This window comes from Rutidosis leptorrhynchoides, chromosome 2 (assembly GCF_046630445.1).
Source record: "Rutidosis leptorrhynchoides isolate AG116_Rl617_1_P2 chromosome 2, CSIRO_AGI_Rlap_v1, whole genome shotgun sequence".
Lineage (NCBI taxonomy): Eukaryota > Viridiplantae > Streptophyta > Magnoliopsida > Asterales > Asteraceae > Rutidosis > Rutidosis leptorrhynchoides.
Window position 1 is genome coordinate 463,132,983 of NC_092334.1, and position 144,179 is coordinate 463,277,161.

The 144,179-nt window shown below is 33.7% G+C and overlaps 4 protein-coding genes, 1 non-coding gene and 1 pseudogene across 7 annotated transcripts; all 6 read right to left on the reverse strand.

Annotated features, from left to right (window-relative positions):
• Positions 1-16,869: 16,869 nt before the first annotated feature.
• LOC139892552 (uncharacterized) lies at positions 16,870-20,090 on the reverse strand. Of its 3 annotated transcripts, none has more exons than XM_071875661.1 (5): positions 19,789-20,090; positions 19,254-19,424; positions 18,132-18,251; positions 17,989-18,052; positions 16,870-17,126 (listed from the first exon to the last, which is right to left on the reverse strand). In XM_071875661.1, exons 1-4 carry the CDS (start codon positions 19,966-19,968, stop codon positions 18,035-18,037), a joined length of 489 nt encoding a protein of 162 aa, XP_071731762.1. In that variant the 5' UTR covers positions 19,969-20,090; the 3' UTR covers positions 16,870-17,126; positions 17,989-18,034. The 3 variants fall into 3 exon arrangements, with proteins under 3 accessions (XP_071731762.1, XP_071731763.1, XP_071731765.1); XM_071875662.1 differs by having other exon boundaries at positions 16,870-17,161; XM_071875664.1 differs by lacking the exon at positions 17,989-18,052.
• A 1,125-nt stretch (positions 20,091-21,215) lies between these two features.
• LOC139892554 (nucleotide pyrophosphatase/phosphodiesterase-like) lies at positions 21,216-32,333 on the reverse strand. The gene is made up of 12 exons (XM_071875666.1): positions 32,094-32,333; positions 31,640-31,731; positions 31,144-31,213; positions 30,942-31,064; positions 30,759-30,851; positions 24,043-24,172; positions 23,852-23,933; positions 23,613-23,745; positions 23,064-23,269; positions 22,857-22,982; positions 22,426-22,735; positions 21,216-21,626 (listed from the first exon to the last, which is right to left on the reverse strand). Exons 1-12 carry the CDS (start codon positions 32,331-32,333, stop codon positions 21,321-21,323), a joined length of 1,911 nt encoding a protein of 636 aa, XP_071731767.1. The 3' UTR covers positions 21,216-21,320.
• Positions 32,334-32,667: 334 nt separating this feature from the next.
• LOC139892553 (pentatricopeptide repeat-containing protein At5g50390, chloroplastic) lies at positions 32,668-35,109 on the reverse strand. The gene has a single exon (XM_071875665.1). It carries the CDS (start codon positions 34,981-34,983, stop codon positions 32,887-32,889), a length of 2,097 nt encoding a protein of 698 aa, XP_071731766.1. The 5' UTR covers positions 34,984-35,109; the 3' UTR covers positions 32,668-32,886.
• Positions 35,110-37,237: 2,128 nt separating this feature from the next.
• Positions 37,238-41,585, reverse strand: LOC139892555 (probable inactive purple acid phosphatase 27). The gene is made up of 12 exons (XM_071875667.1): positions 41,321-41,585; positions 41,113-41,204; positions 40,940-41,009; positions 40,733-40,855; positions 40,552-40,644; positions 39,895-40,045; positions 39,683-39,764; positions 39,475-39,610; positions 39,190-39,395; positions 38,977-39,102; positions 38,224-38,533; positions 37,238-37,693 (listed from the first exon to the last, which is right to left on the reverse strand). The coding sequence occupies exons 1-12, from the start codon at positions 41,504-41,506 to the stop codon at positions 37,388-37,390; spliced, it is 1,881 nt and encodes a 626-aa protein (XP_071731768.1). The 5' UTR covers positions 41,507-41,585; the 3' UTR covers positions 37,238-37,387.
• A 1,506-nt stretch (positions 41,586-43,091) lies between these two features.
• On the reverse strand, positions 43,092-84,253 carry LOC139889335 (nucleotide pyrophosphatase/phosphodiesterase-like; annotated as a pseudogene).
• Positions 84,254-126,488: 42,235 nt separating this feature from the next.
• Positions 126,489-126,595, reverse strand: LOC139895112 (small nucleolar RNA R71). The gene has a single exon (XR_011775578.1). It is a non-coding gene; the product is annotated as a small nucleolar RNA R71 (small nucleolar RNA).
• Between the last annotated feature and the right edge of the window lie 17,584 nt (positions 126,596-144,179).

Genomic DNA, 144,179 nt, shown 5'->3' on the forward strand with positions numbered 1-144,179 from the left:
ATTGTTATTGTATTTAATTGCACTTTTAATTATCGTACTTTTTAATTATCGCAAGTTTATTTTATCGCACTTTTATTATTCGTAATTTCATTATCGTTATTTACTTTACGCTTTAAATTAAGTCTTTTATTTAATATTTTACATTTGGTTTTAACTGCGACTAAAGTTTTAAAATCGACAAACCGGTCATTAAACGGTAAAAACCCCCCTTTATAATAATAATATTACTTATATATATATTTGTATTTTTATAAATTTAAACTAATATAGCGTTAAGCTTTGTGAAAAAGATTCCCTGTGGAACGAACCGGACTTACTAAAAACTACACTACTCTACGATTAGGTACACTGCTTATAAGTGTTGTAGCAAGGTTTAAGTATATCCATTCTCTAAATAAATAAATATCTTGTGTAAAATTGTATCGTATTTAATAGTATTTCCCTGCTAAAATTTAAGCTATTTTATATACACCTCGCATAACATCATTAAACAATGTCATTCGGCTCAAACATGTTTCGCCAACTGCCACAATGAGAAATAACCTCTTACCTCAAAAATTGAAAATCTTCATATGGAGACTAAAACGAGGTAGATTGCCGGTCGATTGGAATTGGGCCAAAGGGGTATTGACCTCGACTCGGTATTATGTCCCATATGCAAACACGAACCGGAATCGATTGAACATACGATCCTAAATTGCTCCAAGGTAAGGGATCTATGGTCTCGGATTTTTAGATGGTGTAATTTGGGCAACCCTATGTATTTAAACTTGAACGACATGTTCAACGGAAATGGGTCGAATTCGAATCGCATCACCTCTAAAATTTGGCAAGCAATCGAATGGGTGACGGGATACACAATTTGAAAAAAGAGGAACTCGAGGATTTTTGAAAACAAGGATTGGAACGTCCCGCTTGTGGCAAACGAGGTTCAAATTTTAAGTTTCTTATGGATATCCTCGAGATGCAAAAGTCTAAATCTGGATTGGAACCAATGGATTGTCAATCCACTAGTTTTAGATGATCATGGCTAATCTTCGTTGGTTGTATTATTACTTAGATTAAAGCTTTCGTAATAGTTTTTTGTTTCCGATTTTGCTGTTAGCTGTGTTTGACTTGTATAGCCTTTATACAAGGTAGGCTCCTGTATTCCTCTTTATTAATGAAATCTTTTTTTGCCTTTCAAAAAAAAAAAATTTATTATTGTTCTTGTTATTATTAATAATTTAGTTATTATTTTGTCTTTCATTTTTCCTGTAAACTTTGAGTTTTTTACACATTTCAATTTATGTCATTTGCTACTAACTTACTTTTTATTTTATTTTATCATTTTTATCATTTTAATTTAGCTAACGTTCTTTCGATAAAACGGGGCGACCTCATACTCGTTTATGTCATAAGACAAGTTGCAAGTTATTAGTTACTCAGTATATTACTAGTAACAAATGTTAATCTATCAAATGGTTATTTAACCTATAATATCATCAAATCTACTCAACCCACAAACTATAAAGTATCTTTTAAGTCATAAATGTTACCATTTGCGGGTTCGAAGATAAACATTGGGATAGCACACAAGTTAAGAATGGTTTTACGTTGTTGTATTCAGGGAAGGTCACTTCTCAACAGTGTGAAAAGGCAACTTTTGACTTTTATAAAATGACAAATATTTCTTTTACTTTATTAAAAATTCATTTTCCCACTTCAAAAAGTCATAGCAACCACTTCCGTGAGCACCTCTAGGCGTTGAATGGACTAGCCCTCGATTCTTGACACAAACAACATAGGTCATATATACGATATCCTCCTTAATATACTTAAATATATGACATCAGTACACCATTTTTAGCCGGTGTTCACCCTAAAATATTTGTAGGAGTTCGGTGGGACGGATAGTAACTTGTTTTCGCCATCAACAGCTCTTTGGCGATCAAATTTCTGGTGAACCTTTTAGTTAAAGAGGTAGTGATGCATAAGTTTTCATGTTTGGATGTTATTGGTTTGTTTTTTTTTAACGGGCAAAAATTTGTATATTAAACAACGTTCCTCAGCATGGCGTTAAAGGAGAAAATTACAATTGAAAAGACAATCATGTGTTCTAATTAGAAACCACATGACCTCTATGTTTAAGTCAATGAAAAGAAAAAGATCTAATTACATAAAAAAAAAACTATTTTTACAATTGTTCGTTGAACATGATGAAGTTCCGAAATTTCCAAATGACCAAAAGACAAGTAGTGGTTGTTGGTTTATTTTGGCTAGTAGAAGATATGTTTATCCCACATTGGTGGGAGGAAGATGTGAAGGGTGAGTGACTTGGTTATATAAGAGGGGCTAAGTCTTCATTCCAAATCGCACCAATCAATACACTTTAAGTATTTGATTATTTCTATCTTTCTTACTCTTGTTTGAGAGTTATATTAGTTAAATATTTTGGAGAGTGTAGTTGGCTTAAGAGAGTCGTCTATATCATTGTAACAATTTGTGATATAGTGTATTTCTCTCTTTGGGGGCCGGTGGTTTTTCTCCTGTTTTGGAGTTTCCACGTTAAATCTTGTGTTGTGTATTGTTCTTATTTCTTTACTATTATTGTTGGGCTGGGTGGTGGGAATTAGTGAGACCGTAATTTCCCAACAACTGGTATCAGAGCGTCAGGTTTGACGGGGGTCTCGGTTATAGGAGTCGGAGTATGCTCTGTGGTTGCCACGGGAGTGGATCGTCCACATCAGAAACGAGTTCTATTGATCGTATAGGGTATCTGGTTAGACAATATTTTTTCTGATTCGTAGTAATAGTTGGATTTGTTAGTGGCCTAGTTGTGGATTTTCGATTTAAAGTGTAACAACCCGTCCTAATCCTCCTGGACGAAGTCATCAACATTTAGTTCCATTGCAATGACCGATTCCAAGATATGTCCTTAACATGAGCAAATGCACAGCGGAAGACTTAATTCGTACCTGAGAATAACATGCTTTAAAAAGTCAACATAAAGTTGGTGAGATATATAGGTTTGATGCTAGCAGCGTTATAACAATGGACCACAAGATTTCATATATAAACATTTAATAAAGATATTCTAAGTGGTTGAGCACTTGGTAACCATACTTAACATTTAATCACATCGCATATTCCCTTTATTATGAAATCTTACTACACCGTACCAAGTGTAGTCACGAAACGAAGTACTGTGCAACCGTTGAATACTGGTCGTCCAGTCCGGTTGGGGTTGTCAGGCCCGATAGATCTATCAACAGGATTCGCGTTTACAATACCGCTGTAAATATTAGTTACCAAGCTACAGGGAAGTATGCCAGTGGTACAACTCAACGTAGAATATATTTTTCAGTTACTTGTGTCCATAGCGTAAAACATAAAATACATGTATTCTCATCCCGAAATATTTAGAGTTTAAAAGTGGGACTATATACTCACCTAATGTATTTTGTAGTAAAAATACATATAACATCTTTGATCAATTATAATGTTGGCCTCGGATTCACGAACCTATATCATTTATATATATATATTAACACATATAAATAACATGTATTAATAATCAAACTAATTTATATATTACTTATCTAGTTTAGTAATATATATATATATATATTTTTTTTTCAAAGGTTATATATTTATTTCGTATGTTAATACTTATACATATGGTTATAGTAATACATATATATATATATCTATATACTTTTATTGTTAAATTAAGATTTTATATAATTATTTATGTGAAAATTGTTATTTTGTTTGTAGTAATAATAATAATATCAATGTTAATAAAAATAGTGTAAATAAGATTATATATGAAATCATGTTAATGAAAATAAAAATAATGATAGTAATAGTTTTAATAAAAAAGGAAATTTTAATGTTAATGATAATGATAATATTAATAATAATAATATTAATAACAATAATATTAATAATAATGATAATACTAATTAAAAGGATAATAACTTTAATAATAATACTAATACTATCATTTAATAATGTTAATATTGAAATTTATGATTTTAATAACCTTAATAATAATAGTAATAATAATAATAATAATAATAATGATATTAATAATAATAATAATAAAAATAGATTAAAGAAGTATACCCTTGAATAGATTTCTAAAAAGAATGCCCTAGACGGGGCTTGAACCTCCGACCTCTCGTTACCCGACCCAACACCCATACCAACTGATCCGTCCAGCTTTTCAGTAACTAAACTAGATTCGAATTTTATATCTCGATATATTCTGTTTCGTTTCCTATTCTTCTTCTCCACTTAACACAGTCAATCGATCGATTAACAATCTTTCCAGGTTTTAATCTAACCATTAGAATTTGAAATTGTATAGCAATACACGTATTGATTTGTATTAACAGAAGTCAAATTAAATCGAGATAATATTTATAACAGGTATATATATATATCCTTTTGAAACCCAAACATCAAAATCAAAATCTAAGATGTTTTAGATTAAAATTCCTGAATGAATTATGTTCGAAATCTATCCTTGAAACTTTCTCAGTGCTCGATTTTAACAGAAACACAATTTAGAACTCGAATTTGACGAAGAACAACCCGTTTGATTTTTAAAACCAAATCTTTAACTTCAAAATTCGAATCTAATATTAAAAGTTAAGGTTTGAAATTTCGCAGTAAGTTTAAACGAATTGTATTCAGCATAACTGCATTTTTAGATTTTTAAAAATCGATTTGGAACTGAATTTTGCAAAAATGCTTCGTGTACAGAGGAAACCACGGTTTTCCTTTTTTTTTTTTAATTCGCTGGTTAAATATATTTATATCTGATATTTGAGAGTTTGATGAACTGATTAAACACACCCTAGCCTGATCTCGTGTATATATAAAAAAAAACTCAGACATACTTTCACAGGTGCATAGTAAATAAAAGAAAAATTAGTATGTTGATAGTGATAGGAAGTTTACCCAAAAAAAAAAATCTACATTTATATAAACGTGTTTCTGCAATATCCTATTTATATATAACATTATTTGTATTTTATATATTAATCTAAATTAATTAATAATTATGTTAATTAATAATATTAATAATTTTAATATTATAAATTCTGATAAATAATATAATAATTTTATTATTATTATATTTTTTTTTTCTTTTTAACGATAGGGATAATAATGATTTTAATTGAAAATGATAATTTTTAGTAAAAATAAATAAATAATCATAATAATAATTAAAATGATGGTTTTAGGCATTCTTATATTTATATTTACATCTTTATTTTGATAATTATAATCTTTTAATTATAAATATAACAAATACAATAATAATAATAATATTAATATTAATATTTGATATTTATAGTAATAATAAAAGTAATAATAATATTCTATAACAACTATTTTTTTTTCAAATCTTAATTACATTTAATATATTAATTTTACAATTTATTATATAATATATATTAATTATAACATATATAACAAATTATATTTAATATTTTTATATATTATAATGTACATTCAGTCAGCAGTCATATTTATTTACATATTTATTGTAACAGTAATTTAATTATATGTAATTTAAATATAATAACAATATATCTAATACACATAATTGTTCATGAATCGTCAGGCATAGTCAAAGGTAACTAATTATTCGGATATAGATTTCAACTTTCTAGACTCAACATTAGGGTTTTTGCTTATCGTGTCGGAAACATATAGAGATTAGGGTTTAAATTTGGTCGGAAATTTCCGGGTCGTTACAGTACCCACCCGTTAAAGAAATTTCGTCCCCGAAATTTGGTAGAGGTTGTCATAAATAACAATAGGAATGTTTTCATGACGAATATGAGGTAATAATAGAGTTTTATCATTATTGGAAGATATGGATAAAACGATTCGATCATGTGAAGCGCACGAGTGAAGCTATCACAAAAGAATGAAATGAGTGAATATGGAATTGTTTTAACCGATGATGTGATTAGGATTTATTTCCAGAATTTAAGGGATTTAAAGAAAATCTTATGTAATAAGATTTGGTTCTTCGACGATTTAGGAAACAGGATCTCTTTTGATTTAATGCGGTAACCTGTTTCGATTTCTTTGTCGGATATTTTATTATAAATCTACCCCCAGAAGAATCTATTTACTTCTTCTATACTCTTGTGTTTATAGCGTTTCTAGTTCTCCTGTGTCTTTATATCGCTATCTGCATCGATATACACGGTTTGTAATTTCGAGGTTGTTATTGGGTTTTATATCTTCCTTTATTTTTCGAAGCCTCATGCTTTTGTTTTCTCTTCCCAACTTCGAGTCAGGCGAGTAATGGTCCGGAATTCGTAGATATGAAATTTTGGAATGAACATAACTAATGTTCTTAAAAAAAAATGATAATGGCACGACTTTGATTGGTCAAATTACCAGAATATTTCGGAAAATTAGAACTATCAGGGTGATACATTCTAATATGTTTAGAGATTGGATAGAATGTAAGAGCCGTGTAACATGGCACATGATGATGGTACTGTGAATCATCACATTCCATTAGAAACTTAACATAACTTACTATAATATAATGAAGTTGATCAAGTTTCATTATATTATACTAATTCATGCATCAGTTTCCAACACTACTTCAGAACATTCCTATTTTAAACTCGAAGGTTTCAGAATTTAGAAACTAACACAGATTCTTTTATATTGTAACACAGATATTACGGAGAGATACATGATCTCAGATAAGAATAGTTATGAAAATATCTCCAGAAATATGAAGGATATGTTAACGGAAGATATGAAGATATCTTATAGTATCTAAGATTTGATGATGATGAAGAATATCATCTGGAAAGGTTTAGAATAACGAGTAGGGTTCTTACTAACGGTTTCAGGAGGCACTGAATCGTTTGGATTATTTGAAGACAGGTTCAGTCCTTGTATTTGTTCTTTGTTTCCTTCACGGTTAGCTCAAATCGTTTTTCAGTACCAAATTTTCTATCGAGCGTTCCTAACACTCCCTTCTTTATCATCAAACTTTTGGCTATTTAGGCTATCTATGAGTTTACTGTTTCCTCTGCATTTAATGCAGCCATAACTGAATCGTCGGTTATCAATCCGAGGTGTTTTCGAGCGAATTGTGTTTTTAGATGATTAAACGCTTATGGTAGTATGGTGGAATATAAAAGGTTTTCCGATAGCGACTGCGCAAGAATAACGTATATATCGAGACTATCCTTTCTGAGAAGTCGAGGTTAACTTGTTGAAGTTTTGATAAAATTGGCTAATTTGGAAAGGGATTACAAAGTTATTTTGGGTAATAATAACACCAAAGGAATTATCACTGCTACATGTTAAATGTTGTCTCAGTTTTCGAGAGTTTCCAGGTGTTTAACTATATGCATAAATCTTTCTTCCGTAAACGAGGTGCGGCTGGTTCAACTTCTCGATCGAAGTGTTTTCAAGAATCATGAAAAATCTGAACGCGAATTGTAATTGTCAATGTACAAATGAGGTTTTAGGATAGATTCAAGTGGCAAACTTGAAGAATTGTTTAATTTCATATGTTATAATCAATATTTTAATTCATTTTAATTGTCCAAAGTTAGCAGTCTAATTGTCCAATGGTTCAATGATCCAATATATTCATATATAATTTAATATATAATATTCGAATTAAATAATACGTATCATGACCCGTGTACCGGTCTCAGTGTCGATCACAACTCAAAGTATATATATATTTTGGAATCAACTCCGACCCTGTATAGCCAACTCCCACCTTCACATATAGAGTGTCTACGGTTGTTCCGAAATATATATATAGATGGGTCAATATGATAAGTCGAAACCTTGTATACGTGTCCCGTTATTTAAAGTGCGTAAAAATAAATAACAGGAATTAAATGACGATAAATTAAATGCGTAAAGTAAATAACAGAAATTAAATGACGATAAATAAAATTGCGATAATTAAATTGCGATAAATAAAATGTAATCAGTTAGCTAGGAACAGTTAGCTGGAACAGTTAGCGTGGATTCTTAACAAAATTTCAATTAGTTAATTCGTTTGTTTCTAACAAATTTTATTTTGTCCAATGTTTTCTTCATTATGCCACTTGTTGGATTCTGATAGGTCAAAATCCAAATATGAAATTGAACGAAAATGGATTCTGTGGTGAACGGATACGTATATCTATGGATACAAGTAGGATAGTGACTGACTGTTGAATCAGAGTCGAAGAATGTACCGTGTAGCTGATTAATGTGAAATCTAAATATTCCTCGGGTATTACCTACCCGTTAAAATATTTTCACCATTAACAGTTTGTACAAAAGAATTTTAATTACAATCTTTATGAAAATATATATTTGCATATATATTTTCTTCAGATGTAATCATGGATTTTAATGAGTCAATAAGATATTAAACTCATGTGATTTACCATTAATACTAGATTACATAATCTCTAAAACTTTAGAAATTACATAATCGCCATGTCGAGCGAAGATAATCGATGTAGAACGATTCGTAGAACGATGATTATACTCGAGGTGCAGAATGAGATGGTGAGGCATGGATTGTTGAAACTTGGGTTATTGGTGGTACTGGTACCGTTGGTGCTGAAGCTGGTGATGTTACTGGTGTTGGTGATACTGCTGGTGCTTGCAAATTGTGTACCGTGCTCTCTAAAGTTAACACTCGAGCTCGGAGTTCTTTAACTTCTTCTACTAACCCTGGTTGGTTATCAGTGTGAGGTAAAGGTCGGATATCTTCTCTAGTTCCGTTAATGGTAGCCTCAAGATGAAAAATTCTTGCAAAAAGGGTATAAACGGTGTTGCGAACAGGTTCGCCGGTGAGCGGGTCGAGCACTCCGACGTTAGGTGGTAAGTTCGGCTCGTGATATGGAGTACCTTCTTCATTTCTCCATAGGGTAAGTATTTCGCGAACCCATCCCCACTTTCTAAAGAAATCACGATAGTTGATCGGTTGGTGCGCTCCCGTCACGCTATCTTCGGAGTCAGAAGAACTTGGTCGATTCGTAGAGGCCATCGTACGTGATCACAGAAAAGATTTTTGGTATGAAAAGCTTAGTGACAGCAAATAATAGTTGGATGGTATTCTCAATGCATAATATGCATAGATATATATAGTACCAGGATCCCTTAAATTACGGAGAAATTTATGGAAGATATTAAGCAAAGTCTTTCGTAATAGATATGCTAAGATATAAATTTGTCTATACACTATCTATGCAATAAAGGCAGTAAGGCATGTCTAGACTTAAGAATGGTAAGCAGGCAATTCCCTAAGGATGATAAGTAGATGATTTCCGACTAGAAATGATAAGCAAAACTTTTGACATGTAGACACGGTCAAAGTCCAGACTCATTAATGTATCCTAACAACTACTAGTCAGACACACTAATGCAAGACCTGGTTCACTAAGACCAAAGCTCTGATACCAACTGTAACAACCCGTCCTAATCCTCCTGGACGAAGTCATCAACATTTAGTTCCATTGCAATGACCGATTCCAAGATATGTCCTTAACATGAGCAAATGCACAGCGGAAGACTTAATTCGTACCTGAGAATAACATGCTTTAAAAAGTCAACATAAAGTTGGTGAGATATATAGGTTTGATGCTAGCAGCGTTATAACAATGGACCACAAGATTTCATATATAAACATTTAATAAAGATATTCTAAGTGGTTGAGCACTTGGTAACCATACTTAACATTTAATCACATCGCATATTCCCTTTATTATGAAATCTTACTACACCGTACCAAGTGTAGTCACGAAACGAAGTACTGTGCAACCGTTGAATACTGGTCGTCCAGTCCGGTTGGGGTTGTCAGGCCCGATAGATCTATCAACAGGATTCGCGTTTACAATACCGCTGTAAATATTAGTTACCAAGCTACAGGGAAGTATGCCAGTGGTACAACTCAACGTAGAATATATTTTTCAGTTACTTGTGTCCATAGCGTAAAACATAAAATACATGTATTCTCATCCCGAAATATTTAGAGTTTAAAAGTGGGACTATATACTCACCTAATGTATTTTGTAGTAAAAATACATATAACATCTTTGATCAATTATAATGTTGGCCTCGGATTCACGAACCTATATCATTTATATATATATATTAACACATATAAATAACATGTATTAATAATCAAACTAATTTATATATTACTTATCTAGTTTAGTAATATATATATATATATATATTTTTTTTTTTCAAAGGTTATATATTTATTTCGTATGTTAATACTTATACATATGGTTATAGTAATACATATATATATATATCTATATACTTTTATTGTTAAATTAAGATTTTATATAATTATTTATGTGAAAATTGTTATTTTGTTTGTAGTAATAATAATAATATCAATGTTAATAAAAATAGTGTAAATAAGATTATATATGAAATCATGTTAATGAAAATAAAAATAATGATAGTAATAGTTTTAATAAAAAAGGAAATTTTAATGTTAATGATAATGATAATATTAATAATAATAATATTAATAACAATAATATTAATAATAATGATAATACTAATTAAAAGGATAATAACTTTAATAATAATACTAATACTATCATTTAATAATGTTAATATTGAAATTTATGATTTTAATAACCTTAATAATAATAGTAATAATAATAATAATAATAATAATGATATTAATAATAATAATAATAAAAATAGATTAAAGAAGTATACCCTTGAATAGATTTCTAAAAAGAATGCCCTAGACGGGGCTTGAACCTCCGACCTCTCGTTACCCGACCCAACACCCATACCAACTGATCCGTCCAGCTTTTCAGTAACTAAACTAGATTCGAATTTTATATCTCGATATATTCTGTTTCGTTTCCTATTCTTCTTCTCCACTTAACACAGTCAATCGATCGATTAACAATCTTTCCAGGTTTTAATCTAACCATTAGAATTTGAAATTGTATAGCAATACACGTATTGATTTGTATTAACAGAAGTCAAATTAAATCGAGATAATATTTATAACAGGTATATATATATATCCTTTTGAAACCCAAACATCAAAATCAAAATCTAAGATGTTTTAGATTAAAATTCCTGAATGAATTATGTTCGAAATCTATCCTTGAAACTTTCTCAGTGCTCGATTTTAACAGAAACACAATTTAGAACTCGAATTTGACGAAGAACAACCCGTTTGATTTTTAAAACCAAATCTTTAACTTCAAAATTCGAATCTAATATTAAAAGTTAAGGTTTGAAATTTCGCAGTAAGTTTAAACGAATTGTATTCAGCATAACTGCATTTTTAGATTTTTAAAAATCGATTTGGAACTGAATTTTGCAAAAATGCTTCGTGTACAGAGGAAACCACGGTTTTCCTTTTTTTTTTTTAATTCGCTGGTTAAATATATTTATATCTGATATTTGAGAGTTTGATGAACTGATTAAACACACCCTAGCCTGATCTCGTGTATATATAAAAAAAAACTCAGACATACTTTCACAGGTGCATAGTAAATAAAAGAAAAATTAGTATGTTGATAGTGATAGGAAGTTTACCCAAAAAAAAAAATCTACATTTATATAAACGTGTTTCTGCAATATCCTATTTATATATAACATTATTTGTATTTTATATATTAATCTAAATTAATTAATAATTATGTTAATTAATAATATTAATAATTTTAATATTATAAATTCTGATAAATAATATAATAATTTTATTATTATTATATTTTTTTTTTCTTTTTAACGATAGGGATAATAATGATTTTAATTGAAAATGATAATTTTTAGTAAAAATAAATAAATAATCATAATAATAATTAAAATGATGGTTTTAGGCATTCTTATATTTATATTTACATCTTTATTTTGATAATTATAATCTTTTAATTATAAATATAACAAATACAATAATAATAATAATATTAATATTAATATTTGATATTTATAGTAATAATAAAAGTAATAATAATATTCTATAACAACTATTTTTTTTTCAAATCTTAATTACATTTAATATATTAATTTTACAATTTATTATATAATATATATTAATTATAACATATATAACAAATTATATTTAATATTTTTATATATTATAATGTACATTCAGTCAGCAGTCATATTTATTTACATATTTATTGTAACAGTAATTTAATTATATGTAATTTAAATATAATAACAATATATCTAATACACATAATTGTTCATGAATCGTCAGGCATAGTCAAAGGTAACTAATTATTCGGATATAGATTTCAACTTTCTAGACTCAACATTAGGGTTTTTGCTTATCGTGTCGGAAACATATAGAGATTAGGGTTTAAATTTGGTCGGAAATTTCCGGGTCGTTACATAAAGGGTCCTGGCTACCTGCTATATCTTTTGGCTATTCGAAACGTGAGCAAAATCAGAGAAAATGTTGTTTATAGGATACGGATACGATGTCGAAGTTCAGTCCAATGAGGTTTGATGTTGAGAAATTTGATGAGAGGATCAATTTTGGCTTATGGCAGGTTCAAGTCAAGGATGTGTTGATTCAGTCTGGTTTACACAAGGCTTTGAAGGGTAAACCCACCCTTGTTCCCGGCAGTGATTCTAGCAAGAAGTTCGATGAAGAAGAATGAGATGATATGGATTTGAGGGCGGCAAGTGCGATTCGTTTGTGTCTTGCAAAGAACGTGCTTGCAAATGTGCACGGGTTATCAACGGCAAATGAGCTTTGGGTTAAACTAGAGCAGTTGTACCAGGACAAGGGCATCTCAAATCGGTTGTGTCTTAAAGAACAATTTCATACTCTGCGTATGGATGGGGGTTCAAAGATTTCAGATCATCTAAGTATTCTTAATGGTATTGTTTCAGAACTTGAAGCTATTGGAGTTAAAGTGGATGATGAAGATAAAGCTTTGAGGTTGATATTATCTTTGTCATCGTCTTATGAACACATGAAACCTATTTTGATGTATGGGAAAGAAACTCTGAAGTTTGAAGACGTTACTAGCAAGCTCCTATCCGAGGAGAAAAGACTGGAAGGTAACGAGGTCTCGTCATCAGGAGATACGATAGTGTTGTGTTCGGATAGGCGAAAGAGAAACTCTGGGAAGAATCTGGTATGCTGGAGGTGCGGGAAGACTGGGCATGTAAGGGTTAATTGTCCAGGTGGAGCTAATCCGGCAAATGGCTCCAAAGACGCTAACATTGTCTCCGTTGTTACGGAGAGTGACGAATTCCTCTGAAGTCACGTCATCCTCATGGTGTGTCCGCGCCACCATGGAAAGGGATGTTTGTTAGCGGTTCCACAATTACACATGGGCATTGGTTTGGCATTTATGCAGGTTGTGTGGTGGAAACTGATGTTGTAGCTGATGGGACTTTCGGGAAAGCCAAACAGGGAAGTTGCACCATAAAGTTTCAGCTGGTTGTTCAACAACATGTGCCGAGGTGAAATGCTTGGAATGTGATATTCTAAGTGCTATACTCTTAATGGTGGAGTATGATAATTCTGTTAAGAGTTATGATTATTTGTGATGACAATGATTGTCGGGTATTGACAATGTTTGATGAAGATGCAAATTTTATTTCTTGGGTTAGAGATAATGTCAACGGCATGAAGATGAGGATCTTGAAGTTGTCGTCGAGGAAGCATCTACGTCGGTTATCTTCGCAATGTGGAAGTATGGTTATCTTCTTCTATCCAAAAGGTGGAGATTTGTTGGTTTATTTTGGCTAGTAGAAGATATGTTTATCCCACATTGGTGGGAGGAAGATGTGAAGGGTGAGTGACTTGGTTATATAAGAGGGGCTAAGTCTTCATTCCAAATCGCACCAATCAATACACTTTAAGTATTTGATTATTTCTATCTTTCTTACTCTTGTTTGAGAGTTATATTAGTTAAATATTTTGGAGAGTGTAGTTGGCTTAAGAGAGTCGTCTATATCATTGTAACAATTTGTGATATAGTGTATTTCTCTCTTTGGGGGCCGGTGGTTTTTCTCCTGTTTTGAAGTTTCCACGTTAAATCTTGTGTTGTGTATTGTTCTTATTTCTTTACTATTATTGTTGGGCTGGGTGGTGGGAATTAGTGAGACCGTAATTTCCCAACAGTGGTGACCGCAACTATCTTGTTAACATGACTTGAAGAGGTGTGCAAGCCCTCGATCCAACTTTGAAGATCATCCCATGTAAAAAAACAATCATGTTGCAATCTAACCAAATACTCACTTTATGCCATAACTCTGAAGCTAATGGGCACACGAAAAAGATAGATGAGACCCGCACTCGATTCCGTTGTTGCAAGTAGGTTAAACAATCGAGTTAGTCACGATACCTTTCGCGGATAGGTTCCAACGAAGAGGTAGCGCATTTAGTCTACGACGCCACAGAAAAATATTAACTTTGCGCTGGAGAAACTTATACCATATAGTCACGACATTTGAGACAGGAAGTATGACAGAATCGATAGCCTCTCTCGCGTGTTTCACTGAATATAACCCGTCAGAGCTAAGATCAAAACGCCACGAATCTTCTCGGTCCGAAAAATTGCAATTCCAAATTTCATTTGTGAGCTGTTCAAGCAAGGAAGTATTTCGGCTGCCCAAATCATTTCGCAACCACATCCATTGCCAAGACCCATTCACCCACTTGTCGGCTATAACATCATTTTTATTCGTATTCAAGTGATAGAGTCGGTTGAACCGTGAAGATAAACAAGAATTCTCGATCCATAAATCATGCCAATTTGTTTGGCAAAATTTCATGTTAATTTGCGATCAAAAATTTGTATTCACCCACTTCTAGTTCAATTAAATTATTTGGCAAAATTTCATAAGAAGAAATGTAATTGAATCGGTGGTTAGAATCTCTTTTATATTCTTTGTAATTCTTAATTTTTTATATCATCTAGCTAGCCTATTAATAAAATTGTTCAGCTGTTAAAAAAAACTTCATTTAAAACATTTGAATCTATTATATTATATTTTTTTCGCAAAAAATTATTCCGTATATGTAATGCATGGCAACATTGTTTTGGTCACGTTGTGCGTTACTTTGCTTTTGCTTCGAATATCGGTTGTGTACCAATGTATTTTCAAGTATTCAACTTAAGATAAGCCCGGTAATTGAATATTTGAGAATTTGGAGACTCAAGTTTAATTCCCTTTGAGACCTTACATTTCAATAAAAGATACTACGGAGTAATATAAATATAAATAATTTGGATTGAAAATAAGTTATTTAACACTTAAAAACTTGTTGCTAAACATCAAGGTGCTACTAATCAATTGACATATCAATTAAAATATGCTCATTTAGCACACAATTTAAAGATCTTTATCAGTTACAATTTTCACTATCAAATTTCATTAGATTTGATTTTTTTTTTATTTTTTTATTTTAGTTTGCTCAGTTGTATATTTGTATGGTTGCCCGTTAAAAGAATGGTTCATTTTTGATGAGCCTCTTTTTATTACTCCCATATAAAAGTTATCTGTGTCCAAAAAAAATAAATATTAATAAAAAAAATATATAGTATATCTACTTGATACTTAATAAATTCGTTTTAATTCGTTGTAAGATGAAAGTTGACACTATGAGTAATCAATTCAAAATAATAATATGAATGTTTGTATACTGGAACAAGGGAAATTGTTTACTATTCTATTGACCATAAATAATGCCTTTAAATCACTTTTTCTCGATAGTGGTACACATTAAAAGATTCGTCATGAGCATAAAGCTTTTAATCGCATATTTTTGAAAGTGGTACACATTAAAAGCTAAGAGCATATGCCTCAGCATTCAACCTCCACCTATAGGCGTTGGTCCATGGTTGCATACTGCCCCGAAGTGGTGGTTGTCAGCGTACAATAGACGTTGCCATGCCAATCGTTGTTGTAGGATAGTAAGATAGAGCTGATGAAGATCGATTTGATTGATCACTCGATGTAATGCGTAGGGGCGGAGCTAGTGTATTACCTTTGGTGGCACGGCACACCACTGAAATACGCGATGTAGTGGTAAAATTTTGGGTTTTGAACTAGTGACACCAGTGGATAGTGTAAAAATTTTTGAGTGACATCATTAAAATAAGACATCTAGTAGAATTTTTTTTTTGAATTTTAACCGGCAACACCAACGACTCCTAATCCTGGATCAGTCCCTGAATTTATGCGTGGCAACATTGTTTGGTCGTGTTGGGGGTTACCTTAGCTTATGCTTTGAATATTGGTTGCGTACCGATGTATTTTCAAGTATTCTATAACTTAAGGGGTTAGCATTGTGATTGAGTACTTGAGAATCTAAAGACTCAAGTTCAATTTCCTTTCAGACCTTACGTTTCAAGAAAAGATAATATAAATGTAAATAGTTTAGTTTGAAAATAAGTTATTTAACACTTAAAAACTTGTTATTAAACATCAAGTTCGTAGTAATCAATTGAGATATGGACTTGAATCCAAGCGATGAAATAACCTTCTATTTTGACGTTTTCAGAGTAGCGCATTCAAATCCATTGAATCTGTGTATGATCGATCCTACAACGAATTCAAATGAACTTTAACCATAAAGACAATACCAACCATCTCCATTTAGATGACTTGTTACCGCCCTTCTAGGTGTTCGTGAGGGTCGAGTTTGAGTCTCACCTGGTGATTTCGTAATGCAATTTACTTTGTAGTTGGTTATGGAGTCCTCTAGAGGCATCGTTGTTCAAAACAAATAAAGACAGTACCAGAATTTAGGCTAACCCACATCTCATGTTCTCCCATTTGGGTCATATTTACCATGATGGTCCAGTTATCTACCAAACAAAGAGATCTTGGCCAAAAATGGGAACTTCGGGTACTGAACATGTCATGATAGCGAGATCACAGAGGGAGAGTATACAAAAAGTACATGTTTCTACATAATTTACAGTCCAACAATTTCATGATCAAACGGGAAATATGCGAATGAACACGAACTGAAATGTAACTACTAGTAACATGTTCAGAAGCATCCAAACTTAACAATATTAACAGAATAAAGGATGACCTCATGACCTTGTGCCTGAAAACCGTCCTTTTCACGCTATTTTTTTCACCCTTTCTAGTCTGACTCAAATATCCTGAAATGAGTAATTTGCTTGTTTTCAGAATGTGCCTTAAAAACAGAATATACAAAGAACATGAATATGTGATTGATTAAACTTTAACTTAATATCAGATCATGTACAAAGAAACCAATCTATCCTAATGAATTACTTTTTAATGGAAGCCATATAATTGCTCGATAACAACTTGTGTAACATTTTTTGCTTGAACGATGGCCAATCACACATGCGATATCAAGTGATAGAAGAAGTATATAATCTAATTCTTTTGCTCAGACCAACCATAAGTAAACGCGATGATGCAGAGGAAGTGCATATAATATTTCAAGCCATCTCTAATTCATCTATTAGAACATAGAATCATTACTACATACAACACAAAACCATCATCATCAGCAGCATCATAATGTTCATTAAGCATTCTAGAATGTACAGTTAATTTTAAATTGTCTTTTGAATCTGTCAGTCGTTGGGTCGTTTTAGGGTGATCTTGAGAATTTCAGCACAATCTGAAACCGAAAATTACTGTAATGACCCGTCAAAATCGCTATTGACGCGGTACATTAACTATCAGTCCCACAACGAGGTTATGCCCTCTATATGATACATTTTAAATAAACATTCCAAAAATGGACAGTTGCTAAATATAGTCGGGTACTAAGAATAGTAAGTTTCTAAAAATAGTAAGTTTCTAAGACAAAACTTCCTCAAACAGCAAGTTGACTAAAAAGTCAAAGTCATCCAGACTTTGACAATGTAATTCTAAATCATCCAATTACTTTGCATCACAAACTATAATGAAAAAGAGAATATTTTGGTTGGCAATACATGCTACAGTGAAACAAATTGTTGAAATAACAACAATGAAATCGTTTACCTTACAGTTTGGGAGATGATACATTATATTTTCAAGTAATGCATAATCATACTGATCCCTCTCCCTATTACATCACACCATAAATATAGATTTAAGTACAGTACTATACATGAATGTAGAGCAAACGTCAAAATATAACTTACAGAGTTCGATAGTGGATCTCTTATAGATTGCATAGACTTTAGCATCGTCTCTAGTTTATCTTTAGACAGATGAATGTTCACAGCTGTTTCTCCTAAATTTGGCCTTGTATTGCTTTGAGGCTGAAATTAAACAATACCGTTAGGCTATCAAGCATCCATTCGACGTGTTTCCTTTATAGCTATATTCAAGGTTGAAAAAGACGCGAAACAGGGTCGAGACGGTTGGAACCTTAAAACGTCGAGACGATGTCGAGACGGACGTTGACTTTTATATATATATATATATATATATATATATACACACACACACACACACACACACACACACATATTTTAAAGCCAAAAAACCTTCATTGACCAGTTTGTACCTATAATCGCTATTATCGTTAATATATACAAAAAGTAACACTAAACTATGTAAATTTTGATCGATTGAAACCGATTTTTGTTAATTTTGACCGGCGTTGACCCGACCCTTCCCGCATTTGACCCGACTTTTGACTTTTGACCGTTGACCGACTTATTAGACAACGGGACAGGGTCGAGGCGGGCTAGTCACCAAAACGTCGCAACGGGCGTTGCAACGGACGCAGCCGACGTCGTTTACAATACGGGCTATATTACTCCCTTTATGGGTATGTTTGGCAAAACTAGCTAGTAGCTTGTAGCTGGTAGCTTTTAGCTTTTAGCTTTTAGATGGTAGCTTTTAGCTGTTAGCTTTTTAAATATATTTTAGTGTTTGGCAGAGGAGCTAAACCTGCTAAATAAAGAGTAAAATGACAAAAAGCTGAAGCTAGAAGCTAAAAGCTAAACGCTACTTCTAGTAGCTTTTAGCTTTTAGCTTTTCCATCTGTCTAAAAGCTTTAAGCTCGTTTAACCAAACGGAGCTTTTTATTAAATAGGAGCTGTTTCATAAGAGCTAAAAGCTCCAAAAACTCCTAAAAGCTCCGCGCCAACATAGCCAAAAGCTAAAAACTCCAAAAAACTCTATTAAGCTCGTCGCCAAACATAGCTTATACACCTTTAACCGGTTAGACACAAAAGATTACCACAATTCGACCCGTTCATTAGCACACGGGTCAAAAACATCACCTCAATCATCTCAATACAAGTATGAAGTACCTGATCTTTTGATATATCTTCTCTCCATTCCCTATGGAACTTTTGAAGAAGAAGTGTCAATAATCGTTGTATTTCAGGCGAAACTTCAGCTGGAAATAGTTTCTGTATATCATCCTTATTGCTATTCTCATATACACATTTACGAATCAACATACGAAGACATACCAAAAGCTGCATAATTAAATTTTAAACTTCATCATCAGTTCATCACCATTTACTAGCAATCACAAATCATTAATCATACCAAACTGTATCGGTTTCAGGACAACATTATTATATAAAAGAATCATCACAATTGAATAATTGATTACTACGTACTAAAATTAAACAATGTATTTATATGATTATTAGAATTTAAAAGACAATAAGCTCGTTTACAACATAAATAAATCTTAATTGCTTAAACTTATGAGTTCATATGCAGTTAAAAATGAGCTTTATGTGTTGTTCAAAATTAATTTTACACAACGTGAAATTAAGATTCGAAAAAGAGGATTAATAATAATGAATATCTGATGAATATTTGATTGATTACAGGATCAAGGTCAGAATCATTGTGGAGCTGAAGCAAGTCACGGATGACGTCACGATCAGTTGAATTAAGACCGACTTTGCGAGTTCGCCATAGGGTTTGAAGTATGTTTTCCACTGATTCCTTTGAATTCGCTCTGACTAACATGGGCAAATTCACCCATAATGAATGCTCCGTTGTCATAATTCACAGATTAGTAAGATAGTGATTGTTGTTAATCAAGCTTAATTCATAGATGATGCCCTACAAACGGCGTTATCTTTTACTGTAACAAGGTCATATCTGAGTTTTGACTTTTGCGTATTCCTTGTGGTGTAAATGGAAATTTAAACATTTATTTTAGGTTTAAGGCGTTGTATTATTGCAGTTTTCAGAATAAAGCCCATGAACTTATTTTTTGCCGTTTAAAGCCCCTGCATTCCTTGAATATATATCTATTTTTTTAATTAAATTGTAAAGATGAAACATGAAGCAAGAGTCCTGCATAAATACACATTTTATGAATATAAACGACTCCTGCTGTAAATATTGCAGTTAATACTATTGAAATGTATGATAACTTTCATAATAATGTCAACCTCGAGTACAGTGGCGGTACCAGGATTTTTTTTTTACTGGGGGCAAAAAAAAAATTTAAAACCGTAGCAATTTTTTTGGACAAAATATGGAGGTTTTGGGGCAAAAAATTGAGGTTTTTAGGCAAATTATAGAGGTTTTGGGGCAAAATTTGAAGGTTTGTGGGCAAAATTTGAAGGTTTGGAGGTAAAATTTGGAAATTTTTGGGCAAAATCTGAAGGTTTTGGGGCAAAATATGAAGGTTTTAGGGCGAAAAAAAATCCACCGGGGGCAAAGTCGAAAAATCCAAAATTTTTACACTGAAAATTGCAAATCCACTGGGGACGGCTGCCCCCGCTTGCCCCTAAATAAAACCGCCCCTGCTCGAGTAGTCGAGTGTATCTATTATCTATAATAGTTTCCAGTAGCCCTTGATATTGCAAATTATTGTGACCCGAACACCGTTCATCTTTTTATTATCAAGGTATGAAATTTATCAAAGAAATGTTATCGTGACATAGTATGACATAGGCAACATGCCTAATCGAAATTGGAAAAAAAAAACCATAAAAGTTCTAAGATTTTCCCCGTTCGGGTTACCCGGGAGGACGAGTAATCGAACCTAGTTCCATTCGTATATCTTTTTTACTCCCTTGTCGTTTCCAACTACAGTATTCCCTTGCACTACAACATTCAAACCTAGGACCTCTTAGGATGTCAAGTCCCTAATCACCGGGCTAGCTTGTGATGGTTTGAAAGTTCTAAGGTTTCCCAAGAAAAAAGATAAGTACGAAAATATTATTATTATTTTCAACAGAACAAGAAAAGCGAAAGTCTGATGCATTTGATTAACTCTTATGATACAAGTGATGCATTTGATTAACTCTTATGATACAAGTATTTGGGCTGTCAAAGTTTTATTAAGCATACAAGCTTAATGCTTAAAGCTTCATCCAAGTGAAATGTACAATAGTTGTTGATCAGGGTCCCAAAGTGGAAGCTTCACAACCATCATGTACACATGCCAACACATCTTTGTAGTCCCTCGAGATTGTGAAACTATCGTAAACACGACCATCTTTACTCTTCTTATACTCAAATAGAAGTGTAGAATGGTTAAATGCTGTTAGTTTAACAAATCCGAAGTCATGATCTTTATAAAGACTCCACTCGGGATTGATATTACTAAAACTTGATAACACACTTCCTCCGCCACCAACAACAACATGAATTGTCCCCTTAACGGTACCATAATAGTTAAATCTTTCTGTGTTGACACATTGATTCTGCACCACCACCATAACGAAGAGCAAGTTAGAAAGATAGCAATAAGTAACCAACAAGTCTGTATATTCAAGAGACAATTCATTGGTGTTTGAATGTGTGGTAAAACTGGTTATTAGATTATTGCGTTCTAAAGTCATACTAACAAGATTTTAGTGTTAGAATAACGCAAACCTAATTATGATCATCTAATTATTTAGTATCTAATACAATTAATCACTAGTATATGGTAAAATTAAAAAAATTATACTTTGTTACCCTATTTATTCATATTTCATTATTAATAAATATTAATATTATTACAATTTGTTTTTATATTTTAAGAGAGATAATTGAGTTTGTTATGTTAAAATTCAAATCAATAGTTGAATCTCAAATCAATGGTTAATTTGAAGAGGGACAATTATGACATCATCATCCAAATCAATGATTAAAAATCTTAGTTGTTAACTCATCTAAAGGTCAATATTCAATCTTTCGACAAAAGATGACATAATTATGGTTTTCCTCTTATATATTAAAAAAAGATTAGTAAAACTATAAGTTAAACTTTCTATTAATTCATACAAGGTGACAACACATTATATTAAATTAACATTTGAATATACTTATATACCTTTAATAAGTGAAAATTATCAGGTTAGATTGTTTTTTAGAACGGCAACTCACGCTCCCAACACCCATTAATCGACCAATATGCCCACGACGGGGCTTGAACCCCCAAGTTAGATCGTGACGCTATATTGATATTTAAATGTTTGTGCGTTGATATTCTTTAATTAAAACGAAGGATAATAGTACCTCGTATATAGGACAAGTCCTTTCATAATCATGAACATGTCCATAAAACGCAATGTCCACTTTGTATTTTTGCCATAGTTTTTGCAAATCTTCCCTTCCCATGGGCTCTTCGAAGGAACCCTCCATAGCATACTGACTACTAGAACTATAGCCGAGAACACGATTAGCCGCAAATATCAACCACGGCTGTTGTTGTCGGTCAACCGCTGCAAAACATTTCTCGATCCAAGCATACTGTTCTGAACCCTCCCTCCAATCATGCTCAGAATCCGCTATGCAGAAGTGAAACATTCCATGATCGGTCGAGTACCTATAAGCACAGGTACAGGTCAAATATGCCTTTGATTATAAATCTCAAAGGTAGCAAAATGGGTCAGAAAGATGGTATTGGGTCAAAATGGGTATGGGTTGGCTTGACTCAACAAATTTACCAAGACTTAGCTCTGTTCTTTGCAGGAATGAAAAACATGTTCTCAGCAGGGACACCACATTCCCCACCTGAATCAGAAGTCAAATAGAAGGATCCGGAATTAGGAAAATCTCGTTCATTGTTGCCACTACAGGATCAAAAAGTATAATGTCATTATTTTTATTTATAAATTTTACGTAAATGTTAGTAATACTTAGTAAATCTAAACCTCGCAACCATATAAGGCTTTGTTGATGCAATAGGTTGGATCTGGGCCGTGAACTGGTCCCACTGCGAGATATATCCCTTTGCATATGCTAAATTACCAATATGAAATACTATATCAAATTTATCAAGCTCGTGGATTAGTTGGTCTACGGTAGTCAATGATCCCGGCTGATAATTATCATACTCGTTTGAACCGTCACGTTCTGCCTGAAAACACCATAGCAGATAATATTACAAGTTTTCTATTCGAACTGGTTTATGTTATCATTATAAAGGTTAGACATAATTACCCATTGGTCCCTGTGGTTTGTATCATATTGCAAGGTTACCCCTAAACTTTTCTTTTGACTTCACCATGGTTTGCACGAGTTACACAGTTGGTCCCCTTCACTAACCGCGTAACTCGTGCAAACCACGTTGACCAACCAAGTCAATAAAAAGTTCAGGGGACCTCTACAATATGGTACAAACACAGCGACCAAACACGTAATTTTGTCTACATTTTATACTTGTTAAGGCACTTTTGGATTAAATGTATGTCACAAATAACCTTCCCCATGTCTCCAAATATAACAACACGTTGTAACGAGTCTTGCCCGGGATATGGCGATGATTTGAATGAATGCGTTTTACTCCAAACAATTGATCCATTCACCAACCTATGGCCCATCCTGTAATCGTAACTGTATAACAAATTTCATAACCAGAACCCATTTAGAAAATAACATGTAAAATGAGAAACACAAAAATAAAGGCTTTCTCAAAACTATTATACTACACATAACATACATTGTGTTAGGCCATAAATCTTTTAAGAAACTAGTGTGTATATAACCAGGATCACGCCATCCGACGGTACTTGCAGGTGCACCTGAACAGGAATTATGATAACTTATTGGTGCGGATGCAATGTATTCATAAGAACTTATGTTTTTTTATTAGAACTTTTTATATTATGTGATGAAATTGTTACATCGTACCACACATGCTACTACGAGAAAAGGTCAACGTTCCTGCTGGAGAAAGATTATGACTTTGACCCTTCCAACCGTACTCAACGAATGGAGTGGCTTCATTAATGTTGTAACCACTTGTCCATGTCACAGCCATCTGATAATGTATCCATTCAGAACACAACAAAAACGTATTAGAAGATTCGATTATTAACTCATCACTGCTTTAAAGTGACATTCACGAGAACTGGGGAATATTATGTTGCATTTAGTTATCGAAAAATGACTTTTTTATAAATACTTTGAAAAACATAAAACATGTTCAATTATGATTTTCCATAAAAATTTCAGCAAAAATAGAAAACTGTTATAATTCAGTAGGCTTATAACTACCTTTAGTGGTTTGATTCTTGATGTTATAATTCAGTAGGCTTATAACTACCTTTAGTGGTTTGATTCTTGATGTTATAATTCAGTAGGCTTATAACTACCTTTAGTGGTTTGATTCTTGATGTTATAATTCAGTAGGCTTATAACTACCTTTAGTGATTTGATTCTTGATTAAGAATACTAATAATGAAGTGTAAGAACAAAGATGATAATGGAGAAAGAAAGAAACACTTTGTAAGTGTGTGAAATGGTGCAAGTTTAATGCTTGCATTCATGAGTATTTATAGCCTAAAATCTCAATATAAAAATACATACTTTGTGTACTAAAATTGACTATATGTATACACCAAAATTGACTATCCATATCTATATTATTATTATTATTATAACACTCCCCCTTGGATAGCAATTTTATTTTGTTGAAGATCAACTATAAATTACTGCCTCGTTAAAAACCTTGCTAAAGAAAACCCAGTGGGAAAAAACTTTAGCTAAGGGAAAAAGAGTGCAGCATGGAGTTGACTCCCCCTCAAGTAGACATCGCTTCAGCTGTTACATCTTTTGAACATGTCTCATGCCAATGTTATGAACGTGTGTTCTGAAAATAGCAGTTGGAAGTGCTTTCGTGAAAAGATCAGCAGAGTTTTTGCTGGATTGAACATATCTCATTTCAATCTCGTTGTCCTTAATGAGATTTTGAGTGTATGAGAAGAATCTAGGAGGTATGTGTTTGGTTCGGTCACTTTTGATATACCCTTCTTTCATCTGTGCTATGCAAGCTGCATTATCTTCATAGAGAATTGTTGGACTTTTATCGCGTTCTAGTCCACAAGAATCAGTAATGAGTTGTGTCATTGATCTCAACCAAAAACATTCTCGAGTAGCTTCATGTAATGCAATCACTTCGGCATGATTTGACGATGTAGCAACAAGTGTTTGTTTTTGAGAACGCCATGATATTGCAGTACCTCCATTTAGGAATACATATCCAGTTTGAGATTTAGCTTTATGTGGATCAGATAAATAACCTGCATCTGCATAACCAACCAAATCTTGTTTTGATTCGTTAGAATAAAATAATCCTAAATCAGTAGTTCCTCGAAGGTATCGAAATATGTGTTTGATCCCATTCCAGTGTCTTTTGGTAGGAGCAGAGCTGAACCTTGCCAACAAATTAACTGCAAAAGAAATGTCAGGTCTTGTACAATTTGTAAGATACATAAGAGCTCCAATTGCACTAAGATATGGTACTTCTGGTCCAAGAATGTCTTCTTGATCTTCACATGGACGAAATGGATCAGCTTCAACATTGAGTGATCTAACAACCATAGGAGTACTTAATGGTTTTGCCTTGTCCATATTGAAACGTTTCAAAATCTTTTCAGTATATGTTGTTTGATGTACAAGTAAACCATTAGGCATATGCTCAATTTGTAAACCAAGGCAATACTTGGTTTTTCCGAGATCTTTCATTTCAAATTCTTTCTTTAGAAGTTGAATGGCTTCATGGATCTCTTTATTTGTACCTATGATGTTAAGATCATCAACATAAACAGCTATGATCACATATCCGGATGTTGTTTTCTTAATGAAAACACAAGGGCAAGTAAGATTATTTGTATACCCTTTGCTTATCAAGTAATCACTTAATCGGTTATACCACATACGTCCCGATTGTTTTAACCCATATAAAGATCTTTGTAATTTAATCGAATACATTTCTTTGGGTTTTGCATTTGATGCTTCTGGTACCTTAAATCCTTCAGGTAACTTCATATATATATCACTATCAAGTGATCCATATAGATAAGCAGTCACAACATCCATGAGATGCATTTCTAAATTTTTAGAAACTGCCAGACTGATTAAGTACCTAAAAGTAATTGCATCCATAACAGGAGAATAAGTTTCTTCATAATCAATTCCCGGTCTTTGAGAAAAACCTTGAGCTACAAGTCTAGCTTTATACCTTGTAACTTCATTTTTCTCATTTCTTTTTCGGACAAAAATCCATCTGTATCCTACAGGTTTCACATCTTTAGGAGTGAGAATGATGGATCCGAAAACTTTTCTTTTATTGAGTGATTCTAATTCAGCTCGTATTGCTTCTTTCCATTGAGCCCAATCATGTCTATTTTGACATTCAACCATAGATGTTGGTTCTGGATCATCATCATTATTCATGATGTCATATGCAACATTAAATGAAAATTTCTCATCAAGATTTTTCATTTCATTTCGGTTCCATAATATTTTTGAATATGCATAATTGATTGCAATTTCTGTATTGACATCATCAATCTCCTCTGCAGTAGGAGTACTGATTTGTGGTTCTTCTTGAACACTTTCTTTTACTTCATTATCAGCTGATTTTCTTTTTCGAGGATTTTTATCCTTTGAACCGATTGGTCTTCCACGTTTCTGACGTGGCAAAGATTCATGAGTGACGTTATTGCCAGCTTTTGGAATTTCAATTCGAGCTGGAGTATTTACTGCTGGTATATATGATTTTGTCACCGTTTTTGTATCTGTAAATGCATCAGGCAATTGATTTGCAAGTTCTTGTATATGCATTATCTTTTGAACTTCTGTCTCGCATTCTTTTGTGCGAGGATCAAGATACTTTAATTGAGGTTCACACCATGAAACATCATTTTCTTTATTTTTCATTTCTCCCCCTAATCTAGGGAACAATGTTTCATTAAAATGACAATCAGCAAAACGTGCTGTAAAAACGTCACCTGTCATAGGTTCAATATACCTTAATATTGAAGATGTTTCATATCCAACATATATTCCCAACCTCCTTTGAGGACCCATTTTTGTACGTTGTGGTGTCGCAATTGGAACATACACTGCACAACCAAATGTTCTAAGATGGGAAATATTTGGCTCTTGACCAAAAGCAAGTTGTAGGGGGGAATATTTATGACTTGCACTTGGTCTGATGCGAATCAATGCAGCAGCATGTAAAATTGCATGACCCCATATAGATACAGGGAGTTTTGTTCTCATTATCAATGGTCTAGCGATTAACTGTAAACGTTTAATCAATGACTCGGCTAAACCATTTTGTGTATGCACATGAGCAACAGAATGTTCAACAACAATTCCTATAGACATGCAATAGTCATTAAATGCTTGAGATGTAAATTCACCAGCATTATCAAGTCTCACCCTTTTAATGGTGTAATCAGGAAAATGAGCTCTCAATTTAATAATTTGGGCAAGAAATTTTGCAAATGCCACATTACGGCTTGATAACAGACAAACATGAGACCATCTGCTAGATGCGTCTATTAGAACCATGAAATATCTAAATGGTCCACATGGTGGATGAATTGGTCCACATATATCACCTTGAATTCTTTCAAGAAACATTGGTGATTCTTTCTCAACCTTAAGTGGTGAGGGTCTAGTTATCAATTTTCCAAGAGAGCAAGATGTACATGGAACCATTGTATCATGATGGATTTTTCTATCCTTTAGTGGATGTCCATGAGTACATTCAATAATCCTTTTCATCATTGTTGATCCTGGATGGCCTAATCTGTTATGCCATAAACTGAATACACCAGGATCAATATATTTTTCGTTAACTACCATATGTATTTCTGGTACATTTATATGTGTATAATGTAATCCAGAACTAAGTCTTGGCAGTTTTTCAACCACATGACTCTTGTCAGTGATACTTAAATATTTCTCATTTTCTGTTGTCACTGACTGATAATCATACCCGTTAAGGTATATGTCGGAGAAACTCAATAAATTTCTGCTTGACTTGGGAGAAAATAAGGCATCATTTATTAAAAATTTTGTACCATTTGGTAGTATGAAATTTGCCTTTCCTATCCCTTTTATCAAGTTAGCAGGTCCTGATATTGTATGTATAGTTCCTTCCGTTGGTTTTAGATCAATAAAATATTTCTCGGATTTAAGTATAGTGTGTGTAGTTCCACTGTCTGCTATACAGAGATCTCCACCACTTGATTGATGTTGTATTCCAGCAAAATTCATATTGAACTTCATATATAAGAAATAAATAGTGAGTACATTAATATTACACAATATTTTAAACGCAAATAGATAGTACTGAAACATTTAGCAAACATAATGACAAAGACAGACGATATTAAATCGTTTATTTTTCAAAAGACACACAACTTAAACATTCAAGAAATCTTCATATAAATCAGATGGTTTCTCAGTGACTGTTGGATCAATATTATCCACAAAATTTACTTCCTTTTCTTTACCTTTCAGCGAATCCTGATACATCTTAACAAGATGTTTAGATGTTCGGCAAGTATTAGTCCAGTGGCCCATTCTACCACATCTGTAGCAAGATTCTTCAGAATTTTTAGAAGAATTTTCTTCAACATCTTGTTTAATGGGCTTGTTTTGTGGTTGATATTTATATTTTCGTGGATTACTATTTCTTTGACCACCACGGCCACGACCACGACCACGTCCACGCCCATTACCATTACCATAAGGATGGTTTCTACCATAGTTATGGCTTTTGGCATGATGATGGTGATGGTTATTATAACCACGACCTTGCCCGCGTCCTTGTCCCTGTTTATAATTATTTGCAGTATTTGCTTCAGGGATTGTAAGTGTACCAGTAGGACGGGATTGCTGATTTTTCATTAATAGCTCATCATTTTGCTCTGCAACTAAGAGATATGAATTAAGTTCAGGATATGTTTTGAACTTTAGCATTCTCAAATTTCTTTGCACTGTGATGTTTGCAGCATTCATTGTGGAGAAAGTTTTCTCCATCATGTCTGCATCACTAATTTCATGTCCACAGAATTTAAGTTGTGAACATGTATTATACAGAGCTGAGCTGTATTCATTTACTTTCTTAAAGTCTTGGAACCTTAATGTTCTCCATTGTTCCATTGCAGCTGGAAGTAAAATTTCTCTTTGATTATTGAATCTGCTTTTGAGACCTTCCCATAAAACATGGGGATCTTCTACAGTCACATAATTATTTTGTAAGCATTCATCAATATGTTGATGAATAAAGCAACATGCCGTAGCTTGTTCTTTTTCAGAACAAGTGTTGTTTTCATTTATGGTTTCAAGAATGCCCATTGATTTAAGATGCATTTTTACTTTTATAACCCATGGCATGTAGTTGTTTCCAGTTGATTCTAAAGGAGTAAATTTAAGCTTTTCCAGATTCGACATTTTCTATTATCAAAAATTAAAACAAACATCATGATAAATTAGAGTCAATTTATATTCATAAGTATATAAACATTAAACATAAATTTAATATAACATAAATGATAAGTAGGTGACAGTGTCGACCATGTGTAAGCAATCATAAATAAATGTTATATAACAAAAATATAAATATTAGTAAACATAAATGAAAATTTGGCGACAGTGTCGACCATATATTTTTTCAGGTGGTATAACCGACCTATATCATTCTGGTGGTATAACCGACCATATATCATTTTGGTGTTATAACCGACCATATATCATTTTGGTGGTATAACCGACCATATATCATTTTGGTGGCAGAGCCAACCATATTTAGTATTAAGATTATCGTGCTGATAACGTGTTATAATTCAGTAGGCTTATAACTACCTTTAGTGGTTTGATTCTTGATGTTATAATTCAGTAGGCTTATAACTACCTTTAGTGGTTTGATTCTTGATGTTATAATTCAGTAGGCTTATAACTACCTTTAGTGGTTTGATTCTTGATGTTATAATTCAGTAGGCTTATAACTACCTTTAGTGATTTGATTCTTGATTAAGAATACTAATAATGAAGTGTAAGAACAAAGATGATAATGGAGAAAGAAAGAAACACTTTGTAAGTGTGTGAAATGGTGCAAGTTTAATGCTTGCATTCATGAGTATTTATAGCCTAAAATCTCAATATAAAAATACATACTTTGTGTACTAAAATTGACTATATGTATACACCAAAATTGACTATCCATATCTATATTATTATTATTATTATAACAAAAACCCATTTCGAATCTACAGCTATGTTTTTTAAACTCTACTTTATATTTTTCAGTTATATTTTTTTTCTTCCTAGAGATAGAAACTCGTTATGTTTTCTAAACTGGAAGGTGAAAACATTCAAATGTGTATTCAAGTTTTAGTTAGGTGCTAAAACACTTCGTATCCTTGATAAAAATGGAGATGAAAAAATTTCTACAACTAGACGCACACTAAAAGTTTCTCTTCTTTCGGAAGCATTGCTTGACGTCAGCGAGGGATGAATCACGGTGACATCATGATGACGGGATGAACAGTAAAAAACAATGAATATTCACCGCTATTAGTGTATATGTATAATCGAACATTTACCTCATCCCAAGACTTCCCATGAGCAAGGCGCGGATAAAGTGGAGCTTTAGGGTTTGCAAATGAAATAGGACCTGAAGAAGCTATCAACTTTGGCTGCGATCCCAAAATAAAAAATAAAACAAAAAATAGCTAGTGGGACTTTATTAGCATTACAAAATAATTTAATGTATTAAGAAAACATACATTCTCCAATCCGCCAGTAAAAAGTGCAAACGTGAAATCTGAACGCTGATTGATAATCTGGAAGTTTAATGAAGATCTTCCTGTTGTTGTGTAGAGGAGATTGGTTTGGTTGGCAAACATGTACTGTTTATATTATAGATAATATTATAAGTTATGCAATATTGTTCAGACTATACTAATTAAAGTTTTTTGTAACATTTACCTTTATCGGGGCTGTGCATATGTCTGGACCATCTTGGACCTCACCGGATTCAGAGTAACAAACGGATGCACTGCAACATTCATTCAGTTGTACTTATGAATGAGCCCATTTTGGTAAGGTTTTAACTCGTTGACAGGTCAAAAAGGTAAAATTAAAGAATTTATTAGGTTAAAAATAGAATGGTTAGATATTCCCCAAACATTTTTATTGCATATAATCTCCTAATCATAAATCCAAATAACAGATTATTATTGGTAAAAACAAACTTGTCAGCACATTCTATGTACTAACTATTCTGAAAAACAAATTGAACACAGAAGGTGTTTTTTGGTTAACCCTACCCATACAAAAGATTTACTCATTTTGACCTAAATATGTAACCAACCCACTCGTTTGGACACGTCTAAAGGCAATGAATATCTGCATGCTAGAAACTGTTAAAAGAAAAAATGAAGATAAAATAGAGTTAGTTTTGGTCTTAATAAATAAACAATACCTGAAATTTGCTGGTGAAAAAACTCCAACCCAGTCACCCTCATTTGGTTCTGTCGTATGGATCTGAACATTGACTAGTTCAGTATCATCACCCTGTCATAATATGAACAGTCATAAACCAATTGGTGTTAAGTTGAAATAACCAATCAAGAAACTTGATCCAGGCATATAGACAAATACATTGCAATACAAAACCAAAATTTTTTTTTATCAAAATGTATATGAACAAGTCCTAGTGACGGGTTAATATTTCCCTTAAGTTAAAATAAAAAAGAACCTCATCGCAACGGAGGTTCCCCATACACGACTCCGAGCAGCTTGCAGGTTGTAGCTTGCAGGTTGTCGCCTGGTGAATAGTCGGCTCGCCAAGCGAGTCGGAAACTCGAGCCCGAACGGGAACCAAAAAGTTAAAATAATAAAAAGGAGGTGACCGTTAAACAAGAAATACTTCTTACCATATTCTCTAGAAGATGGATAACGGTGACACAAGCTGATTCCTGACGCGCAATAACAGCTTTTTGAATAGCTATTTTAGCAAGTGGCTGTTCAATGGTTAAAGTACGTCGACGGTGGTCATTATCAGTTTCTTTGATATGCGTGTTCGAAGAAGCACAATAAACCGTTAAAACAGAAGAAAGTGTAACCAACAACAAGAAGAAGAAGATTAGTGTGAACAGATTATTCATTGTTGTCATTACATCAAACGAATCGTACACATCTGCTTGATAAGAAAATATATTTGAGATCTAACTAAGAAATAGTTAAACAAAAATGGAACAGATTTTACACATGAAAGTTACAAATGGACACTTCTGGGATGCATGGAGTATTTATCATGTCATATAAACTGCCCAACATCGTATCTGCTGTTAACAAGGACACAAAAAGTATGTGCAGCAAATTTTTGGTGGCATTCATTCATTTTCCAGGAAAAGGGAACAAATTCAGGAACATGATATAACAACAATTTCTAAACGAAAAATATATGCACAAAAAGTTGAGGCTATGTCATATAGACACATCTGTGAATGAACGTAAAGGTGCATAGTAATTTATTAAGTTCATTCTGGGTAGCAATAACATATTACACTGTAATCGTTCATAGAATCCTATTTCATGGTTAGTATGAACTACAAGAAAAATAAATGCATATAATTCATGTATACAACACGATATAAATATTGCTATCAAAACCAAAAATTAGTTGGGTAAAAATTAAAACACAAACTTGTAAATTTACTTCCACCTTCACCAATAATCGCCACAAGAACATTTCCCATCTTCAAAACGATGAAATCTGCTAGCATCTCTCACAACAATAACTCGTTTAGTCGCCTTAGCAATCAATTTTAAAGCCAGATGGCAATCGTCACAAATTCGATGACTCTGCACAAGATGTAAAGGCGTTGAATTTGATGTGTTAATTAGCCCATAAGAAACCGCAAGCTTCTCACTATGATACAATGACATTTGTTCTTCACGTTCGTCCACATCAGGAAGCAAAGAACTTTTCTTTGGAACATAGCCAAACTTTGTGATCTCCAACATTAATTTCTTTAAATTTCGAACAATCTGTACATTAGATTTGGATTTATCCCCTGAAAGAAACATATGTTGTTGTTTCTTAACATCTATCCACGTACACGCAGGCAACATTCTTAAACCTTTCTTTTTAAGGGTATGGAAAACAGAAGCAGCTTCTTCACGTTTTCCTAAAGTGTTGTATATGTTTAAAAGAACAACATAATTACTGAGCTTTTCGGGCTCCATACCGTATATTTTCTCAGCTGCAAATTTCCCAAGCTCTAAATTCTTGTTTACCCGACAAGCTGTTAACAAAGCGGCCCACATATTAACGGTTGGCTTAAACGGTGCATCTCGAATCAAGGCGTAAGCTTCATCTAAAAGCCCTTCACGCCCTAACAACTCAATCATACATGCATAATGCATAGCTCGAGGCTTTACTTTAAAGTCTATGTTCATCGATTCAAAGATCTGCCACCCCTGATCCGATAGTCCCGAATAGCTACAAGCCGATAAAACAGCAAGGAAAGTAACATGATTTGGAGTCATATTCTCGTTAATCATTTGTTTAAACAGCTCTAAAGCTTCGATTCCACGACCATGATTACCGTATCCAGCAATTAACGCGTTCCACGATATAACATTTTTATGAGGCATTTTATCGAATAGATTGCGGGCATCATCGATTCGTCCCCATTTGCTATAAAAATCAACTAGTGCAGTGTTGGCGACTATGTCTAGTCCAAAACCATGACGCACAAGCCCCGCGTGTGCTTGTTTAGCATGTTCTAACGAAGCTAATCGTGTGCACACTCTCACTATCATCGAAAACGTGAAATGATCCATTTTGACACCCGATTCTTGCATCTCGTAATACATATCCAAAGCCTCTTCACTATACCCATGTAAAGCGTAACCTGCAATAATCGAATTCCAACCTACAGTTGTTTTTTCAGGCATTATATCGAACACACATTGTGCATCTTCAATACTTCCACATTTACTATACATGTCAATTAACGCACACGATACAAATATATCTTGACTAACATTCATTTTTATAGCACAAGCATGCAATTGCTGACCCGGAAATATCATTTCCATTCCCGCACACGCACGCATCATCGTAGCAAAAGTACGTGAACTAGCCTCGGATTCTCCTTCCCACAAACCTAAAAACATCCTAAATGCATCCAAATAATCCCCACAATTCACAAGCCCAGTAATTATCGTGTTCCATGAAACCAAATTTCTCTCGGGCATTTCATCGAACAGTATGCGTGCATCAATCATCATCCCACACAGCACATGCATTAACAACACCCTATTCCTTAAATACAAATCAGGCTCAAATCCGCTATTAACCATATAACTAAACACACGTTTAACCCCTCGAATTGATTTCAAACTAATACAAGCATCAACTAACGCATCATAAGTACTTTTACCAACATGAACATCATACTCACATTCAATTTCCAATATTTCAAACATTTCAAGTGCATCTTTATATCTTTTACAAAGTACTAACTTTTCAATCTGCCCACATAGCCCTGAAGTCGAACCTTTTGTATTTCTCGAATCGTCAATATCGTTATGTTTCTTAATAACATCATAATTATTATTATTTCTCGATGGTTTTGGTTTGGGTTTTGGGTGTAATCCTTGCTCGACAAATGAACAAGTGACCCCAAATGCACGAGGTTTTGATTTTTTTAAATTTAATAAATAACAATTGGACAAAAAGTGTCGTTCTTTCAATATTTGAGAGCTATTTTCGATAACTGGTGTGTTTTGATAACGAGATGAAGTAATGTTCATGGCGAATTATGCGATTTAGTGACTTACCTTTATCGTGGGGATTCAAATTGATGATATTGATGCTGTAATTTTTGCAAGAAGGCGATTATGGTGAGGTGTAATCTAAAATTTGTATGACAAAGTGTGTATACATTATGACTTGTTCAATTGCATAGAAAAATCCGTCATTGTTTGGTGGAAGTTAGTTTGCCAACCAGAAAATACTAAACCGAAATACCCGAATTGTAAAACGGGTTAAACATTGACCTCACCAACAGGTACATACATTGCAACTTCGGCATTTATCCATTCATAGTATTAGGTTCAATTATTATCCGGGTTCTATTTTTTCTCTTATTAGTTTTGCCCATATGAAATTGTGCTTTTAACGGGATTTTTTTAACTATTAAAGATTAAAACTTGTGAATGTCACCTACTCATGATCAAGCCAACATCTCAGCCCTTAGAGCATTGGCAAATTTAGGTTTCGGAGTCATTGGTGTCACTAGTTAAAAGTTAAAAAAAAAAAAAATTTACACTGTCCAGCGGTGTCACACACAAAAAATTACACTATCAAGTGGTATCATTAGTTAAAAATTCCGAAAATTTTCCACTGCATCACGTATTTCAGTGGTAGCCCGTGCTACCACCGAATCCCATATAGATCTACCCTTGCTTAGAGTTGTCATTAGTATGCGGAAATGATTATACACCGAAGTTAAACATTGACTTCATATTGATGGTTGTTAAAATGTACAACAGTCTGAAGCGCCTTAACGACAGCCCTTAAAGCTGTCGTTACCAAAATCCAACTATTAAATACTATGTAAAGAGGTATATTTCGGTTTATAAATGAAAAGGCGGTATTGGAGATGCAAGATAACGGACAACTGGTTACATCTGATGATCCCCATGTTACAATTGGATGCTTGAATGCAACTTTCATACAGGATGCAAGTATTATTACATTTTAATAGTTAAATGACTGTGAAATCACGGGTTTATTTAAATGAAACAATTTGATGATATGTTTTACTAAGTGAATGTAAATGTTAAAGTCTTTTGGTTTAATGACATGTTGAACTACAGATTTCGACTAAGAAAAATGTCGTTGTTTTTACAAACATATTGATGTAGTTAACTTGGTCATAAAAAATAAACTACATTTTTTCCCCACCACTCTCTTCCAATTTTCATCACAATTACTGTTTTTTTTGTCATAAAAGCCTTTGAGACATGTATTTCGTATACATATGTAACGTAATTAATTCCGTAAAGATAATCCAAATTCAAATAATAATAATATAATAATAATTATAATAATAATAATAAAGTTGGCTTAAAATTGAGTATTTTTATTTAATTTAAATAATAATTATTAGTAATACCAAATGCCTCTTGAAATTAAAAAAAAAAAATTAAAATACAATTATTATATGAAGGTTATACAATATGCTTTAAAGTTTATACATGTGTTCATGAATGTTTTGTAAAAGATTGTATAATTTGTTTTAAAGTTTGTACATATGGTCATGAGGGTGTTTTATCATAAGGTTATACATAATGCTTTAAATATTGTACATATGGTCATGAGAGTGTTTTATTATAAGGTTATACGTAATGCTTCAAATATTGTACATATGGTCATGAAGTGTTTTATCATGTTAATATTTTATTAAATACAATAAATTATTTTAATGACATCACCATTGAGCTTAGAATTTTCTTCTTTATTTTTGAATTTTTCTAAGCTTAAATAATTCTTATTTGATATCATAATTATAGAGATTTATTAGATAGTTTTCATGTGATGATAGATATTAGTAAGACAGTCTTATATGTTAATTGTGTATTCAACTTGGGTTGGTTGATTTTCAAACAGAATTACATTCAGGAAACCTCGTAAGGTTTGCTGTCACTGAGGGCGGGTTAACTTTTGTTGATAGAAAGTTGGAGAAGGATGATTTACCGTACATAGGAGAAAGGTCCTTCATAAACGTGCTTTCGCCGATAGTTACTCCAAAGTGTAAATTGAGACAAAATAAGAACACTACAGTATATATGACCTGTATTCAGTTATAACTTAACACTGTAGTTTTTGAGTAAATGAATGCTTATCTAGGCCTGTAATGTCCAATAATATATCTTAGAATATAAAATAAATAAATAATACAACAACAACAACAACAATACCCAATCCAACGAAAGTGGGGTATGGAGAATATTTTTTTTTATAAAATAAATAAATAATATTTTATAAAAAAAATATGTCACAGAATAAAATAACACTCGAGCCTAGAGAAGTATAATAATTTTTTTTTCCAATATTCAGGAATTGTTTTTTTGGTGGACAATAATAAGTCATAGAATTTAAATTAAATAAGGTTGCTTTATATGAAAAACACATAAACATGTCACCAAATTTTTAAGATGCCAAAGAAGTAGGCTCACACCCATCATGTACACAAGCTAACACATCTCTATAATCTCTTGAGATGGTAAACGAATCATACACTTTCCCATCCTTACTCTTTTTATACTCGAATAGTAGCGATGAGTGGTTAAACGCAGTCATTTTCACAAACCCGAAATCATAATCTTTATAAAGACTCCAAGTTGTATTAATTTGTGCAAATTCCGACAAATGGGCACCCCCTCCACCCACCACAACGTGGATTGTCCCGTTCACCGTGCCAGAATAGTGAGACGTCTCTAAGTTCACACAATGATTCTACACCATCACCAAATGCACAATATTAGAAACCACACTAAAAAAAACCGACCTTATCATATGATATTGACACTTGTAAAAGTTGCCCAAGTCGGTCGACGCATCTGTTTGGAGACTAGCCCGTCCCAACTCCCACAAAGACGCCTTATATGTCGGTCAACGCTAAAAAGTCGGGTCAAAGCCGGGCCGAGTCGGCCTAATCGGGTCTGAGTTGGTCAAAGTCAAGGTTAGATAAAAAAAAAAAAAAGTATACTCCGTATTCTTTAAAATTAGATTATGTGCCATATATCTGTGTTTGAAATATTTATGTATTATGTTTGATATATTTATATTTGTGTGTAATTTATAGTATATGTTTAATTTATTTATTCATAAAAGTCAACGTTGGTCAACACCTAACTCGTCCACGACTCGACCGACTTGCGACTTTTACAACCTTGAATATTGATAACCATAACTAGATAAATATAAAGAATTAGATGTTTGATCAATTGATTGTTTGGCAAGTTCTTGAAAATTGAAAAATTTACCTCATAAACGGGGCAAGATCTTTCGTAATTATGCACATGGCCATAAAATCCAATGTCCACTTTGTATTTCTGCCAAAGTTTCTGCAAACTCTCTCGTCCCATTGGCTCAGCAAACGAGCCTTCGGCTGCATAATATTTGTCTGATGAGTAACCAAGAACACGGTGAGCAGCAAAAATGAGCCATGGTTGTTTTTTCCTGTCTACAGATGCAAGACATTTCTCGATGAACTTGTACTGTTCGGTGCCTTCCCGCCAGTCATGCTCGGTGTCTGCTATGCAGAAATGAAACATACCATAATCTGTTGAATACCTACAATATCAACAAATTGTCACTTTAATTGAATAAATGTGAACAAACAACTAATAGAGATAGATATTCAACCCAATTACCATCTCCAGTTCAATTTTTAAGGGTTTTTTTTTTTTTTTTTTTTGGTATTTTTAATGGGTTAAACATGTAGATTTTATATGTCACCAAAAGTAAACATATAGAAAATTCCAAGTGTTAATGGTTAAACTTAAACTAACAAATCTGCCACATAAATATGTATTCAAAAAACTTGATATTGTGGAGAAAAGGTAAAAATTTGAAACTTTATAGCTTGACCCATTTGACCCATATGCAAGACCCGTTGGACCCGTCTCTATTTGTTGGACTTGATAGATTTTGACCCAAGACAAACCCATTTGACCCATACTATAAACTAACTATATAATTTGGCCCAACTATTGATTAGTATTATATATTATTACCAGTATTTAGCTCTGTTTTCTGCAGGGACATAAAACATAGTCTCAGCTGGTACACCACATTCGCCACCCGAATCACTACCGTCATAAAAAGATCCGCTACCTGGAAAGTCACGTTCGTGATTTCCACTACACCGATATTTTACATAGAATATCAACATATGAGAAAAAAAAACAAGAATATATATTTAAAATAAACTTTTTCACTAAACAAACCTTGCAAGCATATATGGCACAACAGACGCAACGGGTTCCACTTGTGAAGTAAATTGGTCCCATTGTGAAATGTAACCGTTTGAATATACAATGTCTCCTATATGGAACACAATGTCTATGTTGTCAATATCAGATATGAGCTGATCAGTTGTATTAAGAGAACCAGGTTGATAATTATTGTACTCGTTTGAACCATCACGTTCTGCCTGAAATTAGCAAATGAATATGATATTACTTAATTCCTCGTACTCATATTATAATTGTATTTATTATTATAAAGTTTACCTTCCCCAAGTCACCAAATATGATAACGCGTTGTAACGATTCCTGTCCTGGGTAAGGGGCCGATTTAAAAGAATACGTCTTTTTGCTCCAAATATATGTACCATTAGTCAACATATGTCCCATCTTGTAAAAATACCTAATTGAAAATATGGTTTAGTTGATTGAACTATAAATAAACCTAAAGTTTCAACAAATTTTAAAACTTTACTTTGTATTTGGCCACAAATTTTGTAAGAAACTTGTATGTATGAAACCAGGATCCCTCCAACCAACAGTCCTTGCCGGTGGACCTGCAAGAAATCTCATAAATGAACATAAATCGTAATGAATCATATCTAAACTAATTTCATATTAGCATCCAAATCTGAAGACGGATAGATAACTTAATTTAATTCCAACTATAAATATTAAAGAACGTACCACACAAGCTATTTTGATGAAATGTTAGTGTGCCTGCAGGAGCTAGCATACGGCGTTTGTTAGATTTCATAGGGTGTTGATCCTTCACACCCCACGCAATAAAAGGGGTTGCTTCGTTTATGTTGTAGCCGCTTGTCCAAGTCACAGTCATCTACACGATAGAAAAAAACCGTATAACATAAACATAAACATAATAAACATAAACATAACATTTAACATTTTTTTTGAACGGCGGTTAGAGTCACCGACGAGGGTCTGAACGTGATGTCAGAACCAACCCATCCGATCATTTCCTGCGACGAACCATTTACAGTCATACCGCCCCTCTGGAGGAAATCCCACGGCGAATCCATGCGGGTATCGCATGTGGTAAAAACCCCTTCGGGTGAGGTTGAACGAATGTCCAATACCTCCGAGGCCCATGAAATGGGCAGATAACCTCGAGGGAATTATTTTGCAGCACATAGGGGTCGAACACCTGACTTCCCGGAAGTCAGGTCACCACCAATGCACCAACACCAAACATAACATTTAACATTAACATAATAAAAGAAAAAAGATTCAAATGTCAATCTGAATCTTCAAGTACACACCAAATTTTCGAAGTAAAAAAAAATAATAGCAGATGTATACAAAAAATACATTTGCAAAACTTACTTCATTCCAAGATTTTCCTAAAGCGAGACGTGGATAAAGAGGTGCTTTTGGATTTGCAAATGATACGAAGTTTGAATATGCTACTAACTTTGGCTGCAAAAAGAACATTACAACTTTTTTTAGAAGTAGCAATATAAAAACTTTTTTTTTTTTATTTAAAAAGGCTTTTGTGGATACATACACTCGATAATCCGCCTGAAAACAAGGCAAACGAGAAATCTGCTCGTTGATTGATAATCTGTAGCTTTATGGTATTTTTCCCTGTTTTTGCGTATCCTGAATTCGAGTAATTTGCAAATGTATACTGTGAGAGAACAACAGTCAGATAAAGTCAATATATCTTTCAAAATCATATAATTCCTTACGATAGATATCACTCGCTACTCACCTTTATTGGTGCAGAACATATGTACGGAGCCTGTTGTTTAGAATCGTTCACATCATAACAAGTTGATGCACTGCATTATTTTAACATTATACTATTCAGTAGCAAATTAAACTTTATAATCATAATCATATTATATATCATACTAATAATAATAATATTACACAACAACTCACTTAAAATTAGCAGGGGAAAATACTCCAATCCAATCATCATTAGACGCGTTAGGATGATTAACCTCCACAGTGACCCATTCAACATCCTCACCCTTCATTAAGTCAAAAATTAATCAACATTATACAAAGATTTAAAAACATACACATGTTGATTAACTTCATATCAACATATGACAATTACATTAGAAAAACTACACACAGTTTATACCTTTAAGCCAAGAACTGTAGGGTTAGCTTTAACATAAGCCCCATCATGAAGAGCAAAAACAGCTTTGTGAATATCAATCTTGGATAAGGGTTGTTCAGTGATCTTAAGATCAGCTGTTACTAAATGGGCTAATGCTATAACACATAATGATAATGAAAAGATTGAAACTTTGAACATGATCTTCATTGAGGCAATTTCACAAACACCATATAGACATGAAAATGTCAACTATTGTAGTTTTAGTTTTCTTGATGGGTTCTGAATTGTGAATTTGTAATGGTTTGTGGAAGATGCCAAGAGATATTCTGTTTTGAGTTTGTTTTCAACTTTGAAAAGTCAGAAGATGTGATAGTTTTAGCGATAATCTAGAGGTTTCTAACTAAGGTTTACGTCAACTATTTTGTTTGTTATCATTTTTAGAGATAAAAGAAAGAATCTTTGAGGCCAATGTTTAAGGAAAAATATAATATTGTTAGTAGATCTTATTATGCGGACATAGATGCTACATTTGGAGCAATATAAAGTTAGTACATGTTATGTTATTAACTTCTCAAAAAATATACATAGCTAATCCTTAGTTTATATGGTCATACTTAGGAATGGCATCGGGCCGGATTTGGTCGGATTTAGGCAATCCTAGACCCGAACATGATTAAATTAATATGTCCCAAACCCGGAACCGGACTCACCGAGTATCCATTTAGTTACTAACTAGTGGATAAACGGGTTTTTCTGCGGGTATTTGGGTCCTCATTTACTTACAATCGGGTAAACATGTTTTTCCACTGGTATTTCAGTCTTTTTTTGGGTATATAGGCCGGGTAATCGGGTATACGGGCCGGGTAATCTGTTATACGGGCCGGGTAATCGAGTTTATGTCTAAAACCATCCTCGGACCCGGACCTGCAAAAAAATAGAAACCATCCCGAACCCGGCCCACAACACATTTACCCGGCTCGAACCCGACCCAAAAATATCGGATTTCGGGTTTCCCCATCGAGTAAGGGTTTTTTTCCCAATACATATAACAATCCGTATAATTTGTTACATCCCATCAATTCATACAATGTGCTGAATGTGTGATTTCAGTACATTCAAATCCACTATACTATGTGACTATGTGTACATTTAAAAAGTGTATATTCTATTATTCTTAAAGTTTTAGTAATGGAAAAGAATAAAAATTATAAAAAGTCATTCTTGAGTTTGCTTAAAAGGAAAGAAAGGAGAGGGATAGATTAACGTTTTTGGGAAAAGCTAATGAGTGCTCTAAAGGCACATGATAAACACCATTGGTGAAGTATAAGTTTCCAGAATTAGTATAATGGGTAATTAGTATTTTTGTGTAAGTGGAAATGAATGAGTTTAATAAATAAGTTTTAAGTTATAATTAGAAATTTTAAGTGTTTTTAATCATCCTTATCATCCTTATCTTCTGCCCTTATTCTGCCTTTAGAGTCCTTTTAACTCGGAAATAAATATAAGCTATCTTAAATTATATTTATTTACGATAAAAATAGTAATGAAAACGAAACGAATAATGGTTAAAAACAGTTTTCACTAAAAATAAATGACAACTGTAATGTAGAGTAATAAGATAAGATAGGAGAATCAAGTGACAACACCTACACACTTCAATCTTTATTAATACAAGTGCAAACCTTCTACCTATAACAACACGTTGCTAGAGAAGAGATAGGTAGCAGTTATTTATCAAGATTCAACAACAATATTCAATAAAAACAGTTGAAGTAATTAAACCACATGTTTACTAAGTTGCCAAAGTGGTAGCTTCACAACCATCATGTACACATGCCAATACATCTCTATAGTCCCTTGAGATTGTAAAGTTATCATAAACCTCTCCATCAACACTCTTTTTATACTCGAATAAAAGTGAAGAGTGATTAAACGCCGTTAGTTTGACAAATCCCCAATCTTGATCTTTATATAGACTCCAAAATGTGTTAATTTCAGTAAAGTCTGATAAATGACTCCCTCCTCCACCAACGACTACATGAATTGTCCCGTTCACGGTTCCAGAATAATGAGTTATTTCCGTGTTGACACATTGGTTCTATACAAGCACCAAAAAAATTTAAAAAATTATAAGTGATAAGCACATGTATATAATGTTTGTATCAATGGGGACGAGTCATGCTGTTGTACATACAGTATAAGTTTATATGACAAACAATTTAAAATAAGCGGCCGGTTGATTCCTAGATTCTCAAGTTTAGGTGGTTTTAAAAGGATAGTTAATTAAAAAAAAAAAAAAAAGCTTAGCCCAATTAGATTAGTACCTGATATATGGGACATGTTCGCTCATAATTATGAACATGACCGTAGAATGCAATGTCCACTTTGTATTTCTGCCATAGCTTCTGCAAGTGTGCTCGTCCCATGGGCTCTTCAAAGGCACCCTCATTAGCCAACCGATCGTTAGATGAATAGCCAAGAACACGATGAGCAGCAAAAATCAGCCATGGCTGCTTATTTCTATCGACCGACGCCAAACATTTCTCGATCCACGCATATTGTTCCGAACCCTCCCTCCAATCATGCTCTGAATCTGCTATACAAAAGTGAAACATTCCATAATCCGTCGAGTACCTGAATCATGTATACAAATGTTAGTGATTCTATGTTAGTGATTCAAGTACTTTTCTTTTTCTTTTTTCTTTTTTCTTTTTTCTTTTTGAACTGCTAGTGATACAAGTATTAGTATACAAACGAGTTAGGAAGCCCGCGCGTTGTGGCAGGGGATAATTTTCTAAGGAAAAAAATTGATAAAAGGTTACTGTTCACTTCAGACCTTGAGTGTGTGAGCCAATAGGATTGCACCAACACATTTTTTGTTATACAAATAATATGTTAAAAAATAAATATTATTACCAGAATTAGGAAACGTAGTACATGGTTTCAGCCGGCACACCACACTCGCCCCCTGAATCAGGAGTGTTATAAAAAGATCCGGAATTAGGAAAATCGCGTTCATGGTTGCCACTGCATGATATTTATTACTATAAGTTGTCAATAAAAAATAGATTTATATTTAATTAATAAGGATACAATATGGAGTAATACTTGCATATACGAACCTCGCAATCATATATGGCTTAACTGAAGAAATGGGTTCAACTTGTGATGTGAACTGATCCCATTGTGAGATAAAACCATTTGCGTACGGCAAATCTCCTATGTGGAACACGATATCGTAGTTGTCTAGGTCACTAATTAATTGGTCTGTCGTAATAAGCGATCCAGGCTGATAATTAGCATACTCATTTGACCCGTCACGTTCTGCCTATACACATGATCATACCAGAATACTTAAAACCAGTATACATACTAATGTTCCCAAAAGTTTAATTTTGGATTATTTTTTTTATCAAATATTCAAATATGGGCTAATATATAGTACTACCTTTCCCATATCTCCGAATATGATAACACGCTGCAACGAGTCCTGTCCTGGATATGGTGATGATTTAAATGAATAGGTTTTACTCCAAATAGTTGACCCGTTTGACAAACGATGACCCAATTTATACTCATATCTGGAAAAGTTTTACAAACAGATCTCAGTAAAAATTGATAATATATAAAAGTATATAGTAAGTCACACACATACATGGTGTTGGGCCACAGTTCTTTCAAGAAACTAGTGTGGATAAAACCAGGATCACGCCATCCAACTGTACGCGCAGGTGCACCTGTATGCCCATTAAAACGTACATATGGTTATAATCGCATACACTTTACTTTATCACTATTTAAGCGCAGGTGCACCATACCACACATGCTGCCGCGCGTAAACGTCAATGTTCCAGCTGGCGAAAGCTTTTTGGTTTCATCCTTCCAACCAGTGGCGATTCTAGGATGAAAATACAATGGGGTCATAATTTTTTTTTTTTCAAAGCTAATTAGTTTTTAAGGTTACTTTAGTGGATGTTTACCTATAAAAAACTATTAATTTTAAAAATATATGGAGTCCTATAATTAAATTTAGTGGTGTCCTATATATTTTGAAGAGTATATAGTATAATTTTTTTTTAAAGTAGTGGAGTCCTAGGACCCCACACCTTAACCTTTAGAACCGCCACTGCTTCCAACCCCACTCAACAAGCGGAATGGCTTCATCAATGTTGTAGCCACTAGTCCAAGTGACAGTCATCTGCACAAGAACACAACGTAACATATTATAAAAAGAACATAAATGTAACACGAAAAACAGATTTTTTTTATGATCAAAATGTACCTCATCCCAAGCCTTTCCATGAGCGAGACGAGGGTCCAGAGGGGCCTTCGGGTTTGCAAATGATATCGGATCCGAAACATGTTAGGAGGAGAGGATCGCCTGGACGTTGGGAGATATAAATTTGAGAGAAAAACAAGTCAAGAATAGATTTACAGAGTATTACAAAACTCTTACAAAAAAAACTCTCAAACTCACACACACTCTCTAGGTTGTGATTACACTTCTCTGAGTGATTTGGATGATTTACAATTGAAGTTTCAACCTCTATTTATACTAAAACTTTGGTGGCGGTGGAATGGTGTGAACGAGGAAGGTGTCGTGTGAACGAGGAAGGTGGGCGGCCGTCATCGTGTTCATCTTTGCTTCTTCTACATGGTGTTCAAAGAAGGCTACTTTGAACATCTAGAAGGTGAGCTTCTAGATTGTAGGCTGGAAACTTTCAATTCTCCCCCTTCGGCCGAATCCACGAACATTCCAGTTATGTCTCTGCATAACTCCAACTTCTCTTGAGTCACCACCTTTCTTAACATATCCGCAAGATTCTCCTTTGTATGGATCTTCACTAGTCTCAACAGTTGTCGATCAATTACCTCGCGTATCCAATGATAGCGAATATCAATATGTTTTGTACGGGAATGGTACATGGAGTTCTTGCTCAAATCTAGAGCACTCTGACTATCACAATATTCCTTGTACTCCTTTTGCTTGATTCCAAATTCTTGAAGATAACGTTTTAACCACAACATTTCTTTTCCAGCTTCTGCGGCAGCAATATACTCTGCTTCAGTTGTGGATAATGCAACACACTTCTGTAGTCTTGACTGCCATGAAACAGCTCCTCCTGTAAAAGTGTAAATGAATCCTGAAGTAGATTTCCTACTATCAGGATCTCCGGTCATATCCGCATCTGTATAGCCTTCCAAGATTGGATCAGCTCCCCCGTAACAAAGACATAGATTCTTTGTACCTTTAAGATATCTGAGAATCCATTTTACCGCATTCCAATGCTCTTTCCCGGGGTTGGAGAGAAAACGACTCACCGTTCCCACTGCATGAGCAATATCGGGCCTTGTACACACCATCGCATACATCAAACTTCCAACTGCTGAAGAATATGGTACTGAAGACATCTCCCCGATCTCTTCCTTGGATGAGGGACAAGAACTCTTGCTTAACTTGAAATGGTTGGCTAATGGAATGCTAACAGGTTTGGCATTGTTCATATTGAAACGTGAAAGCACTCGTTCAATATACTTCTCCTGAGATAGCCATAACCTTCTATTCTTCCTATCTCGGGTAATCTGCATTCCCAAAATTTGTTGAGCCTGTCCTAAGTATTTCATGTCAAAAGACTTAGAGAGTTCCTTCTTCAGCTGGTTGATCTTCGTTGCATCTTTCCCTACGATCAAAATATCGTCTACATATAGTATAAGAGCAACGAAATTTCCTTCAGAAAATTTCTGAATGTAGACACACTCATCTGCTGCAGTTTTCTTGTACCCTTGACTCACCATGCACGAGTCAAACTTCTTGTACCACTGCCTAGGTGCCTACTTTAAACCGTACAAACTTTTCTTCAGCTTGCATACGAGATTATCTCCTGAAATCTCAAAACCTTCTGGCTGCTCCATGTAAATTTCTTCATGTAAATCTCCATGAAGAAAAGCCATCTTTACATCCATCTGTTCAAGCTCCAAGTTCATACTTGCGACCAAACCAAGTATGACTCTAATTGAAGTCATTTTGACTACTGGTGAAAATATCTCGTCAAAATCAATCCCTTTCTTCTGTTGGAATCCTTTGACTATAAGTCGTGCTTTGTATTTCACCACTTTTCCACTGCCATCCTTTTTCAGCTTGAACACCCATTTATTTTTCAGTGCTTTCTTCCCTTGTGGAAGTTCTACGATCTCATAAGTCTGATTTTTCTGCAGAGAATCCATCTCATCCTGCATTGCGAGCAACCATTTTTCTTTGTCCTTATGAGATACTGCTTCATGAAAACTCTCTGGTTCTCCATCTTCAGTAAGTAGAAGGTATTCGGATTCTGGATATCTACTCGATGGAATCTGACCTCGTTCAGATTTACGAATTTCTGGAATATTCTGATGAGATCCACCATCATCTTGACCTTGTGATGGTGCTGGAACGTCTGGCAGATGAGGTTGTGGCTCCCCCTGTTCAGCACCGTCATTTTCCTCATTATCTTCTACTTCTGGCATTTCTTCTTGCAATGAAAATTCATTTCTCATGAATGATTCCGTTGTTGCCTCTGGCACCTGAGCAGCAACATTTGTCTTCTGAGATATTGTGGGCTTTTCAATATCTTCTATTGTCTGGCTTTCATGGAACACCACGTCCCTACTTCTGATCACATTTTTCTCCTTTGGATCCCATAATCTGTATCCAAATTCTTCATCTCCATAGCCTATGAATATGCGTTGAGTAGTCTTTGCATCCAGCTTCTGCCTGAGCTCCTTGGATACATGTGCGTACGCCAAACATCCAAATACTCTTAAGTGAGAGTATGATGGATCCTTTCCAGACCAAAGTTTCTCTGGAACTTCAAAATTTAATGGTACTGATGGAGATCGGTTGATCAAATAACAAGCGGCTCTGACTGCTTCTCCCCAGAATGGCTTTGGTAACTTAGCCATACTGAGCATGCTCCGAACACGTTCCATGATTGTTCGGTTCATTCTTTCTGCTATACCATTGTGTTGAGGGGTACGCAGAACTGTCTTCTCATGTCAGATGCCATATGATCTGCAATAGGCATCGAACTGCCTGGAAGAGTATTCACCGCCGTTGTCGGATCGAAGACACTTTAACTTCTTTCCTGTCTCACGTTCTACCATGACATGGAACTGTTTGAAGTAATCGAACACCTGGTCCTTCGTCCGCAAGAAATATACCCACACCTTTCGAGAAGTATCATCGATAAACGTCAGAAAGTATCGATTGCCGTCAATTGATTCAACCTCTAAGGGACCGCAAACATCAGAGTGTACCAGACTGAGTAACTCTAATTTTCTCGTTGAAGATGAATTAAACAAGACTCTATGCTGCTTACCAAACAGACAATGATTGCAAGGATCTAGTGTAGCGTCCTTGTCTACATTGATAAGCTTCTTCTTTATTAGGGTAGACAACTCTTTCTCACTCATGTGACCGAGTCTCTGGTGCCATAAATTTTGTGAAGCCTCTTTTTCTGCAACATTAAGGCTGTCTGTGCAGATCTTCACATGAGTCTTGTACAGTGTACCGCAAATGTGTCCTCGAGCGACTATCATAGCGCCTCTTAACAATTTCCATGTGCCTTTACTGAAATGACTATCATAGCCCTGTTTGTCGAGAGCTACCCCAGAAAGTAAATTCAGCCGAAGATCTGCCACATGGCGGACATCCTTCAAAGTGATTGTGCTCCCGGAACTTGTCTTTATCTTGACATCACCAATTCCGACAATCTCAGCGAAACTGGAATTTCCCATCTTCACAGCTCCAAAGTCACCAGCTTTGTATGTTGTAAAATATTCCTTATATGGAGTCATGTGGTAGGAAGCTGCAGTATCTACCACCCATTTTGTTTCTTCTCATGAGACGTGAAGGCATGTCTCATCATGGATTGAACAATAAGCTACATCACCAGTGATAGTAACTAATGTTTCTCCACCCTTATTCTTCGGCTGTGAACTGCTTTGACCTTGTTCCTCTTTCAATCTATAGCAGTTCTTTTTTATATGTCCCCCTAATCCACAATGATGGCATTTATATGTTGGTTTTCTGCCATCAGCTGACCTGCCCCTGCTCTTGCTTCTGCCTCTCCATTTGTTTTTGCTACTCATTCACTGTCTCCCCCGATTCTCTGTGACAAAGGCATGGGTCTGATCTGTGCCCATGTCTTTTCTCCTTGCCTCTTCACTGAATAGGGCATCCTTGACCATTGACATGGTAAGTTTGCCATTCGGGGCTGAGTTGCTGAGTGTTACTACCAGCGTTTCCCAACTATCGGGAAGGGAGCTAAGTAGCAGTAGCGCCTGAACTTCATCGCCAAGCGGCATCTCTACAGACGATAACTGGTTGACCAAGTTCTGGAACTCACTGGTATGCTCGGCAACTGAAGTTCCACTTTTGAGCTTCATGTTGACTAAACGCCTCATCAGCAGGGCTTTATTCCGAGCAGTCTTGGCCTGGTACATGTCCTCTAACTTTTTCCAGAGGACATATGCGTATGTCTCTTGTGCAACATGGTGGAAGACACTATGATCAATCCATTGACAGATCTGACCAATAGTTTTTCGGTTTGATTTTTTCCACTCTTTCTTTTTGGCAGAATCAGGATTTATACCCTTCAATTCAATAGGATCGAACAAATCCTTACAGCTGAGGAGATCTTCCATCCGAGGTGTAACGACCCTGGATTTTCCAACGTTTATTTATTAATAATTGTTATTATTAATACGTGTGATAAAACGAATGTATGTTATTATATTTACATGTTGCCATGATTGCCCGAACTTGACTTTAATTGCCCGAAACGTCTTTGTGACACCCGGAACTTTCACGAATAATATTTTTAGATATTATTTACATTCATGATTAGTTTTATTAATCATTTTAATTAACTATGGTGATTAGTTAGTTACATGGGCGTTATTTGGATTCATTTGTTAATTACACACAACTTGGGCTTTTAATTGAACATGGGCTTATAAAGCCCACCCTACACTCCTTAGTTGAACTAGTTAGCCCATCTAGATATGTAAGTAATACTTGTAAGTATCATTTTAAGTGTAACTTGTTAGTTTGAAAGAATTGGAATCTAGTTGCACTTAATCCCCATGTAAACCATCCTTTTAACCAACTTTTGAAGCTTTAACACACTAGTGACCAAAGAACCTTTCCCTCCTCCTAGTTGGGCTGCCAAAACCGTGGCCTAAGGCTCCCATATGGAGTGGTTTTTGTTTCATTTTTCATTTACTTCATTTGCTACATTCCTCTCTCATTTTCACACACACAAACTTGCTTCATTCTCTCTCAATTTTCTCTAGTTCTTGTAAGTAAACTTGAAGCTTTTTTTCTTTTCTTTCTTCCTTGTAAAACCGTAGCATATGCTACAAATATCATCATCATACTTTGTTTGTTTTAATCTTTGTTTACTTGTGTTGATTTCTAGTAGTTGTTAGTTACTTACTTACTTGGTTTCAAGAATCAAACTTGCTAGTTTCTTTCTTCTTTTATCTTGTAATTTCAAGAACACTCAAGAACATAACTTACTAGTTATGATTCTACATATACTTTCTTAAAAGATTGCAAGTTCATGTGTTGATTAAACTCATACTTGAAGTTCATGAAGTAAACTTTAAAGTTTACTTTCTAAAGATCAAACTTTGGTTTGAATCTTTAAAGTATGAACAACCATGAACAAATTACATGTTTACTTAGTTTACTTCTTCATTCTTGCACTTTAATTTCATGTAATTAGTTTAAATGGTCAAGAACTACAAGTTAGCCTTGATCTCATTAATCTTGAACTAAAAGTCAACCTTGAAAGTTCAAGAACACACAAATAAGTTTTCTTTAAATATAACTTTGTATACTTATGCTTGATCTAGACTTTTGAGTCTTGGATCTTCAAGATCTAACTAAGAACCATGTTCTACACCTTAAGATCTTGATTAGTTAGCTTACTTTCAAGTTTATAGTTCAATATTACCTTTAAAGTTCATGTATGTGTTAGATCTAAGACTTTGATGTAACTTTGGTTCAACAAAACACTTGCAACACTTAAGTGAGTTGTGCTTCATGTCTTAGACTTGCACTTGGGTTATGATGGTCAAAACTTGGTAAATATGATGTAAACACATAAATGAGTTGTACACTTGAAGCTATACGCATCAAGGATGAGAACCGTGATAAGCATCAAGCACCAAGACCACCGGAACTCACTTTTAACTTCCTGTTTTCTGTTTACAGCCCTCTGTCCTACTGATTCTGTAACAGACCAGTAGACCTGGGCAACTGAGACCTTGATTTTAAAATATATCTTTTCAAGTAGATAACTTTTCATATAGGACTCGACTTAATCCGAGTTACGGTTTAGGATTTATGGCCCTCCGATCGTCACTATGTCCTTTTAACGTTGTGCAGAAATTTCTGACCTACTCGCACTTAGACCGTCGCCACGGTCAAACGAAGACGAGTTTGCTTCTGTAAATTTTACCACAACTAAAGGACTCATATACGGAGCCATGGCCACTGGTCTCACCTTAATTCAGTAAGGGTAGAGGCCGTGGTGACTGACTGAAGTCAGCCTTTGTTGTAAACTACTTCCATAAACGAAACTTACTTTACGTCTTTTGTTTGATGATGAATGATGATGAACTTTAAGACCTTATTTACATACTTTTAAAACTATTAAGACGATTTACTGACTTAGTACTTTTTGCCTTAGGTTGAGGACCTTCGGACCGATTACTTGCACACCTTTTCCGAACCGACTTTACGACTACATTATCATTGTGAGTTATAGCATTCCCTTTTTACTTTAACTTATTTTGGGAACTGAGAATACATGCGGATTTTATGTTTTACATACTAGGCACGAGTACTTAAACTTATATATGTGTGGGTTATACAACGGCATAAACATTCCCTTTAGCTCGGTAACGTTTAATCATTGGTTTTTGAACCGTGAACGCGAATCTTAGATATGGATCCATAGGGTTTGACATCCCCACTCGGGCTAGTAGCGCTAGCATTTAACGAGTGTTTAATACTTCGTAGACATATGCATTTTCCAAGTGTACTTTCAGGGGGTATAAACGTTAAGTTAGTTACCAAGTGCCCACGGTTAACATATACTTTATCATACTATTTTGAAATGCTCTTTGTAGCACTGAAATCTCGTGGCCTACCTTACATACTGTTATACTTAAACTATAGCTCACCAACCTTTGTGTTGACATTTTAAAGCATGTTTTTCTCAGGTGCTTGAGGTTAGATTCCGCTGTGTACTAGTCGTGCTGTAGACACCCGCTGCTTAGAGTTGTTATCGCATGAACTACTTTATTTTGCATTCAAACATTAGTACTTTTGAACTATGACTTGTAACGACCGTTGTGGTCACATACACTTATTATTTGCTTCTACTTAGTGAAGCATGCTTTTGGATTGTAAAACATTCGATGTTGGTTTAGACATCACTTTATTTATGAATGCAAACTCTTTTTGAAATCGCATATAGTACTTAACCTTGTAATGATCCTGTTGTTGATGATTCGTACACGATAGTTTTGTACGGGGCATCACATTTGGTATCAGAGCATTGGTTGTAGGGAATTAGGTTGCATTAGTGAGTCTAAGACCGACCCGAGTAGGATTCACTAATAGGACTAATTTACAACTTGCTAGTTTACGTGTTTCCGCTGAACTTACTGCATGCTGCTGCTTACTTTTACTACTATATGCCGTATGCTATTACATGATTTCACTACTGCATGATATTACTTGTTTTCGATTGCATGCTACCTTCGTATGATTTACGGTTATTGCCATGCTACTTATTGTTATACATGATTTAAACTGTTGGCCTAATACGTGCTTGCTTATGACTTACTGACATGAAAAATTTATTTTTCCTTGTTCAGATGTCGGATGTACCACCTGCTAGCGTTTTGGGCAGTTTAGACTCTTCAGCTACTCCACCTACCACTGTTGCCGATCCACCGATCCCGATACGCACGAGTGACCCCGGCGCTTCATCTTCCGGGACTAGCAACCAGCCGCCTGCACCAGTGGCTACTTCTGATGGACACGTGAGCCCTACGGAGATTCCAGCTCCGTCTGCTCCCAGACCCTCGGATTCACAGCCCTGCATCGGTGGAGTTGTGATCCCCGCGGAGTTCGGGGAAGGGCCATTTCGTAACTATATGCGCACGTCTTGCCGACGCACTCCCGACGGACGTTTAGTGCCGATTCCGCCAGGCAGACACAGACGGATGTTGGCCGCCTTTGGACTACCAGTTCAGCCACCCGTGTCACCACCACATGATTCGTATGACTCATCATCCGCCGATTCTTCATCAGATGATTCTTCATCAGACTCCAGTGACGACGAGGACCCTGCTGATATACCTATACAGGCACCCTCCACCCCGCCGAAGAAGCGATACCGTCCTGATGGCACCGTTATTCCAGGGGTGAATGGAGGTCGTGCTTTCACTGACGCTTTTGGTCGGCGTCGGAGGGTTACTGGGTAAGCGGCTTGTGCCGTACCCTGCCGACCCACTCATACGTAAGGCACCTCGTTACGTGCTGACTATTTCTGGAGCCGGGACATCTGCACCCCGTTTCGTGCGGTCTGCACCACCCGCTCCACCAGCACCACCCGCTCCACCAGCACCGTCCGCTCCACCGGCCCCACCTGCACCACCAGTGTAGTGACCCGAACTTTTCCATGTTTATATATATTAATTGAGATTGATATTTACATGATTAAATGTTTCCAACATGTTAAGCAATCAAACTTGTTAAGACTTGATTAATTGAAATATGTTTCATATAGACAATTGACCACCCAAGTTGATCGGTGATTCACGAACGTTAAAACTTGTAAAAACTATATGATGACATATATATGGATATATATATATAGTTAACATGATACTATGATAAGAAAACATATCATAAAGTATATTAACAATGAACTACATATGTAAAAACAAGACTACTAACTTAATGATTTTTAAACGAGACATATATGTAACGATTATCGTTGTAAAGACATTTAATGTATATATATATCATATTAAGAGATATTCATACATGATAATATCATGATAATATCATGATAATATAATAATTTAAAATCTCATTTGATATTATAAACATTGGGTTAACAACATTTAACAAGATCGTTAACCTAAAGGTTTCAAAACAACACTTACATGTAACGACTAACGATGACTTAACGACTCAGTTAAAATGTATATACATGTAGTGTTTTAATATGTATTTATACACTTTTGAAAGACTTCAATACACTTATCAAAATACTTCTACTTAACAAAAATGCTTACAATTACATCCTCGTTCAGTTTCATCAACAATTCTACTCGTATGCACCCGTATTCGTACTCGTACAATACACAGCTTTTAGATGTATGTACTATTGGTATATACACTCCAATGATCAGCTCTTAGCAGCCCATGTGAGTCACCTAACACATGTGGGAACCATCATTTGGCAACTAGCATGAAATATCTCATAAAATTACAAAAATATGAGTAATCATTCATAACTTATTTACATGAAAACAAAATTACATATCCTTTATATCTAATCCATACACCAACGACCAAAAACACCTACAAACACTTTCATTCTTAAATTTTCTTCATCTAATTGATCTCTCTCAAGTTCTATCTTCAAGTTCTAAGTGTTCTTCATAAATTCCAAAAGTTCTAGTTTCATAAAATCAAGAATACTTTCAAGTTTGCTAGCTCACTTCCAATCTTGTAAGGTGATCATCCAACCTCAAGAAATCTTTGTTTCTTACAGTAGGTTATCATTCTAATACAAGGTAATAATCATATTCAAACTTTGGTTCAATTTCTATAACTATAACAATCTTATTTCAAGTGATGATCTTACTTGAACTTGTTTTCGTGTCATGATTCTGCTTCAAGAACTTCGAGCCATCCAAGGATCCATTGAAGCTAGATCCATTTTTCTCTTTTCCAGTAGGTTTATCCAAGGAAATTAAGGTAGTAATGATGTTCATAACATCATTCGATTCATACATATAAAGCTATCTTATTCGAAGGTTTAAACTTGTAATCACTAGAACATAGTTTAGTTAATTCTAAACTTGTTCGCAAACAAAAGTTAATCCTTCTAACATGACTTTTAAAATCAACTAAACACATGTTATATATCTATATGATATGCTAACTTAATGATTTAAAACCTGGAAACACGAAAAACACCGTAAAACCGGATTTACGCCGTCGTAGTAACACCGCGGGCTGTTTTGGGTTAGTTAATTAAAAACTATGATAAACTTTGATTTAAAAGTTGTTATTCTGAGAAAATGATTTTTATTATGAACATGAAACTATATCCAAAAATTATGGTTAAACTCAAAGTGGAAGTATGTTTTCTAAAATGGTCATCTAGACGTCGTTCTTTCGACTGAAATGACTACCTTTACAAAAACGACTTGTAACTTATTTTTCCGACTATAAACCTATACTTTTTCTGTTTAGATTCATAAAATAGAGTTCAATATGAAATCATGGCAATTTGATTCACTCAAAACGGATTTAAAATGAAGAAGTTATGGGTAAAACAAGATTGGATAATTTTTCTCATTTTAGCTACGTGAAAATTGGTAACAAATCTATTCCAACCATAACTTAATCAACTTGTATTGTATATTATGTAATCTTGAGATACCATAGACACGTATACAATGTTTCGACCTATCATGTCGACACATCTATATATATTTCGGAACAACCATAGACACTCTATATGTGAATGTTGGAGTTAGCTATACAGGGTTGAGGTTAATTCCAAAATATATATAGTTTGAGTTGTGATCAATACTGAGATACGTATACACTGGGTCGTGGATTGATTCAAGATAATATTTATCGATTTATTTCTGTACATCTAACTGTGGACAACTAGTTATAGGTTACTAACGAGGACAGCTGACTTAATAAACTTAAAACATCAAAATATATTAAAAGTGTTGTAAATATATTTTGAACATACTTTAATATATATGTATATATTGTTATAGGTTCGTGAATCAACAGTGGCCAAGTCTTACTTCCCGACGAAGTAAAAATCTGTGAAAGTGAGTTATAGTCCCACTTTTAAAATCTAATATTTTTGGGATGAGAATACATGCAGGTTTTATAAATGATTTACAAAATAGACACAAGTACGTGAAACTACATTCTATGGTTGAATTATCGTAATCGAATATGCCCCTTTTTATTAAGTCTGGTAATCTAAGAATTAGGGAACAGACACCCTAATTGACGCGAATCCTAAAGATAGATCTATTGGGCCTAACAAACCCCATCCAAAGTACCGGATGCTTTAGTACTTCGAAATTTATATCATATCCGAAGGGTGTCCCGGAATGATGGGGATATTCTTATATATGCATCTTGTTATTGTCGGTTACCAGGTGTTCATCATATGAATGATTTTTATCTCTATGTATGGGATGTGTATTGAAATATGAAATCTTGTGGTCTATTGTTACGATTTGATATATATAGGTTAAACCTATAACTCACCAACATTTTTGTTGACGTTTAAAGCATGTTTATTCTCAGGTGAATATTAAGAGCTTCCGCTGTTGCATACTAAAATAAGGACAAGATTTGGAGTACATGTTTGTATGATATTGTGTAAAAACTGCATTCAAGAAACTGATTTCGATGTAACATATTTGTATTGTAAACCATTATGTAATGGTCGTGTGTAAACAGGATATTTTAGATTATCATTATTTGATAATCTACGTAAAGCTTTTTAAACCTTTATTTATGAAATAAAGGTTATGGTGTGTTTTAAAAATGAATGCAGTCTTTGAAAAACGTCTCATATAGAGGTCAAAACCTCGCAACGAAATCAATTAATATGGAACGTTTTTAATCAATAAGAACGGGACATTTCAGTTGGTATCCGAGCGTTGGTCTTAGAGAACCAGAAAATTTGCATTAGTGTGTCTTATCGAGTTTGTTAGGATGCATTAGTGAGTCTGGACTTCGACCGTGTTTTCTTTAAAAATGATTGCTTAACATTTTTGTTGGAAACTATATATTTTTAACATATGAATATTATGTGATATATTAATCTCTTAACGTGTTTGATATTATGTGATAGATGTCTACCTCTAGAACAAGTCCCATTGACTCACCTAATAATAATGAAGAGTCAAATGTAAATTGGAATGATTTGTGGACTGATTCACAAGTTCCCGAAGAGGAACCGGAAGAAGAGTCGGAACCGGAAGAAGAATCGGAACCGGAAGAAGAATCGGAACCGGATGAAGAAATAGAACCGGTGGGGGAAATAATAAAACGGTTAAGTAAAAGAAAATCCTTAACCAACCGACCAAAGTTAATTATGGTCAATGGTGTTTCCGCCAAGGAAGCAAAATATTGGGAGGATTACCAATTCTCCGATGAATCGGATTCCGACGAGAATTCCGATGATGTTATAGAAATTACCCTAACTGAATTTAAAAAGGCAAAAGAAAATAATAAGGGAAAGGGCATAAAAATAGAGAAATCTAATTCCAACCCCGATGAACTTTATATGTATCGTCAACCCCCCGAAGTCCTTAAGTTGTAACAATGACCCGGGAACCTCTAAACCACCAGGTTTTTCTAAACCAATGTGGACAACGACGGCTCGTATTAGGGGAACATCATATATCCCTAGAAACTTGGCAAAACGAACCAAAACCGAAGAAGAAGAAACGAGCGAGTCGGAATAAGATAGTTGTATTCGTGTGGTGTAATATATGTAATATAGTGTTCTTATGCTTTATGATATATGTAAAAATTGCTTGTATTAATAAGTATTTTTTTTATGAAACTAACTCTTGTCTATTTTACAGTTTAAAAACACAAAATGGATAGACAACCCAATATTTTAAGAGACCTACCCGGAGACATGATTGATGAAATCTTGTCTAGAGTCGGCCAGAATTCTTCGGCACAACTATTTAAGGCGAGATCAGTTTGTAAGACATTCGAAGAACGTTCCAAGAATGTCTTGGTTTATAAGTGACTTTCGTTTGAAAGATGGGGGATATCACATTGGGAAACTCATAAGTTACGATGTGTTTACTTTGACGCATATATTGCGGGGAACCCAAATGCTATTTTACTCAACGGGTTAAGAAATTATTTTGACTCAATATATCCGAATATTGGACTTCGTGATTTAGAAAAAGCGGCTAACATGCAACATAAAGAAGCATGTTATGCTTACGGATTAGTAATGTTCGCTTCTCACCAAAGTGAGAACAAGAACATCGGGCTACAACTATTAAACAAAACGTTTCCACAAGTGACGGAGTCGGTAATTGGGGTAAGAAATGAGGTTTTTAGATTATTACGGGACTGTTGGACATTACGTAACCCTCATCCCTTTGATGACGTTACAACACGCTGTCTTATCAACGGCCATAACGGTTATGTTGCACAAGACCAAGGATGGGAAGTAGTCCTAGTAAAACCAGAATGCATGACTTGTTTCTGGACGTATGAATTACGTGTCTTTATTGCCTTTGCCGAACGACTTGTGTACTAGCTAGAATTGTCTTCACAACTATCTTGTATCAAAGTTATTGTGTGCTATATTTCATGCTTTATGTAAAATAAGCGGTATTGTAAGTTTGTAAAATATTGTATAAAAGTTTGAACGCGAAATATTATTACAATCAGTTTTTCATATAGAATTGTAGTAGTTGAATTGTATATTAGCTACTAAGTATGAACTTAACGGGTAGGTACTACCCGAATTTAAACTTATAAAACGCTAATATGAAGAAAAAGCTTTTATAAATGAGTTCATATTATGCTACGAAATACTATTAACTACTCTTAATATTCTGTATGATTAACTTGTTCCATTTAACTATTTTGAAGGAAATGGCACCGACTACTCGACACACCGTGAATATGAATGAAGAGGAATTCCGTACTTTTCTAGCTTCAAACATAGCCGCAGTACAGGCTGCGCTACATACCAACAATAACCTTGGATCTAGCAGTACAGGAAATCGTGTAGGATGCACCTACAAAGAATTCACTGCCTGCAAACCTTTGGAATTTGATGGAACCGAAGGACCGATCGGATTGAAACGGTGGACCGAGAAGGTTGAATCGGTGTTTGCCATAAGTAAGTGTACTGAAGAGGACAAAGTGAAGTACGCTACGCATACCTTCACAGGTTCTGCGTTAACATGGTGGAATACCTATCTAGAGCAAGTGGGACAAGATGATGCGTACGCACTACCGTGGTCAGCATTCAAGCACTTGATGAACGAGAAGTACCGTCCCAGAACCGAGGTCAATAAGCTCAAGACAGAACTTAGAGGGTTACGAACCCAAGGATTTGATATTACCACGTACGAAAGACGATTCACAGAATTGTGCCTATTGTGTCCGGGAGCATTCGAAGATGAGGAAGAGAAGATCGACGCGTTTGTGAAAGGATTACCGGAAAGAATCCAAGAAGATATAAGTTCACACGAGCCCGCCTCCATACAACAGGCATGTAGAATGGCTCACAAACTAGTGAACCAGATTGAAGAAAGAATTAAAGAACAGACTGCTGAAGAGGCCAATGTGAAGCAAGTCAAAAGAAAGTGGGAGGAAAACGGTGATAAGAATCACCAATACAACAACAACAGCAATTACAACAATAATCGCAACAATTATCCCAACAATCGCAACATCAATCGCAACTACAACAAACGGCCCAACAACAACAACAACAACAACAACAACAACAGCAACTACAACAATCATCCCAACAACAATAATAACCGCAACAACAACAACAATCAGAAGCAGCTATGCCAAAGGTGTGAAAAGAATCACTCGGGGTTCTGCATCAAATTTTGCAACAAGTGTAAAAGAAATGGTCATAGCGCGGCGAAGTGTGAGGTCTACGGACCAGGGGTTAATAGAACGAAAGGAACAAATGGTGTCGGAACGAGTAATGGCGGAGCAAGTAGTGTCGGAGCAAGTTATGCCAATGTAGTTTGTTATAAATGTGGAAAACCAGGCCACATTATTAGAAATTGCCCGAACCAGGAGAACACGAATGGACAAGGCCGTGGAAGAGTTTTCAATATTAATGCGGTAGAGGCACAGGAAGACCCGGAGCTTGTTACGGGTACGTTTCTTATTGACAATAAATCTGCTTACGTTTTATTTGATTCGGGTGCGGATAGAAGCTATATGAGTAGAGATTTTTGTGCTAAATTAAGTTGTCCATTGACGCCTTTGGATAGTAAATTTTTACTCGAATTAGCAAATGGTAAATTAATTTCAGCAGATAATATATGTCGGAATCGAGAAATTAAACTGGTTAGCGAAACATTTAAGATTGATTTGATACCAGTAGAGTTAGGGAGTTTTGATGTGATAATCGGTATGGACTGGTTGAAAGAAGTGAAAGCGGAGATCGTTTGTTACAAAAATGCAATTCGCATTATATGAGAAAAAGGAAAACCCTTAATGGTGTACGGAGAAAAGGGCAACACGAAGCTACATCTTATTAGTAATTTGAAGGCACAAAAACTAATAAGAAAAGGTTGCTATGCTGTTCTAGCACACGTCGAGAAAGTACAAACTGAAGAAAAGAGCATCAATGATGTTCCCATTGCAAAAGAATTTCCCGATGTATTTCCGAAAGAATTACCGGGATTACCCCCACATCGATCCGTTGAATTTCAAATAGATCTTGTACCAGGAGCTGCACCAATAGCTCGTGCTCCTTACAGACTCGCACCCAGCGAGATGAAAGAACTGCAAAGCCAATTACAAGAACTTTTAGAGCGTGGTTTCATTCGACCAAGCACATCACCATGGGGAGCTCCTGTTTTGTTTGTCAAGAAGAAAGATGGTACATTCAGGTTGTGTATCGACTACCGAGAGTTGAACAAACTTACCATCAAGAACCGCTACCCACTACCGAGAATCGACGACTTATTTGATCAACTACAAGGCTCGTCTGTTTATTCAAAGATTGACTTACGTTCCGGGTATCATCAAATGCGGGTGAAAGAAGATGATATTCCAAAGACTGCTTTCAGAACACGTTACGGTCATTACGAGTTTATGGTCATGCCGTTTGGTTTAACTAATGCACCAGCTGTGTTCATGTACCTTATGAACCGAGTGTGTGGACCATACCTTGACAAGTTTGTCATTGTTTTCATTGATGACATACTTATTTACTCAAAGAATGACCAAGAACACGGTGAACATTTGAGAAAGGTGTTAGAAGTATTGAGGAAGGAAGAATTGTACGCTAAGTTTTCAAAGTGTGCATTTTGGTTGGAAGAAGTTCAATTCCTCGGTCACATAGTGAACAAAGAAGGTATTAAGGTGGATCCGGCAAAGATAGAAACTGTTGAAAAGTGGGAAACCCCGAAAACTCCGAAACACATACGCCAGTTTTTAGGACTAGCTGGTTACTACAGAAGGTTCATCCAAGACTTTTCCAGAATAGCAAAACCCTTGACTGCATTAACGCATAAAGGGAAGAAATTTGAATGGAATGATGAACAAGAGAAAGCGTTTCAGTTATTGAAGAAAAAGCTAACTACGGCACCTATATTGTCATTGCCTGAAGGGAATGATGATTTTGTTATTTATTGTGATGCATCAAAGCAAGGTCTCGGTTGTGTATTAATGCAACGAACGAAGGTGATTGCTTATGCGTCTAGACAATTGAAGATTCACGAACAAAATTATACGACGCATGATTTGGAATTAGGCGCGGTTGTTTTTACATTTAAGACTTGGAGGAACTACTTATATGGGGTCAAAAGTATTATATATACCGACCACAAAAGTCTTCAACACATATTTAATCAGAAACAACTGAATATGAGGCAGCGTAGGTGGATTGAATTATTGAATGATTACGACTTTGAGATTCGTTACCACCCGGGGAAGGTAAATGTGGTAGCCGATGCCTTGAGCAGGAAGGACAGAGAACCCATTCGAGTAAAATCTATGAATATAATGATTCATAATAACATTACTACTCAAATAAAGGAGGCGCAACAAGGAGTTTTAAAAGAGGGAAATTTAAAGGATGAAATACCCAAAGGATCGGAGAAGCATCTTAATATTCGGGAAGACGGAACCCGGTATAGGGCTGAAAGGATTTGGGTACCAAAATTTGGAGATATGAGAGAAATGGTACTTAGAGAAGCTCATAAAACCAGATACTCAATACATCCTGGAACGGGGAAGATGTACAAGGATCTCAAGAAACATTTTTGGTGGCCGGGTATGAAAGCCGATGTTGCTAAATACGTAGGAGAATGTTTGACGTGTTCTAAGGTCAAAGCTGAGCATCAGAAACCATCAGGTCTACTTCAACAACCCGAAATCCCGGAATGGAAATGGGAAAACATTACCATGGATTTCATCACTAAATTGCCAAGGACTGCAAGTGGTTTTGATACTATTTGGGTAATAGTTGATCGTCTCACCAAATCAGCACACTTCCTACCAATAAGAGAAGATGACAAGATGGAGAAGTTAGCACGACTGTATTTGAAGGAAGTCGTCTCCAGACATGGAATACCAATCTCTATTATCTCTGATAGGGATGGTAGATTTATTTCAAGATTCTGGCAGACATTACAGCAAGCATTAGGAACTCGTCTAGACATGAGTACTGCCTATCATCCACAAACTGATGGGCAGAGTGAAAGGACGATACAAACGCTTGAAGACATGCTACGAGCATGTGTTATTGATTTCGGAAACAGTTGGGATCGACATCTACCGTTAGCAGAATTTTCCTACAACAACAGCTACCATTCAAGCATTGAGATGGCGCCGTTTGAAGCACTTTATGGTAGAAAGTGCAGGTCTCCGATTTGTTGGAGTGAAGTGGGGGAAAGACAGATTACGGGTCCGGAGATTATACAAGAAACTACCGAGAAGATCATCCAAATTCAACAACGGTTGAAAACCGCCCAAAGTCGACAAAAGAGCTACGCTGACATTAAAAGAAAAGATATAGAATTTGAAATTGGAGAGATGGTCATGCTTAAAGTTGCACCTTGGAAAGGCGTTGTTCGATTTGGTAAACGAGGGAAATTAAATCCAAGGTATATTGGACCATTCAAGATTATTGATCGTGTCGGACCAGTAGCTTACCGACTAGAGTTACCTCAACAACTCGCGGCTGTACATAACACTTTCCACGTCTTGAATTTAAAGAAATGTTTTGCTAAAGAAGATCTCACTATTCCGTTAGATGAAATCCAAATCAACGAAAAACTTCAATTCATCGAAGAACCCGTCGAAATAATGGATCGTGAGGTTAAAAGACTTAAGCAAAACAAGATACCAATTGTTAAGGTTCGATGGAATGCTCGTAGAGGACCCGAGTTCACCTGGGAGCGTGAAGATCAGATGAAGAAGAAATACCCGCATCTATTTCCAGAAGATTCGTCAACACCTTCAACAGCTTAAAATTTCGGGACGAAATTTATTTAACGGGTAGGTACTGTAGTGACCCGAACTTTTCCATGTTTATATATATTAATTGAGATTGATATTTACATGATTAAATGTTTCTAACATGTTAAGCAATCAAACTTGTTAAGACTTGATTAATTGAAATATGTTTCATATAGACAATTGACCACCCAAGTTGATCGGTGATTCACGAACGTTAAAACTTGTAAAAACTATATGATGACATATATATGGATATATATATATATAGTTAACATGATACTATGATAAGAAAACATATCATAAAGTATATTAACAATGAACTACATATGTAAAAACAAGACTACTAACTTAATGATTTTTAAACGAGACATATATGTAACGATTATCGTTGTAAAGACATTTAATGTATATATATATCATATTAAGAGATATTCATACATGATAATATCATGATAATATCATGATAATATAATAATTTAAAATCTCATTTGATATTATAAACATTGGGTTAACAACATTTAACAAGATCGTTAACCTAAAGGTTTCAAAACAACACTTACATGTAACGACTAACGATGACTTAACGACTCAGTTAAAATGTATATACATGTAGTGTTTTAATATGTATTTATACACTTTTGAAAGACTTCAATACACTTATCAAAATACTTCTACTTAACAAAAATGCTTACAATTACATCCTCGTTCAGTTTCATCAACAATTCTACTCGTATGCACCCGTATTCGTACTCGTACAATACACAACTTTTAGATGTATGTACTATTGGTATATACACTCCAATGATCAGCTATTAGCAGCCCATGTGAGTCACCTAACACATGTGGGAACCATCATTTGGCAACTAGCATGAAATATCTCATAAAATTACAAAAATATGAGTAATCATTCATAACTTATTTACATGAAAACAAAATTACATATCCTTTATATCTAATCCATACACCAACGACCAAAAACACCTACAAACACTTTCATTCTTCAATTTTCTTCATCTAATTGATCTCTCTCAAGTTCTATCTTCAAGTTCTAAGTGTTCTTCATAAATTCCAAAAGTTCTAGTTTCATAAAATCAAGAATACTTTCAAGTTTGCTAGCTCACTTCCAATCTTGTAAGGTGATCATCCAACCTCAAGAAATCTTTGTTTCTTACAGTAGGTTATCATTCTAATACAAGGTAATAATCATATTCAAACTTTGGTTCAATTTCTATAACTATAACAATCTTATTTCAAGTGATGATCTTACTTGAACTTGTTTTCGTGTCATGATTCTGCTTCAAGAACTTCGAGCCATCCAAGGATCCATTGAAGCTAGATCCATTTTTCTCTTTTCCAGTAGGTTTATCCAAGGAAATTAAGGTAGTAATGATGTTCATAACATCATTCGATTCATACATATAAAGCTATCTTATTCGAAGGTTTAAACTTGTAATCACTAGAACATAGTTTAGTTAATTCTAAACTTGTTCGCAAACAAAAGTTAATCCTTCTAACATGACTTTTAAAATCAACTAAACACATGTTCTATATCTATATGATATGCTAACTTAATGATTTAAAACCTGGAAACACGAAAAACACCGTAAAACCGGATTTACGCCGTCGTAGTAACACCGCGGGCTGTTTTGGGTTAGTTAATTAAAAACTATGATAAACTTTGATTTAAAAGTTGTTATTCTGAGAAAATGATTTTTATTATGAACATGAAACTATATCCAAAAATTATGGTTAAACTCAAAGTGGAAGTATGTTTTCTAAAATGGTCATCTAGACGTCGTTCTTTCGACTGAAATGACTACCTTTACAAAAACGACTTGTAACTTATTTTTCCGACTATAAACCTATACTTTTTCTGTTTAGATTCATAAAATAGAGTTCAATATGAAATCATAGCAATTTGATTCACTCAAAACGGATTTAAAATGAAGAAGTTATGGGTAAAACAAGATTGGATAATTTTTCTCATTTTAGCTACGTGAAAATTGGTAACAAATCTATTCCAACCATAACTTAATCAACTTGTATTGTATATTATGTAATCTTGAGATACCATAGACACGTATACAATGTTTCGACCTATCATGTCGACACATCTATATATATTTCGGAACAACCATAGACACTCTATATGTGAATGTTGGAGTTAGCTATACAGGGTTGAGGTTGATTCCAAAATATATATAGTTTGAGTTGTGATCAATACTGAGATATGTATACACTGGGTCGTGGATTGATTCAAGATAATATTTATCGATTTATTTCTGTACATCTAACTGTGGACAAATAGTTATAGGTTACTAACGAGGACAGCTGACTTAATAAACTTAAAACATCAAAATATATTAAAAGTGTTGTAAATATATTTTGAACATACTTTAATATATATGTATATATTGTTATAGGTTCGTGAATCAACAGTGGCCAAGTCTTACTTCCCGACGAAGTAAAAATCTGTGAAAGTGAGTTATAGTCCCACTTTTAAAATCTAATATTTTTGGGATGAGAATACATGCAGGTTTTATAAATGATTTACAAAATAGACACAAGTACGTGAAACTACATTCTATGGTTGAATTATCGAAATCGAATATGCCCCTTTTTATTAAGTCTGGTAATCTAAGAATTAGGGAACAGACACCCTAATTGACGCGAATCCTAAAGATAGATCTATTGGGCCTAACAAACCCCATCCAAAGTACCGGATGCTTTAGTACTTCGAAATTTATATCATATCCGAAGGGTGTCCCGGAATGATGGGGATATTCTTATATATGCATCTTGTTATTGTCGGTTACCAGGTGTTCACCATATGAATGATTTTTATCTCTATGTATGGGATGTGTATTGAAATATGAAATCTTGTGGTCTATTGTTACGATTTGATATATATAGGTTAAACCTATAACTCACCAACATTTTTGTTGACGTTTAAAGCATGTTTATTCTCAGGTGAATATTAAGAGCTTCCGCTGTTGCATACTAAAATAAGGACAAGATTTGGAGTCCATGTTTGTATGATATTGTGTAAAAACTGCATTCAAGAAACTGATTTCGATGTAACATATTTGTATTGTAAACCATTATGTAATGGTCGTGTGTAAACAGGATATTTTAGATTATCATTATTTGATAATCTACGTAAAGCTTTTTAAACCTTTATTTATGAAATAAAGGTTATGGTGTGTTTTAAAAATGAATGCAGTCTTTGAAAAAAGTCTCATATAGAGGTCAAAACCTCGCAACGAAATCAATTAATATGGAACGTTTTTAATCAATAAGAACGGGACATTTCAACCAGCACCGTCCGCCCCACCAGCTCCCACTGTCGAGGAATTGACAAGGGAGGTGGGAATCCTCCGAGCTCGGGTTACTGAGCTTGAGGAGCAGTTGGCTCAGGTTTTAGACATCCTTCACCCACCTTCACCGTAGGAATTTTGTATTTAGATTTCGTTATGTAATCTAGTTGTAGTTTTATGTTTCACTTATGTATTGTACGGACTTATTCAGATGTATGAAACTTATTATTATTAATGAATGGAACTTTTGCGTTATTTAATTCTTGCACGATGTTCTATTTACATTACTGTACGATGATTCTGTGGTATTTGTACCTAGATGCGTTATTTAAATAACATGTGATGTTTTGATTCTATGTTGGTTACTATATACTGTATTATTACTATATTGAATACTGGATTTTGACTTGAGTCAAAATTTTTGTTTAGAACATCATGGCTAACGGTCGATCCACACCTACTGCTGCTCAAATTGAAGAGATGATCCAAGAACGTGTAGCCGCAGCCCTAGCAGAAAGAAATATCCAAGCTCCACCGCCACCACCACCGGTTATCCCACCCGTTCGAAATGGGTGTACTTACAAGGAATTCCAGAGCTGCAAACCACATAATTTCAGTGGAACCGAGGGACCAGTTGGTCTCACCAGATGGTTCGAGAAACTTGAATCAATATTCCGAGTTAGCAACTGTTCGGAGGACAACAAAACCAAATTTGCTTCTTGCACGCTATCTGACGGCGCACTAACATGGTGGAACACGTTAGCTCAAGCGAAAGGTATCGATGAGGCGTATGCTACGCCATGGGGGGAATTCAAAGCGGCTATGATTGATGAGTATTGTCCGAGAACCGAAATACAAAAGATGGAGATGGAATTTATGCATTTAAAGGCCGTTGGGAATGACCTTGATGGTTACAACAGGAGATTTTTGGAACTAGCCCTGATGTGTCCGACAATGGTCACCCCTGAATTCAAGTGTATGGAGAGATACTTTTGGGGACTTCCTAAGTCCATCAAGGGTAACGTCACCTCGTCCAAACCACCGAATGTTCCCGAAGCGATGCGCATGGCGCATACTCTGATGAATCAAATAACCATCGATGAACCGGAGAAAACTATGTCTGAAGCGGGTACTAGTGAGAAATGCAAATGGGATAACCACAACAACAACAACAACATGGGAAGGAACTATGAACAGAACCCGGCGAAACGACATGAGGGTTTCAGAGGAAACAACAACGGTGGAAACCCCAACAACAACACCAATTCCAACCCGAACTACAAGGGAACCCTACCTCAATGCAAACGGTGTTACAAACACCACACTGGGTATTGAAATGTTGTCTGTGAGAAGTGCCAACGGTCTGGGCATATCGGGAAAGACTGCAAGGTCACCACTTTGAATGGGAAGCCGAACACCAATGGACCGAAGAAGTGCTACGAATGCGGGCAGACGGGCCATTTCATAAATGCATGCCCAAACAAGCGAAAAGACGGCGGACCACCCCGTGGTAGAGCTTTCAACGTTAATGCAAGGGATGCACGCGATAACCCCGACTTGGTGACAGGTATATTCACAATCAACAACCTTTTAGCTTCTGTCTTGTTTGATACTGGTGCGGATAGAAGTTATGTATGTAGACATTTTTGCGATAAGATTAATTGGTCATTAGTCCCGTTAAAAGAGAGTATGCTTGTCGAGGTCGCCAACGGTAAAGTTGAGAAAGTTGACCATATTAGTCGAGGAGCTATTATCAACATAGCTGGTGCAGATTTCGAAATTGATTTGATACCCATCAAACTGGGAAGTTTTGACGTGATCGTCGGTATGGATTGGTTGAGCAAGATAAAGGCCGATATTATCTGTGGAGATAAAGCACTTCGCATACCACAAGGAGATGGCGAACCACTGGTTATCTATGGAGAGAGATGTACCTCGAAGTTGAACCTCATTAGTTGCGTGAAAGCGCAAAAGATTATGAAGAAGGGACGTTTTGCTGTCCTAGTACATGTGAAAGCGGTAGAAACTGAGGTGAAGAGCGTGAACGACGTTCATATTGTGAACGAATTTTCCGATGTCTTCCCCAAGGAATTGCCTGGATTGCCGCCGCAGAGTGCAGTAGAGTTTCAGATTGACTTAGTGCCAGGAGCAGCACCTGTAGCTCGCGCACCTTATAGACTCGCACCTTCCGAGATGCAAGAATTACAGAGCCAACTACAAGAACTACTTGACCGTGGATTTATCCAACTAAGTTTCTCGCCTTGGGGCGCACCTGTGTTATTTGTGAAGAAGAAGAATGGATCCTTCCATATGTGTATCGACTACCGTGAGCTCAACAAATTGACTATCAAGAATCGGTATCCCCTTCCACGAATTGACGATCTTTTTGATCAACTATAAGGATCGAGTGTCTACTCAAAGATCGATTTGCGATCCGGTTATCACCAGTTGAGGGTGAAAGAAAGTGACGTGATGAAAACTGCATTCAGGACCCGTTATGGTCATTATGAGTTTCTCGTGATGCCATTCGGTTTGACAAATGCACCTGCCGTGTTCATGGACCTCATGAATCGTGTCTGCAAGCCGTACTTTGATAAGTTTGTTATCGTCTTCATAGATGATATCCTCATCTACTCTAAGAGCGAAGAAGAGCATGAGCAACACCTCCGACTAGTACTTGAACTCTTGAGACAAGAGCAACTTTACGCCAAATTCTCCAAGTGTGAATTTTGGTTGAAGGAAGTTCAGTTTCTGGGTCATGTTGTGAGCGACCAGGGTATCAAAGTTAATCACGCCAAGATTGAAGCCATCAGCAAGTGGGAGACCCCCACTACTCCAACGCATATTCGCCAATTCCTAGGTCTTGCCGGTTACTACCGAAGGTTCATTGAAGGATTTTCTCTGATTGCGCGTCCTTTGACCGCACTGACTCACAAGGGCAAGAAGTTCATTTGGGAACCCGCACACAAATCAGCATTTCAAACTTTGAAGAAGAAGTTAACCACCGCACCTATCCTATCACTTCCCGAAGGCAGTGACGATTTCGTTGTTTATTGTGATGCATCGAAGAGTGGTTTTGGTTGTGTACTGATGCAACGATCAAAGGTTATTGCCTATGCCTCCCGCCAACTGAAGATTCACGAGCGGAATTACACTACACATGATCTTGAACTTGGAGCCGTTGTCTTTGCACTCAAATTGTGGAGACACTATTTGTATGGAACTAAGAGCACTATCTTCACCGATCACAAGAGCCTCCAACACATCTTCGATCAGAAGCAACTGAATATGAGACAGCGTCGATGGATCGAGACGCTCAATGACTACGATTGTGAACTCCGTTATCACCCTGGCAAGGCCAATGTTGTAGCTGACGCTTTAAGCTGAAAGGAGAGGACGGCGCCTCTTCGTGTTAGGGCTCTGAACATCACCATCCATTCGAACCTCAACAGCCAGATCAGAGTAGCCCAAGATGAGGCTCTCAAGGAGGAGAATATATCTCATGAACATTTGAACATACTTGTCTCTCGATTCGAGGTTAGGGAGTCTGGACTCCGATGTTATGCCGGAAGAATTTGGGTACCTCTTTATGGAGATCTACGGAACCTTATACTTGATGAAGCACACAAATCGAGATATTCGATTCATCCTGGAGCAGGCAAGATGTACCACGACCTTAAATAACAGTATTGGTGGCCGAATCTTAAGAAGGGCGTTGCAACTTATGTTGGTAAGTGTTTGACTTGCTCAAAGGTTAAAGCCGAGCATCAGAGACCTTCTGGTTTACTTCAACATCCGGAGATCCCACAATGGAAGTGGGAAAGGATCACAATGGATTTCATCACCAAGCTGCCAAAGACGGTGGGCGGATACGATACTATTTGGGTTATTGTTGACCGCCTTACCAAATCTGCACACTTCCTAGCGATGAAGGAAACTGATACGATGGAGGGACTTGCTCAACTTTACATTAAAGAGGTTGCATCTCGTCACGGTGTACCTTTATCGATCATCTCAGATCGCGATCCCCGTTTTGCTTTTAGATTTTGGCGTTCTTTACAAGAAGCCATGGGAACCCGTCTCGACATGAGTACTGCTTATCACCCTCAGACTGACGGACAAAGTGAACGAACGATTCAGACGTTGGAAGACATGTTGCGTGCATGTGTCATTGATTTTGGAAAGGCCTGGGAAAGGCATTTGCCACTAGCCGAATTCTCGTACAACAACAGTTATCACTCGAGCATTAATGTTGCACCTTTTGAAGCATTGTATGGCCGTAAGTGCCGATCTCCTATTTGTTGGGCAGAGGTAGGCGAAAAGCAAATCACCGGACCCGAGGTAGTCCACGAAACCACGGAGAAGATTTCTCAGATTCAAGCTAGACTTAAGACTGCCCGCGATCGTCAAAAGAGTTATGCCGATCTTAAACGTAAAGACTTTGAATTCAACGTTGGTGATCGTGTAATGTTGGAGGTTGCACCTTGGAAAGGTGTGATTCGTTTCGGAAAACGTGGAAAGTTAAACCCACGATACATTGGTCCTTTTGAAATCTTGGAACGTGTTGGACCCGTTGCTTACCGTTTGGATCTACCAGCACAATGGAGCTCAGTTCATCCTACCTTCCATGTGTCAAACTTGAAGAAGTGTCTTGCTGCACCTGAACTTATCATACCATTGGAAGAACTTACAATTGACGACAAACTCCACTTTGTGGAAGAACCAGTTGAGATTATGGATCGTGAGATCAAAACATTGAAACGCAACAAGATTCCGATCATCCGAGTACGATGGAATGCCAAACGAGGACCTGAGTTTACTTGGGAGCGAGAGGATCAAATGATGCGGAAGTATCCTCACCTTTTCCCGACTCCTCCATCTACCTCAGCTTAAAATTTCGGGACGAAATTTTCTTTAACAGGTGGGTAATGTAACGACCCTGGATTTTCCAACGTTTATTTATTAATAATTGTTATTATTAATACGTGTGATAAAACGAATGTATGTTATTACATTTACATGTTGCCATAATTGCCCGAACTTGACTTTAATTGCCCGAAACGTCTTTGTGACACCCGGAACTTTCACGAATAATATTTTTAGATATTATTTACATTCATGATTAGTTTTATAAATCATTTTAATTAACTATGGTGATTAGTTAGTTACATGGGCTTTATTTGGATTCATTTGTTAATTACACACAACTTGGGCTTTTAATTGAACATGGGCTTATAAAGCCCACCCTACACTCCTTAGTTGAACTAGTTAGCCCATCTAGATACTTGTAAGTATCATTTTAAGTGTAACTTGTTAGTTTGAAAGAATTGGAATCTAGTTGCACTTAATCCCCATGTAAACCATCCTTTTAACCAACTTTTGAAGCTTTAACACACTAGTGACCAAAGGACCTTTCCCTCCTCCTTGTTGGGCTGCCAAAACTGAGGCCTAAGGGCCCCAAATATGGAGTGGTTTTTGTTTCATTTTTCATTTACTTCATTTGCTACATTCCTCTCTCATTTTCACACACACAAACTTGCTTCATTCTCTCTCAATTTTCTCTAGTTCTTGTAAGTAAACTTGAAGCTTTTCTTCTTTTCTTTCTTCCTTGTAAAACCGTAGCATATGCTACAAATATCATCATCATACTTTGTTTGTTTTAATCTTTGTTTACTTGTGTTGATTTCTAGTAGTTGTTAGTTACTTACTTACTTGGTTTCAAGAATCAAACTTGCTAGTTTCTTTCTTCTTTTATCTTGTAATTTCAAGAACACTCAAGAACACTCAAGAACATAACTTACTAGTTATGATTCTACATATAATTTCTTAAAAGATTGCAAGTTCATGTGTTGATTAAACTCATACTTGAAGTTCATGAAGTAAACTTTAAAGTTTACTTTCTAAAGATCAAACTTTGGTTTGAATCTTTAAAGTATGAACAACCATGAACAAATTACATGTTTACTTAGTTTACTTCTTCATTCTTGCACTTTAATTTCATGTAATTAGTTTGAATGGTCAAGAACTACAAGTTAGCCTTGATCTCATTAATCTTGAACTAAAAGTCAACCTTGAAAGTTCAAGAACACACAAATAAGTTTTCTTTAAATATAACTTTGTATACTTATGCTTGATCTAGACTTTTGAGTCTTGGATCTTCAAGATCTAACTAAGAACCATGTTCTACACCTTAAGATCTTGATTAGTTAGCTTACTTTCAAGTTTATAGTTCAATATTACCTTTAAAGTTCATGTATGTGTTAGATCTAAGACTTTGATGTAACTTTGGTTCATCAAAACACTTGCAACACTTAAGTGAGTTGTGCTTCATGTCTTAGACTTGCACTTGGGTTATGATGGTCAAAACTTGGTAAATATGATGTAAACACATCAATGAGTTGTACACTTGAAGCTATACGCATCAAGGATGAGAACCGTGATAAGCATCAAGCACCAAGACCACCGGAACTCACTTTTAACTTCCTGTTTTCTGTTTACAGCCCTCTGTCCTACTGATTCTGTAATAGACCAGTAGACCTGGGCAACTGAGACCTTGATTTTCAAATAGATCTTTTCGAGTAGATAACTTTTCATATAGGACTCGACTTAATCCGAGTTACGGTTTAGGATTTATGGCCCTCCGATCGTCACTATGTCCTTTTAACGTTGTGCAGAAATTTCTGACCTACTCGCACTTAGACCGTAGCCACGGTCAAACGAAGACGAGTTTGCTTCTGTAAATTTTACCACAACTAAAGAACTCATAGACGGAGCCATGGCCACTTGTCTCACCTTAATTCAGTAAGGGTAGAGGCCGTGGTGACTGACTGAAGTCAGCCTTTGTTGTAAACTACTTCCATAAACGAAACTTACTTTACGCCTTTTGTTTGATGATGAATGATGATGACCTTTAAGACCTTATTTACATGCTTTTAAAACTATTAAGACGATTTACTGACTTAGTACTTTTTTCCTTAGGTTGAGGACCTTCGGACCGATTACTTGCACACCTTTTCCGAACCGACTTTACGACTACATTATCATTGTGAGTTATAGCATTCCCTTTTTACTTTAACTTATTTTGGGAACTGAGAATACATGCGGATTTTATGTTTTACATACTAGGCACGAGTACTTAAACTTATATATGTGTGGGTTATACAACGGCATAAACATTCCCTTTAGCTCGGTAACGTTTAATCATTGGTTTTTGAACCGTGAACGCGAATCTTAGATATGGATCCATAGGGTTTGACATCCCCACTCGGGCTAGTAGCGCTATCATTTAACGAGTGTTTAATACTTCATAGACATACGCACTTGCCAAGTGTACTTTCAGGGGGTATAAACGTTAAGTTAGTTACCAAGTGCCCACGGTTAACATATACTTTATCATACTATTTTGAAATGCTCTTTGTAGCACTGAAATCTCGTGGCCTACATTACATACTGTTATACTTAAACTATAGCTCACCAACCTTTGTGTTGACGTTGTAAAGCATGTTTTTCTCAGGTGCTTGAGGTTAGCTTCCGCTGTGTACTAGTCGTGCTGTAGACACCCGCTGCTTAGAGTTGTTATCGCATGAACTACTTTATTTTGCATTCAAACATTAGTACTTTTGAACTATGACTTGTAACGACCGTTTTGGTCACATACACTTATTATTTGCTTCTACTTAGTGAAACATGCTTTTGGATTGTAAAACATTCGATGTTGGTTTAGACATCACTTTATTTATGAATGCAAACTCTTTTTGAAATCGCATATAGTACTTAACCTTGTAATGATCCTGTTGTTGATGATTCGTACATGATGGTTTTGTACGGGGCATCACACGAGGCTTCCACAGCATGTAGTTTGTGGCTGTGAGCATAATCATAGCTCTGGAAGATGATGTTGACTCTTCTGTGGACATTATCACCTTACAAATAATTTTTCAACACAAACGGGGTTGAATTGTAGAAAACAGAGATCACCGTTACGTCCGGAACGGTTGAAAATGGTGGAATAGACACTTCGCGGCTTAAATTCCACTTATGGGGCAAAATTATAATTTTTTAAACTTTCAGGGACCAAGAATGAATTTCTGAAAATTTCAGGGACCAAATTGTAAAATTTCAGAATTGCTACAGTACTGCTATAGTACTACTACAGGAACTTGCTATAGTACCGCCAGCTGCTACAGTGAATTGCTACAGGACTGCTACAGTGAATTGCTACAGGACTGCTACATTGATCGTCTTCTCCGGCGAAAATTCCGGCACCGGTCGTCTTCTCCGGCGAGATTTCGGCGAGTTGACCAAACTTTGACCGCGTTTTCTGGGCTCGTTATAACTCCGTTTAAGTCGCCGTTTTTTGCGTTGGCCTCGGTTCGACGAGACGAATCCAATGGTACACTCAAAATTGAATTTTGAGAAAATTTCAGAAGACCCAAAAAACTCAACAAACGTCTCTAACCAAGCTCTTGATACCACTTGTTAGGAAGAGAGTATCGCCTGGACGTTGGGAGATATAAATTTGAGAGAAAAACAAGTCTATTACTCACAAGAATAGAAAACAAGTCTATTACTCACAAGAATAGATTTACAGAGTATTACAAAACTCTTACAAAAAAAAACTCTCAAACTCACACACACTCTCTAGGTTGTGATTACACTTCTCTGAGTGATTTGGATGATTTACAATTGAAGTTTCAACCTCTATTTATACTAAAACTTTGGTGGCGGTGGAATGGTGTGAACGAGGAAGGTGTCGTGTGAACGGAGATGGTGGGCGGCCGTCATCGTGTTCATCTTTGCTTCTTCTACATAGTGTTCAAAGAAGGCTACTTTGAACATCTAGAAGGTGAGCTTCTAGATTGTAGGCTGGAAACTTTCAAAACAGCCACCAATTTTGGCTAAAATTTCATAACAAAATTCGGAATCTTCCAAATTTCAAAGGGTTACATGTCTTATATTCTATTGAAGTTTAATCAAGATCTTTGTCCATTGTTTCAATATATACACTGAGATCGATTACAGTTACAATTGTGCATTGCGCGAGCAATGGTATAAGTAACCTTTGAACCAGTAACGTGACACTGATTTTGATGATGTGGCAACTCATATGGCCTCCACATCAACAAAATGATACTAATTACTTGGTAACATTTTTAGACTTATAATCAAATAACAAATGTGGTGTAAAGAGACCAACGAGCTTATAGCTCAGTGGTACCCGATGCCTTTGATCCCTGGGCCCACGGTGGGGGAAGCTTCCACCCAATAGAGGCGCAAGTTCGATTCTCAGTCTGGGCGCCCCGCATGGAATTATCTCTCCCTCCGGGGGGAGGTTTGTGAAGTGCTTTCGGGGGTCTAGCTAGCTGGGGTAAAGATCGCCTTGCCGCCACTGTGGGTAACTGGGAGGAGGTAATTTTCCGGCACAGGTCTCTTTCGGGGTGGGATTGGTGGGTGCTACGGCACACAGGGTTAGCGTGTCCCTGCCAACTTACACGTTTTCCACCCAATGTGGTGTAAAGAGTGAGTTCACTCACATTTTCTAATCCTCCTGTAAATAATGCAAAGGAGAAATCTGCACGTTGATTTATAATCCGAAAGCTTAGTGTAGCTTTTCCTGTTTTCGCATAATCAGCAGTGGAATGGTTTGCAAACTTGTACTGTTATGAAAATATAATAAAATTAAAAATAAATAAAAATACTAATCAGCACAAGTCAAGAGCAATATGGTTTTAAAGATGTTAAGGTGTGTTACCTTAATTGGGGCAGTGCATATATATGGAGCTTCTGGCCAGTTACCAGTTTCTTGGTAACAATCTGATGCACTGCCATATTCATTGATTAATTTGTGTAGATTAATTAAAGTATAAATGTAGCATTTGTAAGAATTTTAAGGAGTATTATCGATTTAAGACATTGAAAACTAAGATTACTTGAATTTTGCCGGTTCAGTCATCATTAGTTGCTTCAGGGTATTCTAGATTCACATTGATCCACTCTGCATCCTCACCCTATTAACATTAACATTTAACATATAAAGTTATATAAATAGATTAAATCATAGTAATTGAACATTTCCAACAAACTAACTAATAAAGGGGTGCTAGTTGTTAGAAGAAAATTGTGCTACTTTAATTTTTTTTTTTCTTTCCAAAATTCTAACCACAACTTTAATCTTATAACCAAGGTTGCAAAATTTGCTATTAGGTCATTCTCTATCGTAATTAAACTATTCATCCTCTTAACCTTTCACATCAGCGCCACATCCACACCAATATCCTATAACTAACTCATAGCTAAACACTCTCTATCATGGCTAAAACAATACTCCTCTTAATATACAACGTACAAGCAATAAAGCATCAAGTCCAACGATAAAAAGCCATTGGGACCCACAATTCCTATAACTAACCTAAACACTTCCGTTATATTGATGGTGAGTGCGGGTAACTAGCTCATGCCTATGGTTAATTACGGGTAATGACAGATAATGAGCGGTAGGGAGTGGTCTTAGGGATTAATAGGTCGGGAAGAAGTAATTGTCAATTCGTGGATTAACTAGATCTGTTGTTGATTGTACTTTATACATTTAAATATTAAATTTTAAAAATTATATGTACTTTATACATTTAAATTTCAAAAATTATATGTGTAAATATAGATCATAAACATAAACATAAACTTTAAAATAAATAATTGTCTAAAATTGTTATTTTTTAAAAAAACTCTAAAGTTATAGTTTGAATTAAGGTTAAAATGTTGGCCAATTTTAACTTTGATCGACTTTGATTATCAAATTCGATTTTGATCCATCAATCAACGTTGACAGATTAATTAAGCGGATTTTAGAAAATCACAACTGACTGCTCTTAATCATAAGTAATCGGGGAGTAACCGAGTTTTTTTAGAACAATGTTTATAAGTACCAATGTAGGACCGCCTGTTAGACCATTTTTAACACGGCGTAAGAGGGGTCCCGTCAGAGGGGTCCCGTCAGACGTGCTGGCATCGGGTGATGCCCTTTGACGCCTATAGTGGGGCGTTACGGCTTACGCTGGAGGGGCGTCAGTGAGTGTTTTAACAGAAAAAATGTCACGAACACGTGTTCGAAGCTGATTGGTCCAAAAAACTAGCCGTTTGCCAACGGCTATGAAGCCATTTTTTCAGTTTTTTTATTTAAATTATTTATATATTTATATATATACTCATACACACTCTCATTTTTAACACACCAAAACTGAATACTTTCTTTCAATTTTATACTTTCAATCATACTAATTTTATAACTAAATGGCATCGTATTTACGTAATTCCGAATCCGATTCGGAAGAAGAGCGTATTATTGCACTAATTCAAGAATTAGAAGATGAAGATGCCGAAGTCGAATCCTAGCGTGTTCCACGATCCCGAATTTATATTCCAAGAGATCGTGAGGAAGCCGCACAAACTTATGGAAGGATTATTTTAGTGAGACGCCTGTGTTTCCGCTACATAAATTTAAAAGACGTTTTCGTATGCGGATTCAATTATTTCTTCAGATATCGCAAGGTATTTCGAATTTCGAAAGTCATGATATGTTACAACCCTACTTTTTCCGTTACTTCTATTTAACTTTCCGTTAGTTAATCTTAACGGCTACTACTTGAATTTTATGCGTTTAGTTTAATAAATACATACTTAATTGGTTAATCCTGGGAGGGTTACTATAATTAATATGATTAGGTATTAATTGAATAATTATTTTCGAATATTAAAATCCGAAGAAAACGAGACGGTTTTGATAACTACAAAAGTTGTTTTTCGATTTAGCGAAACACTCGGAGTAAATATTAATAATTAATTTAGTAATCGTTAACTTAGTAAAATATAATTAATTTATTAGTTGTTTTAATAAATTAAACTTTGTGGATTTGTCTAAATGTCCGGTTAACGTTTCAAGAATTTGGTTTCGATTAACGGCAACTAGAAACGAGCCACACGAGCATATAAATTATCAAAACGAGCCCATGTACACCCCATGGCCGAAGGCCCCATTAGGGGGTTCCCTTTGATTTATTTTGGGTCATTACTTTGGTTACTAGTGTTCCTTAATGTTTGTTACGTCCTAAATCACTTAAATAAAATAAACCATTGCATAAGATAATCTCATAACCTAATTAAAATACAAAAACGCAGCTTTTCTCTCTTCATCCTCCCTCACATCGTCGACTTCATCATCATCATTATTACCATCAATTACTAAAAATTAACACTTGCTTCTTTGATCAAAGTTGTTACTTGCATCTTTATCTACGTATAGACATAAGCAGTAATTTGATCTTTGGTGGTATGAACTCTAAAACCCTACCTTTCTATTTCAGTTTTTTAATGATTACATATGTTATTAGTGTCTATTGCTCAAGTCTATGTGTTTATGCTTGATTACATTCGTTAAATTGCTCGATTGCTATGTTTATGTTAAATCCCGAATTTGAAACTTGGCCTAACAGAAACTTGGACTTATATATTGTTAAAAATTATTGCATATTTAAAAAGTTCTCAAAAATTATTAATTTTAGGCTCAAGAATCATGAACTTTGTTATGTTATGCTACCGTTATGATTAGTTGAATTTTTGACTCGTTTATTGCATGAATCTGAAATCTGGGCAAATTGTGTTATGTTATGGAATATGAGTTGATTACCATCCGATAGATTATGAAAAATCATGAATGTTAGACTAAGATATCACTTGAATTGGATTCTTAAAACTCGTTTTATGCTCAATTGATTATTCGTGACAACGTTTGTCATTTGTAACTTTAAACAGACTTGTATGATTAAATAATTTAATTTCTGGAACACATGCTTTTGAAAATTGGAAAGCATATGATTATTACTTGAATTTTCATGTAGATATTGCATCCTAAATGTTCCTATATGTTGAGATATACGCATTCAAAAATGACCACTTGAATAGAGCCGAATCTGTCTCGAGTGCACATAGAATGGCATAACATGAAATAGGAGTTGTTTTGAGACTTGGTCTTCTGATATGTTAATATTTAGATATTAATAAGCAATATAATTGTAAATCAACATGTAAACCTTATGAATTGCGTGCTATATGAGTAGTAAAATGCTATGTCTAGAATCTGTCCAAATCAGAACACCAGACTTTCCGTGCAAAATCGTACAAATTGGCTAAACCAAAAGCTTAGCCCTTTTTACCACTTAAACTTTGAGATGTCTGTGATCACCTCCCACTGGCCTTATGTGTTTTTCATTTTTCTAAAATAAATGATAAATGTTCTAAAACTAGTGCGCAAACAGAAACTGTTGTGTGCAAATTTAACTATATCTACAAATCTATAAATGATATGACATGATGGCTTACATTGTTGAAAAGGTAATTGAATGAACTAAACATCTACCAAGTTCCATATATTTCCAGTTTGTATACATTTTGACTTATGTGCATTTATTTGTGTATCGCTGCCGTGAAACTACATGACTAGTATGCTAGAAACACTATAACCGTGAACTGAGGCATGAAACTTGTATATTGACTTAGGTTTGACTCCATGACTATTACAACATGACCTACTTATGTGTTTGACTTAGATTGACCATCATTGACTAAGTTTGACTTTTGTTGACTTGTCTGAACTTTGTGAGCTATGTGTTGACTTTTACTATATAGTTTAGTCGGTCTGAGCAATAGGACAACTAATACTATGGATCAACATCTATTTTACATAGACTTATGTGACAACCTATATACGTCTCTAGGTTGCATTACACAGTTGTAACCGTCTTCTTTACTTGTAGTTACCCCGTTACTTATTGAGCACTCAAGGTGAGTTCACAGTCCCACATTTACTGTTTTATAAACTTTTGGGAAGAGATACATTCCGTTTTGAAACTACTTAGTTTTTAGACACGATGTTTTAATCTACGTAATGCTTGAGTTTAGACTAAAATTCCCTTAGCTCGAATATGTTAAATACTTTTGTAAGCGCGAATCATAGGGACTGATCTGTTAGGTTTGATAGCCTCGCTACTACTTATTGTGGTGCTTATTACTTCGTACACTATGCACTTAGTCAGTGTATACGCTATAGGGTAAAGGAAATCGCGTAGTGTATACTACTCGTGGTATTAAGCTTCATATTTCGAGTGCTCAGGAATGCATACACTTTTGATATTTACTTTTTTTTTGATTACATATCGTGGTCTATAAAACTGTTTATACGTTGAATATAAACCTGTGAATTCACTCAACTTTATATTGTACCGTTCTGCACGTTTTATCTCAGGTATTTATAAGAATTGCTTCCGCTGTTTGCTTAGAGGTCGCATGCATTATTGCTACTGGAGTTCAGCTTTTATTCATACTTTTATTTATTCGCATTTAGACTTTTAAACTTAATGTTGCTATTTATTATCACGTGACTAATGGTTTATAATGATTAAACGGGATTTACGTTTACAAGTCAAACTTTTCAACAATAATAAATGCAAATTCTTTTGAAAAAACATCTCATATAGAGGGTGTAACCGTTACTTTGGGACCGTTATTTCATACGCCGTTGGATGGATTCTGGCGTGGTATGACATGATATTCCCGAGCATTTTAATTTTTTCTTGGGAACGTTTCGATGTTATCGGCCGGCCGACTTTACAATATTGCAAAAAATGACTTCGGCTCTACGCCAATTGGCGTATGGAACCGTCGCCGATATGTTTGATGAATATTCAAAAATGAGTGAGCAAACCTCAGTACTTTGTTTAGACAACTTTTGTAAATGTATTATTACTTTATACAAAGAATGTTACATGAGATCTCCCAATGCATACGATGTTTAACGATTATATAGAAAACATGAGAAGAAACATGGTTTTAAAGGTATGCTCGAGAGTATTAATTGTCTGAATTTGGGAGTGGAAGAATTGTCCCGTTGCTTTGAAGGGACAATACACTCCGGGTGATCACAAGAAACCTACCATTTTGCTTGAAGCAGTTACTTCGTATGACTTGTGGATTTGGCATACATTTTTTGGGATGGGGGTTCGAACAATGATATAAACATTTTGAATAAATCTTATGTTTTTGGTAAACTTAAGAACGGAACATCTCCACCTGCACCATTTGAGGTAAATGGTAATCAGTACACAAAAGGCTATTACCTAGCTGACGTGATATATCCTGATTGGGCTACTCTAGTCAAAGGTTTTGCGTGTCCGACACATGAGCCAAGGATTAAGTTTACTAGGTTTCAATCTAGTGCCTGAAAGGATGTAGATAGGGCATTTGGGGTTCTTAAAGGTCGATTTTAAGGTTAGCGGCACACACTATGTTAGTAAACAATATGCGAAGAGTTATGGATTGTTGTGTCATATTACATAATATGATTATAGAAGATCAAGGATTTGCGTTAGGTGATTGGGAGGAAGATTTCATTATCGAAGATATGGAGAATCGTCCAGAACGTATATCGAATAGAGGACAGGATCAAGACATTATAATCCGAGAGATAAGAGATAGGACAGTGCACGATCAACTAACCGATGATCTAGTTGAGCATATTTGAAACCTTCCGTCCACATTCCGCACCATGAATTAGTTTATATTATAATTAAAATCGTATTATTAAATTTATGTAATGGTTAAATTTTATGTAATGGTTAATTTATGACTTTTTTTATATTTTATATGTATTTTATTTTATGTAATATATTTTGTATTCATATTTAATAAAAAATAAAAAATAAAATTGGTAGGACCTACATGAAGTTGACACTGAAATGGGGCGTCAGGGTTAATGTGTGTCAAAACCTGACACTACCATGTCACATGCAGATTACACATTTAGCCAAAAAGTAATGTCTGTGACGTTATAGGCAGGGTTATATATGGTCTTACAACTTTTTTTTAATTATTTGATGGTTAATTGTTGAAAAAGTTAAACAAGCGAAATTTTTTATTCAGACTGTCTGAGAGGAAGACACAATCAAACGAATTATTATCCTGTACAATAGCCGAGTCATAGGTGGTCTGGACCTCCAAGGCCCAACTAGACCAATAGCAGTTCAAAATATTTAGCTCACATCTAATTCAACCCAATAGAAGTTCGTATATCTGGCCCAACTATGTTTGAGTTTGATATTTGATATTCCAAAATAATATTGTTTATGGTATTTTATTTTTACATACATATTCCTTAGTTATCTTTTATTTTTGTCGAGTTTGGTAATCTACTACTTTATACGTAGTATAATTTAACGTTATCATTCAATACAAATTAGTTCATCAAATCATGAGAATCATTAAAAATACAAATTTTGTTCAAGTATACTACTTAATTTTTCAATATGTTCCAACGTAACTATATATGTTAAAGAATTTGTTGTATTTACGTCTTTTAATCAAAGTTTTAGTATGAAGCTCGAATAGAATAATTTATCATTGCCATTCAAATGAACTATAGCCCCTTAACACCAATTCCTAGTTCCCCCTTTAATCCCGTGACCATTTCTAACATTTACATAACCACACCTCAAAATATGTTGGTAGTAATATTTAAATTTGAAATCTCTTGCGAGGATATTGAAACCACAACTACTATGATATCTTGTAATGGTTAGTCAATCATTAAAAGTCTTGCTAATTATTGTTGGTGTTTTATTTATACGGAGTATTGTTTATTATGGTTTATGTTTATGTGAAACTCTAAAAATTTCAAATAAGGTTTGAAACTTCATTGCTATTATATGTATTGGATGAAGCTGAAACGGATAATTAGCTCTCAAATCACTCATCATCATATCAATAGTACAATCAATCTTCGTCATCGAATAATAGTAACATTTTGTTTACCTTAGATCCAAGAAGGGAAGTGTTTGCACGAATATAAGCTGATTTATGAAGAGCAACAACAGCTTTGTGAATGGCGATTTTGGCGAGCGGTTGTTCACCAATGGGAGCTTGATACGAATGACGATGATGGTCGAGACCACTACTTATGAGACGAGAGTAAGATGAAGAAGCACGACTTACTCTATAAACATAAGCATTTGAAATTAGAAATACTAGCAATAGTTTAAACACATTGTTAATCATTTTTTGGTGTATTTTTGTCACAAACTTTTGTCATATCACGTACATAGGATATAAGATTTTTTGGCTATTTATAGAAGATAGTGATCACATAAAACAAATTCAATACAATTAACAGATCACAATCTATCTATTCTATAGTTAATATTAAAATGTTATAATGATGGCATCATAATTAGTCATTTTTTTTCATTGATTATCAAAAAGAAAATAGAAAAAAATATAATGAATGACATCATAAATCAATTTAATTTACAATTAAAATTTAATCTTTACAATTAATTATGATTAAGATATAAATTAACAAAAATGCAGCCTTTATTCCTTTTGTAATTTACAGAATATTTGTTTTGTATATAGTAAATAAAATTACCCCCGTGCTCCGCAATATATTCGCTAAATCAAAAAGCATATATAGATACAACACCTCCAGCTATATGTACAATATTGACGCATTATGTACCACTTTATAGTAAGACACCCTCATTACCATATTTACAATATTTAAAACATTATGTACAACCTTATAATAAAATATCCACATGATCATATGTACAAATTTTAAAACAAATTGTACACTCTTCTACAAAACACTCAATGAATAAATGTACAAATTTTAAAGCATATTGTACAACTTTCATATAATAATTGTATTTTAATTTCTAAAAAAAATTCAAAAGTGTTATAAAATATCTAGATTGTGTTATAAAATATCTAGATTGGATGTTAATTTTATTATTATTATATTTCTTGCATAGTAATATTTTATACTATAAATAGACATGTATGGTAACCATTTAAGGTGCACCATTTCTCTTGAAATATCAATATCAATATTTCTTCTCTCCTTCTTCTCTCTTTTTCTCTCTTTGTTCTTATAACCATTAAAGGTAGTTATAAGCCTACTGAATTATAACACGTTATCAGCACGAAAAGCTTAGTGTAATTAAAAGATATCTCAAACGATCACGAATCACTAATCAAGGTATGAAATTATTAATAATTTTCAGACTCGAATATATCAAATTTTGGACTACTAACATTTATATTTATGTTATTTAAGTTATATATGGTCGGTTATACCACCTGAATTATATTTCTGTAATCTAACTTTTACTAACTTCACTAACATTTATATTTATGTTATTTAAGTTATATATGGTCGGTTATACCACATGAATTATATTTCTGTAATCTAACTTTTACTAACTTCACTAACATTTATATTTATGTTATTTAAGTTATATATGGTCGGTTATACCACCTGAATTATATTTTCTGTAATCTAACTCTTATTAACTTCACTAACATTTATATTTATGTTAATAAGACCTCATGATTGTACGCAACACGTCATTTGACAACACGGTACTTTATGTACGCAACACGTCATTTGACAACACGGTACCATGGGTCGAGATTAATTCCGATCAATACGAATACGACGGGGTCTTTATATGTTATCTAACATTTATGATTACTTATGCAATTAATCATTATTTATTTCATGCATACTAATGTTTATTCTTAAATTTATAATTTTAAAAGTTAAAATAAAAAAATAGTTTGTATTTTTATTAAAAGTAAATCTTAAAAGTTAAAATAAGAAAAAGTAGTTTGTACTTTTATTAAAAGTAAATCTTAAAAGTTAAAATACAAAAAGTAGTTTGTATTTTTATTAAAAGTAAATCTTAAAAGTTAAAATAAGAAAAAGTAGTTTGTATTTTTATTAAAAGTATATCTTAAAAGTTAAATTAAGAAAAAAAAGGGATGGTAAAATGGAATAGTTTTTTGTCAAAAATGAAGTATTGAAAATGAAGTGGTCTCCTTCTATAACTAAAAAAATATATATATACTTTTATCAAATGAATTTTTTTGTGGCCGACAATTTCAAACACGAGTCCGTGTTTAGTTTATCAAGAATATCTCTTGCTTTGGTGAAAGGTCACGATCACGATATCAGGTGTTGTGAAAGAATTAAAAAATTGGTCAAGTGGCCTTTTAAAAACTAGAAAAAAAAATTTAAACAAAAAGTTTTTTTTTTATATATTTATAATTTACAGGTAACGTAAAAAAAAGGAAGTTTTTTTTAAAAAAAAAAAACAAAGAAAGTGTTTAAATGAGTTTTACAGAAAGGGGGAAAGCAAAGTAAAAAAAAAAACTTTTTTTCCAAACAAAGGTAAATGGAAGTAGGACTTAATACAAGAAAAAAGTAAACATCTCCTAGACGTGATAAAATCTATCAATGATAAGTATTAGACTTGATGAGCTAAATGTGACAAAAATGTTTCAACATGTCTTATGTTAATTTTCTAAAATAAGTTATTATTATTCCGAGTTTAACACATATACATATGTTAATTAAAAATAACCTTTTTGTTCTTATGTAGTGTTGGGTTGCAATTTTGGTTGTATGCCATAATTCCATCCAGTAGAGTGACAATAGAAAACTTTTGATGATAATCAATAAAAAACTTTTTTCCAAACTTGTCAAATGTTTTGTTAAAAACGTGACCGTTGAAAAAAGGAGGTTGAATAATAAAACTTAAAAAACAAATTATTTTTTTAAGAGTGTGCATCAAAATGGCCCGTTTAATAATGGGGAGTAAAAATATAGTCAAATTGTTTCAACGAACAAGGGTTCAATTGGATGTCTCTTAAAAAAAATCCGCGGGTACGGGTGATGGATCCAATGGATCCGCATCCACGACCCGCGGGTGCTATCACTAATTGTGACAAGTACAAATCAACTAAAAGTCTAAAAAATAAATGCTCTTATAGGGACCAAATGTTCACAATAATTGCCTAAGCTAGATATGAAACAAATAGTTCATAAAAAAAAAAAAAAAAAAAAAAAAGTCGTTGTGCGTTTTCGGGATGATAGCCGAAATACACTTACAAAAGTAGGTCAGCCGTCAATTCTTTATGGTCATATCAACGTAGATCAATAAAATCATTTATGGTTTTGATAAAAGATTAATTAAAAATTAATTGTTTTTTGGTCTTGGATTCTCGGTAACAAAAGTAAAGGTTGTTTTTGGTTGCCACAACAAACAAGACAGAGGTTGTTGACTTTTGTTGTTAAACATGGCACAAGTGAACAATAACAATAGATTATTGTTTTTGAAAAGAATAATGATGCGTTAATTTTATTGTATAAAATAAAATTAAAGAAAATGGTTTTCATTGATGACTATGAACAAACGCAAACAAAGTGTTTGTGGTATTTGGTGATTAAAAAAAAAGTGCATCTAAAGCTTCTACTGAAAATAATATGCATCTAAAGCTTCTACTGAAAATTAATGTGCAAGGTACAACGTATAACTATATGGTCAAATTCATTTGAGCCTTCGGAGTCACAAGTATATAATGTATATATATATTACTCAATTAACAAAATAGTAAATCTAAATTAATTCATATGAATAGTAAAACGAAATTAATTAATTTACTATTCACATAAAAAAGCGCATATGATAAAAAGCGCATCGCATATGATAAGCGCATATGATAAAAAGCGAATATGATGAAAAGCACAACGCATATGATGAAAATCGCATATGATTAAAAGCGCATATGGTGAAAAACACAGCGCATATGATTAAAAGCGTATATGGTAAAAAGGATATATGATAAAAAAAAAACACATATGGTGATTTATAAATAAAAAAAAAAAACACATATGGTGATTAATGGAAAGCACATATGGTGATTAATGAAAAGTATATTGTGAAAAAGAATCACAAATGTTTCTTGAAAGAATTCAAGGTAAGATATATGAACCAATTAATCCATCATGTGAACCATTTTGATATTTCATGGTTCTAATAGACGCATCTAGCGGATGGTCTCATATTTGTATGTTATCAAGCCGTAATATGGCATTTGCAAAGTTTCTTGCACAAATTATTAAATTGAGAACACATTATTCTGATTACACCATTAAAAGGATGAGACTTGATAATGCTGGTGAGTTAACATCTCAAGCATTTAATGATCATTATATATCTACAGAGATTGTTGTTGAACATCCAGTTGCTCATGTGCATACACAAAATTGGTTTAGCTGAATCAATAGATAAACGCTTACAGCTAATAACTAGACAATTGATAATGAGTACAAATCTCTCAATATTTATATGTGGACATGTAAATTTACATGCTGCGACATTAATTCGCATTATACCATGTGGAAGTCGTAAATATTTTCACTTAATACTTGATTTTGGCCAAGAGCCAAATATTTTCTACCTTAAAACATTGGTTGTGCAGTGTATGTTCCAATTGTATCACCACAACACAATAAAATGGTTCTTCAAAGAAAGATGATAATATATTTTGGATATAAAACATCTTCAATCATAAGATATATTGAACCCATGATGGGTGATGTTTTTACAGCACGTTTTGCTGATTATCATTTTAATAAAACATTGTTCCCTAGATTAGGGGGAGAAATAAAAATAAAAAATAAAATGATGCTTCATGATGTGAACATCAATTAAGGTATATTGAACTCGCACAAAAGAATGTGAAACGAAAGTTCAAAAATAATGCATATTCAAGAACTTGCAAATTAATTACTTTATGCATTTACAGATATAAAAAAGTGACTAAATCATATATACCAGCGATAAATGCTCCAGCTCGAACTGAAATTCCAAAAGCTGGCAATAATGTCACTGTTGAGTCTTTGCCACGCATCAAACGTGGAAGATCAATTGGTTCCGAAGATAAAAATCCTCGAAAAAGAAAATCAGCTGATAATGAGGTAAGAGAAAGTGTTCAAGAAGAACCACAAATCAATATTCCTTCTGCAGAGGATATTGATAAATGTAAATACTAAAATTGCGATAAATTATGCAATATTATGGAACCGAAATGAAACTAAAATCTCTATGAGATATTTTCATATAATGTTACAATGACATCATGAATAAAGATGATGATCTGGAACTAAAATCTGTCATTGAATATACAAAATGAACATGATTGAGCTCAATGGAAAGGAGCAATAAGAGCTGAATTAGAATCGCTCGATAAAAGAAAAGTTTTCGGATCAATCGTTATCACTTTTAAAGATGTGAAACGTATGGGATACAAATGAATTTTTATCCGAAAAGAAATGTGCAAATGAAGTTACAAGGCAAAACTAGACTTGTAACTCAATATTTCCCACAAAGACCAGAAATGAATTAGGAGGAAAAATTATCCTCCTGTAATGGATACAATTACTTATTAGATACTTAATCAACCTGGTAGTTATTTAAATGCATCACATGAATGTTGTTACTACTTATCTGTATGGATCACTTAATAGTGATATATATGAATATACCTAAAGGGTTAAGGTATCATAAGCATCTAATGTAAAACCCAAGGGAATATATTCCATTAAATCACAAAGATTTCTAAGTGGGTTTATACAAACGGGACGTATGTGGTATAACCGATTAAATGACTACTTGATAAAATAAAGGGTATAAATATAAACTTATTTTGCACGTATGTTTTATAAAAACAATGTTCGGATATGAGATCGTAGTTGTTTATGTCAATGTTCTTAACATCATATGAACAAATAAAGAGATCTATGAAATCATTCAACTTCTAAAGAATTATTTTGAAATGAAAGATCTTGAAAAAACCAAGTATTACCTTGGATTGCAAATTGAGCATATGCCTAATGGTTTACTTGTACATCAAACAACTTATACCAAAAAGATTTTAAAACATTTTTTTTAAAGACAAACTCATTGTTGTTAGATCACTCAATATTGACACTGATCTATTTCATCCCTGCGAAGATCATGAAAATTTTAACAGATCGGAAGTTCTATATTTTAGTGCAATTGAGGTTCTTATGTATCTTATAGATTATACAAGATCTGACATTTCTTTTGCAGTTAATTTGTTGACAAGGTTCAGCTCAGCCCCTACCAAAAGACATTGGAATGGGATCAAACAAATAGTTTGATACCTTCGGGGAACTACTGATTTATAATTATTTTATTCTAACAACTCGAAACAAGATTTGTTTGGTTATACAGATGCAGTTATTTATCCGATCTACATAAAGCTAAATCTCAAACTGGATATGTATTCCTAAATGGAGGCACCGCAATATCATGACGTTCTCAAAACAAACACTTGTTGCAACATCATCAAATCATGCCGAAGTGATTGCATTACATGAAGCTACTCGGGAATGATTTTAGTTAAGATCAATGATACAAATCATTATTGATTCTTGTGGACTAGAAAGCTATAAAAGCGTAACAACTATCTATGAAGATAATACAGCTTACATAATACAAATGAAAGAAGAGTATCAAAAATGACAGAACAAAACATAAATGCTGACGAGGCGCTAAAGCTATAAACGGTCTTAACGGTCATAAGTTTGATGGAAAAGAATGGTATATTGGTAAGGCTCAGAAAAAGACTGAAAGGGAATCGGAACTGAAACAACGGTTTGAACAAACCATGAAGGAGACTGTAGACAAATCACGAGGGCCAAACTTGTACATAAAAGATTTAGATGATACAGTTTCAGATGAAAACCTCAGATTTTTCTCATATACTCAAGATATCGTAAAAGACAACCAGATTAAAATGAGATACGTTCAATCAACAACTCTGCTGATCTTTATACCAAAGCACTGCTAACTGCTATTTTCAGAACACACGTTCATAATATTGGCATGAGGCATGTTCAGAAGATGTAACAACTCAGGCGTTGCCTACTTGAGGGGGAGTCAACTTTATGCTGCACTCTTTTTCCCTTAGCTAAAGTTTTATCCCAATGAATTTTCTTTAGCAAGGTTTTTAACGAGGCAGTACTAGTTATTCTCTAATAAAATTATCATTCAAGGGGGAGTGTTATAAAATATCTAGATTGTGTTATAAAATATCTAGATTGGATGTTAATTTTATTATTATTATATTTCTTGCATAGTAATATTTTATACTATAAATAGACATGTATGGTAACCATTTAAGGTGCACCATTTCTCTTGAAATATCAATATCAATATTTCTTCTCTCCTTCTTCTCTCTTTTTCTCTCTTTGTTCTTATAACCATTAAAGGTAGTTATAAGCCTACTGAATTATAACAAAAAGGCATTAGTTATTAGTAATAATTATTATTAAATATATAAATACTAAATTTTTAAGCAAACTTTATTATTATTATTAATTATTATTATAATTACAAACACTATTATCAGAATATTAATATTCAAATATGGATTCTCTTTACAGGATTAATTACGTTACATATGTATGCGAAAATACATGTCTCTATATGTTTGTAAAAACAACGATAAGTTTCTTAATCAGAATTCGTGGTTTTGCGGGTCATTAAACTAAATGACTTTAGCATTACATTCACTTAATTCTTAAAACATATCATTAAACTGTTTCGTTTAACTAAACACGTGGTTCTACGGGTCATTTCACTAGTTTCAATTATTTTAGTTAAACAATGAAGAATATTCGTTATCTCTATCGAATATATGAGTATTGTATTTGTATTACTCCGTAGTAAATAATATGTATTAAACTTATAACATTTTTATTAAATGTGTCTCATTTATCGTTATAGTATATCATGGAATACTTATCGTTATGGTCAGTGTTGTAAAAAATACGATTACTCGCCGATTAATCTCGGATTAATCATTTTTAAAAGCAATCTGTTTCGATTTTCAAAAAACCATTTAATTAAACGGTCAACGTCCATTGATGGCTCAAAATCGATTTTGGCAATCAAATTCGGTCAAATTCAAAAAAAGTTTAACATTTTAACATGAATTTACACTATAACTTTATAGTTTTTGAGCAAAATGAATAATTTTAGACAATTATGTTAAAGTTTATTTTTATATTTATGGTTTTTTTTTCTATATTTACACATATAATTTTTAAAATTTAATATTTAAATGTATACAATATAATCCGATTAATCCCCGAATTACCGATTAATCCTTCTAAAGTCCCGACCGATTAATCCCCGAATAGCGAATTTTGCAACCTTGGTTATAGTAGTATATTGACCAATCCATAATTAATGAGTTACTTAATTAAGGATTGAGTGCAATGAGATTAAGATGGAGGATGAGATGTTTGATGATTATTTTGGGCCCTGATGACCGTCTTTCACTTTAACAATCAAGTGATCAACCACCCCGACCCGGTCTTGATTGTTAATTAGCATGATTCACCTTAACACAATGTAAAAGTTACTTGGGCAAGATCACAAGAGAAAATTACAAAGGTCTGGGCAAATGGCAGAGAATCAACAACCTATAAATGAGAGGCCAAGCTCTCTATTTATAGTATTTGAAATATTCGCGGTCTGCGGATTGTCTAATCATCCGCGCAATCTTAGCGAAATAACCCGCAGTCTTTTATTAATGCGGCAACTGATCCGCTATCTTTATTTTCGGCGAATATTCCAATCCTCTTGAATACACTTCGCGTAACTTCCGTTTTTAACCTTTAGTAAATAAAATATACATATACAATGCTATGTATATGATCATATATCATATCATGGAATACTTTCGTTAATATGACAACTTGTATAAATGTAACTTATCACCAATAGAATATCGAGTGCTAGTTCTAATTCTAATCTACTTATATAGCAGCCTCTTGTTTTTTATTTATTTCCTTGCCGCAAATCAAGAAAAATGTAATATGTAATTTTGTATCTTTCTCAAATTCATCAATATCAATCAATATCAATATCAATCAATATCGATATAATAATAATAAAGTGCGTACGTATAAGTATAAGAAGTCAAATAAAACAGGAGTCCTCTCTTATCTTTGTTTTCTTCTATCTTTTTATTTATTTATAATAATAATAATATAACTACTTCCAAGTTCTAACTAGGAATAACATCCGGTCAGGTTTGGGTCAGGTTTAAGTAATCCCAGATCCAAACCCAATTAGAAAAACTCATCCCAAACCTGGTTCTCATTTAGTTACTAACTAGCGGGTAAATGAGTTTCTCCACGGGTATTCGAGTTCCCATTTATTTACGAACATTTGAGTAAATGGGTTATCCCACGGGTATTCGAGTCTTTTTTTGGGTATACGGGTCGGGTAATCGAGTATGCGGGCCAAGTTATCGGGTATACGGGCCGGGTATATGGACTCTGGTATTTTTCAGGTATACGGACCAGGTAATTCGGTTTGTGTCTAAAACCATCCCCGGACTCGCGGAAAAATTTAAACTATCCTCATACCTGACCCTAGACCCATTTACCATGCCCGAACCTGACCCCAAAATATCGGGTATCGGTTTTCCGATCAGGTACGAGTTTTTTTGTCATCTCTAGTTCAAACCAATAAACCATTTGCAATATATATAAAGATTAAAAGGCTTGTCTTGTAACTAGTGACGGGCCAGGCCCGCTAGGCAAAAAGCTATCCATAAAATGAAATAAATAGACTACAATATCCATCCATCCATTTTATTAAAATTGCATATGAAAGATATATATTCCACCCATCTATATTAACCTTAGGAGTACAGCTGTACAGGTACTACTGGTTTAATTTTCCCAAATTTTTTACTTTTTTGTCTCTGACTATCATATCCATATATCCTCCTCTCTCTCTGCTATACCGCTTTTAATTTCAGACACTTTAACCTAAAATCATTTAGTAACTCGTAACTCTTTATCCCCAAATTTGGGCGTTGATTGGTACTACAGCGTAGGCGGTTGTTGGTGTTTGCGGCAATTTTAGCTGGTGGTTGTTGCCGGTGGTGGTGTTTCGGTTTTTTTGTTTGTTTGGAATATCTGGTTTTTTTATGTTTTAGTTACATATTTTTGCCTTTAACTTGAATTTTATAAGATCTTTGACGGGGTGGTTGTTGTCAGCGATGGTTTTTCCGTTGGTTGTTGCCAGAATTGATCCACGTCAACCGATGGCCTATTTATTTAAGTGTTTCATATGCTTAGTTTGTTAAGTTTTTTTTTTTTGTCCAGTTTAGGTTGATTGTTAAAAAGTTGGTCCATGTTTCGCATACGTCTGATCAATTGTAGATGTAGTCTTGTATGTGATTTTTGTTACTTGGCTTTTGTTTTGTAAATGATTGTACTTTTTTTTAAATAAAATGAAAGTTTTTTGAAATCTATTTGCTAGGAATGGTAAGAAGGTTGAGAAAGTTGTGGTGCATGCTTGAGAGAGTTGTACCTTGTGTTGTGGTAGTTGTGCTTACTATGGGGAGGTGAATAGTGTGGGGGTAGTTTGGTCATTTGTTATGTATGATTATGGGGTATTTTGGTAAGTTTGTATGTGACGTGAATTCTTATTGGGTGTTATTTGAGAAATGATAGTAGAAATTAAAGTGGAAAATGAAAAAAGACAGTTGAGGACAAACGAAATACTCCCTCCGTCCATATATTATTGTTCAGTATTTTATTTTGAGATGTGCTTAATTAATTGTTCACTTTCATAGATAGAAAAGAATAAGTAGATTAATTTCTATTATGCCCTTAATGTATGTGGATAAGATTAAAGAAGATAAAGAAAAAAGTAAGGGTAAAATTGAAAAGTAAAGAGAAAATATAGTACTTTTATAACATTTTATTAATTTGTGTGTTTTTTGTCTGAAGACAATTAATATGAGACGAAGGGAGTAGTAAAACCTTTTTTTTTTTTTAGTATATAGAGATAACAAAAGTATATACTTATTATTAAATGTATATTATATGTTATATATATTATATTTAACAATTACAATTCATTAATTAATAAATAGATTATGGATCAATAATTCTCTTTTAACTCACTCAAACTCAATTATTTTAAACTCTTTTTTTCATTATAACTAAATTGGTTTAAACTAGAAATGGTACCGGCCGCATTTTGCGACGACATTTTATGGGTTGTTTGTCAGGTTCTTTTTGTTTTGTGATCCTTTTTACGTAGCATTTATCGCTCAATTCCCAATATTATTCGATATTGTTTACAGTTGGTTATTACATACGATTACTATACGATTACTATGTAGCAATATTTATTTATAATAGCAAAATGACTAAGGTATTTAGATTTTTTTTTTTAAATGGTAATCTTTTTAACAATCTTTACAGAAATAGAAAATACAAAATCAAATTTACATTTCTAGTATAATCGGCCTTTGAAAGGTCGGGTTTACATGTGGCACTTACAAATCGGTGTTTCAAAACCGGTTTCTTACTTTTTCTGCCACCTAGTCACATGACCGAGCACTGTTTGCCACCCGTGCCCTAAACCGGTGTTTCAAACACCGGGTTGCAGGAGAATCTGACAAACTCTGGAACCGGTCTTTAAAAGGCCGGTTTCACTTTTGCTGTAACCTAACACAATTGATGGACTGAAACCCTATCTTTTCGTGATCAGTATTCACAACTTTGTATATTTATTTAAAGCACTGATGTCAAAGCAGAAGGGTATAAAATACTATTAATTTTTACAAGGAAATACTATTAAATACGATACAATTTTACACAAGATATTTATTTATTTATAGAATGGATATACTTAAACCTTGCTACAACACTTATAGGCAGTGTACCTAATCGTACAGTAGTGTAGTTTTTAGTAAGTCCGGTTCGTTCCACAGGGAAATCTTTAAACAAAGCTCAACGCTATATTAGTTTACTTTTATAAAAATACAAATATATATATAAGTAATATTATTATTATAAAGGGGGGTTTTTACCGTTTAATGACCGGTTTGTCGATTTTAAGACTTTAGTCGCAGTTAAAACCTAATGTAAAATATAAAATAAATACAAGACTTTAAATTAAAGCGTAAAGTAAATAACGATAATGAAATTGCGAATAATAAAAGTGCGATAAAATAAACTTACGATAATTAAAAAGTACGATAATTAAAATTGCGATTAAATAACAATAAATAAAAGTGCGATAATTAGAAGTGCAATTAAATATAAAATAAAGGAAATTAAATATGAAATAAAAGAATTATGCTTATTTAAACTTCCGTAATCATGATGTTTGACGTGTTGATTTTAGTTTTATGCCCATGGGTTAATTGTCCTTTGTCCTGGATTATTTAATATGTCCGTCTGGTTTTTGTCCATAACAGTCCATCAGTCATAAATATAAATTGCAAGTGTCCTTGTCAAATTATTATTATACCCGAAGATAAATATTCCAACTAATTGGGGATTCGAATTGTAACAAGGTTTTAATACTTTGTTTAATGAATACACCAGGTTATCGACTGCGTGTAAACCAAGGTTTTACTACTTTGTTAACAATTACACCAATTACCCTTGAATGTAATTTCACCCCTGTTTTAATTATTCTAGTGGCTATTAATCCATTCCCGTGTCCGGTTAAATGAACGATTATTCGTACATATAAATACCCCGCCCATCGTGTCCGATCGAGTGTATATGGTAATTTATAGGGACGCCCAATTGTAAATCTTTATATTAACATTAACAAACTTTCATTTAGTTAAACAAATATAAAGCCCATTAATAGCCCATAGTCTAATTTCCACAAGTGTCGTTCTTTTGTCCAAACCCCAATTATGGTACAAAGCTCAATTACCCAATTTTAGTAATTAGCCCAACATCATGATTACTTCGTTTTAAATAAGCATAATAATAACTTAGCTACGAGACATTAATGTAAAAAGGTTGAACATAACTTACAATGATTAAAAATAGCGTAGCGTTACACGGACAGAATTTCGACTTACACCCTTACAACATTCGCTAACATACCCTTATTATTAAAATTAAAATTAAAATATAAAATATATATATATATATATATATATATATATATATATATATATATATATATATATATATATATATATCGTATATATTGAGAGATGAGAGAAATAAGATTATGAAATTTGATCAGAATTCGGTTTGCTTTATAGCCAGAGTTGAATTTTGGGGCTCCGCGACTCGCGGCAAAATCCCCTTCAAACTCCGCGAGTCGCGGAGATAGTATTTACAGCTCAGTCCTTGGAGTTTTCTCTGCCGACGGTTTTATATATATAAATATAATATATATATAATTAATATAATTAATTATATATTATATTATATTTATATACATAGTTAACTTGTAATTTTTAGTCCGTTGCGTCGAGCGTTAAGAGTTGACTCTGGTCCCGGTTCCGGATTTTCGAACGTCCTCGCGTACAATTTAATATCTTGTACTTTGCGTTTTGAATCTTGTACTTTTGTAATTTCGAGACGTTTCTTATCAATAATTGGAACCTTTTTGATTGTCTTTTGTACTTTTGAGCTTTTTGGCCGTTTGCGTCTTCAATTCGTCGAATCTGTCTTTTGTCTTCACCTTTTATTTTTTAAACGAATATCACTTGTAAATAGAACAATTGCAACTAAAAGCTTGTCTTTGTTGAGGAATAATGCTATGAAATATATGTTCGTTTTTAGCATTATCAAATATTCCCACACTTGAGCGTTGCTTGTCCTCAAGCAATATTGTCTTGAAATACTAGAATCACTTCTTTATTCTTCACACTTTGTACATCAGTGATTTCTATACGGCGGTATAAACAATGGTAGTAACGATATGGTTTACAGTCCCACATGACTATAAAAATTTAGATCCATTAAGGAAATTGGATCTTTATGAAAACATTTGATCTTTTGAAATCTAGTTTTTACCCTAGATAAGTTTTCCGGAATAACCCTTTACCGGTGTTTGCAAAATATTTTTGTGGGGTTGGTGGGTTTCAGATTTGAAAATTTTAGCTCAAAACTTGCGGTTTTGTGTCACCCACTTGCTAACCTTGTATTAGGAAAGCAACACGTCCAGTTTACTTGTTCCGTATATTACCTTTCGGCAAACTACCGTCCGGTTGAAAGGAAAGCGTTGAACAAGCAACTGTTAAGGCAATGTCCCGTGACATGCTTTTGATTATGGTCTATAATGTGTCGGACGCAATTACTATCCTTGGTAGGAGCAATAGTAAAGCTCACCCTTATAATTTGTCGGTTTGGCACAAGGTCCTGTCTTTGACCACTATGCAACCACCGTTCTTACGGTTGACACCCGATTTAGTTCAGGTGACCTAATGAATTCCAGGTGAATTCCTAGGATTTTACGTTCAATGGTAATGAACGCATTGAAAATAGGGTTTTCAGAAAACAAATCGGTTTGTAATTTTGATCAAAATATTTTCTCGTTTAAGCTCGAGTTTAGATATCATCGAATTCCATGAGTTTGTAATTCTCAATCTTTAAGGTCAATCTCTAGGATTGAGTAATATCAGTCTTAAAAGCTGATTTTTAATCTTTAAGGAGATTATCCTTTCTGGGGATCTGATTCATTAGTCTTATCCAGCTAATTTGCATGGTGCCCCCCATTGTACGAGATAAATCCTTCTCATGGTTAGGATAAATCTGACCACTTGGCGACCCTGTTTAATGCTGAGGTCCGTGGATTTCCTGCTGATTTTAGTGATGACTTTTCTAGATTTTTCGTCAACCTACAGCTGGTCTGGACGACAACTTCATGACCTAAATCAAGAAGCGCGTTTCTTTTTCGGAAGACTTTACTTCCTTTTAATGATGGAATTGATTCATCGTGTAGATCCATCTCTTCTTTTCTTTCATCGGGTAAAACAGTTTAGTTTAGTTCAAAGCAAAAGTATTTTCAGTTATTTGTTACAGATATATGTGACATATGTTTAAAATAACTTGGTAAATTTTCCCACACTTGGCTTTTTATTTTTCTTTTTATCGTCCTCTATTCCATTTTAAATGAATTTTGACATTTTAGTTTGTTTCTTAATTTATGTTCTTTCTGAGATAACAATAATTTCGGTGTTAAAACCTAGTTTTATCGTTCATAAATATGTATAAACATGATTTGAATTCATTTAATTGAAAAAGTTTACTAGAATTGGGTAGTCAGTATATAAGACTAGGGCTGTTCTTTTTTTATCAGAGAGCACTAGATTCTAATACAACTACTGCTTTACTAGTATTTTTAATGGTATACAAGTGTATAAAGTAAAAAATTTAAAATCCGAAAGAATTTAACCCCTTCCCACACTTAAGATCTTGCAATGCCCTCATTTGCAAGAAATCAGTAACAATTTAAATTATTGAGGGTGATTAGTGTGAAAATGATTAAATTTTACCAAAGTTTCCAAATATATTGACGTTTGTTTGCTGAATGATAAATGGTGCACATCATTTGTTCATTCCGTCTTGTTGTTATTTCACATATATTTTGCATCTTGTCGTCAAAATTAGTTGCTTTTGCTGAACTTAATGCCAGTCTTTGAAAATGCGTTGTTTTACCCTGTTGTGTACATAAGATAAACTGCAAACATATATACATATTTTTGAAGTTTGGTATATTACCCCACATTCAAAAATTATTAAAATCTAAGAATAAAAGTTAGATAATTATAAAAATGATTACAATATTAACAAAAATATTAAATGTATCAATAATTACAAATTACAAAATAAAAGAAAATAATAAGTAAACTAAGGATGATATTGGTACCAATAGGGGTTCCAGGCATAACCATAAGTGCTATAGAATGCTTCGGCAGGGTCATACGTAGGATATGGTGGCTGCATCTCTATCGACCAAGGAGGGAAAACGGGTTTCGGTGTAGGAATATAGTTTCTACCTATATGTTGGCAATGAGCTATGATCTGGTTCTGATGAACTTGCCAATCTTCAAATGCTCTCTGTCTAGCATTTTCGTATTCCTGAGAAGCTATAAACCTATGCATTTCTTGCATCTCATTCCCCCCTCCTACATTACCTTGTTGCTGGTTTCTCTCTACCTGTGGATGTCTACCATGGTATCGTACTGCGGCGTTATTCCGCCTCTTCAAAACTTTCGCACCATGGTATACATTTAAACCTATAGTGTCGCGGGGTTCCGGCTCTTCTAGTAATAATCCCCCCCGACTTATATCCACACCGAGATATTCACCAATCAAAGTAATAAAAATACCACCTCCTATTATGCTATGTGGTCGCATCCCCCGAACCATAGCTGATAAATAATAACCCACACAATATGGTATACTTACAGCGCTTTGTGGGTCTCGAATACACATATGGTAAAACAAATCTTGTTCATTTACTTTTTCTTTGTTCTTACCCCTTTGTGTAATCGAATTAGCTAAAAACCTATGTATCACTCTTAATTCGGCTCTATCTATATCCAAATAAGAGTAGTTTCCCCCTTTGAAACGGTGATGGCTTGTCATTTGACTCCACACACCGTGTGTATCAAAATTCTCATCTATCTTTCTACCGTTTAGTATCAATCCTCTACAATCGGCAGACGCTAACTCCTCAGGCGTATATATACGTAAAGCCTGAGCCATGTCCAGTAAAGACATGTGGCGCATCGAACCGCCTAACAAAAATCTAATAAAAGAACGATCGGTTAAACTAGCTACCCGATCATTCAACTCTATACTACATAACAACTCTTCACACCATACTTTATATACAGGTCTGCGTATGGTGAATAAACATATCCAGTCATTAAAAGAAGAATTACCATACCTCTGTACAAGTAATTCCCTAATTGGCCCGGCCAATTCTACAGCTTCTAAGGGTCCCCATTCTATGACCCTCGGTACCTCAACAACCTTGGAATGAAGAGTATGCAAACCCCGTTGATATTTTGGATAATCTATCCAAAGTCTGTCAAATCTCAGGTTCGGGTGCAACTCTTCCAAATGCATATCGGAAAAGGTCATGACTGGATGAGGTACATCCTGCTTGTAGTAGTTATCTACCTCCTGTTGTTCCAAATTCTCAGCAGGAGCATTGCGGGCTTGGGATGAAGATTCACCCCTTTCATTCTGCAAAACACATCAAACACAATTTTTGTGCATCCAAATATGCATTAGTGTCAGCAAAATCATCAATCAAAATAATTACAATGACATTATCAATTTATATCAAACTTAAGCTTATTTTCACATTTTTATCAAATCTACACTTTTTCAAATAAGCATATACGAAAATTTTCGCCAAGTTCATAAGCATTCAACTCAAATAATATGTCAAAATAATCATTACTAGCAATTAAACAAGTCTCAAATGGCATTATCTTTCAAAAATCAAGTTCATGAATTTTAGACTTGAAAAAGTCCACTTTAATTCTCAAAATCATGTTTAGGCTCAAAGTTTGGATCATTTAACTACCTAGACATGTTACACTACTCAATTTAGCAACAATTCATGACAAAAATTGGCCATAACCTGTTTATATCAAAAAGCCCCAAATTTGCTCAAGAACACAAACCCTAGATTACTCAAAATTTAAAGTTTAAGGCTTCTAATCATGTTAAACAGCATCAATCTAGGTTATACAAGCATAATACATAAACAATTTAAGCTTAATTACACTAAAAAGCATCAAAATCAAATTGGGGAAAAAATAGCTCAAGAACATCAAATTTCGAATTAAATGGTGTTTAGGTGTAGAAATTTACCGTTTTTCTTGAGTAATTCTTAGATAGCATCCTTCTCAACATGATTTTAGCAAAAAATTTGGTGATTAACGGTTAAAAATTGGGATTTTTGGGGTTTTTTCTCGGGTTTTTCGGGGTGTTTTTCGCAGTATTTTTTCTGTGTTTTGGGTTTTGGAGTGCACTGATCGTTCAGCTCTTTATATTTTTTTTCTGATTTTCGGTCCCTCCGCGAGTCGCGGAGATTTCCCTTTCAAACTCCGCGAGTCGCGGAGTTTGCCTTTTTTTATTTTTTTTTTTTTTTATTTTTTTATATATAATCTTTAACTTATAAAACAATTAAGTATTTAATTTTAAAATTTTGTTTCCCTTGTTATTTAGGACGAGGTCGTTTCGGATCGATGTCCTAGTCCGTCCTTCGACAAAATTTTAAAATTTGTCTTTTTGTAGCGATTGTTTTAAAAGCTAAGATTTTTGGGTTTTTTTTTTTTTATGTTTTTGGCATACTTTAAATCAATAAGATTAAAAATAATGATAATAAAAGTTCTCGTCCCTCCCTCGGGTAAAGCAATTTCGGTTCAAAGACCTAGTCTTCAACTTACGACGAATTTTAAAAATCATATTCTTAACTTAATGAGATAAAGTAAATTTTTGTTTTTAAATTCACACAACTTAAATATAAAATTCAAAATTAATATTAAAAATTCACACCAAACTTAAAATTTGAAATGCATAAAATTAAAAATTAATATTTTAAAAATTAAAAATTCATACCAAACTTAATTTAAAAATTTATAAATTCATATCAAACTTATATTATTTTTTTCAAATATTTACAATTTTAAATATATTGTTTTTATAAAGTTTACAATATTAATTTAAGATTTAAATATTAATTTTAAAAACATGGTAAAAATAAAATTAAAAATCTTTTTGTCTTTTTATCCCACTTTAATCAATCAAATATTATCAAAAATATGCGCCCCTCTTTTCGGTAAAGTAATTTCGGTTCCAAGACCTAATTTAACTCATGACGAATTTTTGAAATATTTTGGGTTGATTGATTAAAGATATTTATACCTTAAGAATAAACGTTAAATTTCGCAGTGATGTAATAAATTTTTGAATGATATCAATAATTTCGGTCGCCAAACCTAATTTTATTCAATACCAATTTAATACTTTTTAGCGAACAAATTAGCGTTTATTATCAAAAGGTTAAAAATAAAAAAAATAAAAACTGTACAGACATACCTGTGAAATAGATCTTAGTTATATGATCTATTCCATTCATAAGATAGTCGGTTTAATTGATTTTCCATGGCTACATAGGCGTAACCTCGAGCATTCAGTGTCTTTTCTTCTAAACATATGAACGGTCCGTCTCTGCATAAAGTAACAAATTCGGTATTTGAATAGGTTTGATTATTTGAACATTTACCTCCATGTGACCATTTTCCGCATTTGTGACATCGTTCTAGGTGTCGTGCTCTTCTTTTCGCTGCGGATTTTGATTTTCCTTTACCAAATTGTAACTTATTATCTTCGCATCTGGATTCTTTTCTAACTCCGTCCATTCTTTCTCTGATTACTGATACTATTTCACTCGGTAGTATGTCATTATTACGTTTAGTGATCAAAGCGTGTAGCATTAGACCATGGTTTAGTTCACAGGCAGTCTTCATTTCGTAGAAACCTAAAAAAATAAAAATTCAGAATGGGGGGAGAAGACTAATTCTTTAGGGTCTGCTAGGGAAAGACCATACGTGTTCCATTTTCGAGAACTACACGAAAACAGACAATCTAACTCTAACAGAAATATATATTATCCTTTAAAGACTTGATTCTCCCCACACTTAGTTAGCTGTGGTGTCGAAATTGTGATTAACTTCGTTGTCGACTTCCATCGGACCATGTATGTAATGTTTAACTCTGTGACCATTGACTTTAAATTCAATCCCATTTGAATTTATTAATTCTATCGTTCCGTATGGGAAAACTCTTTTGACTATGAATGGTCCAGACCATCTTGATTTCAATTTTCCAGGAAATAGCTTGAATCGTGAATTGAAAAGAAGAACTCTGTCTCCTTCTTTAAATTCTTTTGAACTTCTGATTCTTTTATCATGCCATTTCTTCGTTCTTTCTTTATAGATTAACGAATTTTCGTATGCTTCATGTCTTAATTCTTCTAATTCGTTTAGTTGACTTAATCGTAGACGTCCAGCTTCATATAAATCAAGATTACATGTCTTCAAAGCCCAAAATGCTTTGTGTTCAATTTCTACTGGAAGATGACATGCTTTTCCATAAACAAGTCTAAAAGGTGTGGTTCCAATTGGAGTTTTGTAGGCTGTTCTAAAAGCCCAGAGTGCATCCTCCAATTTAATGGACCATTCCTTCGAATTTGATCCTACGGTTTTCTCTAGAATACGTTTTAAAGCTCGGTTGGTATTTTCAACTTGTCCACTTGTTTGTGGATGATATGCGGTGGAGATTTTATGAGTTACTCCATATCTTTTAAGAACTTTCTCAAGTTGATTATTACAGAAATGAGTACCCCGATCACTTATTAAAGCTTTCGGTGTTCCAAACCTTGCAAAAAGACGTTTTAAAAAGTTGACTACAACTCGTGCATCGTTAGTTGGGAGAGCTTGTGCTTCCGCCCATTTAGATACATAGTCAATGGCTACGAGTATATATAGATTATTATGAGATTTTGGAAATGGACCCATAAAGTCAATACCCCAAATGTCAAATACTTCACATACTTGGATGACATTTTGTGGCATTTCATCACGTTGACTTATTTTTCCGGCCCTTTGACATGCATCACAGGATTTGCAAAGAAGGTGTGTGTCTTTGTAAATTGTAGGCCAATAGAATCCAGCTTCATAAACTTTTCTTGCTGTTAGTTGAGGCCCATAATGCCCTCCTGTTGGTCCTGTGTGACAATGGTTTAAAATTTTACTAGCTTCATCTCCAAATACACATCGGCGTATTATTCCATCGGGACAACTTTTAAACAGATGTGGATCTTCCCAGAAATAGTGTTTTATATCACTGAAGAATTTCTTTCGTCTTTGGTACGATAATCCTTTTTCAAGGAATCCACAAACTAAGTAGTTTGCATAGTCTGCAAACCATGGGATTTCTTTATAATCTATCTTCAATAGATATTCATCAGGAAAGTTGTCTTGTATGGCTGATTCATTTAGAACTTCTAATTCGGGATTTTCAAGACGAGAAAGATGATCAGCGGCGAGATTTTCTGCTCCTCTTTTATCTCGGATTTCAATATCAAACTCTTGTAAGAGTAAGATCCAACGGATTAATCTTGGTTTAGCATCTTGTTTTGAAAATAGGTATCTAAGAGCAGAATGGTCGGTATAGACCACCGTTTTTGCTAGAACGAGATATGATCGAAATTTGTCAAAAGCAAAGACAATAGCAAGGAGTTCTTTTTCAGTAGTTGTATAGTTTGTTTGTGCTCCTTGTAATGTCTTACTAGCATAATATATAGGTTGAAATCGTTTTTCAATCCTTTGTCCTAAAACGGCTCCCATTGCAAAATCACTTGCATCGCACATTAGTTCAAATGGTAGATTCCAATTTGGTGTTATCATGATCGGTGCATTAGTGAGTTTTTCTTTAAGAATATTAAAAGATTTGATACATTCATCTGAAAAGATGAATGGCGCATCCTTTTCTAGGAGTTTATTCATAGGAGTGGCAATTTTAGAAAAAATTTTTATGAAACGTCGGTAAAAACCGGCATGCCCTAGAAAACTCCTAACTCCTCTAACATTGGTGGGATGTGAAAGTTTAGCAATTACATCTACTTTAGCTCTATCCACTTCAATCCCTTCTTTTGAAATTTTATGTCCAAGAACGATGCCTTCTTTAACCATGAAATGGCATTTCTCCCAATTAAGTACTAGATTTGATTTTTCGCATCTAATTAGCATTCATTCCAGATTAACTAGACATGATTTAAATGTATCACCGAAGACTGAAAAGTCATCCATGAATACTTCCATGCATTCTTCTATCATGTCATGAAAAATCGCCATCATACACCTTTGAAAGGTTGCAGGGGCGTTACAAAGTCCAAATGGCATTCTTTTGTAAGCAAAAGTACCATAAGGGCACGTGAATGTGGTTTTCTCTTGATCTTCGGGTGCTATTGGAATTTGAAAATATCCGGAAAATCCATCTAGAAAACAATAGTAACTATTTCCGGCTAATCTTTCCAACATTTGATCTATGAAAGGTAAGGGAAAGTGATCTTTTCTGGTGGCGTCATTTAATTTTCTATAATCAATACATACACGCCATCCTGTTACATTCCTAGTAGGAATAAGCTCATTTTTCTCATTTGTAATGACAGTCATGCCACCCTTCTTAGGTACGCATTGAACTGGGCTTACCCATGGACTATCAGAGATTGGATATATTAAACCTGCATCTAGCAGTTTAATAATCTCTTTCTTAACTACATCTTGCATATTAGGATTTAGTCTTCGTTGGCGTTGCACATACGTTTTATGACCTTCTTCCATAAGGATTTTATGTGTGCAATACGAAGGACTTATTCCTTTAATATCATGAATCTTCCATGCAATGGCTGGTTTATGAGCTTTCAACACAGAAATGAGTTGTGATTTCTCATTTTCAGTAAGAGAAGACGATATTATTATAGGTAATTCAGATTCACCATGTAAATAAGCGTATTCCAAATGGTTTGGAAGTGGCTTTAACTCTAATTTCGGAGGTTCTTCTATCGATGATTTATATCGATATCTGTCTTCTTCTTTTAGCATTTGAATTTCTTCTGTTGTTGGTTCATATCCATTAGCTATAAGTGTAGCTAACATTTCAGCTTCATCAATTGGTTCATTACCTTCTCCTAAAGAACATTCTCCTGTTCCTTGTAATTCTGGAAATTCTTCTAATAATTCTGCATGTGCATCTATAGTTTGAATATAATAACATGTATCATCTGCAGATTGTGGTTGTTGCATTGCTCTATCAACTGAAAAGGTAACACTCTCATCCTCTATACTTAGGGTCAGTTTCTTACCGAACACGTCTATCATTGCTTTAGCCGTGTTTAAGAATGGTCTTCCTAATATGAGAGGAACTTGAGAATCTTCTTCCATGTCCAAAACAACAAAATCTACTGGAAATACTAAAGTACCAACTTTAACTAGCATGTTCTCCATTATCCCTCTAGGATATTTTACTGATCGGTCGGCTAGTTGTATACTTATTCTTGTTGGTTTCAATTCTCCAAGGTCTAGTTTAGCGTATAGTGAATACGGCATTAGATTTATACTAGCACCTAAGTCTGCCAATGCTTCTATTGAACTAAGACTACCCAGAAAACATGGAATTGTGAAACTTCCTGGATCAGATAATTTTTCTGGTATCTTATTCAACAGCACTGCTGAACAATTAGCATTCATAGTAACAGCCGAGAGTTCTTCCATTTTCTTTCTATTTGAGATTAGATCTTTCAAGAATTTAGCATATCTAGGCATTCCTGAAATCACATCAATGAAAGGAAGATTTACATTTATCTGTTTAAACATATCCAAGAATTTGGATTGCTCGGCTTCAAGTTTTTCTTTCTTTATTTTACTCGGATAAGGAAGTGGTGGTTGGTATGGTTTAACATAAGGTTTATCCTTAACTGTGTTATCTTCATTAACCTTTTCAACTACCGGTTCTTTTTCCTTATCTTGATCAGGTTGTGGTTCTTGTGGAGTAGGAATAGTTTCATCAGAAGTTATAGGTATTTCAGGTGGTTTAAGTGTTGTACCACTTCTTGTGGTAATGGCTTTAGCTGTTTCATTCCGGGGGTTAGCATTTGTATCACTAGGTAGACTTCCCGGTTTTCTTTCACCTATCAACCTTGCTAGGTTACTCACTTCTTGTTCCAGATTTTGAATAGAAGCTTGTTGATTTCTAAATGCTTGAGCATTTTGTTCATTGGTTTGTTTTTGAGATGTGAAAAACTGCGTTTGAGTTTCAACTAGCTTCGTCATCATATCTTCTAAATTCGGCTTTTTATCATCGGTTTGTTGTGGTGGTTTGTTTTGAAAATTCGGTCTTTGCTGATTGTAAGTATTATTGGATACTTGTTGATTGCTAGGACCTTGTTGGTTGTTGTATGGAATATTTCGGTTATAATTCTGGTTTTGATTGTAAATCGGTCTTGGCGGTTGATAATTATTCTGATAATTATTTCCAGGCCTTTGGTTTATGTATGAAATATTCTCTCTTTGTTCCATTGTTAATTCAATACTGAGACAATCTTTTGTCAAATGTGGTCCTCCACACTGCTCACAACTAATTCGTATTGAGTGAATATCCTTAGTCATCTTTTCCATTCGTCTCTCCACAGCATCTATCTTTGCGGAAATGGAATCTAAGTCATGGCTAGAATCGGCTCTAGCTGCTTTAGATGATCTAATGATATCTTTTTCTTGGTGCCACTCATGTGAGTGGGAAGCAGTGTTATCAATAATTTTGTAAGCATCAGTTTCGGTTTTCTTCATAATAGAACCACCAGCTGCTATATCTATATCTTTCCTTGTAGTGATGTCGCATCCTTGGTAGAATATTTGTACTATTTGACAGGTGTCTAAACCATGTTGCGGACATCCTCTTAACAACTTTCCATATCTTGTCCACGCCTCATATAGAGTTTCATTTGGTTTCTGTGTGAACGTAACAATTTCTGCTTGAAGTCTTACGGCTTTAGATGCAGGAAAGAATTGTTTAAGAAATTTGTCAATTAAAACATCCCATGTATCAATCGCCCCTTCAGGTAACGATTCCAACCAATCTTTGGCTTCTCCCTTTAAAGTCCAGGGAAATAACATGAGATATATCTGTTCATCCTCCACTTCTCGGATTTTAAATAGTGTGCAGATCCTATTAAAGGTACGTAGATGTTCATTTGGATCTTCCTTCGGTGCACCACTAAATTGGCATTGATTAGTCACTATGTGTAGAATTTGTCCTTTGATTTCATAATCTGGCGCATTAATGTCTGGATGAGTAATTGTGTGACCTTGGCCAGTGCGTTTAGCTCTCATTCGGTCTTCCATACTTAAAGGTTCCAGATTCTCCATAATTGAATTTGTTGAATCGGTATCACTAGATGATTATGATTTAATAGTTCGTTCCTCAACAATCTCTGTTTGAATGATTGGTGGTTCCGGAGGAAAGTTTAATGGTTCAGGATCTATGAACCGTTCCTGAATATTCTCCGAATTCTCAATTGTGAGGTTGGGTTCAAAAAATGGATTATCGGAAATTTGAACTGAAGTACTTGGTTGACTGGATGACGATTCTAAAGAAAAATCAACGGCGGTTATATTTGCTAAATGTCTTGATCTAGTTACAGGTGGTGAACGTACAAAAGGTGATGAACGTCTTGCTCGGTGCATTCACTGAATATCCTATTAGTTTTTAAAAGGAAAGAAAAATTATAATAAGTTATCCAATCAATAGACTTTTCTGATTTTGTCCACGTTTCGAATAGCCAAAAGATGCAGCAGAGGGGCAGGATTCGTTTGGTCTCAATATAATTGAGGACTGTTTGGCTCCAATAACCCGGTCCACGTACAAATCCAACTATTACTACGAACCAGAAAATTTTTGATGTCTATCAATTTAACCACTTAAAATAAATTTTCGTAATTTTAAGAAATTTAGATAAGAAGTAGAAAAAATTCTAAGTCCTAAAAACTAGAATAGCGAGAAATAAGAGAGAAAAAGAGTTCGTCGCAAAAGGTCGAAAAAGAAAAAAATTGGTTGAAAAATAAAAGGTGACGGAAAAATAAAAGAAACTTAAAAATACTTAACTAACCTAACCTTATTACTACAACTAACTTAAAATTATAATCGCAAATTGAAATTACTAATTGGAATGATAATTGGTACATAGTAAAAGGTCTAAAAATATTAAAGCTTACAGGAAAAACTAAATCCCAAATGGAAATAACTTAAAAAGAAACTAAAACTTAAAAAGGCGTCGCAAAATTCTAAAGCACCTAAATCTTAGTCTAAAGAAAAAGCACTTAAGGAATTCTATGGCAAAGCCTAAAAATCTAGGAGTAAAAATAACTAAAGCAAAAACTAAGTTTAAAATTAATTATGAGCTAAAAAATACAAATATTACGCTACAACGATTAAAAGGGTACAAAATATAAAAATATACAAAAAGTTGTAAAAAGTACAATTTTTATAAAAATATTATTTTTATATTAATTTTTTAATAAAACTACTAATTTTACAAATTAATAAAACTAATTAATACTAAATAAAACAAATTAAATAAAAAGTAAAAATAAAAATAAAACTAATAATAATAATAATACATAATTAGGTTTAAATAATAATAATAATAATTAATAACCCGTAATTAATGCAGTTTTAGGGTTTCTGTTCGCGTGTCAGAGTGGCTCCGCGAGTTGCGGCAATTAAAGAAGAAAACCCCGCGAGTCGCGGGGTTCAGAAATTCAGTTGACAGCTTTCAATTTTTACGCGTTTTTCTTTATTTTTTTTTATATTTATTTTCTGTTTTCTGTTTTTTTAATAAATAAAATATTTTAAAATAAAACTTATATTTTTATAAACTAAAATAAAAATAAAGAAACTTATAAAACTTAAATATTTAACAAAATCTTAAAAATACATATATTTTTGTTTTTCTTTTTATATTTTTCGAATATTTAAAACGTATTTTTACAAAAACGACTTTTAATAAAAGTAACTAAAAATCTTTTTTTTTTTTTTATATATTAGCGTTGCGCTTCCGGCGTTTAAGAGTGATTCCCCGGCAGCGGCGCCAAAAATACTTGATGTCAAAGCAGAGGGGTATAAAATACTATTAATTTTTACAAGGAAATACTATTAAATACGATACAATTTTACACAAGATATTTATTTATTTATAGAATGGATATACTTAAACCTTGCTACAACACTTATAGGCAGTGTACCTAATCGTACAGTAGTGTAGTTTTTAGTAAGTCCGGTTCGTTCCACAGGGAAATCTTTAAACAAAGCTCAACGCTATATTAGTTTACTTTTATAAAAATACAAATATATATATAAGTAATATTATTATTATAAAGGGGGGTTTTTACCGTTTAATGACCGGTTTGTCGATTTTAAGACTTTAGTCGCAGTTAAAACCTAATGTAAAATATAAAATAAATACAAGACTTTAAATTAAAGCGTAAAGTAAATAACGATAATGAAATTGCGAATAATAAAAGTGCGATAAAATAAACTTACGATAATTAAAAAGTACGATAATTAAAATTGCGATTAAATAACAATAAATAAAAGTGCGATAATTAGAAGTGCAATTAAATATAAAATAAAGGAAATTAAATATGAAATAAAAGAATTATGCTTATTTAAACTTCCGTAATCATGATGTTTGACGTGTTGATTTTAGTTTTATGCCCATGGGTTAATTGTCCTTTGTCCTGGATTATTTAATATGTCCGTCTGGTTTTTGTCCATAACAGTCCATCAGTCATAAATATAAATTGCAAGTGTCCTTGTCAAATTATTATTATACCCGAAGATAAATATTCCAACTAATTGGGGATTCGAATTGTAACAAGGTTTTAATACTTTGTTTAATGAATACACCAGGTTATCGACTGCGTGTAAACCAAGGTTTTACTACTTTGTTAACAATTACACCAATTACCCTTGAATGTAATTTCACCCCTGTTTTAATTATTCTAGTGGCTATTAATCCATTCCCGTGTCCGGTTAAATGAACGATTATTCGTACATATAAATACCCCGCCCATCGTGTCCGATCGAGTGTATATGGTAATTTATAGGGACGCCCAATTGTAAATCTTTATATTAACATTAACAAACTTTCATTTAGTTAAACAAATATAAAGCCCATTAATAGCCCATAGTCTAATTTCCACAAGTGTCGTTCTTTTGTCCAAACCCCAATTATGGTACAAAGCCCAATTACCCAATTTTAGTAATTAGCCCAACATCATGATTACTTCGTTTTAAATAAGCATAATAATAACTTAGCTACGAGACATTAATGTAAAAAGGTTGAACATAACTTACAATGATTAAAAATAGCGTAGCGTTACACGGACAGAATTTCGACTTACACCCTTACAACATTCGCTAACATACCCTTATTATTAAAATTAAAATTAAAATATAAAATATATATATATATATATATATATCGTATATATTGAGAGATGAGAGAAATAAGATTATGAAATTTGATCAGAATTCGGTTTGCTTTATAGCCAGAGTTGAATTTTGGGGCTCCGCGACTCGCGGCAAAATCCCCTTCAAACTCCGCGAGTCGCGGAGATAGTATTTACAGCTCAGTCCTTGGAGTTTTCTCTGCCGACGGTTTTATATATATAAATATAATATATATATAATTAATATAATTAATTATATATTATATTATATTTATATACATAGTTAACTTGTAATTTTTAGTCCGTTGCGTCGAGCGTTAAGAGTTGACTCTGGTCCCGGTTCCGGATTTTCGAACGTCCTCGCGTACAATTTAATATCTTGTACTTTGCGTTTTGAATCTTGTACTTTTGTAATTTCGAGACGTTTCTTATCAATAATTGGAACCTTTTTGATTGTCTTTTGTACTTTTGAGCTTTTTGGTCGTTTGCGTCTTCAATTCGTCGAATCTGTCTTTTGTCTTCACCTTTTATTATTTAAACGAATATCACTTGTAAATAGAACAATTGCAACTAAAAGCTTGTCTTTGTTGAGGAATAATGCTATGAAATATATGTTCGTTTTTAGCATTATCAAGCACCATCATCTTCAATTTACTAACATCATCACAAACTAGTGAATGCAATACCAAACTACATCAAAATGAGCTTTTTTCATCATATAATCACAGCTTGAAAACTACTAAAAACACTAATCTCACACAATAAAATGACTACAATTCGTCCGTTTATGATTCATTTTGTTTGGGGTGGCCAAATTACTTTCCCAAATAGTTGGCTTACAGGTGATGAAGCAACAGTTAGAAGGAGTTTTGTGTTGTCTACGAAGATTAACTGTATGCAGTTAAACCAAATGGCTTACAACTATGTCGGGGCCGATCAAAGAACACATTCGTTGAGAATGTTCTTGTGGTTTGTTTTCAATGGAAATGTTTGTAGAAATGAACTCACTGACGATCATACTTTGGAAACTATTTATTTTTTCTCTCAGAATGATCCAGATAGGGTCAACAGACAGTTCAGTTGGATTCAAGATATTCCAAATCCGGACATATTGTTCACTCAGGAGATGCATCGTAGAGTTCACAACACAAGCCTAAAGTCCAAACAGAACGCCGATTTGACGAAAAGTTTCCCACAAGTTAATTACATTCCCTATTGGACGGACCGGCATCAGCATGTGCATCGTGGTGTGGAAGGGTTGGGCACGGTTGCTGACTACTTTCAGTGGTATAATGCGCGCACGGTTACACACATTACAAATCCTGGAAACCTACCGCCAGTCAACACATATCCTAGATGGGCAGGAACTACTAATGTTTATGTAAGTAACTATATTGTAATATTTGAAATATATAACTATATTTTAATATTTAAATTAACTATATTAGTTCTAATATTCAATTACTTTTAACTAATATGTAGGAGGAGGGGCTTATGAGGATACGGGAACACACGTTAACTCAAATGCAACCGGACGGTCAACCGAACCCACAACCATTTCTTGACATTCCAAATCACATTTTTCAACTACACACAATTTAATGACCCGCAACATCCCTATCATTTTTATTCATCACAAAACTTCAATTTTCCGGATAATGTTAACTATTATCCTTCGCAAACTCAAAATACCCCTCATACCAAACAAATCGGGGCGAATCCTCTTAGTATAACCCTCACTGATAATGCTAAAAACGAACATATATTTCATAGCATTATCCCTCAAGAAAGACAAGCTTTTAGTTGAAATTGTTCTATTTACAAGTGATATTCGTTTAAAAAATAAAAGGTGAAGACAAAAGACAGATTCAACGAATTGAAGACGCAAACGACCAAAAAGCTCAAAAGTACAAAGTACAATCGAAGTGGTTCAAATTATTGATGAGAAACGTCTCAAAATTACAAGAGTACAAGACGCGAAACGCAAAATACAAGATATAAAATTATACGCAAGGACGTTCGAAAACCCGGAACCGGAACCAAAGTCAACTTTCAACGCGCGACGCAACGAAGCGAAAATTACAAGTCAACTATGCACATAAATATAATATAATATATAAATAATTCTTAAAATTATTTATATATATTATATATATTTAATAAAACCGTCGACAAGAAGAAAACAACAACATGTGAGCTCTCCCAACTGGCCATGCGATCGCATGGCCAGGAAGAAGAAAATCCATGCGATCGCATGGCCCCAATATGCTGGCCACATCTATAAATTCCGCAGTTTTGGTCGAACAAAAACACATCTTTTTCTTTCCTTTCTCTCAACATATAAATAAATAAATATATATATATATATATATATATATATATATATATATATATATATATATTATAATTATAATTTTAATTTTAATTTTAATTTTAATAATAAGGGTATGTTAGCGAATGTTGTAAGGGTGTAAATCGAAATTCTGTCCGTGTAACGCTACGCTATTATTAATCATTGTAAGTTATGTTCAACCTTTTTAAATTAATGTCTCGTAGCTAAGTTATTATTATGATTATTTAAGCCGAAGTAATTATGATGTTGGGCTAAAATATTGGGTAATTGGGCTTTGTACCATAATTGGGGTTTGGATAAAAGAACGACACTTGTGGAAATTAGACTATGGGCTATTAATGGGCTTTATATCATGTCCACATAATTCAATGGTGGCAATTATCATGTCCACATAATTCAATGGTGGCAATTATCATGTCCACATAATTCAATAATAATCCGCAGAACCTCTGTCTGCATAATAATTCATTCAAGGAATGTTTTGCTTGTGTCTATCTCGTCAAACATTTATAAAAGCATTTCATGTATTCACAATTCAAGATATATTTCAAAAGTATTTAATATAGCAGTTGTAAAAACAGCGCATGTATTCTCAGTCCCAAAAATGTAAAGAGTAAAAGGGGATCAAATGAACTCACACTTATAAATATTGTAAAACAGTTATTAAAACAGTGCATGTATTCTCAGCCCAAAAATGTAATGCGTAAAAGGGAGCAAATGAAACTCACCTTGAATGCGCGGTAAAATAAACAAGAACAAGAGTGTAAGAGTGTTCCGAAGCGTTTAACCTAGAGTAATAAGGTTGATCAGTGGTCATACAACATCTTTATAGGTTATCTTTATAACATTTATAAATATATATATTAATTGTATCTTGTATTGTATGTGATAAATGTTAATTAATAGTATATGTGTTATTTACTTTATAAAATTTTAAATTTATATACTACTTCATATTCTTTATATATGTATATTTTGATTCTACTCTTTTAAAAAAAAATTATATGAATTTAGGAGAGTAAATAGTAATTATGACAATCACTTTATCTATTTTGTAATACTTATAATACCTTAGAGGCCAGAAATGAAAACCATAATGACATGGAGTATCATATATTCATATTTTGTCTTTATCGATTCATTTATAGTTACAAAGATAGTTAGATTATCTTATTTATTAATTTTGTAAAACTGTTCATAACCTAGGGGCTATATACGTAAATTCATAAAGTATTAAACCTTCTTTTGCTTTACAATTCCTACGATAGAGATAGAGTATGAATAAATTTTTAAATTTTAATTCTTGTGAAAGTTGTAACCAAGATTATAGTTCAAGGGGTTAAATCGAAAATTATAAAAATCATCTCATCATCTTTATCTAAATTCGTACTTGCATATACATATGTACAGTATGAACAAATATTAATATCCGAATTGAACTCGTACAATAAAAGGATTTTAAAAAATATATATATTGTAAATTAATAAATATGTTAGGGATCGAAATAGTAATACTTTAAACATCATCATGGATCGAATTGTGTGTTGCCAAAAGGAATTCGAAGAGAAAACATAGTATTAAATTTTTATTTTATTTATTTATTTATTTATTATTATTATTTTTTTTTTACTTTCAACCTATACATGTTAGATAAGTCACCATACCCAGTTTATCATTATTTGAAATTTCCCATTCCGACTCCCGACTTCAATTTATATTTATAACTAAACTATATATACCTGAAAACCCTAAACTTATGCCACCCCGTAACTAACCAATATCGATATTATATTATGGGTTGTTTCTTGTTTATTTCGATTAAAATATAAAGACTAGATGATGAATGAATCTTAAAAAGTATTAATATTCAAGTTTGATTAAGATTTACCTCCAGTATGCGATGGGTATAACCAAAATAGCACGCACTCGTCTGTGTTTTCAAGCTTCAAGTGTACCCTTTTGTTTGCTATTTTTATCTTAACTCCTTATGTTTGTGATTGTGAAAGGTTAAAGATAAGTAAATCATATTGTTATGATTAAGCTGCATATAAATATATATATAAGGTTGCCTTTTAGCTGTGGGGATAGTAACCTTATTACTTTGTGGGTTGATCATCATTGTGTTTTAAATATATATAATATAATATTATAATTTATAGGTGTGATCATTGTTATACAGCCAAAACAAGATTGACAACTCATTGTTGTCGTTATATTTCTTAACTTTGTCCGTGATTATCACATATTGCCATGCATATGTCATTTATTCCACTAATTTGAATAATATAATCATACTTTCTAAAATGTTGTATTATTGCTACACCGAAAGTAAATGTGAATGATTATATATATGAAAATATAATCATGGTTTAGGTGTGCGCTTAAAATAATGGAAGTTACCTACTCGTATTTGACCAACTCTTGAAATTTTCAACATAAGTCTACTCATGTCCCTTATTATTTGTGTTTATTAGATTAACAAGGCATATGGTATAATGTTGTAGTATGACCTGTACTTGGCAATATTATTCTTCAATTCACACTTTATTATTATATGTTGTCTTTGATTTGATGATTATAGTACAAAGTAAGAATAATATATTTAATTCCCTCTAATCTTTATGTGTATATTATAGTTTGTGAATTGTCGGAAAGTTCGAATGGGTAATTGAATGAAACAAAAACAAAAAGAAATTTGAGACTCCACATAATAGGTTCGCTTATCGTGTCAGAAACATTAAATCGTATCGAGAGTTTGGTTTAAAATTAGTCAAAATTTTCCGGGTCACTACATTTAACATCACTCACCAAACAAATCAAGGTTATTCCCCTTATATGTCGAACATGGAAGATTTTTTCAACTACAACATGGGCACCCGTAGTCATAGTCCAATCATACCGCGAGATTTTAGAGGTACATCACAGGTAGGAGATGATGACCACTAGCGTATATAGGAGCTGATGATGATACCACCCCAGAACAACAAGTCCGGAGGCGTGAGAGGAATAGAGTGCCAGCATTGTGTGGAACCGGTAGACACCTACGCGTTCCACGTGGACGGGGACGAGGACGTCATGGGCACTGATTGATTGTATTTTAATTTTTATTTCCAGAAACTATGTAATTTTTATGTTTGAAATTGTATTTTAAATTCATATGTCATATATAAAGTTCTAAATTCGTATTAATTATTATATTATTAAAGTACACAATTAACAACTAAGACAACAACCAAATTTTATTTTGAACGACAAATTTCAAACCACAAAACACAAATAAGCTTTATTTTTAACAACAACATAAACATAAAGATAACAAATTTCTACGCAGATCCACCGTCTCTCAAGAACACTTTTACTAAACTCCTTCGAGTAATGTTAAGGTAGTGGACATAACTCGCTGGACAAAAATTGCTACAATTTTGTATCACCAAAACAACTCCCTCACATATGCCTTTAACACCTTCATACTTTCCTTGCACACCATCAATGATCTTGCTACTAATTGTTGCCTTGATTGTACCAGTAGTGTCCTATTAATAAATGATAAACGCTTACATTAGTACATTCTAGTGAAACCCATACAATTTTTGAAAAAATATAAATGGATCGTTTAAACTCACTTTCAGCGTTATAGATAGATCGCCTACAGCATTTGGAGCACAAGTCTTGATAACACCAACAACCTGATCGACCCAGTAACACCTACGTTATGCTAGAATGTCTGCTGCTATATTAGACCTCCCTGCAGTCACAAAATTAAATAAAATGAAACAGATTTTTCTAGGTTTTTTATATAACAAAACACAATATTATTGTTTACCTCCGTATGGATATGCAAACTCCATGGCGTTAAGCCACGGAGCTTTTGTAAAGGAATCATCAAATTCAGCCTTCTTTATCACTTCCCTTATAAAATCTTGCGTGGACTTCTCATCCACAACGTTATTCTCATTATCCCGAAGTTCGTACGCATATTTGAAAACACCAGTGGGTCCGAGAATACGGTACGATAGTTGGTTCATTTTGTTAGACCCAGAACCGCGCAACATAGGTCGTGGTGGTGTAAAAGGTTGTGGTTGCTTTTGTTTTTTACGAGTAGGTTGGGGTGATGGTAGCGACCGGGGCGAACCAGTCGGCAACGGGGTCGGCACCAAAGTGGTTTGAGCTGGACTAATAAGGGATACAGGTTGAGTTCGTTGTGAGCCAATATAGGTTATGTCAGAATCATCGACTTCAAGAAGGTATTCCCATCCATCATTTTCGGAATTAGACATTCTGTTGTTTTTGTGTTGTTTTTGTGATGTTATTTGATTGAAGATTATGGTAGTATAAATAGAGAAAAAAAATAAAAAGTTTGATTGATACTTCAATGTGATATAGTAAGGATACAGTAAAGATACATCAAAGTGATAAAGAAAAAACATTCAACAAAAGTGAAACCGGCATTTTAAAGACCGGTTCCAGAGTTTGTCAGATTCTCCTGCAACCCAGTGTTTGAAACACCGGTTTAGGACACGGGTAGCAAACAGTGATCGGTCATGTTGAAATATCCCGTTCATATTAATTATAAACGTTCCATATTAATTGATTTCGTTGCGAGGTTTTGACCTCTATATGAGACTTTTTCAAAGACTGCATTCGTTTTTAAAACAAACCATAACCTTTATTTTATCGACAAGGTTAACAAGACACCACTTAGATTATCCAGAAATGATAATCTAACAAATATCACACTTACACACTACCAATACATATTGGTTTACAAATATTAATATGTTACAACAAAATAAATCTCGAATGCAGTTTTAAACAATATTATACAAGCATGCTGATACCAAATCTTGTCCATATAATAGCATGCAACAGCGGAAGCTCTTAATAATCACCTGAGAATAAACATGCTTTAAACGTCAACAAAAATGTTGGTGAGTTATAGGTTTAACCTATATTGATCAAATCGTAATAATAGACCACAAGATTTCATATTTCAATATACATCCCATACATGGAGATAAAAATCATTCATATGGTGAACACCTGGTAACCGACCTTAACAAGATGCATATAGAATATCCCCTATCATTCCGGGACTCCCTTCGGACATGATGAATTCGAAGTACTAAAGCATCCGGTACTTTGGATGAGGCTCGTTGGGCCCAATAGATCTATCTTTAGGATTCACGTCAATTAGGGTATCTGTTCCCTAATTCTTAGATTACCAGACTAAAAAGGGGCATATTCGGTTTAATAATCCAGTCATAGAATGTAGTTTCATTTACTTGTGTCTATTTTGTAAAACATTTATAAAACTGCATGTATTCTCATCCCAAAATATTAGATTTTAAAAGTGGGACTATAACTCACTTTCACAGATTTTTACTTCGTCGGGAAGTAAGACTTGGCCACTGGTCGATTCACGAACCTATAACAAATATGTACATATATATCAAAGTATGTTCAAAATATATTTACAACATTTTTAATACGTTTTGCTGTTTTAAGTTTATTAAGTCAGCTGTCCTCGTTAGTAACCTACAACTAGTTGTCCACAGTTAGATGTACAGAAAAATAAAGCAATATATATTATCTTGAATCAATCCACGACCTCGTGTATACAAGCCTCAGGCTAGATCACAACTCAAAGTATATATAATATTTTGGAATCAACCTCAACCCTGTATAGCTAACTCCAACATTACTGCATATAGAGTGTCTATGGTTGTTCCGAAATATATATATAGATGGGTCGATATGATATGTCAAAACATTGTATTCGTGTCTATGGTATCCCAAGATTACATAATATATTAGAATACATGTATAATACAATATGAGTTAGCTAGGATATGATTAATATAGATTTGTTACCAATTTTCACGTAGCTACAACAAGAAAAATTATCCAATCTTGTTTTACCCATAACTTCTTCGTTTTAAATCCGTTTTGAGTGTTTCAAGTTGCTATGGTTTCATATTGAACTTAAGTTTATTAATATAAACAGAAAAAGTATAAGTTTATAGTCGGAAATACAGGTTACAAGTCGTTTTTGTAAAGGTAGTCATTTCAGTCGAAAGAACGATGTCTAGATGACCATTTTGAAAAACATACTTCCACTTTGAGTTTAACCATGATTTTTGGATATAGTTTCATGTTCATAAGAAAAATCATTTTTCCAGAAGAACAACTTTTAAATCAAAGTTTATCATAGTTTTTAATTAACTAACCCAAAACAGCCCGCGGTGTTACTACGACGGTGTATATCCGGTTTTACGGTGTTTTTCGTGTTTCCAGGTTTTAAATCATTAAGTTAGCATATCATATAGATATAGAACATGTGTTTAGTTGATTTTAAAAGTCAAGTTAGAAGGATTAACTTTATTTGCGAACAAGTTTAGAATTAACTAAACTATGTTCTAGTGATTACAAGTTTAAATCTTCGAATAAGATAGTTTTATATGTATGAATCGAATGATGTTATGAACATCATTACTACCTTAATTTTATTAGGTAAACCTATTGGAAATTAGAAAAATAGATCTAGCTTCAAAGGATCCTTGGATGGCTTGAAAGTTCTTGAAGCAGAATCATGACACGAAAACAAGTTCAAGTAAGATTTCCACTCGAAATAAGATTGTTATAGTTATAGAAATTGAATCAAAGTTTGAATATGAGTATTACATTGTATTAGAAAGATATATTACTGTAAATTAGAAAGATTTCTTGAGGTTTGATGATCACTTTACAAGATTGGAAGTAAGCTAGCAAACTTGGAAGTATTCTTGATTTTATGAAACTAGAACTTATAGAATTTATGAAGAACACTTAGAACTTGAAGATAGAACTTGAGAGAGATCAATTAGATGAAGAAAATTGAAGAATGAAAGTGTTTGTAGGTGTTTTTGGTCGTTGGTATATGGATTAGATATAAAGGATGTGTAATTTTGTTTACTTGTAAATAAGTCATGAATGATTACTAATATTTTTGTAATTTTATGAGATATTTCATGCTAGTTGCCAAATGATGGTTCCCACATGTGTTAGGTGACTCACAAGGGCTTCTAAGAGCTAATTATTGGAGTATATATATACCAATAGTAAATACATTTAGAAGCTGGGTATTGTACGAGTACGAATACGAGTGCATACGAGTAGAATTGTTGATGAAAATGAATGAGGATGTAATTGTAAGCATTTTTGTTAAGTAGAAGTACTTTGATAAGTGTCTTGAAGTCTTTCAAAAGTGTATGAATACATATTAAAACACTACATGTATATACATTTTAACTGAGTCGTTAAGTCATCGTTAGTCGTTACATGTTAGTGTTGTTTTGAAACCTTTAGGTTAACGATCTTGTTAAATGTTGTTAACCCATTGTTTATTATATCTAAAGAGATGTTAAATTATTACATTATCATGATTTTATGATGTATTAATATATCTTAATATGATATATATATATATATATACAATTAAATGTCGTTACAACGATAATCGTTACATATATGCCTCGTTTCGAAATCCTTAAGTTAGTAGTCTTGCTTTTACATATGTAGTTCATTGTTAATATACTTAATGATATGTTCACTTATCATAATACCATGTTAACTATATATATATATCCATATATATGACATCATATAGTTTTTACAAGGTTTTAACGTTCGTGAATCACCGGTCAACTTGGGTGGACAATTGTCTATATGAAACCTATTTCAATTAATCAAGTCTTAACAAGTTTGATTGCTTAACATGTTGGAAACACTTAATCATGTAACTAACAATTTCATTTAATATATATAAACATGGAAAAGTTCGGGTCACTACAGTACCTACCCGTTAAATAAATTTCGTCCCGAAATTTTAAGCAGTTGGAGGTGTTGACGTATCTTCTGGAAATAAGTGCGGGTATTTCTTCTTCATCTGATCTTCTCGTTCCTAGGTAAACTCGGGTCCTCTACGAGCATTCCATCGAACCTTAACAATTGGTATCTTGTTTTGCTTAAGTCTTTTAACCTCATAGTTGATAATGCTAAAAACGAACATATATTTCATAGCATTATTCCTCAAGAAAGACAAGCTTTTAGTTGCAATTGTTCTATTTACAAGTGATTTTCGTTTAAATAATAAAAGGTGAAGACAAAAGACAGATTCGACGAATTGAAGACGCAAACGACCAAAAAGCTAAAAAGTACAAAGTACAATCAAAGAGGTTCCAATTATTGATAAGAAACGTCTCAAAATTACAAGAGTACAAAACGCGAAACGCAAAGTACAAAATATTAAATTATACGCAAGGACGTTCGAAAATCCGGAACCGGGACCAGAGTCAACTCTCAACGCTCGACGCAACGGACTAAAAATTACAAGTCAACTATGTACATGAATATAATATAATATATAATTAATTCTTAAAATTAATATATATATATATATATTATATTATATTATATTATATAAACCGTCGGCAAGCTAGGAGCCAAGCTTGTGTGAGCTGGATTCCATAGCTCCGCACTTACGGAGCTCTGAAGAGCAAAATCCACCGCACTCGCGGAGCCCTGAAAGTCAGAAATCCACCTATAAAAGGCCGAGCATTCGGCCGAATTTTTTACACCTTTTTCATTTTCATCATACGTAAAATATATATATATATATATATATATATATATTATAATTTTAATTTTAATTTTTAATCCTAATAATAAGGGTATGTTAGCGAATGTTGTAAGGGTGTAAGTCGAAATTCTGTCCGTGTAACGCTACGCTATTTTTAATCATTGTAAGTTATGTTCAACCTTTTTAATTTAATGTCTCCTAGCTAAGTTATTATTATGCTTATTTAAAACGAAGTAATCATGATGTTGGGCTAATTACTAAAATTGGGTAATTGGGCTTTGTACCATAATTGGGGTTTGGACAAAAGAACGACACTTGTGGAAATTAGACTATGGGCTATTAATGGGCTTTATATTTGTTTAACTAAATGATAGTTTGTTAATTTTAATATAAAAATTTACAATTGGACGTCCCTATAAATAACCATATACACTCAATCGGACACGATGGGCGGGATATTTATATGTACGAATAATCGTTCATTTAACCAGACACGGGAATGGATTAATAGTCTATGAAATTATTAAAACAGGGGTGAAATTATGTACAAGGACACTTGGCGTAATTGTTAACAAAAGTATTAAAACATTGGGTTACACGCAGTCGATATCCTGGTGTAATTATTAAACAAAGTATTAAGACCTTGTTACAGTTTAAGTCCCCAATTAGTTGGAATATTTGACTTCGGGTATAAGCATAATTTGACGAGGATACTCGCACTTTATATTTATGACTGATGGACTGTTATGGACAAAAACCAGACGGACATATTAAATAATCCAGGACAAAGGACAATTAACCCATGGGCATAAAACTAAAAATCAACACGTCAAACATCATGATTACGGAAGTTTAAATAAGCATAATTCCTTTATTTTCGTATTTAATTGCACTTTTAATTATCGCACTCTTTAATTATCGCAAGTTTATTTTATCGCACTTTTATTTATCGCAATTTCATTATCGTTATTTACTTTACGCTTTAAATTAAGTTGTATTTATTTTTAATATTTTACATTAGGTTTTGACTGCGACTAAAGTTTTAAAATCTACAAACCGGTCATTAAATGGTAAAAACCCCCCTTTATAATAATAATATTACTTATATATATATTTGTATTTTTATAAATTAAAACTAATATAGCGTTAAGCTTTGTTTAAAAGATTCCATGTGGAACGAACCGGACTTACTAAAAACTACACTACTGTACGATTAGGTACACTGCCTATAAGTGTTGTAGCAAGGTTTAGTTATATCCGTTCTATAAATAAATAAATATCTTGTGTAAAATTGTATCATATTTAATAGTTTTTCCTAGTAAATTTAAGCCATTTCATATACACCTCTACGCACATCAAGTATTTTTGCGCCGCTGCCGGGGAACTTAAACGCCGAAAGCGCAATGCTAATGATATAAAAAAAAGATAAAAGTTTTTATTAAGTCCTTCGTATAAAAATATAAGTTTTTTTTAAAATATAAAAATATAAAAATACAAAAAGAGTTTGTTAAAAAAATATATATAAATTTAAAAAGTATTTTTATTTTTGAGTTTAAATATAAGTATTTTATTGTTTTATAGAAATATTTATATATATATATATATATATATATATATATATATATATATATATATATATATATATATATATTTTATATTTTAGAAAAACAGAAAAAGTAAAAAAAAAAAATTTAAATGAACCTGAGTAAAAAACGAACCCTTTCTCAGTTTAAATTGAACCCTCCGTGACTTGCGGAGCTATTGAACTGGACCTAACCGCACTCGCAGAGATCAATTTGACAGGTCAAACCTCAGACGCATTAATTACAAAATTAGAGTTAAATTTAAATTTTTATGAATTAAAATTAGGGTTTGATTTATTATAATTAGTTTTAGTTTTATTTTAAATTGTATTTTTAAGTTATATTTAGTTTTAATAAATTATATAAATTAATAGTTTTATAAAATAAATAATATAAAAATAATATTTTTATAAAAATTGTACTTTTTACAAATTTTAGTTTATTTTTATATTTTGTTCTTTTTTAATTGTTTTAGCGTAATTTTTGTATTTTTCGCTTATATTTAGTTTTTAGACATAGTTTTTGCCATAGTTATTTTTATTTCTAGATTTTTAGGCTTTGCCGTAAAATCCCTTAAGTGCTTTTTGTTTAGACTAAGATTTAGGTGCTTTAAAATTTTGTGACACCTTTTTAAGTTTTAGTACCTTTTTAAGTTATTGCCATTTGGGATATAGTATTTCTTTTAAGCTTTAATATTTTTAGACACAACTTTTAATTTTTAAGTTTTTAGTTCCTTTTTAAGTTTCGACGCGCTACTTTCTTATTTTTATTTTTCGACGCCTTTTACCTATGTATCAATTATCACTCCAATTAGTAATCTCAATTTGCAATTTTAATTTTAAGTTAGTAATAATAATAAGGTTGGGTTAGTCGAGTATTTTAAAAGTTTTATAAGTCACTCTTTTTCTTTCTTATTTCTCCAATTTTAATACCGACGCACTCTTTTTCTTTCTTATTTCTCGCAATTCTAGTTTTAGGACATAGATTTTTATTCTATTTCTTTTCTAAAATTTCTTAAAATTACGAAAAATTATTTTAAGCGGTTAAATTGATAGACATCAAAATTTTCTGGTTCGTAGTAATAGTTGGATTTGTACGTGGACCGGGTTATTGGAGCCAAATAGTACTCAATTATATTGAGACCAAACGAATCTTGCCCCTCTGCTGCATCTTTTGGCTATTCGAAACGTGGGCAAAATCAGAAAAGTCTATTAATTGGATAACTTATATAATTTTTCTTTCTTTTTAAAAACTAATAGGATATTCAGTGAATGCACCGAGCAAAACGTTCACCACCTTTTATACGTTCACCACCTGTAACTCGATCAAGACACCTAGCAAATATTGTCTCCGTTGATTTTTCTTTAGAATCGTCATCCAGTCGACCAAGTACTCCAATTCAAATTTCCGATAATTCATTTTTTGAACCCGACCTCACAATTGAGAATCCGGAGAATATTCAGGGACAATTTATAGATCCTGAATCATTAATTTTTCCTCCGGAACCACCAATCATTCAAACAGAGATTGTGGAGGAACGAACCATTAAATCAGAATCCTCTAGTGATTCAGATTCAACAAATTCAATCATGGAAAATCTGGAACCTTTAAGTATGGAAGACCGAATGAGAGCTAAACGCACTGGCCAAGGTCACACAATTACTCATCCAGACATTAATGCGTCAGATTATGAAATCAAAGAACAAATTCTACATATGGTGACTAATCAATGCCAATTTAGTGGTGCACCGAAGGAAGATCAAAACGAACATCTTCGTACCTTTAATAGGATCTGCACTCTATTTAAAATAAGAGAAGTTGAAGATGAACAGATATATCTCATGTTATTTCCCTGGACTTTAAAGGGAGAAGCCAAAGATTGGTTGGAATCGTTACCTGAAGGGGCGATTGATACATGGGACGTTTTAGTTGAAAAATTTCTTAAACAATTCTTTCCGGCATCTAAAGCCGTAAGACTTCAAGGAGAAATTTTTACATTCACACAGAAGCCAAATGAAACTCTATATGAGGCGTGGACAAGATTTGGAAAGTTATTGAGAGGATGTCCGCAACATGGTTTAGACACTTGTCAAATAGTACAAATATTCTACCAAGGATGCGACATCACTACAAGGAAAGACATCGACATAGCAGCCGGTGGTTCTATTATGAAAAAAACAGAAACTGATGCTTATAAAATTATTGATAACACTACTTCCCACTCACATGAGTGGCACCAAGAAAAAGATATCGTTAGATCATCTAAAGCAGCTAGAGCCGATTCTAGCCATGACTTAGATTCCATTTCTTCAAAGATAGATGCTGTCGAGAGACGAATGGAAAATATGACTAAAGATATCCACTCAATACGAATTAGTTGTGAGCAGTGTGGAGGACCACATTTGACAAAAGATTGTCTCAGTATTGAACAAATAAGGGAACAAAGAGAGAATGTTTCATATCTAAACCAAAGGCCTGGAAATAATTATCAGAATAATTATCAACCGCCAAGACCGATTTACAACCAAAACCAGAATTATAATCAAAATGTTCCATACAACAACCAACAAGGTCCTAGCAATCAACAAGTATCTAATAATACTTATAACCAGCAAAGACCTAATTTTCAAAACAAACTACCACAAACCGATGATAAAAATCCGAATTTAGAAGATATGATGATGAAGCTAGTTGACTCTCAAACTCAATTTTTCACATCTCAGAAGCAAACCAATGAACAAAATGCTCAAGCATTTAGAAATCAACAAGCTTCTATTCAAAATCTGGAACAAGAAGTAAGTAACCTAGCAAGGTTAATAGGTGAAAGAAAACCGGGAAGTCTACCTAGTGATACAAATGCTAACCCCCGGAATAAAACAGCTAAAGTCATTACCACAAGAAGTGGTATGACACTTAAACCACCTGAAATACCTGTAATTTCTGATGAAGCTATTCCTACTCCACAAAAACCACAACCTGAACAAGATAAGGAAAAAGAACCGGTAGTTGAAAAGGTTAATGAAGATAACACAGTTAAAGCTAAACCTTTTGTTAAACCATACCAACCACCACTTCCTTACCCGAGTAAAATGAGAAAAGAGAGACTTGAAGCCGAGCAATCCAAATTCTTGGATATGTTTAAACAGATAAATGTAAATCTTCCTTTCATTGATGTAATTTCAGGAATGCCTAGATATGCTAAATTTCTGAAAGATCTAATCTCAAATAGAAAGAAAATGGAAGAACTCTCGGCTGTTACTATGAATGCTAATTGTTCAGCAGTGCTGTTGAATAAGATACCAGAAAAACTATCTGATCCAGGAAGTTTCACAATTCCATGTTTTCTGGGTAGTCTAAGTTCAATAGAAGCATTGGCAGATTTAGGTGCTAGTATAAATTTAATGCCATATTCACTATACACTAAACTAGACCTTGGAGAATTGAAACCAACAAGAATAAGCATACAACTAGCCAATAGATCAGTAAAATATCCTAGAGGGATAATGGAAAACATGCTAGTTAAAGTTGGTACTTTAGTATTTCAAGTAGATTTTGTTATTCTGGACATGGAAGAAGATTCTCGAGTACCTCTCATATTAGGAAGACCATTCTTAAACACGGCTAAAGCAATGATAGACGTGTTCGGTAAGAAACTTACCCTAAGTATAGAGGACGAGAGTGTTACCTTTTCAGTTGATAGAGCAATGCAACAACCGCAATCTGCAGATGATACATGTTATTATATTCAAACTATAGAATCACATGCAGAATTGTTAGAAGAATTTCCAGAATTACAAGGAACAGGAGAATGTTCTTTAGGAGAAGGAACTGAACCAATTGATGAAACTGAAATGTTAGCTACACTTATGGCTAATGGATATGAACCAACAACAGAAGAAATTCAAATGCTAAAAGAAGAAGACAGATATCGATATAAATCATCGATAGAAGAACCACCAACATTAGAGTTAAAGCCACTTCCAAACCATTTGGAATATGCTTATTTACATGGTGAATCTGAATTACCTGTAATAATATCGTCTTCTCTTACTGAAAATGAAAAATCTCAACTCATTTCTGTGTTGAAAGCTCATAAATCAGCTATTGTATGAAAGATTCATGATATTAAAGGAATAAGTCCTTCGTATTGCACACATAAAATCCTTATGGAAGAAGGTCATAAAACATATTTGCAACGCCAACGAAGACTAAATCCTAATATGCAAGATGTTGTTAAGAAAGAAATTATTAAACTGCTAGATGCAGGTTTAATTTATCCAATTTCTGATAGTCCATGGGTAAGCCCAGTTCAATGCGTGCCTAAGAAGGGTGGCATGACTGTCATTACAAATGAGAAAAATGAGCTTATTCCTACAAGGACTGTAACAGGATGGCGTGTATGTATTGATTATAGAAAATTAAATGACGCCACCAGAAAAGATCACTTTCCCTTACCTTTCATTGATCAAATGTTGGAAAGATTAGCCGAAAACAGTTACTATTGTTTTCTTAATGGTTTTTCCTGATATTTTCAGATTCCAATATCACCCGAAGACCAAGAGAAAACCACATTCACGTGCCCTTATGGTACTTTTGCTTACAAACGCATGCCATTTGGACTTTGCAACGCCCCTGCAACCTTTCAAAGGTGCATGATGGCGATTTTTCACGACATGATAGAAGAATGCATGGAAGTTTTCATGGATGACTTTTCAGTCTTCGGTGATACTTTTGAATCATGTTTAGTTAATCTTGAACGAATGCTTATTAGATGCGAACAATCAAATCTAGTTCTTAATTGGGAGAAATGCCATTTCATGGTTAAAGAAGGCATCGTTCTTGGTCATAAAATCTCAAAGGAAGGAATTGAAGTGGATAGAGCTAAAGTAGATGTAATTGCTAAACTTCCACATCCCACCAATGTTAGAGGAGTTAGGAGTTTTCTAGGGCATGCCGGTTTTTACCGACGTTTCATAAAAGATTTTTCTAAAATTGCCACTCCTATGATAAACTCCTAGAAAAGGATGCTCCATTCATCTTTTCAGATGAATGTATCAAATCTTTTAATATTCTTAAAGAAAAACTCACTAATGCGCCGATCATGATAACTCCAAATTGGAATCTACCATTTGAACTTATGTGCGATGCAAGTGATTTTGCAATGGGAGCCGTTTTAGGACAAAGGATTGAAAAACGATTTCAACCTATATATTATGCTAGTAAGACGTTACAAGGAGCACAAACAAATTACACAACTACTGAAAAAGAACTCCTTGCTATTGTCTTTGCTTTTGACAAATTTCGTTCATATCTCGTTCTAGCTAAAACAGTGGTCTATACTGACCATTCTGCTCTTAGATACCTATTTTCGAAACAAGATGCTAAACCACGATTAATCCGTTGGATCTTACTCTTACAAGAGTTTGATATTGAAATCCGAGATAAAAAGGGAGCAGAAAATCTCGCCGCTGATCATCTTTCTCGTCTTGAAAATCCCGAATTAGAAGTTCTAAATGAATCGGCCATACAAGACAACTTTCCTGATGAATATCTATTGAAGATAGATTATAATGAAATTCCATGGTTTGCAGACTATGCAAACTACTTAGTATGTGGATTCTTTGAAAAAGGATTGTCGTACCAAAAACGAAAGAAATTCTTTAGTGATATAAAACACTATTTCTGGGAAGATCCACATCTGTTTAAAAGTTGTCCCGATGGAATAATACGCCGATGTGTATTCGGAGATGAAGCTAGTAAAATCTTAAACCATTGTCACACAGGACCAACAGGAGGGCATTATGGGCCACAACTAACAGCAAGAAAAGTTTACAATGCTGGATTCTGTTGGCCTACAATTTACAAAGACGCACACCTTCTTTGCAAATCCTGTGATGCTTGTCAAAGGGCCGGAAAAATAAGTCAACGTGATGAAATGCCACAAAATGTCATTCAAGTATGTGAAATATTTGACATTTGGGGTATTGACTTTATGGGTCCATTTCCAAAATCTCATAATAATCTATATATTCTCGTAGCCATTGATTATATATCTAAATGGGCGGAAGCACAAGCTCTCCTAACTAACGATGCACGAGTTGTAGTCAACTTTTTAAAACGTCTTTTTGCAAGGTTTGGAACACCGAAAGCTTTAATAAGTGATCGGGGTACTCATTTCTGTAATAATCAACTTGAGAAAGTTCTCAAAAGATATGGAGTAACTCATAAAATCTCCACTGCTTATCATCCACAGACAAGTGGACAAGTTGAAAATACCAACCGAGCTTTAAAACGTATTCTAGAGAAACCGTAGGATCAAATCCGAAGGAATGGTCCATTAAATTGGAGGATGCACTCTGGGCTTTTAGAACAGCCTATAAAACTCCAATTGGAACCACACCTTTTAAACTCGTTTACGGAAAAGTATGTCATCTTCCAGTAGAAATTGAACACAAAGCATTTTGGGCTTTGAAGACATGTAATCTTGATTTACATGAAGCTGGACGTCTACGGTTAAGTCAATTAAACGAATTAGAAGAATTATGACAAGAAGCATACGAAAATTCGTTAATCTATAAAGAAAGAACGAAGAAATGGCATGATAAAAGAATCAGAAGTTCAAAAGAATTTAAAGAAGGAGACAGAGTTCTTCTTTTCAATTCACGATTCAAGCTATTTCCTGGAAAATTGAAATCAAGATGGTCTGGACCATTCATAGTCAAAAGAGTTTTTTTGTACGGAATAGTAGAATTAATAAATTCAAATGGAATTGAATTTAAGGTTAATGGTCACAGAGTTAAACATTACATAGATAGTCCGATGGAAGTTGACAACGAAGTTAATCACAATTTCAACACCACAGCTAACTAAGTGTGGGGAGAATCAAGTCTTTTAAAGGATAATATGTATTTATGTTAGAGTTAGATTTTCTGTTTTCGTGTAGTTCTCAAAAATGGAACTCGAGTGGTGTTTCCCTAGCAGACCCTAAAGAACTAGTCTTCTCCCCCCATTCTGAATTTTTATTTTTTTAGGTTTTACGAAATGAAGACTTCCTGTGAATTAAACCATGGTCTAATGCTACACGCTTTGATTACTAAACGTAATAATGACACCCTTCCAAGTGAAATAGTATCAGTAATCAGAGAAAAATTGGACGGAGTAAGAAAAGAATCCAGATGCGAAGATAATAAGTTACAATTTGGTAAAGGAAAATCAAAATCCGCAGCAAAAAGGAGAGCACGACACCTTGAAAGATGTCACAAATGCGGAAAATGGTCACACGAAGGTAAATGTTCAAATAATCAAACCTATTCAAATACCGAATTTGTTACTCTATGCAGAGATGGACCGTTCATATGTTTAGAAGAAAAAACGTTAAATGCTCGAGGTTACGCCTATGTAGCCATGGAAAATCAATTAGTCCGACTATCTTATGAGTGGGCTAGAGCATATGACTAAGAATACTATCTCACAGGTAAGTCTGTACAGTTTTTATTTTTATTTTTATTTTTAACCTTTTGATAATAAACGCTAATTTGTTCGCTATAAAGTATTAAATTGGTATTCGATAAAATTAGGTCTTGCGACCGAAATTATTGATATCATACAAAAATTTATTACATCACTGCGAAATTTACCGTTTATTCTTAAGGTATAAATATCTTTAATCAATCAACCAAAATATTTCAAAAATTCGTCATGAGTTAAATTAGGTCATGGAACCAAAATTACTTTACTGAAAAGAGGGGCGTATGTTTTTAATAAATTTGATTGATTAAAGTGGGATAAAAGCCAAAAAGATTTTTAATTTTTACCATGTTTTTAAAATTAATAAATTAATATTAAAATAATATTATAAACTTCTTTAAAATTGTAAATATTTGAAAAATTAATATTTTTAATATAAGTTTGTATGTATAAAAACAAAAATATAATATAAGTGTGGTGTGAATTTTTAATTTTTAAAATATGAATTTTTAATTTTATGCATTTTAAATTTAAGTTTGGTGTGAATTTAAAAACAAAAATTTACTTTATTTCGCTAAGTTAAAAATATGATTTTTAAAATTCGTTGTGAATTGAAGACTAGGTCGTTGAACCAAAATTGCTTTACCCGAGGGAGGGACGAGAACTTTTATTATCATTATTTTTAATCTTATTGAATTAAAGTATACCGAAAACATTTAAAAAACCCAAAAAAATCTTTACTTTTAAAACCGCGCTTCGAATTGACAAATTTTAAATTTTTGTCGAGGGACGGACTAGGACAACGATCCGAAACGCCCTCGCTCCTAAAAGAAAACAATATTTTTAGAATTTAATTAATTTTATGTTTTATAAAGTTATAAGGTTTTATAAAAAAAAAAAAAAAAAAGGGGGCCGCGACTCGCGGTGATTTGTGGGTTCACACCACCGCACTCGCGGAGGTCAAAAAACCCCGAAAAAAAATTAAACTGGTCAAACAGACCAGTTTGTTCATCACCACACCCAATTTTCTGCGAAAAAACACACACAAAAATCGCCCAAATTCGCCATTTTTCATCATTTTTCATCAAATCTTTCATAAAATCACAATGAGAAGACTATTATCAAGGAATTACTCAAGGAAATCGGTAAATTTTTACACCTAAACACCATTTAATCCGAATTTTTAGTGTTCTTGAACAATTTCATACATAATTCAATTTTGATGCTTTCTAGTGTAATAATGCTTCAATTATTTGTGTATTATGCTTGTATAACCAAGATTGATGCTATTTAACATGATTAGAAGCTTTGAACTTCAATTTTTGAATAATCTAGGGTTTGTGTTCTTGAGCAAAATTAGGGCTTTTTGATATAAACAAATTATGGCCGAATTTTGTTGTTAGTTTATGCTAAATTGAGTAGTGTAACATGTTTAGGTTGCTAAATGATCAAAACTTTGATACTAAACATGATTTATGAAGATTAAAGTGGACTTTTTAAACCAAAATTGCATAAACTTGATTTAATTGATATGAATGCCATGAGGAACTTGTTTAATTGTTATAATGATTATTTTTAACATGTTTTAGAAGTTAAATGCGAAGAAACTTTGTATACATTTTTGTATAAGTATATTTGGAAAAGTATAGAATTGTAAAAAAAAAAAAAATGTGAAAATATGTATAAGTTTAATTTTGATTTAACATGTTATTGTGATTGTTTTAAGTTGTTATTTTGCTAAAACTAATGCATATTTGGATGCACAAAAATTTTGTTTGATATATTTTGCAGACTGAAAGAGGTGAATCTTCATCCCAGGCTCGCAATGCTCCTCCGGAAGATGCAGATCAACAGGAAATTAATAACCATTACCGACAAGATATGCCTCACCCAATTGTTTCATATTCAGACATTCATGAGGCAGATTTACATCCGAATTTGAGATTTGATAGATATTGGATAGACTATCCAAAATATCAAAAGAACTTGCACAACCTTGTGTCTAATAATGTTGAGGTACCCAGAGTTATAGATTGGGCACCATTAGAGGTAGTGGAATTGGCCGAGCCAATCAGGGAATTACTTACTCAAAGGTATGGTAATTCTACTTTTAGTGATTGGGTAAGTTTATTCAACATGCGTAGACCTGTGTATAGAGAATGGTGTATAGAGTTATTGTGTACTATTGAAATAAATGATCGGGTAGATACTTTAACCGATCGTAGTTTTGTTAGATTTTTATTAGGAGGGGAGATGCGCCATATGTCCTTACTAGACATGGCTCGGGCTTTAGGTATATATAAGCCCGAGGAGCTAGCATCTTATGATTGCCAGAGGTTAATAGTTTATGGTAGGAGGGTGGATGAGAATTTTGATACAAATGACGTATGGAGTAGGATGACTAGCCATCACCGATTCCAGGGGGGATTATACTCTTATCTTGATATTGATAGAGCTGAATTAAGAGTAATCCATAGGTTTTTAGCCAATTCGATTACACAACGAGGTAAGAATAAGGAAAAGGTAAATGAACAGGATTTGTTTTACCACATGTGTATTCGAGACCCACATAGCGCTGTAAGTATACCTTTTTGTGTGGGTTATTATTTATTGACTATGGTTAGGGGTATGAGGCGTGGTAGCATAATAGGAGGTGGTATATTTATTACTTTAATTGCTGAATATCTCGGCGTGGATAGAAGTCGGGGGGGGGGGGGGATTATTAATGGCAGAACCAGAACCCCGCGATAGAATAGATTTGCGTGTTTATCATGGTGCTAAGGTCTTAAAGAAACAAAACAACGCGGCAGGACGTTATGATGGCAGGCATCCACAGGTTGAGAGAGATCAACAGCAAGGTCAACCGGGAGGGGGTAATCCAATGACCGAAATGCAAATTTTTATGGCTCGACACGAGTATGAAATGGCTAGACAAAAAGCATTTCAAGATTGGCAGTATCATCAAAGCCAAATCATAAGTCATTGTACACACGTAGGTAGAGACTACATTCCTACCGTTATGCCCGAATTTGCTCCTTGGACTTTAGAGAGCCGACCACCATATCCTACATATGACCCGGCCCAAACATTTTACAGCATATATGGATACGCTTGGAACCCATACTGGAACTCCTCCTCATCTGTAATTTTCTTATTTTATATTTTTGTTTATTTTATTGTAATGTTACTAATTCTTAATTTTCTTATTTCTTATTTCTTATTTTATTATTATAATAGCTTTTATAATTTTCTAACTTTATTAGATTTTAATAATTTTTGAATGTGGTGTGAAAACCCAACTTCAAAAATATGTATATATGTGTTTGTAGTTTATCTCATGTACAAAACAGGGTAAAACAGCGCATTTTCAAAGGCTGGCATTAAGTTCAGCAAAAACTATTAATTTTGACGACAAAACGAAAAATAAATGTGATGTACCAACAGACGGAATGAACAAATGATATGCACCATTTATCATTCAGCAAATAAACGCCAATATGTTTGAAAACTTTGGTAAAATTTAATCATTTTTCTACGCTAATCACCCTCAATAATTTAAATTGTTACCGATTTCTTGCAAATGAGGGCATTGCAAGATCTTAAGTGTGGGAAGGGGTTAAATTCTTTCGGATTTTTAAAATTTTTAACTTAAACACTTGGTTACTATTAAAAATACTGGTAACGTAGTAGTTGTATTAGAATCTAGTGCTCTCTGATAACAAAGAACAGCCCTAGTCTTATATACTCACTACCCACTTCTAGTAAATTTTTTCAAAATTTTCAATTAAATGAACTCAAAATCATGTTTATACATATTTATGAACGATAAAACTAGGTGTTAACATCGAAATTATTGTTACCTCGGAAAGGACATAAATTGAGAAACAAACTAAAATGTTAGAATTCATTTAAAATGGAATAGAGGACAATAAAAAGGCAAATAAAAGAAAATAAAAGCCAAGTGTGGGAAAATTTACCAAGTTATCTTAAACATATGTCACATATTTATGTAACAAATAATTGAAGATACTTTTGCTTTGGACTAAACTAAAAAGTTTTACCCGATTTACTGTAAGAAAGATGGATCTACACGATGAATCAATTCCATCATTAAAAGGAAGTAAAGTCTTCCGAAAAAGAAACGCGCTTCTTGATTTAGGTCATGAATTTGTCGTCCAGACCAGCTGTAGGTTGACGAAAAATCTAGAAAAGTCATCTCTAAAATTAGCAGGAAATCCACGGACCTCAGCATCAAACAGGGTCGCCAAGTGGTCAGACTTATCCTAGCCATGAGAGGATTTGTCTTGTAAAATGGGGAGGACGCCGTGCAAATTAGCTGGATACGACTAATGAATCAGACCCCCAGAAAGGATAATCTCCTTAAAAAATAAAAAATCAGCTTTTAAGCCTGATATTACTCAATCCTAGAGATTGACCTTAAAGATTGAGAATTACAAACTCATGAAATTCGATGATATCTAAACTCGAGCTTGAACTAGAAAATATTTTGATCAAAATTACAAACCGATTTGTTTTATGAAAACCCATTTTCAATGCGTTCATTACCATTGAACGTAAAATCCTAGGAATTCACCTGGAATTCATTAGGTCACCTGAACCAAATCGGGTGTCAACCGTAAGAACAGTGGTTGCATAGCATGGTCAAAGATAGGACCTTGTGCCAGACCGAAAAATTATAAGGGTGAGCTTTACTATTGCTCCTACAAAGGATAGTAATTGCATCTGACACGTTATAGACCATAATTAAAAGCATGTCAGGGGACATTGCCTTAACAGTTGCTTGTTCAATGCTTTCCTTTACAAACGGACGATAGTTTATCGAAAGGTAATATACGGAGCAAGTATACTGGACGTGTTGCTTTCCCAATACAAGGTTAGCAAGTGGGTGACACAAAACCGTAAGTTTTGAGCTAAAATTTTCAAATCTAAAACCCACCAAACCCACAAAAACAATTTGCAAACATCGGTGAAGGGTTATTCCAGAAAACTTATCTAGGGTAAAAACTAGATTGAATTTTCAAAAGATCAAATGTTTTCATAAAGATCCAATTTCCTTAATGGATCTAAATTTTCATAAGTCATGTGAGACTGTAAACCACATCGTTACTACCATTGTTTATACTGCCGTAAAGAAATCACTGATGTACAAAGTGTGAAGAATAAAGAAGTAATTCTTGTATATTCAAGACTATATTGCTTGAGGACAAGCAACGCTCAAATGTGGGAATATTTGATAATGCTAAAAATGAACATATATTTCATAGCATTATTCCTCAAGAAAGACAAGCTTTTAGTTGCAATTGTTCTATTTACAAGTGATTTTCGTTTAAATAATAAAAGGTGAAGACAAAAGACAGATTCGACGAATTGAAGACGCAAACGACCAAAAAGCTAAAAAGTACAAAGTACAATCAAAGAGGTTCCAATTATTGATAAGAAACGTCTCAAAATTACAAGAGTACAAAACGCGAAATGCAAAGTACAAGATATTAAATTATACGCAAGGACGTTCGAAAATCCGGAACCGGGACCAGAGTCAACTCTCAACGCTCGACGCAACGGACTAAAAATTACAAGTCAACTATGCACATGAATATAATATAATATATAATTAATTCTTAAAATTAATATATATATTATATTATATTATATAAACCGTCGGCAAGCTAGGAGCCAAGCTTTTGTGAGCTGGATTCCATAGCTCCACACTCGCGGAGCTCTGAAGAGCAAAATCCACCGCACTCGCGGAGCCCTGAAAGTCAGAAATCCACCTATAAAAGGCCGAGCATTCGGCCGAATTTTTTACACCTTTTTCATTTTCATCATACGTAAAATATATATATATATATATATATATATATATATATATATATATATATATATATATATATATATATATTATAATTTTAATTTTAATTTTTAATCCTAATAATAAGGGTATGTTAGCGAATGTTGTAAGGGTGTAAGTCGAAATTCTGTCCGTGTAACGCTACGCTATTTTTAATCATTGTAAGTTATGTTCAACCTTTTTAATTTAATGTCTCGTAGCTAAGTTATTATTATGCTTATTTAAAACGAAGTAATCATGATGTTGGGCTAATTACTAAAATTGGGTAATTGGGCTTTGTACCATAATTGGGGTTTGGACAAAAGAACGACACTTGTGGAAATTAGACTATGGGCTATTAATGGGCTTTATATTTGTTTAACTAAATGATAGTTTGTTAATTTTAATATAAAGATTTACAATTGGACGTCCCTATAAATAACCATATACACTCAATCGGACACGATGGGCGGGATATTTATATGTACGAATAATCATTCATTTAACCGGACACGGGAATGGATTAATAGCCTATGAAATTATTAAAACAGGGGTGAAATTATGTACAAGGACACTTGGCGTAATTGTTAACAAAAGTATTAAAACATTGGGTTACACGCAGTCGATATCCTGGTGTAATTATTAAACAAAGTATTAAGACCTTGTTACAGTTTAAGTTCCCAATTAGTTGGAATATTTGACTTCGGGTATAAGGATAATTTGACGAGGATACTCGCACTTTATATTTATGACTGATGGACTGTTATGGACAAAAACCATACGGACATATTAAATAATCCAGGACAAAGGACAATTAACCCATGGGCATAAAACTAAAAATCAACACGTCAAACATCATGATTACGGAAGTTTAAATAAGCATAATTCCTTTATTTTCGTATTTAATTGCACTTTTAATTATCGCAAGTTTATTTTATCGCACTTTTATTTATCGCAATTTCATTATCGTTATTTACTTTACGCTTTAAATTAAGTTGTATTTATTTTTAATATTTTACATTAGGTTTTAACTGCGACTAAAGTTTTAAAATCGACAAACCGGTCATTAAACGGTAAAAACCCCCCCTTTATAATAATAATATTACTTATATATATATTTGTATTTTTATAAATTAAAACTAATATAGCGTTAAGCTTTGTTTAAAAGATTCCCTGTGGAATGAACCGGACTTACTAAAAACTACACTACTGTACGATTAGGTACACTGCCTATAAGTGTTGTAGCAAGGTTTAGTTATATCCGTTCTATAAATAAATAAATATCCTGTGTAAAATTGTATCATATTTAATAGTTTTTCCTAGTAAATTTAAGCTATTTCATATACACCTCTACGCACCTCAATGGTCCATTATTTCGACGGGTTCTTCGATGAATTGAAGTTTTTCGTTGATTTGGATTTCGTCTAACGGAATAGTGAGATCTTCTTTAGCAAAATATTTCTTCAAATTCGAGACGTGGAAAGTGTTATGTACAGTAGCGAGTTGTTGAGGTAACTCAAGTCGGTAAGCTACTGGTCCAACACGATCAATAATCTTTAATGGTCCAATATACCTTGGATTTAATTTTCCTCTTTTACCAAATCGAACAACGCCTTTCCAAGGTGCAACTTTAAGCATGACCATCTCTCCAATTTCAAATTCTATATCTTTTCTTTTAATGTCAGCGTAGCTCTTTTGTCGACTTTGGGCGGTTTTCAACCGTTGTTGAATTTGGATGATCTTCTCGGTAGTTTCTTGTATTATCTCCGGACCCGTAATCTGTCTATCTCCCACTTCACTCCAAAAAATCGGAGACCTGCACTTTCTACCATAAAGTGCTTCAAACGGTGCCATCTCAATGCTTGAATGGTAGCTGTTGTTGTAGGAAAATTTTACTAACGGTAGATGTCGATCCCAACTGTTTTCGAAATCAATAACACATGCTCGTAGCATGTCTTCAAGCGTTTGTATCGTCCTTTCGCTCTGCCCATCATTTTGTGGATGATAGGCAGTACTCATGTCTAGATGAGTTCCTAATGCTTGCTGTAATGTCTGCCAGAATCTTGAAATAAATCTTCCATCCCTATCAGAGATAATAGAGATTGGTATTCCATGTCTGGAGACGACTTCCTTCAAATACAGTCGTGCTAACTTCTCCATCTTCTCATCTTCTCCTATCAGCAGGAAGTGTGCTGATTTGGTGAGACGATCAACTATTACCCAAATAGTATCAAAACCACTTGCAATCCTTGGCAATTTAGTGATAAAATCCATGGTAATGTTTTCCCATTTCCATTCCGGGATTTTGGGTTGTTGAAGTAGACCTGATGGTTTCTGATGCTTAGCTTTAACCTTAGAACATGTCAAACATTCTCCTACATATTTAGCAACATCGCCAATGGGATTATATCATCCACATCACAAAAACGTGTGATGACGTACACACAAAATGTGCACCTCGCCAAAGGTGGTCAACCAAAACGCACAACCGTGCCAATTGGACCTATACACAAGTCCATCATATCCACCTATATGTGAAGTGAGCTCTATAATCGAGAACCACTTCACCCGACCCGCACTCATCCTACACATACATATGCACATAGGATATTAACACTCACCTTGTCGCCTTGATGAATGCTACCGAAATAATCCGCAACTCGCCGATGGAATGTACCTATTCCATTATCACAAATACAACAACACAATTAGGGTTGACTTACAAACCAACCCAATTGACACTTAGTGCAATTTCGACCTAAATACACTTCCAAGCACAAAACGCGCCCAAACTAACCAATATTAACTAACACGAATTAAAATGGTCCTAACACACTGATAAAACCCTAACACAAGTGTTAAACACGTGTCTCACCCATTTTGACACCAAAACCTTAATTTTGACCCATTTCAAAATTAGTTAACCAAACACACCCAAAAGTGTTCCAACACTTCTATAATCACTAAACCTAGTGATTAAACCCATTATCAAAGCCTAATCATGGCCAAATCGTCATCCAAATCAAAACCCGCCAAGTGACAAGAATAACTAGTCACCATAAACCCATTTCATCATCTAAGAGGGTTTCACAACTAATCATGCTCAAACCCTAACTTGAATATCAAATCTAGCAAATGAAATTCGGAGTTTGAACTTACCAATACTACCACCACGTAGCCAAGAACGAGAGGAACAACTTTAAAACCCGAGCTTTGGCGAGAATCCGACTCCTTCCTCTCCAAATCAAGCTCTCTCTCTAGATATGGTTGAGAGTGTTTGTGTGGGTAAAAATGAGCTCTAATGGTGTTCTAGATCAGTTTTGATGATTCCAAACCGACCCCAAGTAAAAAGACCAAAGTACCCCTTTAATTTTAAGTAAAATACAGCTGCTGGCCTGTCAGGCCTTTTGGACGGCGTCCAAAAAGGTTGGACGGCGTCCCAATGAACTGAGTCTGAAACTGAAACTTATTTTGGTCGTAACTTTCAAACCGTAACTCCGTTTTCGATGAACCAAATATCGTTGGAAACGTAATTAGATTTCCTTTCTAATGGTAAGGTTTTGAATCATCAACTCAAACTTTATTTGGGGTTCAAAAATACGCTTACATGCCTCGTATTTAGAATGACGTTCGAAATAACGCGTAACTGAGAAACGGGGTGTTACAACTCTCCCCCACTTAGACATGATCTCGCCCTCGCGATCTGCACCACTTAACCGAACAGGCCACACTCAACGGTCCTCAAACATAAGTCCTCATCCAAATTTCCTAGGCAACTCTTCCCAACGAATCACCTTCAACAACAAAATCCTCACCCGCGATTTATCAATTCCACAATCCAAGCACTAAAACCTTAAACATTCCCTCGAATCGGGAAAACTCAACCAATCTCGAATCGAGATATCAACCCTCTAGCGTACCATTACCAAGTACGATGCTAAAGTAACCACATACTAACATAAGGTCAACCATCTAAACCGACGAAGACCGAACAAAAGCGAACCCTTATGGATAACACTTACCGCTTAACATCCTGTGTAGTGCACAACACGACCAATACGCAACTACCGTAACATCACAAACAAACGGCTAAAACCGATAGCGCCCAAACTGTGATGACCCGGGAATTTCTGACCAAATTTAAACCTGAATCTTATTTGATTTCGATACGATAAGCAAAGTCTGTAAAGGTGAGTCTCAAAATTTTTGAAATACTTCATATATTAAATTATCCCGTGTCTATTTCCGATGATTCACGAATAATGGTATGTAATTAAATATGTAAATATATATATATATATATATATATATATATATATATAAGTCTATATATATATATATATATATATATATATATATATATATATATATATATATATATATTTTTTTTTTTGAATTAATAAAATACACTTTAAGCTTTGGAATTAAAAATGTAAATAAATAAGTTATAATTAAAATGCATATCTATATGATATCAATGTATAATTATTATATTATATGAATAATAAATATTCGATATATGATATTACGTATTACATAATTAATAATAGGTAATATTAATATGATCAGTTTGATTACAGGTTAAAAATATAATTGTTATAGTTACTTTCATTATTACTATGACTATGAATATTAATATCAATGATAGTATTATTAATATTATTACCATAAATATACAGCATATAAATGTGAAAGTTCCGATGTATAAATGGTTATTACTTCCATTATAATTATTAAAATGAATATGGATATCAATATTAATATCAGTATTATGAATGATACTATTGATACATTTAATTTGTTACATTATTATTATTATTATTATTATTAATATTAATATTATTATGAATATCAATATTAGTAACATTATTATAATTAGTAGTAAAACTATAATTGTAGTTATTATTAGGATTATTAGTACTGTTATTACTAATATTATTATTATTATCATTAGTATTATTGTAATTGGTATTATTATTGTTATATTAGTATTATTAAAAGTATTAATTGTATTTTTATTTGAATTATATAATTTAGTATATTTAGTATTATTAGTAGATACTATTATTAAGAAATTATTATTATTATTATTATCATTGATATTTATTATTATTATTATTATTATTATTATTATTATTATTATTATTATTATTATTATTATTATTATTACTATTATTTATAATTATTAATGTAATTATTAATATATTAATCATTAATATCAATGATAGGATATAAATACTGAATAATACGCGAATTTTTTTTTTACAGATCACTATCACATTTTATTTTGTTGTTTGTTTCTGCTTTTCCTTCTTGCTCGTGAAGAGCTGTCGACACTTTTTTTCCCCGATACAAATCATTTGATTTACCACTCAATTAATCTTCCATTATTATCTAATATCAATTATATAGATCAAATATTCAGCTCCTGGCTTTTAATTTAAACAAAAATGCAAACAGCTCGCGTAAACCTCTGTTCGGTTACTATTTTTTTTAAAAGTTTGATTTCAAACAAAATTTTAAAAATTTATAAAATCAGATGTATTAAGAATCCTCTACTCAAACTTCTTGCAAAATTCGAGATCTTAATTCGCAGAATCAAAGACGAATTTTCGAGTCAAACTTGAATTTTAAAAAGTCAACAAATTTGTTCATGAAGAAATTCGTAAATGTTTCGATGTATTAGCTTCAATTGACGATTCTAATAGTTTTTATACATGTTTATAAAACTATTTTGTGTTATAATCATTATCTATAACGTGATCAAATACGAAATCATTTTTTTTTGTTTCAAGCAGCGACGCTGCAGTAAGTTTTTTTATATATTTTTTATTTTTTTTTATATATTTTAGAACTCAATTTATATCTTTATGAAATGTTTCGAAGTCTTAAATGAAACCACGATTTAGTTATTTGGTTATTGATGTTTGTTGAATCCATGGAACTTGTGAAGAAGAAGATAGAACATAATTATTAAAGGTTAAATAAATTGGGATGGGCTATTATTTCAGAAAAATAAGATTGGTGTAATGGCTAGCGTGTTGTGTTGAGGAGCGAGAGGTCTTGGGTTCGAGCCATGACAAGGTCACCTTATCTGTTTTTGGGCCGATTTTTATGAGGTAGCTTCCTTAATACTATTATTATTATTATTAACATTATTATTATGATAAGTAATATTATTATTAACATTATTATTATTGTGTTATTATTGTTAGTTTTATTATTATGAACTTAAGGTTATTAACATGTTAATAGCACTTTATTTATTTTTGGAACCTTTTCATGTAAGGTAGTATTATTATTATTATTACTTTTATTGTTATTATTATTATTATTATTATTATTATTA

What these genes read in the sequence shown, in the direction of transcription:
- LOC139892552 (XM_071875661.1), bottom strand. Translation starts at nt 19,968, where the DNA reads ATGACAACGGAGCATTCATTATGGGTGAATTTGCCCATGTTAGTCAGA. An exon ending in ATGATTCTGACCTTGATCCT is followed by an intron (nt 19,425 to 19,788) that starts GTAATCAATCAA and finishes TTAATTATGCAG; the next exon opens with CTTTTGGTATGTCTTCGTAT. An exon ending in AAGATATATCAAAAGATCAG is followed by an intron (nt 18,252 to 19,253) that starts GTACTTCATACT and finishes GTTTAATTTCAG; the next exon opens with CCTCAAAGCAATACAAGGCC.
- LOC139892554 (XM_071875666.1), bottom strand. Translation starts at nt 32,333, where the DNA reads ATGACAACAATGAATAATCTGTTCACACTAATCTTCTTCTTCTTGTTG. An exon ending in TCCATCTTCTAGAGAATATG is followed by an intron (nt 31,732 to 32,093) that starts GTAAGAAGTATT and finishes ATATTATGACAG; the next exon opens with GGTGATGATACTGAACTAGT. An exon ending in AAGCCTTATATGGTTGCGAG is followed by an intron (nt 22,983 to 23,063) that starts GTTTAGATTTAC and finishes TTGATCCTGTAG; the next exon opens with TGGCAACAATGAACGAGATT.
- LOC139892553 (XM_071875665.1), bottom strand. Translation starts at nt 34,983, where the DNA reads ATGAACATTACTTCATCTCGTTATCAAAACACACCAGTTATCGAAAAT.
- LOC139892555 (XM_071875667.1), bottom strand. Translation starts at nt 41,506, where the DNA reads ATGAAGATCATGTTCAAAGTTTCAATCTTTTCATTATCATTATGTGTT. An exon ending in TAGGAAAATCTTGGAATGAA is followed by an intron (nt 40,046 to 40,551) that starts GTAAGTTTTGCA and finishes TCTATCGTGTAG; the next exon opens with ATGACTGTGACTTGGACAAG. An exon ending in TCATCAAAATAGCTTGTGTG is followed by an intron (nt 39,765 to 39,894) that starts GTACGTTCTTTA and finishes GATTTCTTGCAG; the next exon opens with GTCCACCGGCAAGGACTGTT.